This window comes from Corvus hawaiiensis, chromosome Z (genome assembly GCF_020740725.1).
Source record: "Corvus hawaiiensis isolate bCorHaw1 chromosome Z, bCorHaw1.pri.cur, whole genome shotgun sequence".
Lineage (NCBI taxonomy): Eukaryota > Metazoa > Chordata > Aves > Passeriformes > Corvidae > Corvus > Corvus hawaiiensis.
The window spans coordinates 54,047,843-54,192,021 of NC_063255.1; the positions used below are offsets into that span (position 1 = coordinate 54,047,843).

A 144,179-nucleotide genomic window follows, 5' to 3' on the forward strand; every position below is an offset into this window, starting at 1 on the left:
GGCCGAGGATGGAGTCCTGCACGTCCCCACTAGTGTCCCCACCAGAGTCTCATGTTACCCTATTCACTGGAGTTTTCCCCAGCAAATTGTAATCCAGTTTTGTCTGTTTGGCTCTCTGTCATCTGTGTGTGTGTGTACGTATGCATGTAAGTATGTAAGTATGTATGTGTGTATGTATGTATCTATCCATCTATATAGAAGCTAGAGATATGACATATCATTCATCAACACTACCTATGCTTTTATCTTTGAACATTTTTACAAACACAATGATAGGCTTTTAAGGTTCTTGAAGGCTCTGTCCAGTCACTTCTCATTATTTTGATAGCCAAAGAATGATGGAAATAATAAAACACTAATTTTTCTCTACATCTGCATAAATGAGGAGCATTAAGTCAATTAATATAATTTGACAGGCATGAATATGTCTGTGTGGAAAACTGCAATTAATGTGTGAGTGTTGAATCATGTAATGAAAACAAGTATGTGCTAATAGAATTACAAAATTATTTCTCAGAATTTGGCTGAGAGGCCTTGGCCAGGACAGTGCAAAATGGCATGTTAACCACAGCAAATGGATAGTGATACCTCTGAGGCATCAAGAAGCTTTAGGAGGAAAAGAAAAGAAAGTTCTTTCCACGGCTCATACCCAGCTGTCTCATCTGCTCTTGGGGGTGATTAGAAGGGTGAGCCAGGGCTTGGAGTACCAGGAACACCAGAGATTTAAAATGTTAATTGAGGCATTTTATCTCAGTGGTGCTGGAGATCTTTGTGCTCAGGAACACAAGGCTGTGTTTTTCCCAAGGATCTTGTGTTGCTAAATGATGACACAATGCTGTTGTGTTAAGACACAAGGACAAGGGTATTCTGAAAAAACTCTTGCAAAATTACCTCTGTCTTCCTGCAAATACCAAAGCTTATGGGAAGAAAAGCTCACTAGCACGTCATAATGGTGCAGTTTTCTGCAATATTTTCAGAGTATTAGCTGATGATCTGAATTTTGTCCAAATCATATCTTTGAGACAGGCTTTAGTGTCTATTACATCTAACCATGCTTTTTTCTCAAAGGATCTTTTATGTTGCAAATAATTCTTAACTTTTTAGCTTCAATTTTAGGGAGAATGTGATTTTATGGCTTCAAGCATGTAGTTCAAGCCTCAATTTGCGTGTCCAGGGTTTGAACATGTTGGTAATTTTTCTAGTCATGGAAAAGACCTGGAGTTTCTCCATTGGGAGCAGCCACAACTAAGTAGTAAATGCAATTATTTGAGCAGTGTGCCCATTTGTCAGCAAAGCAGGTGCTAACAGCAGTCACACTGGAAGTCTCTGCTGGCAGTGTGTGCTGCTGGATTTTAATAAAGAAAGCAACTCTATTAATGGCCACTCACTCAGCCATTCATTTTGGGTAGAATAAAGACAAGAATACGATTCTAAGTAGAATTTTTTCATTCTAAGTAGCATTATCATTAGAGGAAATATATATATGCTTTTCTTTACATGAAATTCCCAAACACTTCCAGCTACAAATTTTCAGAAGTGGTGCAAAGAACAGAACATATGGATCTGTAGAAACGCTGCTAAATATCTCCTTTTCTAATTTAAAAAATAATTACAGAATTTTAGTGAATATTTAGTGAATATTTAGGATTATAAAGTGTTTTTTGGTGTTTTAATAAGACATTCCAATTACTAATAGGGCAGGATAAATTCATTGATCAAGACCAATTTGGATAAATTCCTCTAAATCATATCACCCAAATTTATTGTCATTCACATCAATTGATCAGAATTTTTTTTAATGGCTTCTTTGTGAGACTTTTGATGTTTTTTCTCTCAAGCCAGTTCTTTTTTCTACCATGAGAATCTAATGAAAATTACATCCTGCTGTACTTTTAGGTTAAATTCCATTTTTTCAGAAAAACATGAAATACAGTATTTCAGAAATGTCAGAGAAGTTACAAATGGCTTTACAAAGAGTAATTGTAAAAGTGTGTTGGAATTCCCTGTAGTTTTTTTGACTTAGTCATTAAATTTCCTTTTCACCAGGGGCTTAGAGATCTCTACACAAATAAAGTCTGTCTACAAGAAGATTTAATCTGTAACTCTTTTCTCAGTCAATACCTGTGCAGCATCAGAATAATGTTACTTGTTTGGCATTCGTTATGTTTGGAATTCGTTATGTAACATAATGTTAATGTTTATGGCATTCCCTAATCAACAGCTGTACTCATTGACTTGGGAATTAATTAATATTCGAAAAGACTGTGAGTCAGATTTTGGAAGTTTCTGGCACGAAATTAATCAATCTGATTTGTCATCTGACTGTGCCTTTCACCCTTGCCAGGGTCTCCCCAGTGCCAAAGTCAGTGTCACTTCCCTGCTCTGCTAGCACTGCTGCAGGCTGATGCCACTAGAGGAAGTTTTGACCCCTATCCTACCCCAGATGCTTCCTGGTGCAGTCTCCTGCTGCTCCCAGACATGATTGGCAAAATCATCCACTCAGCTGTGAAAAAGATGTGGGATAATGGGGGTCGTAGGCACAGACTTACCAGTTAATGCTGTTCAGACTCCTCTGAGTCATTCAAATGCAGAGTTAGGGAAAGATTGACATTAAGTAGTATATTAGAATGAAAAAAGCGTTTCTGCTAGCACAGTGACAGTGCCATGCGTTCACATTGTTTTCCTATCTACTTCCAGAGCTCCCTGATTTTATCATGTCCTTCAACAGGCAGAATATACATTTTGTGTGCCTCTAAACAAAATGGCATTTTAAAATTCTGTCCTGAAGAGAGTAACCTTTAGCCAAGTCTGTCAGAAAATAATTTATTGCCCTAAGTTTTGGATTAAGTTTAGAAACAGAGGAAAAATTCACCTTGAAACATGTAAAAATCAGCATTCAGTGCATTTCATGGTTGTACAAAGTGTTTTTAGCTGCTGTGTAGAAATATGAAGAAGGAAATTACAGTGGCTCTTTGTGCAAAGGTTGTGGCACTGTAACTTAAAAGCCGTTTACAAGCAAAATCGACATTGCAGATTTACTGAGGCATTAATGTTTGCACAAAACATACTTAAGTTGTCATTCTTTGGTGTCATTGCTCTTTTGCTTGGGTAGATTTATCTGTTTGGCAGATGACTATCAAACGGGTTATCACTTTAGCAGTATGCAGACCGGTATGCAGACCAGTACTTTCCACTTCTTCTTCATTATGGGTTTTCAGCTGAGTTAGAGATAATTGTGTATCTCCATCCTCAGCTTTTGCCTGCCATGCATGCTTCAGCTCTTAGAATATATACTAAATGTTTTTGACAAAGAGATGCAGATTTGAACATAGGGAATAAAATGTGATGTGATTGCCAACAATGGAAACTTTCACAGTTTTCAACAAACTCAGTCAGGACTAAGGCCAATTCTCTAAACCTGACTGCTCTAGGGCTATTTTTGTAATTTTTTATTTATTAATAGCATTCGGTATTGTTCTGGTTTCATTGCTATTGTATAGAGCTAAGTTAAAGTTGTTTGGGGTCTTTTTGTTTGTTTGGGTTTTAGTTTTATTTGGTTTGGTTTGGTTTTTTGGGGGGTTTTTCATTTTTTTGTCTTTCAAGCATTGTGTGCTGTAAAGAGAACCTAGTGTTAATGAAGACTGTTCTCAATCTCTGATTAGTATTTGAACTCCCAGGGTAAAGGGAAATCTAGCACATATCTCCTTGCTGTGTTAGCTCCAGTGACAAGTCTGTCTTCAAAGGTTTGCAGCCTCTTCCTGTCTCCTGTCTCCTGACCCTGGCTGCTCTTTCCCACATCATGTCAAAATTTGACTAGCTCTTCTGTGCTAATACAATTGTTTGTGGACTGTGCTGTGGATGGGATCACTGCACTAAGCTGACTTAAGAAATTGATTATTTACTTTGATTAATGATCCAGTGTGCAGCCGCACAGTGGCACATTGATGAGGGCAGCAAGTAGTGGAACTTAGAGAAACATTTGACTCTACAGCCACAAATATAAACTACAAACCAGACTGGAAACACTAACAAGTCGTACTCTGATAAAAGTACTTTATGAAATCTGATTGCTGACTGGGTCAGGACACCTTAAGAAACAAATGAAATGGAATGTGCAAGTGACATATGTCATAGCAACTGTTTACCCACAGACTGCATTCAGACTGCATATATGACTTTAATTCTTTTGTTTATGTATCTTTTTAAATACTGCCTTTGCAGCTCTGATTTTCAAGTTTTGTCCTTTTTTTAGGGTAAGATTAATAAGTCAGCCCTCAATATATGTCCCTTTCCTTTTCATACATCCAGTAAAATATTTTTCAATGTGGCTAATAGACGTGAGTTTTATTAACTTTAAATTCTGAAGAAGGCTTATAGGACCAGTGCTATTGTCCCATTTTGACTGCAACTACAAAATATCTTGTTAGAATTTTTTGACTGTTTCTTTTTGCAAATGCTTGGGAATCCATGCTCATCATTCTTCCCAAGATGTTCTTCTTTCTGTTATTGAAGAAATACAGAAGTCTACCAAATGAATTTTTAGAACAGGATTATTACTTTTCTGAATACTTAAAACATAGTCTAACTAGGGATATTCAGCGATTATTTGAGTGCTTTCTTAAATTTCTTATTTTGCATTAGAAGTCTTTTCCAAGTATATAAAAACACAGGATCTAAGATGTTATGCAATGACTAATATAAGAATGCAGCAAAAGGAAATAATACTAGTTCAGAGAACATATTTTATAGCACAGGGACTCTTATAATTGTAAAGGCAAGATTAATCTCTTCAGGAATATTTCAAATGTGTGATTTTAATGTTCTAACAGAAATAGGCATATGTTTCAAAACAAAACAAACCTCAGCCCAATGCTAAAGTTTGAAAATGAAAAGGTAAAGTAGCTATCATCACTGGATTAGTTTCCAGATAAACTTCCTCCAGACACCTGAATGACAGCTCCAAAGAAAAAAAATGGCTTTCATAGCTGTCAGTGTAAGAGGATCCAGAAACCACTGAGGAGCATCTGAGAAGGAAAGCTATTCTGCAGATGCTTACACCCTTTTTCAGCTGGATGACACTGAAAGAATTTCACATAAGGAGTTATGATGGAATCATCTAGTTAAATACAAATACTTAATGCAAGAATTGCATTTCATGTTCTATTTGTAACATAGTCTTCCAGATTTTTACTTCCAAGCCTGACTTGTCTTGTAAACTACATTTTGTCTTTCTTTCACTGTTAATTTAAATAAAAGGCCAATCTGGGTAAAACTGGTAAATTTAGGGCATAATATCCGGAAGTGAGAGTCCTAATAGAACTGCAAGGAGATGCAAATGTAAACCAGCTGATATATCAGAATCTGGCTAATTTTGCTAAGATTTTTTAAATCAGTGTCAGGCTGTTCTATTAAACCTATGAAATTTAAGCATGTCTAAGGTAAAAACTCACTTTCCTGACAGAAAAATAATCTATGTATCTTCCTCCACATGCAGACCTGTAGGTTGGTATACAGCATGAGAGCATACTCATGTGGACATTGTGCAACCTCCTTCCTCAGTAAGGCACTTAAGCACTTAAATGTTAGTGTTAGTCATAAGTAAGTACATTGCAGAAGAGTTTTTTCAGCAATAATAATAAAGAAGGTGAATAACTTCTTTGATTCTTTTAATCCTAGCATGCCAAAGCTAAATAGTAAACTAAACATTCATGAAAGATTCATCACTTACGAAATTAGTATCTTCTTATATTTCAGTGGGTGAAACTTCACCAGCACCATCCATTCGGTGACAAAGAGGATGATATTGTGGTGTGCTTCATCTTGAACCACTCAGCCTCCAGACGCTCTCCTGTATAGGGAGCACCTGCAGCAGCCCTGTGAAATATCACAATGACCAAACAGGACAGGTCAACAGAAGGAAACGGTAATTACAAATATAATTATGCAACTTAAGCACATATTCATTTTCTGCATGTAGCTCAACAGTGTGCAAGTTTTGGTTTTTTCTACTTCTTTTTAATATAAAATCTTGTTAGTCACAATTCATTATCTTTTGTTCAATGATGTGTCTTATTTGGAATTTGCTAGTTGTAGCATGGTAGTGTGGCTTTCCACTGATTAGTAAATCAAAAGATTGTGACCACAGCCCTGTTACTTGTCTTACATTTATATGTGGTTTGTAGGAAAGACTAGGAAAACAGTGCTATTTTGTGGCTTCTCTAAGGAGCACAAAAACAATGCCTCCTTTTCTTATAGCTTTCAATATTTAGTATGAAATGTCGAACTTTCTTTACAGTAAGATTAACAATATTTCCATAGTGATACTATACTGTTCTAGATCTAAGAAAGGTTTTTGTAGGATAATAATGGCTAATGGCTTGTATTGGCAATGTGCAAGGCAAGTCTAATATGGGAAGTGCTCTCAGCTCTCATGAGCAGTACTACTCTTTCTAAAGCAACGATCTCTGTTGTATGCAACAAGCATGATATTTCTTATTGTCAGCATGGAAGAAAACTTCCAGGGGTCTTATTCTTTAGCTCTTGCTAAGTACCAGGGCTGGTACTACAAACCAGGTCTTTCTAGATTTTTAATCCATAATTGGAGCACTCAATAGTAAGAAAATATGTTCTACTACTATAGAAAATAGCAGAAGGGACTGCTGAGCATTTTGACAGAGTATAACACACCATTCATTTTAGAAGTCCATCCCATTTTCTTTCCTTTTATTGTCTGATCTCCTCTGTTATTTTTCTTCACCCCGATTTTTTTCTACAAGACCCTTTACTGACCAATTTAATTTTCAAGCAGTATATGCTAATGGATCTCATTTTGACATAAGAGAATCACAGAATTTAATGCAGCATAGGCAAAATCCTTAATGGCTACAAAAGAATTTTTATCTCCATAAGAAACATTGTGAGCATGACCATAAAACATATATATTTTTATATGCATTTATAATGAACAAATTCTAAGACTAAAAGGGTTCTAAGTTTGCCATAAACATCTGCCTTTTACTTGAAAATAGCTGACTTGTATGGTGATTCTGTGACTTTATTATTAATTCAAATTATAGAGGATATAATTCCCATGGCAAGTCAATGCTGCACACTTTTTACCTGGAGAAGGTAAAGAATTTTGTTGCGGAATCATGATCACTCTTTGACACTTTTTTAAATGAACATTTATCTTGTATATATAATTTACAATAAAATCTAACAATCTTAATGACAGATACGCGTGTATTTGGAGATGAGATCATGTGAGTAAACTTAGGACTGCATTCTGATTTCAGAACACTTGAAAACTCTATTACAAGTAACTATGAGACACTTTCAGAATGCAGTTCTCAATCCACTTCTAACTTAAAAAGGTCCAAGGGCTGGAGTTATGCAGCACAGAGTTCAGGAACTAATCTAGTTGCAGTTTCTTTCTGGGAGGGTTTGTTTCATCACTGCTGATAGTCCTGAGGAATATTCTTGCAACACTTTCAAATAATGCATTTTTGCTTTTTGATATCTTTATCACCAGTGAAACCATTCTTGGTTTGGTGATTCTTCTTGTGTCATAACATGCCTGCTGCTAAGTCTAAAGTAGTAGAAGATGTATGGTTCATTATACTGAGTTCATGAATGTGAACTCATTGTTCCTGGCATCTCATACAGGAAAAGACAACCTTGGCCAAAAATCTTCAGAGTGGATTTCTGAAAGGGAGCGGTTGAAAAGTGCCTATTACCTTCTAAATATAGTAAAAAGAATATGTGATGAGCTGGTCAGCTCTAGTTATCAACCTTTAAAGAGCTTTCTTCTCATGAGATAGCAAGAAATAAAATTGCCTTCAGATTCACTAAGAACATTTGTAACTTGAACATAAACTCTTTTCTCCATATTATCAAGTGTTTTTCCCATTTTAACAGTATTATTAGTGAATGACAACGAGCGAAATAAATCCCATTTCAGAACCAGAAAAGGCCAGACTGGTATGGTTTACTGCAGTCTCAGACTTCTCAGAGTGCACTGAACATTTAGTATTCTGACCCTAATTCTTGCAGTAAAGAGTGCAACAAAAGTGAAAAATTGCCCACCACTACACCATTGTGTGATGGAGACCAAATGCAAGTGTCACGTCTCCTCATTGTTTTATTGCAGTAACCAATGGATCCTGCAAGTTTGTAATCTCTCTAGCCTTGGATAAGGCAAAACACTCTGAGGTAGATCTTTGTCAGGCACAGGTAGGGGAACATAGGTGTATCCACAGAGATGGAGTAAGATACAGAGGCCTGGAAATTTTTGTGCATGTCTCCCTGAAGGGGGTGAAATACTGTGGGGCTTCTCACTCAGTTGTCTTCCTCCTCTACCTTTTGTAAGCTTTATAGCCGTAAAATCAGATTTGGCCTAAAATACTTGCACGGAAATCAAGCAATAAGCAACTTATTTATCCCTGAAGGGAAGATTAGCCTAGAAAAAGTCCTGACTCACAAACTGACAGCCAGCTCAAACCTTGCTACGTGTGAGTACAGCCCAGAAGGAAACTGGGAAGAAGAGAATGTAATCAGATGATGTGCCCCATGCTAGCTACAGTGTCAACATGACCTATGTTAGATCAGTCTCTGTCCTTTCAGTAGAAAATCAGTAATTTTTTCTTACCAATTGAGAAAAAATGAGCTATTTATGGATGTGGATTGAATGGATTTCATTTGCTCCCTGTGGTGCCCAGGTGCAGTTTTCAAATACTGCGTGGGTTACAACTAGGTGGGCAAATTTTCTTTGCTGCATAGAGGGAAAACTCATTTCCCCTGAGACAATTTCTGGAAACTCTTTAGCCATATAGGCTTTCAGGGCACAGCATGTACATTAGTAAGTCTTCCAAGATCCTGGTGTCATTATGACATTGTAGCATAAATATTCTGCCTACTTTAGTATTTATGATATTGCCAATTTAGGTGGGAAAAATAAGCAATATATTAGACAGTTTCTGTGTAGCTGAATAGTAATTATATTTTACTTTATAAATTCATAGCTACTGCTGGTCAGGGTACATTTTTTGAGTTGTGTAATTTTTATTTTTGTTCATTGGAAGTAAAATTTGTGACACTTACTGGGAAAAACAGAGGAAAAATAAAGCACGGTCTCACATACTGAGTGCTATGGTTGCTCTATAAATGTAATTTTTATTTGAGATTTCTGTGTTTCAAGCTCTCATCTTTTGTGCCCAAGGTGGGCCAAGGTGTTCTTCCCAAAGTCTGGAAAGAGACTAAGAGGATGGGGTCTCTAGTGTTATGGTCTCAAATCTTGGATGTTGAAGTCTGCACTAATTCACTTTACAACTTTCTGTGATATCTTGATATTTGATTTGTGGTGTATTTCACCAGAAGGGTGTTACTTCTAGTGATATTTATTGTTACAGAGGTGTTGTGAGATACTCTCATGTTTCAATGATCAGGAAGAATAATTTGGAAGTGTGCGTAAATATGTACAACTGAATATTACAAAACTCTTCCCTCTTTTTGACTAGTACTTAACAGGCATTTATTGTCTAATACAATCTTGCATTTCTGACATTTCCTTGTGTTGGACACTTGGTTTATTATCCACGTAGGCTGATGTTTTTCCAGCACTGAAAAGATGTGGTCCAATTCAGAGGAAAACACAGTAATTGCTTACAAGGCTCTGTTGGTAGATGATCCATTTAACTGGCTTGACAATTAATTAATAAAGTAGAAATTTATTTTATTACATATATAAAAAGTCAGACAGCATTTTTTGATATACAGGTTACTTTGCATTCCACTGAATTTTTTGTAGCATCAAAATGCAGAGTTGCTTAGCAGCAGTCAGCTTTACACAGTAATAGTGGGAGCACAGATATTACAAGACTGGGCCATGTTGTACGAATTAGTTTCAAGAATTATTATCCCTCTCACAGTGAAAGATCCTGAAAACTATGTCAGTACAGAATAAGTTTTAAAAAATCCAAAGCATGAAATCCGGGTAGTAGCTTCTGATAGAAGGTGTATGAACAACTTGGGAAAACAAGGTAAGGATAAAACAATCCTTATGATCTACTAAATAGACACCTCATAGAACAAAGACTATGGTGTTATGCATTTTTTTCTGTCCTTCGTTTCCTCAGCAGCCAACATGTCAATGTTTGGAGCACTCTCCTGAGCTGTCTGATATTCTGCCTTGTGGCTGTGACTTACAGGTTAGTCTGAGCCCATATTCAGGACACCATCTTTAAGTCTTGTAGTCTTATATATGGCTATAGTCTAAATAAGACTTCAGGTAAAATGATAGCTTACTTAGATTACACTATCACTGCCCTTAATCTAGAAAGATGAGAAAGTTTCCCTTAAACAGCTGTGAAAAAAAAAATAAGAAAGTGGTTGGATTTCCTAGAGTAAAAGGACTTATGGACTATATCTTCAAACATACTTAATGATCTATATGCAAATATAGATCTTGTCATTAGGACAAGATGATGTATCCTGGAAGATGTAGAAGTTGAGCTTTTGCTCTGGGTCACACTAACTCAAGTTAGCTGAGTCAAAGGCTGCTATTAGACTATGAATATTAATGATGTGAAGATAAGGGGTTCTATCAACCCTCTTCTGGAAAAATTAGTAATTCTAGACAGTGCTTTCGTGATACTTAGTTATTTTTACAGGAGGATTCACTGAACTTTTGATAAGTGGGATCACACGATCTGTTTAAATATTCCCTCAATATATGATTTTCCCATATAGTGAAGATTTTGTTCCTGCAACGAATACTACCATTTAACTTCAACAATCCAAAGCATAAAATATGCATTTCATCTTTCTTTAGGATAACAATACCGTGCCTGAGGAACGTACTCCACTGTTTCTCTATGTTGTGGTTTATAGCAGAACATTTAAATTAACTGCTAAACTGCATTTAGATATAGTGTCATCATGAAGCATAATTTGTGTATTGTTAAAATGCTTCTGCGATAGTTCATTGAGACAGGCTTTCATGCAAGCACCTGAACTGCTCCACTGTGAACTGCCCAGCCTGTTCCTTTCCTCTTTGAAAAGTATCACGGAGTTTATGACCTGAAATAGCTTAATAATAATCATCATCATCATCATCATCATCATCATCATCATTAAAGATGGTAATAATAATGTTACATACGGTAATGTATATTTATCTCTTGTTACTCAAATACCCAGCCAGCTATCAACACTGATCTTTATATATAAAGATATAAATAAATGCAAAACAGACACAAAAAACAGTTATTAATACAGCTTGTCTGAAATGCAAGTTGCCAGGGGTAGCTGTAGTGTGAATGCAGTGTGGGGTGGCTGTGTAGCTTACATGAACCCATGCACGTATGTGGTTCAGGACAATTCTCAGGGGTGGTAAAGATCTTCCAGTCCCTCTCCTCAGTGATTTTTTTCTCTTCTAAGCAACATGAACTGCTGTCACAACTGTCACAAGTCAGTAACTTTTAGCTCTACCTTGAGCTTGAGCAAAAAGCTCTCTGCATGCATCTATGTCCTAGCCAAAGACGTGGAAGAGGTCTCTTATTTTGTAGACACACTGGAATGAGAAGAACACACCTCTAACAGTCTTCATAGTAACATAGCTTATCTCTATGTGAAGTTCAGTTTGGAGATACAATTTTAAATCTTTGCAGACACAAATTTTGAAGCTGCACTAATTCTTGCTGGGCATGTTTATAGTACCCACTTTCAGCTGCATAATTCCATGTAATCACTGGTCTTGCTTTCTAGGTTTGTTTTGTGGCAATAGCTATTTCTGTTTGATTTTAGGCTTTTTCTTTATTTTTTAAAAAATCATTCTTTATCACTCATGTACCTGGTAATTTAGATGAAAAAAACCTTTAACACATAGAACTTATCATTCGGATATGCTCACCCTAGCAGTGTTTTCCATGCTTTTTTTTCAAGCACTCTGAAATCTGTAAATTAGCTTAGAATTTTTTCTCAAATTTTCAGTGTAGTAAATCTGTTATCCTTATGCTACTAGAATTAAACAGACTCCAACAGCTATCTTCTACCTTGTTTAAGTCTCTGTGTCTCACAATCCCTTGTCACTGTTATTGTTATGTCAATATGATGTCGACTCAAGATTGGTAAACTTCACTGCTAATGCATGGTCCAGTATATATGATAAACTTCCATTTGTCTGCTGGTTGTATGGCCTCATCAGACTCTGCACTGAGGCCAATCTCTAACCCATTAAGTACTTTTCTTTTCTGGGCATTTCTCTTTGGCCATAGGAGATCAGCCAAAGCATTTGTTTCGATAAGAAATAGTGCCCTAGTGTGGCATGTGAAGTATCTCTTTAGAGGTGTCTGTCTTCATCTTTGCAAGCTTTCATTAGCAGCACAATGGTCTTTATCAAAGGAGATCCTGTTACTGTCAGCAGCAGAAGGTATGTGTCCAGGCAGAACAAAGGAACACTTATTGCCACATTTCAATGGTGATATCGAATGACAATATTTTTGCATAATCTTAAAAATCATGGTGCAGATGTTGTAGAAATGGTAGAAAGTGTTAATTACAATTAAAGGTTTTGCATAGGGAAGTTAGACCCAGTTTAAATATGTTACTTAAATTCTAGTTAATAACTCTTTTCCTATAACTGCACATAGTGAAACAAGACCCTGGATTCCTTCTTGTTTGCAGCCTTACATCTTTTACTCATTTTCTTTGATACTAGGCAAAGTCAAGAAGTTGCCCTTCATAGTTTGCTACAGCAGTCCCTAAATAAACCAATTTGTATATAAATTTTCAATGAGTCACTAGCATCTTAGTAATATTTATAAAAGAAATTGGGGAACCAGGGAATGTGTGAAGAAAGAATATAAAGAAAAATTCAGAAATGTTAGAGATGAATGAAAAAGGAAGATACCTACAGTTTCTTCCCAAAAAATGCAACTATATGGATCATCACCTATCACCTAACCAGAGGGGAAGCTGGACAATATACACATGGAACATGCAGATTATATAGGTGTGGAATGACTGCTACCTACTTCTACTGTTTCATGGTAATCTCTCTTAGCCTTCTCTTTAATTTCCTACTACCATCTATTTCTGTAAATACCACTGATGTATCTAAAGTGCTTTCCCATGCGTAAAAGCTCAAGGATACCTTAAAAGAGCCCATTAGAACCTGGCTTCTCAGATATTGCTTCTGAAGAAATTTTGCTAGGGAATATCAGTAGCAGTTTCAGAAATAACCCGTTAAGTAATATGTCCATACCAATGTATTCAAAGAGCACATTAATTAGATATTAATTAGATATTATGATATATATAATACATATGAGAGTATTTTAATTTATTCTCTATAAATCCATGATTGCAGTTTCAAAGTGTACCAGGCAAATGAAGTGGATAATTTTCTACTTATTGATGGGTAGCGCAGACACTGTCTCTTGTTGAACTTACAGAGAATGAAAAATTAAGCAAGAGATCCACTCCAAATCAAAGATGTTTCTAAGGAGACTCACTACAATCTTCTATAAATAGACTATCCCTCTAAAGCCTTCAATGTTAAAATCATCTCATGTGGTAGAGTGGTAGAATAGGATTGTGGTAGAGCACTCAATGAGCTGGATCAAGTTTTGTCACTGTGCTTAGAGATTTGGTTGCTGGAACTGTGAGTAGGTCTTCTCTTTCTTCTGGAACTGCACTCTTCAGCTATGCTGCAGCTCTGGATCTTCATGCCCTCCAGTCAGTCAAATCACAAAATGATTCTTTCAGTATTTTTTAATCTCAGTCAGTGTTTGATCTTTCATGTTTAAGAAAATCTCAGAGAATTTTCTGAGAAGCATTTTCATCCTTGTTCTCCAAATTTTAGGGTATTTTTAGCATCCTCCTTTCCTATATATTTCTTCCACGAGAAAGAGTTCTTCCCAGCATCCCTTTGAGGTTTATTTATCTGAGTGCTGAAGGAAAGTGTAGCTGTTTTTTCTATCTTCATTTACCTCTTGAAAACTATTTGCCATGTTCCAAAAAGCTGGGTTCGTAAAATGTTGTAAAGAAATATAAAGCAGTAATTGCCAAGAATTTCTTGAAAGCCCTGCATTCCTAATGATTGATCTACTCTTCACATGCACTGGCCTTTCTTTTCATTTCACAGATGGAAGTGATGACAATGAAGAAGGCAGTGCAGTTGAGAATGAAGAAACTGTCAAAGGAACAGGTCAGTAATGTGGATTATTTTGAGGCCAGACACAGATGCTTTCTGATTATTCATAAGAATGAAGGAGGAAGAAAGGTCTCCTTCTGACATACTCCCATTCTCTCATGTGTTTTTAATTTTTTTAATCAATCACAAATAAAGGGAGGAAGAGAGCAACACCAAGAACCAGAAGGGGACGTGCCAGAGGGAGAGATAGGCATGGTGATGAGGAGGATGAGGATGATGAAGATGGGACAAGGAGAGCTGGGCATCGCAGGCACAGAAACCGTAGACGAGGACGACCAGCTGGAAATGAGGCCAGTGATTCTGATATGGAACCTGCAAAATCCAGAAAGAACCAGGAAAATCAGAAATCCAAGGAAGATGATGAAGAAGAGGAAGATGAGAAAGGGGGTAAAAGTGGGAAGGGTAAAAATGAGAAGGAAGTGGACAAAAAGGCTGATAAAAAAGGGAAAAAAGAAAAGGCCAACAAGAAGAAAAAAGACAAAAAGAAATCAGGATCAGGGTAATGAAGTTACTTTTTTTCTTATAATAAAACCATAGTTATCTTACATAAAACCTGTTTTCATTTATAACTGTGAAATACCAAGAGTCAATATGAGTCCCTTGTGACAGCCAAATTAGAGCTGGACAGATATTCTTTCCTCCTGCAATGAGGAAATGCTGGCTGAATGAAATGAAAACTTTCCAGAAAATCATATCTAGTTATATCCTAAGTTTATGAGCTGTTTTCTAGAGAAAACATGTCAGAGGAGAAGTGAAAGTGGTGGACAGAGGTGATAACAGGTGAGATCTGCCCCGCTTTTTTCTTTCCGCAAAACTGAAATGCCCCAAACCCCAAGTTGATAACCCTCCAAGAAAGCCAAGTTTTATTTCCAATATAGAACTAAAATCTTGATGCTTCTCAGAAGATCATATTCTTGTTTCTCAGACAGCTTTGAGCCATATTTTTAAGGTCAGTGCCAAAATTTCAAGAACTCAGAACCAAAAATTGAGACGAGATTTTCCAGTCTGTCTCCCACTCGCTTCCTCTGAGATGTCACTTTACAACTTTTCAAAGCATCTAATACCACCTGGGGTTTTTGGAAGACTCCAATGACAGGGAGAACTTCAGAAAAATATTTCTACTTCTCTGCCATCCTAGCATTCCCTTGTTCCTTGTCCGTTCTTGTGCTTTTGAGGGGAAGCAGCCCCTCGGAGCAATGTATAAGGGAGCAAATGGAGCTAGGCACACTTATCTCAGTGGAGGGGAAGAGAAACTCCCATTCCTCATTCAGCACTTTTTACAACTCTTTCTGTTCCGAGAGGCATCACTGGAGAGCACAGCAGGAGTAAAAGGAAAGAAAAAAATACAGTGAGATATGCTGTTGTATTAATTTGTCTGTGATCCCATTTCTGTATATTTCTACTTCACTTCACTTCCTGATGAGAATGGCTAAAATCTTTTTTCTGCTGGCTCTTCACTACGGTGGCAATTATACTCCTGCACCCAGTTTGCTGTACTCATAGAGCAACAGTCCTGAATGTGCAAACCTATGTTCCTTTGTTTATTGGTTTCTTCATTGTAAACGTTTACTCAGTGTTAATTAAAAAAGGTCACTGAAAATAGAAAATTGAATGAGGGCACAAAGTTTTTCATTTCAAAGTTCTTAATATTAAAATACTTAAATTTTGGGCTAAATAACTAGAAATTGATACCTGGAACAAGACCTTGTTCTTAAAGTAGTAAGTCTATCAACATTTGAGGAAAAATTGAGGACATGCTAGAAGATAACTCAAGAACATTGTATTTTTAGACTTTTACAGGAGCTGCTGAAAATATTTCAGAATAGTATTTTAAAGTATATTCAAAAGAAAAAATGAAATAATGTAAGAATGAAGGATAGCAGGCTGGTGGTCTGTTTGGCTGTGATCCAGACAAAGGATTTGCCAAGCTTCAGGAAAGAAAAGAAGGCTGGCAGTATAGAATACAGCCTGTCTAGCAAGTCCATGAGGACTGTCCTGGGACAGGACCTATCACAAAAAATACTCTCTACTGTTTAAGCATAGACCTTGCTGATGCAGTTTTTTAATTGCCAAGGTGTTTCAGCATGAAATAGCATTAAAAGAGTGAAATCAGAAGTTGAGAAACAAAACACCAAAAAAATTTCCCCACATTAAAAGAAAAAATGAAACAATTTGACAGAGAGATAATGTTGTATTTACTGCTGTCATTGTGGCCTTTGCTAAACTTAGCAACATTGCCCATTTTGGTGAGGTCACAGTACGTCAGTAGAATCTGCTGCTTCATGGTCTGTACTTTTCATTTAAATCAGATAAATCTCTTCACACACTACTTTTTCTACCTAAAGGACATAAGCGAATCCTGGAAGAACTCTGAATTGATTTGCAGAGTTTGTTTAGTTGTTTTGGTTTTATTAAAACTTAAATATTCTGCTCTTGGTTTATTTGTGGTAGTGAGTTTCACAGGGTGATTCCATGATGAAAGGAGTTCTTTCTTGCTGGTTTTAAATCTTCTGTTCTTAGATGTTAGTGGTTGTTGGTGAGGCTGATTGTTACCTGTAAATGAGGGTTTGAGGAGGGTCTACCCTACACTGTTCATAATCATCATCCCCAAAATACCAATGATAAATTGCTCCCTTAGTCTCACTCTGGGGATCTGATTAATGGATTAAAAAACCGTTTAGTTCTTTACTGCCTTGTTTCATTTTGTCCGACTGATCTTAGAAACTGTGTGCAGTCACATGAGGAAAAAAAATTGTTAGAAAAGGAATTCTGTTTTTCCTATTGCATAGCTCTATCTATGAGTAGATAAACTGACCTTTATTAGGTTTACTTGAGAGTATAAAACTTATGCAAAAGCCCAGAGATACACGGAAGGTTAAGGCAGTACAGCCACTGTTACTTTTTGCTAAGTGAATAGCACTAACTGAGAGGCAATGCTATGGGGATTACCCATAAAAATAGAATTTACACAAAAACCTAGAAAGAAAGGTTTCAAACTTAGTCAAATTTATTTAATTGTCATGCTATACTCTCTAAGTCGTACCAGTCTTATCCTGTAATGTCCAAGCTCAAAGAAAACATTTTCATCCTAATTTTTACTGCTAGAAGCAGAAGTAATGAGAAAAGTAGTTTACATCCATAAAGAGAAGATGAAACTAAAACCAAAACAGAGATGTCTAATAAAGTCATAAAACCAAACTACAGATGAATAGAATGAAGTCCGTTATGTATGTAACTTGAAGAAGCAGTCATTTCAAGAGTTCTATTGACTTAGATGTGTATTGAATTGGAGCCAAGGAAGATGGGGGCTTGATGTCATGTTATTTACTGACACTTTATGCTGTATGTTAGCCTGCAGGTCACAATGAACCCTTCTGGACTTCAAATGTACGAATCAAAACCTTTTATGAAAGGCTAAGACTTTTGGTTGCAGAAGACGGAATTTTGAATTCCTGACTTGAGTAACATGGGGTTCCACCTCTTGAGCTAAAGGGGAAAAGTCTGCTGTTACTGCACCAAGTTTGGCTGCATAATACAAACACACTAGAAAATCCTGATTTCTTAAAAAAACTCTGAAATTTGGATTTTTTATTATTTTTCTGGTTCCAAAGGAAAGTGAAGAATGGAAGATGGGATCTATTTCTAAAGACAAAAAAAGCAGTAGTTGGTAAAGGGCACAAAGTCCATTTTATCCCTACCTGATCTCTTGTGTTTTGTTAAGCTTCCTTTTCTCCATAAGCTCACTGCATCAGGACAAAGCCCTCATATTTCCCACCCTCTCTCTGCAGCATTGTAAACCGCCATATTCCAGCTTTGCATAACCCAGCAATCTTCCATCAAAGGAAATATTTAATATCAGGCATGTCACTCTGCTTTGTAAAATGCAAAGCAGTTAATAGAAACAATGGATTCTGAGCTCTCTCAAACCAGACTCTTTTAACCCTTTCGTTCTTCTTGAAGGCATGACTCTCTTTGCATTCTCCCTCAAAATTTTATGCACAAATCACTTTGTTATCCTCTATCCATTTGACTTCAGTTTTCTCAACTCGCTCTTCACAATACTGGTATGACAATAAATAGATGTGGTGTTCAGTAGCAGTTTTTCTTTATGTAGGTTTAAGTTTTCCGTGATACTGTTTTTTATCATGTGAAGCCTGAAAGTATAAGATTGATGGGTTCAACTTTCTAAGGTGACAGTCTATTCAGTATGGATCACAAAGATTCTCTGAGCACTGGAGCACCTCTCCTACGAGACAGGTTGAGAGAACTGGGATTGCTCAACTTAGAGAAGAGAATGTTCTGGGGAGATCTCACTGTGGCCTTCCAGTGACTTAAGGCAGCTTATAAAAAGGAGGGAGAAAGACATTTTACATGGCCAGACAGTGACAGAACAAGAGGCAAAAGTTTTAAACTGGAAGAGAACTGCTTTAGATTAGATATTAGGAAGAAATCTTTTACTCAGAGCGTGGTGTAATACTGGAAAAAGTTGTTCAGAGAAGCTGTGGATGCCCCACAACTGGGGAGCGTTGAAGGCCAGGCTGGATGGGGTCCTGAGCAACTTGATCTAGTGAATGGCATACTTGCATGTCAGGGAGCGTTGGAGAGAGATGGTTTTTAAGGTCCCTTCCAACCCAGACCATTCTATGATTCTATGTCTCTATGATAATAAACAGCATTTAGCCTTTAATAGCAGGGTGACACACAGCTATGACAGCCTCTTTCTTTCCTATGCTAACTTCTGTGTGTCTGAAAGTTTTCAGCTCCTCCCCTAATTTTTTGCTATTATTAAGTATATTTTATGAAGACTATAGGTAGATGACCAATAAGAAATTCGTATTTTCCTGTGTTTCAAAAAGTATTTTGTTTTTATTTTATTTGCTTGCTTTGAGTCTTATGAATATTCTTACTGGTAAACCCTTGTGTCATTTATGTCATTTAGATCTCTAAAAACACTGTTTTGGTAGAAAAAAAGGTTTATAATTTTTAAATTATCCAGGAGACAGAACCTATGCATTAGGTAATGAATCGTTCAGGGCTCACATCAGGTTTCAGATATCAAACTCTCAGAATGGTAAAGTATAAGCAAAAGAGTCTGAAAACTACTTGCTTGATAAAGTCTGAAAGAATTGGTCCCCAAACAAACCAGAAAACCATTAAAAAAAATACAAACCAAACCAACCTGCAGTACAGTTTTAAATAGTCAGAAAACAAGCAAAAAAACAAGCAAACAAATAAAAGAAGCTAAAGAAAACACAGCAAGAACAAATAGAAATGCATCAATCTGCTAGTACCAAGACATCACTTAGTGGTACTTGTCGCTGTCAACTTTTTTAGGGCAGAAAGTCAGAATCTAATGATTTCCTTTTTATTATTTGCCTGTTTGCTGGCATAACAAGAGCAAACACCTGTTGCTAATGAATTACTACATACCATTATATGAGATGCAAGATTTCTAACAGAAAAGGGTACCTATGCAGATTTTAGGAGAGTGAATATTGTTTTAATCGGCAGTTCTTTGCAAAGATACTGCAAACTGATGTATGGATAAGTTCAGATCACAGACACAACATACCTGGAGATGCCATTACAATTGCATCTCCTTCCTTTGAGTGCTTGCTGCTTTCTCGTGGTCTTGCTGCAATGTGGCTTTGAATTCTTCCTGTCTATGAAATGCTATTGCCTTGCTAAGTGCATGGGCTGTTATTTGGTATTTAAATTTGTCTTGGCTCTGGCTGTAGTGTCTCTTCTTTCTACTGTGACACACTAAAGTGAAGGAGTTCACTTTTATGGCTGCAGTTACAGCATCCTCACTTCACCATGGTGGGTTTGGGTTGGACTCATAGGAGGCTAGTTACAGCTGCAGGAAAAATCAGTGACTGTCAGATGTTACCCCAAGAGTTCTGCCCACTGTCCCTGAGATGCTGAAGGTGTAGTGCTCTGCACTTTGTGTGCAGGCTTTTCTTTTCACACTAAAATTAATAACAAGTGTAAATGAAGTGTGTCCTTCCTTCTGTGCAAATGTGGAGGTGTTTATCTAGTCTCAAATTTAAATGAAATTAACACAAAGTATGTTTTTCTGTGAAAACTTTTGTCCTATCTGAGTTTTGGTGGTATTTTTTGTTTCTGCTTTTGCTTGAAGCTCTGATTCTGAATCTGAGGAGGAACCAATTACAGAGGAGGAACTGGCCAAGCTGAAAGAAGAGGTAGAAGAAAAAAAGAAACTCATTGCCACACTACGAAACAAGCCATGGAAGATGAAAAAGAAGTTGTCTGTCCTTAAGTATGGTTTGATTTCCATAATGGATATCTGCTATCCTGCTCTACACTGTTGTTCTGAATTTTCACTTTAGTTCTGGACCTACTCACAAAATTAGCTTCAAACCACTTCTAATCTCTCTTCCCTAGGATGTGTTGTCACAGTAAATGGAGATAAATGGTGTTGCAGATCAGTGCTTTCTTGTCTATGTAGAGCTGAAATCAAATATGGAAAGCTAATATCTTTTTGTTTTCAGAATTTTCATTACAAGCCAGTACAAAATATTTTCCTTTTCTTCAATTAGGTTGATGTTGGTAAATTCTTCCGTTGCTAAGATTAATATCTCATTAATATTTCTCAGAAAAATGATGCAATTTCTAGATTACCTCAAGATTGCTGGGAGAGCAGAGAGGATTTATCTCCTAGTCTGACTTTTAGGAAAGAAAAACTTTAACTTACAGAAAAGCAAACTGGTTGGAAGCAGACCTTGGACTTTCATTCATTTTTATGTATGCCACATAGGAAATTGTATTTTGCCCTAGCAAACCTATGGTTATATTTACTTGGAAGCCAAAAATGAAGTATACATTTACAGTTAAATTTCCACCAAGCACACGAACTGGGTAAATAGAGAGAACTTTATTCTTTTGACAAAACTCTTGTGCTCTCCTGTTTTGGATAACTCATTCACTGCAGCAGTACCCAAATACCAGCAAAACATAGCTAGCAGAGAAAGGATGGTCTGTCCTGCAGAGAGATTTTAATATGGACAGAAAACACAGTCATATGAAATATGGTATGGAAGGTCTACAGATTTGTCCTTCTAAAAGGTAAGGTAATTTTGGAAAGGGTAAACTTGCATAGAGGTAATGGAAGGAACCAAAGGAGGTAGAAGAGAACAGTATCTAGGAGATGTAAAGCAGAAGCATTGTGAAGGTAAGAGAAATTTCAGAAAATATAAATGAGCAGAATAGATTTTGGATCTCTATAACTGAAGGATCCCCACGTACATAAACTTAGTACTTGTTTGTATTCTTCCTATGGAGAAAGCTGCTATTTTTATAGCCATTCTTCAATCCCATAATTCCTAGCAATTCCTAGAAAATTTCCTGACTTGGTATGTCCCTTGGACTATTGTTTGTTATTGGTTTTCCATGTAGTGGGTAGCGATGACACTGTGCCATGTAGCTCAAGGATGATCAAGAGACACTTTGGGCCTTGGGGTATCTGGTAAGGAAAGCTGGCGCAGAGGTCATCTTTTCCTCTGTATTTCCAGTTGTGGGCAGTGATCTTGGAAGAAACAGATGCATCCAGTCTATTAACACAATAATTCACAGAACAAATCCTCCTAGAAGCTCTGCTAAAGCTCTTGGAAGATGGGGAGCTGAATTGAGACAATAAACACAACTTCAGTAGGGAAAGAACTGCCTGAACAAACCTTCTGTGAAGAAGTTACTACATCAGTGAACAAAGGAAGGGCTGTACGTGTCATTTAGATGGACTTCTGTAAGGTTTTTTGACATGGTACCCCACAATATCCTTCTCTCTAAATTGTAAAGATATAGATTAAATGGGTGGGCAGTACGGTTGCTAAGAAATTGTCTGAATGGTCACACCCAGGGAGCTGGTCGTCAATGGGTCAATGTCTGCTTGGACATCACTGACAAATGGTGTCATTTGGTGGTCTGTGTTGGCACCAGTGCAATTTAATGTCTTTATCAATGACATAGATGGAGGAATCAAGTGCACCCTCAGAAAATTTGCAGATGGCATCAACCTGAAGGATGAGATGCCATCCAGAGGGACCCAGACAAGCTCAAGAAGTGGGCACATGGGAATCTCATTGGCTTTAACAAGACCAAGTGCTGCAACTTTTTCGGGGCAACCCGCGGCATCAATATAGGCTGGGGGATGAACAGATGGAGAGCAGCCATTTGGAGCACTTGGGGATGCTGGTGGGTGGGAAGTCAAAGAAAAGCCTACAATACAGGTTTGCAGCCCAGCAAACCAAACATGTCCTGGGCTGCATCCAAAACAGTGTCACCAGTAGGGTAAGGGAAGGGATTCTGGTCCTCTAAACCACTCTTGATCTTCACAGTGAAAAAAGTGAGGAAGAGGACGTGGAGGGGGATGAAAAGATGTTATAACAACATCACCTCTCTCCTAGGCACAATGCAATAGACTTGTTAGGCTGTTGGCTGGAGACACAGTGGTCTGTGCTACTGAGAGTATGAGTGTGCTTAGAGTCCAGACTTTTTATAATTTCCAAGACAAATACTCTCCTTCAGAAGACTTTTCTTGTTCTAGTAATTTTCCCTCTACTAGTTTACATGGTTTGTGAATAATATTGTTTTGTCTTTTCTATGGGACATGAGAACTTGTGACATTTCTTCTTGTCACTGCCTACTCAGGTCAGCACAAAGTTACCTGAAGAGCCACCAGGTGATAATAACCATCAATTATTACTTGTAAGACTGAGATTTAGAGAGAGGGGGAAATTGACTGACTGATTGATTGATTGATTGAGACCCTTGGGAGTCAGTCCTGAAGGGCAAAGGAGTCCAGGACAGCTGGATGTGCTTTAAAAAGGAAATTGTTAAATATTCGGGAGCAGGCTGCCCCACATGCGGGAAGACAAGTCATTAGGGAAAAAGGCCAGCCTGGCCAAACAGACATCTTAGGCTTGATCTCAGGAAAAAAAAAGAGACTCTATTGTTTCTGGAAGGAGGGACAGGTACCTGGGAAGACTACCAGGATGTTGCAAGGTCATGTATGAGGAGATTAGAATGGCCAAAGTCCTTCTAGAACCTGAGTGGCTTCTAATTCTAAAGACAATAAAAAAGTTTCTATAAATACCTTTGCAACACAAGGAGGGTGAAAGAGAGTCTCCACCACTTGTTGAATGCAAAGGGTAGTGCAATGACAGGGAAAAAGGGAAAGGCAGAGGTACTTAATGCCTTCTTTGTCTCAGTCATCAAAATCAAGGCCAGTTGTCCTCATGGTACCCAGCTGCTTGAGCAGGAAGCTGGTGATGGGGAAATGAGTGAAGCCCCCACAGTCCAGGAGGAGATGGTTAGTGCCCTGTTATGCCAGTTAGACATGCACAAGTCTATGTGTCCTGGTGGGATTCACCCTGTTGCGTGATCCAGGACGGTGTCACCGATGGAAGAGACAGGGAAGATTGCTTGGATGCAATAAGCAATTTTATTGATACAGAGCTGAGTATTTATACCTTTTCAGCAGTAACTAAAAATAGATTCTTATATAAGCAGCAATCACTATAACAACCATATCTATGTTTCTTAATAACATTGCAAAACTACAAGCTAGCACTAACTGACATACCAAGCATGCTATTCCCTTATACTAGCTATTTCCTGGTAGGCCGTACTGCCTGCCATGGTTCGCAGCCTATCAGCGTTAGTGCGTCCACTTCTGACATGAGTTTAGCAGTGCTCTCACTTCTGCTTTCTAGCTGTGTCTCCACACCACCCCACAGGAATAAGGGAACTGGTGAAAGAACAAACCACTCTCAATCATGTACCAGCAGTCCTGGTTAACTGGAGAAGCTCCAGCTGACTAGAAATTAGAACATGTAACACTCATCTACAAGAAGGATCAGAAGGATGATCTGGGGAGCTACAGGCCTGTCATCCTAACCTCAGTTCCAGGCAATTTATGGAAAATATTATCCTGAGTGACATTATGCAGGACAACCAGGGGATCAAGCCCAGCCAACATGGATTTAAGAAGGGCAGGTTGTGCTTTGCCACCTTGTTCACCTTCTATGACAGAGTGACCCTCTTAGTACATGAAGGGAAGTCTGTGGATGTCATCTATCTAGACTTCAGTAAAGCATTTGACACTGTCTCCCAAAGCATCCTTCCAGAAAAACTGGCTTGTATGGGCGGACTCTTCAAGGGGTAAAAACTAGCTGTTTGTCCGGGCCCAGAGATTGGTGGTGAATGGAGATAAATCCAGTTGATGACCAGTCACTAGTGGTATTTTTCACTGCTCAGTTTTGGCTTTGGTAATGTCTAACATTTTCTTGATTATCTGGGCATTGGAGTTGATTGCACCCTCATTAAATTTGCAGATGACACCAAGTTGGGTGGGAGTGTTGGTCTGCTCAAGGGTAGGAAGGCTCTGCAGAGGGACAGGCTCGATCGGTGGGCTGAGGACAACTGCAGGAAGTTCAACAAGGCCAAGTGCTGGGTCCTGCACTGGGGTTACAGCAGCCCCATGCAGTGCTACAGGCTTTCCATGAGGTGGCTTGAGAGGTTGCTTGAACTTGAGGAACTTGAGGTGTTGCTTGAACATGAGCCAGCAATGTGCCCAGGTGGCCAAGAAGGCCAATGGCATCCTGGCCTGTATCAAGAACAGCATGGCCAGCAGGACCTGGGCAGCGATCATGCACCTGTACTGGGCGCTGGGGAGGCCACACCCCAAGTCTGTGTTCAGTTCTGGGCCCTTCACTTTAAAAAGGACGTTGAGGGGCTGGAGCGTGTCCAGCGAAGGGCAACGAGGCTCCTGAAAGAACTGAAGAACATCTCTCGTGAGGGACACCTGAGGGAGCTGGGGTTGTTTAGTCTCAAGGAGGCTCAGGGGGGCCCCACTGCTTTTTGCAACTCCCTGAAAGGAGGCTGTGGTGAGGTGGGGGACCCGTGTCCGCAACTGTGCCTGCTGTGAGAGGACAAGAGGAAATGGCCTTAAGCTGAGACATGGGAGATTCAGATAAGATATTAGAAAAAATTGTCACTCTTAGGGTGGTCATGCATTGGAATAGGTTGCCCAGGGAGGTGGTGGAGTCACCATCCCTGGAGGTTTTCAATAGGCATCTGGATCTGGTGTTCAGTGATTTGATTTAGTGTTTTTGGGGGTTACAGTGGTGGTGCTGGTTTGACAGTTGCACATAAGGTCTCTTAAAGGTCTTTCCCAACCTTGAAGATTTTATGATTCTGTGATTTTTGGGTTAGAAGAAGGTACAAAAAATTAAAACTAATGGGCCAGAGCTTCAGCTGCTGCAAACTGGAAACCTCTCAGGGAAAGCTATCCCAGCTTAAGTCTGAGGGTTGGATTTTGGGAATGGCATCCCTGTTTGTGCATTTTTCTGCTTGAGTTTTGCACCCATGTGAAGAAAAGGGAAGTGTTTAAATGCTGTGTTACTGTGTGTGTCTCTGGTATACTCATCTCACTCCCCTTATTAGTCCTCATAACACTTGAGATAGAAAAAAATTTGTACTATAAAAACACAAAGTTCTTTAGTAACTGGGTAGTTTATATCCAACAGCAATGTTTATTATGGTACCATATAATTAGAGAATTGAGCACAAGAATCCAGAGATGTGCCAACTGTTCTCTCTAAAACTGTGCCACAAGACAGTTAGTACACTATCAAAACAACTGAAATAACAAGTTATATAAAAAAAGACAGTAAAACCTCAAGCTTAGGCTTTTTGAAGGACTTCCAATTAAACACACACTATAAAGAGAAACATGAGAACTACTTTTTTTTTTCCCTAGGAAAATCAGAGCAGTGCAGAGTTGGTTATTCACAAAGAATCATGGAACGGTTTGGGTTGGAAGTGACCTCAAAAATAATTTTATTCCAACCCACCTTCCATTGGAAGGGCACCTTTCACTAGACCAGGTTGCTCAGCACCCCATCCAGCCTGGCCTTGAGCACTTCCAGGGATGGGGCATACATGACTTCCCTGGGAAACCTGTGCCAGCACTTCACCACCTTCACAGGAAAGAACTTGCTCCTAATCTCTAATACAAACCTACTCTATTTCAGTTTGAAGCCATTCCCCCATGTCCTGTCACTACATTCTCTCATAAGAAGTCGCTCCCCCTTCTTGCAGGCCCCCTTCAGGTACTGGAAGGCCACAATTAGGTCACCTTGAAACTTTCTCTTTTCCAGGCTGAGCCAACCCAGTTCCTTCAGGCTTTCCTCATGGGAGACTGGCTCCATCCCTCTAACTAAGTTGCTCTGAGAGCAACTTGGTGGCTCTCCTTTGGACTAGGTCCAACAGGATGATGGACTTCCCTTTTCCACTGATGTGGACACTCCATCATAGCAGATCACATGCTAGGGACAAAACATATTACGGTGATTTTTCAGTGTTTTTGTAGCATAATTCATTTTATTACAGGACTTAGATTACCCATCAAGACAAATGAATTAGAAATAGGTTATTTTATAAGCATACAAACCCGAAGATGTAAAAGGTGCATGTGCGAGATGGTGGAAATTTCTAATCTTTTGTTGCACTCTTTGTACTCCCATCAATCAGTATTTCATCTCTCTTACTGTGGACATACTGACAATCCTGGAGGCCAGTTGTCTTGGAGGCCAGCTGGGTATTAAATAACACTATAATTTTCCCACTATTATTGCTGAACTGCTTTTCAAGTGAGCTGTGCCTAACAATATTTGTTTTGAATTCTGTTTTCAGCCAATCTTCTGAAACTTGCAAAAGTCCTGGATCATCAAGATTCATGTGACATTTCTTTTTATGGAGATTTTAGTTCTTAGAATCTGAAACCTTCCTGACCTGTTACTGAAAAATGTGATCAATCCTCTTGAATCCTATTCATTAGCAATAAGCTCTAAGAGTTGTAATGCATCCTCTCTCTGCAGCACAGAAGTGCCTGAGGTACCGTACACCTCGCACTTTGGAAGCTGTAACTCCACACCTCGTATTAATAATTAACTCAGGCTTCTCTGGGACAATAATGCCTGGACCTCTGAAACATTTATTAGTTCTTGCATCTGTAATTCAATTAATAAGCTCTCTCTAAAGCTTCTTTAAATTCACAGTTAGCTAGAGGGGCACACTTTGGCCTATCTTGTGATACAGATAATTTACCTCTAACACATGATACCAGTGATTACAAAGCTTGGTTTTGTTGGTCTGCGTTGTTTTTGACACATCCTTGTGTTTGTGAAGTCACATTACTTCCAGATGGGCATGAATAGGTATATATGTACTTTTGGGTTTTGTTGTGGTTTCTAAAGTAGTTCTAAGACTTGATCATTCTTCCTGTTCTCACATTTTATTTATAGGACAAAAGAGACGGAGGAAAGGACAAAGTTGGACAAAAGTCTGCAGGGATGTACAAATAGATGTCTTTCATTTATATAGTTTAGACATCAAGGTAGAAACCTTAATTAAGTAATCTGTTGAATGATATTTAACAAGAACACGTGTCACAGACATGGAAAGGATGTGGGAAGCCTGGTCTCTGACTGAATGGTGCCAAGTTGATGCTGAACTTTTAAGGCCAGGAGGTTTAAGTAACTTACAAACCACAGACGTCAGGAGTAACTAGTCAGTGGAGTAATTAGTCAGTGGGGCTAATCTGCTGCAGAGCTGGTGGGGGAAGAAAAGCTGAGGAGAGAATGAATACATATTCCGTTTAATGGCTCCAGCAACATAAGCCATATGAAAATGTTATTTAGAATGTTATTGGTAAAATCCACCATGTACCAAAAATATGAGCTATGCCTGTAGAACATCAAAGGTAACTCGATTTCTTTTATTCAAACAATGGGAAAAGACTTCCACTATTCTTTTACAAAGTAATTGATTTAAAAAAATTATCTTGATTTCATAACAGTAATACAAACCAATTTAAATTGGAAAAGAACCCGATGATCCTTGAGTCCAACCATTAACCCAGCACTGTCAAGTCCATCACTAGGCCAAGCCCCTCATTACTATATTTACACATCTGTTGAAAACCTCCAGGGATGGTGATTTGGCTGCTTTCCTGGGCCGCCTGTTGCAATGTGTGACAACATTTTGGTGAAGAAATTTTTTGTAATATCCAATCTCAACCTTTCCTGGAACAAATTGAGACTGTTTCTTCTTGTCCTGTTGCTTGTACCTGGAAGAAGAGACTGAGTCCCTCTTCACTATGACCTCCTCTAAGGAGGCAAGCTGACTGAGAGTGCCCTTGATCCCCTCCTCCAGATCATCAGTAAAGATAATAAACAGGACTGTTCTCAGTACTGAGCCCTGGGGAACACCACTGTGACTGGATGACAGATGGATTTAACTCCATTCACCACCACTCTTTTGGCCATATAGCACATGCGACTCTTTCATTAATTACATGATGATTATTAACTATGTGATGATTTTCACGAGAGTTAGAAACATTATTGGCAGTTTTTAATGCATATTTGAAACATCTTGTCATGGTCAGCGTGCATTAATGGTCAATGCATGAATACCAGCAATTCTGTTAACAACAACAAAAAAAAATTAAAGTTCATTGTATTAGACCAGAGTAAAATTCAGTGTAAATGAAAATAATACTGCAAGTCCACTATTTGGACTTAGGTAATTTCTTTCAGGATTTATACAACAAACTTTTAAGTATGGGAAAGCAATTTATAAAAAAATTAAAGGAGTTGCTTCCTGCTTCTTTCATGAAGCATGAAAATACCTTCATAAACATTGTGTACATATGGATTCAATGTTTTTTTGGTCCAGTCTTGCATGTGCAACTCAGTTGACTGCACGTGTAACCACTCAGTAAGAAATAAGTCGTTTGTTTGTGATGTAGTGATTGAATTAGTCCACTGCAGGGAAACAGGATGAAAATCAGTGAAAAATATGTTGTAAAGCATTTAGGGAAGAAGGGGTGCAAGGGGAGAGGAAATTTCAGCCACTGGCAAAGCAAAATCCAGGGAAGCATTCAGGAGCATCAGCAGCATAAAACCTGTAGGTCCAGATCACCACTTTCATAAAGCAATGTTTTGGTTTGTCCTGGAGAAAAAGCTTAAATGCTGATAACACTTGAAAGATTGCTCGATGGGGATCCAGGAGGCAGATGAGGATAAGAAAAACTAGTTTTAGTAGAAAACATAGCAAAATTAATTTAAAACTAGTCAAAAGAGGGTTTGGATTAGCAGTTTAAGATAAATATTTTTAGGAATTTCGTTGTGGAGAATTCCTTCCTGTTTTGACTTAGCTTCGTTTTATAGCAGAACAAGTTTGTGGAGAGTTTTAATGTTCACCTATAGATGCAAAATGTACTCATATATGCTATTGAGAATTTTTTAGTGTATTTATTGCTGTCTTCAGATTATGTCCATAAATTTCTAACTTATTGCTTCACCCTAAAAACCCAACCTACAATTTGAAGATTTCTTATTCTGCAGTGTAATGTAATTAGTGACTGCAAACACAAGTTTTCTACTCTGTAGGTTTTGACTTCAGAAAATTTTCATGAACAAGCCTGAATTACCCGGCGAAAGAAGTGGTAGTAGAATACAGTATGCTGACCTGGGACATAGGTAGGCGTGCAGTTTATTGAGTCTGCCTGCTTTTATGGCACTGTTCCAGCACTGACTGCTGAATTTAGGAGGAAGCTGCCATCTGCTGTCAGGACTGCCTTATATCTGTCGATAGAGCAGCAAGATTTTAGATTCTGAGGCTTGGATTTAAAGGCGACCTTGGACACAGGTTTCCTGCAGCTGAACCAATCTATTTTCTCTGACTTACATGGGAGGGCTGTAATTTAAGTGTAGATATTTCTGGGAATCAAAATGAAAAAAATGGTACGTGAGCAGTGAGCTGCAAAATCTCAGGACTCAGAGTGGCTTGGAAAATACAGAACCCTCAGTCAGTGTCAATGTTAGCTAAGTACAGAAAGATCAGACTTCAAAATCCAGAATACAAATGTGATCCAGAAGCATGGAATTGGAAATAAAGAATCTGGATCCTTAAAAAGACACTGACTCCATCCTCAAGGAACACTTTCGTAGTGATGAATAGGTGGGCTCTGTGGCTGTGGGGCTGGCTGGGTATTTTTAACTTTTTAAAATCTGAATCTTTTCTTTCCTTGTGCTATAGAGAGAAAAAAAGAGTGATTCATGATCTCAAATGTTGGGAAAATGCGTGCTGAAGTCTTGATGAGGTCATGTGAACTTGCACTGGCCCTGATGTTTCACCAGCTGGGGTTAGGTGAGAGCGCTCTGAAAGAGAGAGTGCTCAGAGTGCTCCCAAATAGGGAAAGCTCTCAAGCACTGAAAATTAAATTTAGTAACTCATTTTTGCACTTATGTGCACTTATATGGATTCTTGGTACTGCAAGCTAAAGCAATTGTTGCAGTGGGTGTCTAAGTTGTGAAAAGCTTCAACAGATCTTCACATTGAAGATCACCCTAAGCATTTGCAGTTACTAAAAATATACAGTTACTTTTATAGATGTTGAGATTTTTAACCATTAGTTTAGAAAAGTTATGACCTGGCTAATGGCCACCTTCTCACATAATTTTAATTCTCCTTTATCTCAACTACACTGCTATACTGCCACTAACACTGCCAGATTTTGCAGTTTAACACCATCTTTTCCTTCCTTGTATTAAATATGTGTGCAGAAAACATAAGCATAATAATTAATTTTACTCAGTATACTTATCTGTAGCTGTTCTGGAAAGAAAGAGATGTCATCACAATCAATATTTTCCCAATAGTCTACCTTTTCCCAAGTGCTTTGCAAAATACCAAACATAATGTGCAGTGCTTTGAAGTTATCCAGTGTGATGACAAAACAGTTTAAAGGATTGTGAGTACACTGACAGCTAAGAATGCTTGGTCTGTTTTCCAGTGGTTTAGGACATTTAGCCTCTAGAGCACATTTTCGTAGGAGAGATATAATGGAAAGTCATAAACTGAAATTGGATTAAGTGGAGGAAACATTAGTATGCACTTGATCTCGTCTCTTTATTGTTTTAATCCACAGACATTATGCATTTTAAAAAGAGCTTAAAAGTCTTCCTTTCATATTTGTATTATTTAACTCACATAACCTACATAAGCTAAATTTTAGCCTTTTGGGGACCAGTGAAGCTGCATTTTGAAGAAATTACTCTGGGACTGGTAAAGGTAGAGAAGATATACACAAAAATTTGGAAGAGCTAAATTAAATGTAGAATTGAGAAGGGTAGACACAAAGGAACCAAAGCTCTAGTGTCCACATATCCCTCCCAAACTGGGAATGCATCCTAAGCCACAACACAGAGGGGGGACGTTCAAATGTATCCAGAGCAAGATTAAGACACAAATGAGGTCAAATTTTCGTAATCAAAATGTTAATTCACTCTTACTCATTATCAAAGAAGAGAGCAAGGGAGAAATTAGAAGAGTAGGAAAAAGTGAAGAATTACAGAAAGCAAGAAAGGTAATCACCACCAAGAATCTGCACCATCCTGCAGAGATCCTTCTTTCTTCTGTTGGAATAAGTGCTGGAATAACAGGAATAACTGTTTGTGCATCACACAAATGAGTGGCAGCTGAACTGCAAAAGTCACTGTGACTAAAAGTATTTGATAACATTGACTGGATGTAGGCAGATCTTAGAGCTCCAAATATGTTTGTATTAGAGCAGGTGACTGAAGTTTTTGTATTTTTGCATTACATATACATTACTTATATAGTCATCTGCAAAATACAAAATATCAGAACTTTCCTTTCCAAACATTACTGAGGGAACAAGATTTTATAAAGCTCTATGAGGAGTAAAAAAATTATATTAAAATGATAGAGACAATATAAAATTTCCTATACCATAATCTGTATCTCCCTTCTGCCCTCATTTTCCAGGGAAGCACAGCTTTTTGTTGAAAAGTTTGAAGGTGCTCTTGGGAAAGGAAAAGGAAAAAAATTCTATGCATACAAAGTGATGATGACCAAGGTAAATTCATTGTTTCACTAACTTTCTGTAAAGCTAATGGGGAAGACTTCTGGAGATTATTGCCATGGGTACCCATCTACCACAGCAGCTTTTCTTGTCTTTCTATGAATTTTAAAACATTTATTTCCACTGCCCTTGCATGAAAATATTTCTAACAAATTCTTACAGATTGATTTTTGAAACTTGTCATCAAAACAAAAATCAACTGTTTTACAGGAGTTTGCAAGCATTCAGTATCTCGTGAAAGTAATTTCTCTTGGTGTAGATTGGGTATTTGTGTGGACTGAATCCAAAACTCAGTCTTTCCCTTGAGACAGCCCTCTGTTAAGGATGAAAAAAATAAAGAGGAAGAGGAAGAAAAAGAGAAAAAGAAAAAGAGGGAAAGACAAAAAGAAAAAGGAAAAAAGAAAAAGGAAAAAAGAAAAAGAGAAAAAGAAAAAGAAAAAGGAAAAAGAAAAAGAAAAAAAAGAAAAAAAGAAAAAATTGGCATTAAAAGAAGTGATTAGCTAATAATTCTTGTGGTAGAAATAGGAAATTCACACAAACCCAGTAGGAAACAAAAGGAGATGACTCTTCACAAGCAGTTACTTTGTGGACTCTGCCAAAGGATGTTGTGGACGATTAAGGGGTTGCATTAGCTCAAGGAAGAGCTGAGCATCTGGGCACTGAGATGATAGTGTGGTTTTTGTTTTTTCTTTTCTGTGACTCATTTCAGAAATGGATGAAATTTCAAAGAGATTTTGAAAATTTTAAGACAGCCTGCATACCCTGGGAAATGAAAATTAAGGAGATTGAAAGTAAGTAAGTAAGAATAGGATCTAGTACCACATTTCTGATGTCTGCCAAAGTGATAATTCCTTTAGAATATGTGTCTGTATTCAATGCATCGTTTAAAATCAATGAGTATTTATTTTCTCATTGTTGAGCTTGATTGTATAATTAGTTGAAAATTTTCTTCAGAGACTATCACTTTACAGATAAAAAATCGTCATTATACAGGTAGCAGTTCAAGAGCCAGTGTTTAAATTAATCCTAGAAAAGTGTAATTGTGATTTAGCCATTCACTTTATTCACCTTCACTTTATTTTGTCTGTATTTATTTTATACATATTATACTATACAGGCTATAGTGCAATTATTTCTGCCACTTTTTTTATTAGGTTGAGCTTCATGTAAGTTGTATTTCTCTCATTTTCAGCCACATAATACAACACAGAGAGAACAGTAGTGGCCCTGGATGCCCCATGTATAAACGAGGCAGTGTAGTCATTCCTATGGGTATGTCTGAGAGTAGGGGTCTGTCACAAGTTGGTTTTGTGTTGCAGTTCCAGTGATGAGTTTAAACTGCAGCCCTTTATTTGAAGGAGATTTGACTTAAGTGCATGGATACCTGAGTGAGGGACTATTAAAACGCCCTAGGGTATATCACTGTGTCCCGCAGCTGTAGGGAGGAGGAGAGAAGATCCAGCAGGCAGGAATTGTGCAGCAAGGTTGATTTATTTAATTATTTTACAAACTCTTTTATAGACTTTTTTCTTCATAGTCTAATTGGACAAAGGATCAGCCACCCCTTGGGGTGATTGGCTAGAATCCTAAAACATCCCTTGCCTAATAGGTTTCTACTATACTATAAACAAGACTTTTCAAGGTTGCAGGTGTTTAATTGTTTACAGAACTCTGCTACTATCTTTTGTGTGAGAGAACAAGTCTCTCATGGACTTAGAAAATAGCAAGAAAACCCTTGCTAGCAGCATTTTTGTATCCACAAGGAACTGCCACTTAGATTCCCTTTACAACAAATACTTCTCACTACAACATAAAGAGCCTTTCTCAGTTGTGTCTGACTCTTCCAGTCCTCCAGCTATCCAGACAGATCAGGTAACAAACAGCTTGAAGCACTGGGCTATCTCACTGGGCTATCCCTTCTTCAAGCTGAGTCCCTTCTAGGACCGGGAGACTGGCTTCAGAACAAAAGGCATCAAGCTCTGCTGTGCTGTGTCCTCACGTTGGCAATACGTGAATCTGATGCTGGGGCTTTGGTGTTCAAAAGAGATAGATGTTGGTAAATGTATGAAGTATATATATTTAGAAAATAGAGGCTTCTTTTCCTTACAGGACAGGTATGTGGTATTATCTGTGCAACAGGACTTTATGGGAATCACACAGACCTGTACTGGGAAAGGGTGACTCTTACTCTGCTGATGAAATTTATGCAATGCACACCAGTCTTCATGCCAATGCCTACTGTGGTGAGGCTGTGGATGCAGGAAAAGATGGCTAAAGTCTACTTAGAAGTATTTCATTAATACATGGAACATGTTGCACCTCAGAGTAGATTTGAAATACTGGTAAAACTTGGACTGATTTCGTTCACAGCTAGTGCAGTCCATTTGCGACATTTCCTGCGTTCCCTGTTGCAGGTCCTTGTTTGGACCTGCCCATTCTGAAAATGCAGTTAAGGGCAGTCACGGCTAAACTACCCTCATCCATACTTAAGCTTCTTACTTACCAGAGGTCTCTCTTCTTTCCTGATTGGTGAAAAAGAATAAAGCCCATGAGCAGTCTGTGCATTGGCTTGCAATAGCTACAGTGATGCAGGTAATTCCAATGTGTTGCCTCACTGCAGGTGTTCCAGGTGGATGCATGGCAGCAGTTTCATCAGGATAACTGGTACGAGAACTACAACTCAGTGCGTGAAAAGAAGGTATTCCCATTGGAATGGGGATATCAGGATTTGAGCAAAAAAATAATGTGGCATGGAGAGGTCTACAAAGTAACCTGAAATCAGAAATCTTCATAATTTCTTGCACTGTATTTTTGCAGTCCATAGCATGCCCCAAGGCTGTAGTTCGGTTATGACTGGGTAATGTGCATATCACAACCAGATAGATTAACTCAAAGTCTCTCAATCTATACCTCTCCCCAGACTTCCCAGTATGGCAGTCACTGCTAAGATTGGCCACTTCACACGAAATTTCAAAATTATCATTTAATTGAACTGCGAATAAAGCAGATTCAAAATGCTGAAATCCTTGACAGAATGGCTTGTTCCTCCCTTTGCACTGTGATAAATGTGTCCTAATAAAGAAGCTTCGGTGGATCGATGCTGCATTTGTCCCTACTGGGTCCCTCATGGACTGCTTCGGCAGCACTCTCCTAGCACCTATGCGTGCACACAATCTCACCTTTGCAGGTAGTCATGAACAGCTTCTCACACACACAGTCTATGCACGAACCAGAGACAGAGGCAAGAGGGGTTCTCTGCATGCAGTTCTGAGGCGTTTAATGGCAACACACCCGAAGGGAACAGCGGCAAGAAGAACAACCAAACCGAAAGCCCACGCCAGTTTTATCCCGAGAGCTCCCAAAGGCGGGCAGAGCATCCAAAACCAACAGTCTGAGGGCTAGGGGGCAGAGGCAAGGTTGAGTGACATAACAGGGGCCAATGGGAGAAGGGATGGGAGGGGGAGAGGGCCAGGGACCAGCAGAATCTAGACAAAGGGAGAACCTTCTAGCACAGTGTTGTAAGGAGAGACCACTTTTAAGGCAACTTGAGGGGTGTAAAGTGGACTTAGCCACTACAACATTTCCCCCTAATTTACCTTAAAACAAGCCCTCCTCCATTTATGTGGAACTAACCAAGGTGGGAATCATACTTCCCTTTCCTATGAGTGGGGAAAGTGTATTTTCATTTTTGACAGTGAGGGTCCAGGGTTGTGGCAGTATTTCAAGCAATGAATGGATAGCAGAACAACTAGAAACACTCGCAAAGCCCCTGAAAAGAGGTAACCCCTCCCCTGAGTTCCCAATGTCCCAATAAGTCCCAAGTTCCTTTGACAGTGCTGGGTGCGGTGGACCTTTCTGGGCTATCGAGGCTGCTATTTCCATGCTCTTATCAGCCACAGCATCTGTAGCCACAGCAGTGTCTCTGTGTACTTGCTCGGGTTAGGGACATTTAGGAGATGGCAGGATGACAGGTGCCGGTTTCCATGGGGGAGTTGGGGCCAGTGTCTTTGTAAGGGTCTCAAACAAAGTTGTTAAGGATCAAGGCTAGATTATTGAAAGGTCGAATCACTCGAGAATAGCTGAAACTGAAAATGTTCATTCTCCCTTTATCAATTTACCTTTTCCATCCCCCCTTTTCAAAAAAGAAGGTAAATATGGGGTATAGGAAGGGTAAGGGATTATTCGGGTGGGGAAAACATGAGGGGAGGTGAGAGGGGTTCAGGGGGATTTTTAACTGAAGCAGTCTGGAGGGGGTGCAAATTAGATGTTCATGTGGCTTGTCACTTTGCATCGACGCCGCCTCCAGGCAGCACTAATCTTGTCTTTGGCTGATTCAGCATCAGGGTTATCTGTGGTTTTTTTTATGTTCTCAAGAGCTGTTGTCGGTGGTCCAAGGTAGGGTTTGATATTCTTTCCCAGCATCCGTTTCAAACCTGCTGGTGTGGAAACACAAGCATATTCCCTTCCCCAGGTGACGAGTGGAAAGGCTCCCTGAATTTGACAGCTCTCTGGATCCTTGACCAACACCAGTGGCTGCTCTTTTAATTTAGCCTGTGTTGAATTGGTAAAGTGTCGGAATATAGGGGGGCAGGGTTCTGAGAAGGAGTTGTTTAAGAAATTGATGGTAAAGAGAGCTTTGGAGAGTCTCACAACAGGAGAATTAACCTCTGCACCTCCACGTTGTTGGTCAAGGACCCTCTTGAGAGTTTGGTGGGTCCTTTCAACAATAGACTGTTCTGTGGGGGAGTGGGGCATGCCTGTGGTGTGCTGGATGCCCCGCTGACTAAAGAAATCTTACAACTTATTGGAAACATAGGCAGGACCATTGTCTGTTTTCACTTCTTTGGGCACTCCCAGGGTGGAAAAGGCAAGGAGAAAGTGTTTTATCACATCTGTTGCCTTTTCTCCCACATGGGCAGATGCAAAGACAGCTCCAGAGAAAGTGTCTACTGACACGTGGACATATTTCAGTCTCCCATATTGGGGGACATGGGTGACATCTGTCTGCCACAACTGGCAGCTGCTGAGGGGGTTTACCCCTGTGCCTAACAATGGTACCTGATAATGTTGACAGTTAGGGCACGTTGCTACAATTGCCCTTGCTTGATCTCTGTGAATGTTAAACATTCTAATGAGGGCAGGAATATTTTGATGGAAAAACTGGTGGCTTAACTTGGCTTGTGCAAAGGTGTCATGTAAGTTGGGACTGTGCACAGCCATGGCCAGGGTATCAGCTCTCCAGTTTCCCTCTGCGATGGGTAATGGCAGATCTGTGTGTGATCCCACATGGATCACATGATAAGGCTGCTCTGGCCTCTGTTTATGCTCTGGGATTAAACCTGCGTAAGTGTATTAAATTTTCTACTGATTGAGCTGTTACAGTAAAATATTAATATATGTGCCCCAAATAGCACAAGATTTATTAGGTTCATATTATTGATTGAAAGAATCTGTTACATATCTGCAAAACAGTGTGGAAATAACAATATAAATAACAATATAAGTTCCTCTGAACAGAGAGATTTACTTCTCATTTGCTGTCTGAGTGCACCAGGCTCCTAAACTGTGTGTGTGAAAAACCTAGAGAAAGGTCATTTTTTCCCCTGCAAATGAGTGGTAATGGAACTGAAATCTAGTACTTTTCTAGCTGACGGCTCTCCTATAATAAGCAGAACTGTGCTGAAGCAAGCTGGGGTTGAATTTGGGCTTTTATTTTTGTTTGGCCTGACTTGCAGACTATGGGTCAAATCAGGCCCTTGGTTCTCAGTGCTTCTCCTGTAGCCTCGTAGCTGTGCACAGGGGACTGTGTGAGGTCAAATCCTTCATCTAGAGATGGGGCTGCCTGCACACCCAGCTACATATAGAGCACGTAAACAGAAAAGTAAGAGAAAGAAAGGGTACAAACACTTGCAGATAACTTTTTTCATCTCTTGTGAAAAAATCTGGTGAGAACTCTGGTAACAGCACTGGAAACTGTTTTGTCTCCTTGGAAAGGCTTTCCCCACTGGCTAATTCTGCGCTGCTTCCTATTAAAACTGGGCTGATTCTGGCTTAGCATGTCAAGAACGCTTAAAATCAACATCAGACAGAGAAAATATAAAAAGAATTGAAACATATTTCTAGAGATTACTTAATAATAGCAAGTATCACAGCTTCTATCAGATCCTAAATAGTCAATTTAACTAATACTATATTTTTGTGTCTGTTTTCTTAGCCAGCTCAATGCATATTAGTATGCAATATGCAGAAAAGTTATTAGAATTATGGTAATAAAGAGAAAAAAAGAAAATTAATTAAATTTAGAATTAATTAGAATTTAAAATTAATTAACATTAGAACCAATTAAATGTGTAACTAAAACCCTTTCCTGATTTTATTTATTTTAAATAAATTTTGTGCATCTTTAGATAAAATAACATCAAAGGACTACCTTATCTGCCTTTTTATCACATGTCATGTTTTCACAGGTCACTTTGGCTCATCAGTAGCATCTTATTTCATATTCTTGCGTTGGATGTATGGAATAAACATGATTCTCTTTGGACTGACCTTTGGTCTTGTAATGGTGCCTGAGGTGGGAATATTTTCAATTATCTTTGAGGATTGCATTGTGAATTTCTGTCTTTGCAGTGAGATTTCATAGGACTGGAGCTTTAAACAAGTTTTTCATCTCTGTATGTTCCATTTGAAAGTATTAAACCATACCAGGCCTGTAAAGATGGACTTCCTTTGTGGATAGTTGTCTCTACAGAGAGATGTCTTGAAATAGACAGGACAGAAAAGTGTAAAATACATATAGGGTTGTCTTCTGAAATGGTTTGCTGAGTCTGTGATGACATAGGCGTGGGGTTTTTTTGTTTTCAGGGGGAGTGGGTTGGTTGGTTTGCTTGTTTTTGGTGGTTCTATGCAGAACTGAGTAGAGGAACTGAGACCAAGAAGACATATGACCAGAAGACCAGGTGGACTATCTTGACTAAATGTGCATTGCAATAGAAAGATGTATCTTGGGGGTCAGAGGATCCTTTCAGATGCAATACTCACTTGCCGATAGGTGTAACAGGGCTGTAAAGTCATGAGAGACCTCTGTGCTTTGCACTGTGCAACATCACTGTTAAGAGTGGTATGTAGAGCAGATATTAGACTTAGACATGAATTACTTCTATGAAATATATACTTTCTGAGTTTCTTTGAGCCACCATATTGCCCTTCTAAAAGCAGGGCTTTTACGGAATTAAAAATATTGTGTCTTATCCCTGATTTCAATATTCCATGTTCCTCTTATCTTTCTTATTTTGTAGCAAGCAGATGAGAAAGAGTCAGGTAGGAATTTCCATCAACTTCCTAGCCCAGCATTTCAATAGCATGATCCATCCTGCTAGATCCCTACAAATCTCTGTGGTTTGATGGGATTCATCATATGATGTCATTGTAAAAACCTCTCTCAATTATTTTTGAGTGGCCTTGGGAATCCAGAGAGGTCCTAGATGACTGGAAGCTGATGTATGTTGTTCCAATTTTCAAGAAGGGCAAGAAGGAGGACCCTGGGAAGTACAGGCCTGTCAGTCTCACTTCAGTGCCTGGTAAACTTAAGGAAAAGATTTTCCTGTGAGGTATTGAAAAACAACTGAAGAACAATGCAGGCAATGGTCACAGCCACCATGGCTTCATGAGAGGAAAGTCCTGCTTATCAAACCTGCTTTCCTTTTATGACAAGTAACCCACTGAGTTGATCAAGGGAAGCCAGTTGATGCACCCTTTTTGGACTTCAGTAAAGCTTTCAATGCTGTCTCTCCCAGTATCCTTCTGGACAAAATGTGCAGCACACAGCTGGATGAACACATCATGGAATAGGTGAGCAACTGGCTTATGGTTAAGTCACGAAGGGTGATGGTGAATAGGGTGGCATCAAACTGGTGACCTGTCAATGATGGGGTTCTGCAGGCTCCATCCTTGGCCCTCTGCTCTTCAACATCTTCATGAATGACATGGATGCAGGACTGGAAGGGATACTGAGCAAGTCTTAGATGCAGATGATACAAATCTGAGAGGAGCTGCTGACTCCCTCAAAGGCAGGGAGGCCCTGCAGAGAGACATTGGTAAATTCAAGTCCTGGGCAGCCACCAACCCTATGAAGAGATTCCATGCCTGGGAAGGGCAACCCTGGCTGGGTGTATAAACTGGGGTATGAGAGGCTGGAGAGAAACATTGTGGAAAGGGACCTGGGGGTCCTGGTTGAGGGACAGTTGAACTTGAGTCAGCAGTGCCCTGGCAGCTGGGAGGGCCAAGTGTGTCCTGGGGGACATCAGGCCCAGCATTGCCTGCTGGGCAAAGGAGGGGATTGTCCCACTGTGCTCTGCACTGGGGTGGCCTCATCTTGAATATTGTGTGCAGTTTTGGTCACCACAACAAAAACAGACATTAAGCTGTTAGAGAGCATCCAAAGGATTATGAAGGGCCTTGAGGGGAAGCCATATGAGAAGCAGCTGAAATCACTTGGTCTGCTCAGCCTGGAGAAGAAGAAATTGAAGAGGGACCTCATCACAGTCTACAACTTCCTCATGAGGGGAAGAGGAGGGTCAGGCACTAATCTCTTCTCTATGGTGACCAGTGACAGGGCCCAAGGGAATGGCCTGAAGTTGTGTCAGGGGAGGTTTAGGTTACATATTAGAAAAAGGTTCTTCACCTAGAGGATGGCTGGGCACTGGAACAGGCTCCCCAGGGAAGTGGTCACAATATCCAAGTCTGACAGCATTTGAGAAGTGTTTGGACAATATTTTCAGGCACATGGTATGATGCTTGGAGATGGCATTTTGCAGGGTGAGGAGTTGGACTTGATAATCTTTCAACTCAGCATATTCTCTCATTCTGTGATGTTCCTTAGAAGCCAAAACAGAAAAAAATGTCCAGCAGTTTTCAGGGTAAGCCTGGAAGGGACCCTGAGAGGAGATACACTGTGCCTGCATCTTACCAGCAGCAGGGGAATTGTCAGAATTCAAAAACTGATTCCCTACCATCTTCCCATACATTTCAATTAAAATATCCCAATAAAATCTGTACTGAAAGAAAAATTAATATTTTGGTCTTTGTAAGATAAACACTGCTCATTAGAGAAATATGGGTGGACTTCTGTCCTTTGAATGTAAGCTGCCTTTGAATGTAAGAGGCTATGTTTGGCAATCCATGATACTAGTGAAATTTTAAATTTAGAACACGGCACTGAATGCATATACTAAGCACAGTTTCAATCAGTAATGTGAGGAGCAGTAAAAGGAATTGTAGAAGGAGGTCATTCTCATTAAGGAATTTACGACCATGAAACAAGTCTTTCAAAGAAATGACAGATCACTGTCCTTTTCCTTTGTTGCTTTTTTGCTTTAAACTATAAATCACTCTCATTTTTTGGTTTCAGGCTTTGATGGGTAAGCCATATGGCTCTTTGCCTAGAAAAACTGTCCCAAGAGCTGAAGAAGCAACTGCTATGAATTTTGCTACTCTCTGGGATTTTAGTGTAAGTTCATAATCTTGCAATATTGCATATCCACATGACTTTTATTCACAATTACCTCATTATTTAATGCTCAATTATTTAATATGAAGTATTTCAGGAGGTAATTTGCAAGATAATTCATTTACTTTTTTTTTCACAAGCTCTCTATATAGAGGTTTCTTTCAGACAAAACACATAATGAAGTTCGATATTCACAAGCACGTCTCAGTATATGTAGCAATACAAAGACAATGGGGAAATATCTCAAAGCTGGTTTGTTACTCCAGGGTAGTGGATTTCCATTTCTTAAGTGTGAATTTGGTCTTCTGGTTTTATATGATTAGGATTCTGAATTTTAAAATGCAGTATGAATTTGGAAAGAAAAGGAGAAGAAAATAAATAAAAAATAATAGTGAGCTCCCTACATCTTATCCCTTCCATTACATACAATGCCAGTGATGGATTCTCCTTGGATAGAAAAAGAATTGGAAGATCTTTCTAAAAATCTACATATGTAACATTTTGCAGTGACTGCTTCATGAAATAACATTGCATCTAGTGCAATCAGAAGTTGTGTATTTGAGGGAAAGTAAGAGTAAATCTAAACATGTAGCTGGGAAGTAAGATAATGATAATGAAATTGTAAAATGAGAAATAAGAAGATCAGGGAGACATTGGAGAAAAAAGGAATTATAGTAACTTGAAGACTTTGTAACAAGAATAGAGACTAGAAGAGCTTTGTTCACAAAATCAGAACAAAGTTTGTAAAATGAATGTATTTGAGAAAAGATGGATGAAGACATGGTGGAAAGAAAGGAGAAGATTATAACTGTGAGAACCAGAATCTGACTGGTCTGAAGAAGTATAACAAATAACAAAGTAGTAGTTAACACAAGGAGCAAATGCAAACATAACAAACATGGAATAAAGAAATGAGAGAGATGGAAATATTGGGGGAAAAAAATTTTTTTTTGAGGCATGTCAGATTGACAAATATTCCCTGAAGACAATGACACCTTTGTTTAAGCAGCACAGGAGATAGTACCTTTCATCTGCTATCAATGCTTATGTGCTATCAGGTAAGTTAGAAATTAATGATCACATGTCAACAATCACTATTTTATCCTAAACAAAACCCCAGCAAAACCCAACGGAGTCCAAGTCCTATGAAAGGACTTAAAAAATGCAGCTGGAAACACTGTACCCATAAGACAAGTGACCATAATGGAACTTGAGATAAGCACAGATGCTGCAGGAGGGGGGAGTTAATTCCAGGCCTAAGAGGCTTGGTTAGCTCTTGGACAAAAATTCCCAATGTGTCAAAGGAAGCAAGTGAGACAGCAAGCAAGTGCTTATGCACATACCAGCCCAAGTCATAGGAACATCGTGGATACCTGGAACTTGGGCTATATAGAGGTGATACCCCAGAAGAATGTCTTGGGACCCCACCACTGCGGGGACCAGGGTGAAGAAGGACCGGCAGGATGCCAAAGGAATTCATGTGGTGATAGTGGTGTCTTTCAACTGGTGATCTCCTTCTACTTAGTTTCTCTCTCTCTCTCTCTCTCTCTCTCTCACTCTGTCTCTTATACCCTCTCACTCCCATTTCTTTCTCTCTCTGTCTACCTCCCCCTCACATTCACTCTTAAATAAAATCTGCACTATTGACTTCAGTGTATGGTCTCTTATGGTCACCTAATTTCAGGCAGAGGCATCTCTTTATAAATGGGTCATAAACCCCACCACTCTCTAAGACAAACAAAGGAAAGATGAGCTCAGCATGTCTATTGTTCTTTTTTTGTACTTGAAATGTATGCACATTACTGACATGGCAAAAGGAAGCATATTTGGATTTTGCTATATTCTACTTGGAATTCAGTTTTACCATATTTTTCAGATTATAATCCAAACATAAAAAATCACGCTCTCAAGGCTTATTGCAGTAACACATTCAATCAGTAGTCTTTTATGTTAGGCTCAGAAAGGAGTGAAAGAGATTTTCCTTGAACACCTATTTTTACAGAGCTAAAGTTATTTCTAATGTTATGGTTAAATGCTGTGGAGTAAACATACTGAATGATACACAGAGCAGGAATTGTCTCTGACTTGCAGAACACAGAAAATAAAAAGGCTCTCTAGGGCTGCATTAGGCTGTATTGAAACCTGGGCTGAGATGGAATTGTAGGATGCCTTAGTGACCAAATAGATGCAATATATGTACTAGTGAATGTGAATGTGTCCTGAGTGGTCTAGATGTTTTTACTAGTAGTTAGCTAGAACTGTGCTCTATTGTAATACTTGCCTTATTAGAGATGAACATATTTTTATCCATTATGCATAGGCACATGTCTCAAATCTAGTCAGAGATGAAGAAAAATGAGATATGTTGTTCATGATATTTTGAATAATAATTATATTTACCACATATTAATATTTGATTTTCAGCTTAAAATTGTGAATTAGGTTTTTCAAATAACCCTGTGACACATTTAATGTAGAGTAAAAACTTCAATAATTTAAGAGCATGTTTTGAAAAAATAAGTAAGAAAAAAATGTATTAATTTTAAGGAAAATGGGCAACTGAAAAACAGAAGTCAAGCAAATGGTTTTTTAATTCACCAACCCTCCATCTCCTTGTATTACTGCCAAAATTATTCATGGCCTATCCTCCAACTATGAGGTCAAATACTATTGTGCTTGGAATTCTTACCTCCAGCTGGAGGTTTGCCACTGCTGTGCATGCACTGAGCTGTCCATGTCAAGGCTCTGGCTTTGGTCTCCTTTTAGGAGGAGAGTTCTTGCAGTAACTTGAGAGTTAAAAGGAAGTTCTAGCTATTTGGTCCACGTAGATACCAGCAATTTCTTACAGTTGATAAGGTACTAGTAAATATTTTTGAAAAATCGTCAGTCTGACCAGTAGAAGAGAGGGAAACTCATACTAAGATATTTAGAAAAGAAGATAGATTTTGAATTGCTGAGAAAGACAGTGCACTTATATTGCATTTTTTGCAGCCTTGGAGTTGAATCTAAGTGTGCAAAAGCTCTATGTACTGAATAATTACCCATAAAATGCACCTACCTATTGGTTATCATATATATTGAATGTTCACCCAATGAACAGCAGACAACTGTGGTTAGACAAAGAAGGCAGATGAAATTTTCGCTCAGATTTATACAAATAAATTTTAGAAAGGTGAAAACTAAGTTAAAAATCCAGCATTTTATGTGCAAATAATCTGAAAAACAAATTTTGTAAAACAGTATGTTTCTTTCTTTACAAGAAGTATGTTGATGAACTAGTTTTGACTGATTAAATTGTAGGTGGATTGTAAATGAAGAATTTTAAAGACAAAAGATTTTGAAGTTGCTATGAAATATACTACATCTTTTTCAAATTAAGGGACACATTTTCTATCTTATGAGATTTATTATAGAGATGCTTGTAACTGATTTGAATTCACTGAAATGAATGTTTTAATACACTGCTATTGATACAATTACCAATTATGTGTAAGTAAGAAAAGTAATATTATAATTTTTTCTGACTTTTCAGGGCTTTGCACAGTATTCTGTACTCTTTTATGGTTATTACAATAACCAGAGGACAATTGGGTGGCTCAAGTTCAGGATGCCTCTTTCATATTTCCTTGTTGGAGTTGGGTCTATTGGCTATAGCTTTATGATTGTCACTCGAACGTAAGTTCTCCTTGGCTCTGGAAAAAAGTAGGTAATTCCACTGTTGACCCTGGAGACTGCCTTTTAAAAAATGCAGTAATTCTAAGGACAGGACAATGCAAGATCAAGGTCAAACTTATGTAAGATTCCTTAAACCTGTATTTATTTATCTGTTCTTCTGCACCGGAAGTTTTGTTACAGTGTTGTGAAAGTGGGACTAAATCTTTACTGAAATAACAAAACATTTCTCCCCTGAACTTCAAAATGAAAAATGAATGCATAAAGTGAGGAAGAGATTTGTCATCCCATCTTTTCATAATACTTGGCATCTAGTAGATCATCAGCTAAAATCCAGGAAATTCAATAATTCTACCTTTAGTGATATTTTATGTGTGTTAAACTCTTCTATGAAGGAAGAACACAAGAAAGAAGCATATGGCAAATAATTCTGCATGTAGCTCACAGTTCACAGTAAATGCTGCCAGTAATATAGTCTTTAATACCCTTGGTTCAAGCAAGATGACCACCTAACACAGTAGTAGTGTAATATATAGCAGTGCTATTAAAAAAGCCTATAGTGAAAAAATAAGAACCTTGCAAATCAAGATTCAAGGACACTATGGGTTTGGCACAGCATAGTTTTAGGTAGCGTAAGTTAGGTATACATACACATATATGTATTTTTGGAGAGGAAACAAACCACTTCAATAAGTTAGGAATTGGTTTAGTTCAAAAATTTATTTTAAAATATTTCTGATAAAACAACTGCCAAGATTAGAAAAATCTTAGTCTCAGAAAATTTTATTTCAATGACTTTCACTCAGACAAAAAATATTCCTGATAGCAGGAAAAACCTGTAGCCCAAAAAAAAGGAATATCCTTGAGAAAAAAATACATTGCATGTGCTAACTTTCCATCTGGCCATATGACACTAATGATGACTAGTATTTAGGAATTCATATGAGAGTTCTTTTCTATTTCTCCAGAAATAATCACAGTGAGCACAGAAACTAAAAGCAATGTAACAGGAAGTGCTATAATTTTTCTGCTGTTGACTGGGACCTTGCAAAGGTCTACATGAAAGAGGTAGTGAGGATGATAAGCACTATTATTTTATTTAGGGGAAATATTTAGATGTAGGGTTGCTCCTCTCTTCAGCTCTTGCAGTGTGTAACATAAAATGGAAACATTTTTGATCTCAAAGAGATTATATTCTAACCACAAGTATGTTCATTATTTTTTTAGAAACTCTTGAGAAGGAAATATCTTAGTCTATAAACCAGAAGCAGGGCAGATTCTACCAAGAACCTTTCTTGATCTCTGACCCTTCTGGACACGACCAACCCTGCTATTGATTTTTGGCATCTCAGAAGGATTTTCTGTATTGTTGACTTACTATTGTCTTCCTAGATTTGAGAATATTTTAAAAAATGTGCTACATAGAATGTATTAATATTAATAACATAACTCAGTTGAATTATTGAGATTTAAGTGTTGCCTTTTCCTGACCAGAAATACTGAAGACTACGTGATTTGCACCTCATCAGTACACTCTATACTTGTGCTTAATGACTTGAATTAGTTGACAAAGTATGTAGAAGCAATACCACTGTTATTACGTGAATGAAACCCCTTTAAAACAGAGAATTTTGTAGGCATGTTCAAGTCTAATCTGAAGAAATATTTTTCTGAAGAAATAATTTGATGTTTCTGGACACAGCAATAAATCCTTCGTATGTGCACAGGAAATGACAGGGAAGATAGCTGTATGAGCGATATTTTATGTGTTACAACAATGTTTACTTCTGTCTTGTTATTTTAGAATATTGATTATATTCTTTGTTATATTTATTTTGTTCTGTTTTATTTATGTATTTATTTAGCTTATTGTTATTTTAGAATTTTTTTTATCAGAATTTTTCTTCTTTTTCTACTTGTGAACTCTCTAATAAAATCCATTGCAGTTCAGGATGTTCTGCACCTTTCTATTTAAGAGATGTGCTCAGTATTGTTCTTCTATTAAGTTTCTTATCTAGCAGAATTTCTCTGAGGGGTTAATGAAATACATTCATTCTTTTTCATAAAAAATGTGTGTTGTGAACTTATAAAGTGTTTAAATATGAAAATACCCATCTTTTGCTCTTGTCTCAGAAAAAAGATTTAGTAAAGCATAACTGACAGCAAGAATGATGTAGGGTTTTTTTCAGAAAAAAAGTTAGAATTTAGGAACCTTTTAAAAGTCACGCCCACAAAGCAGAACTAGTGTTAACAAGATCTTCTGTGTCTTTCTGTTTTTTGTAGAATGGCAAAGAATGCAAATGACGATGGTGGTGGGGATGACACTAGTTTTAACTTCAGCTGGAAAATGTTCACAAGCTGGGACTACTTGATTGGCAATCCTGAGACAGCAGATAATAAGTTTGCCTCCATCACAACAAGCTTTAAGGTAAAACAAAGTTTACTGAAGAGAGGCAGCACAATCTGGCTTTCACACTGGTATGAATTGGATGGAATTAAGTTCAAGAGTTAGGTGTGCTGAGGCTTAGAAACATATACTTGGATTGGCATCTGTACACCCTTCTTGGTCTTTGTGTCTTGCCATGAGATTTTTTTCTTTTAAATTGTGAAATAACATTACTAACTTTTGTGTCCTCTGTGCTGGCAGTACCAATTTTAGAAAACTAATTCTACTGTAAAAATAATATTTTCCTTTTTCTCATTTCTGGTGGCTTCCAGTTTCTATGGTGTTTGTCTGAAAATCTTTTTTAAAATGTTCCTCCCATTTTGCCAACCTCACATTGTCAACTTCTCTTGTTACAGAGAATAGATATAAGACAAAGTAATAGAGTAATCTGTATAGGGCTATTTATCAGAATATCAGAAAATGGCTGCAGAATTTTGAGTTTCTACTTGTTTTTCAGTAAGAAAGTTTTCTTTTTAAATTTTCAAGTTAGTTACAAAATACAGCCCAATTTGCAAGACAATGTTCTTAGGCCCCTTTCCTGTATATATATACAAGTATATATACCCTGTGTATAGGGTATGCTGATTTCAAGAGTAATTGTGTAAGGAATCTGGGGCAAGGTGTAAGACGCAGGGCTGTGAAAGCTGGATGTTAAAGAATGTGTTTCTGCACTAAGGTGGCTGGCACACAGCAGTGGAGCATGCAAAGGAAGATTTAATTTTCAGTGTAATAATGTACAGGGAATACACAGGCAAAGTATTGTGAGACAATGAAGAAGATGCTAGGCTTGCAGTTGCAGCGACAAGTGTGACACCATGGGAGCTGGAGGAGTGAGCACTGGCTGCTCTACTCAACTGCACATGTCCTGTCCACAGTAGTGATACAGCCACTCACCCTGCCCGCCTCCTAAGCTGCAGGCATAACACAGAACTGCACTCAAGTGTAAGTCATCAAAAGAAGATTCCAAGAAAGCAAATTCTGGAGAAGTACTAACTGAAAGCATTGAATCTGTGTGAGCTTGTCCTGCCTGTCTACTAAGAGCAGATGCTGAAAGCTGTTTGGGAATATAAATCAGTTGAGAAAAAGGCTTAATTTTGAGAAGTAAACTCATGAAGCTTTCCTGCAATTCTTGCAAACAAGCAAGGAACCTCAGAGAGAAAGGGTGAAGTCCTGGCTTATGTGAGATCATGGGCGTTTAGTTTGAAAGCTGCTGCAGTCTCCTGTCATTTATGTGACAAACACATGCTGTAAAAGGAGCAGAGCCATGAAAGGCAATTATTACAATGCAGTTCAGCTTCCCCTCCAGGCAACTGATCTCTATACCAAAGTCAGAAGCTGTAATAAAACTTCCTTTCATGAGGACACTCCAGAGCAAAAGCTCTTTCAGCTGGCAAAAGTAGAAACTGGAGATTATAGTTGTCTCAGAGTCTTAATATTTATCAGTCATGATCAAGGGTAAATGTGGGGCAAACGTTTTGTTCTGCAGTCTGAAACTCTGCACAGTCCAATTTTTTTGGGATTTCTACATCTCAACTGTCTTTTCATTCTTTCTGAGCTGCTGACTTTCAGAATGAAACTTTTTCCTCTTTTCTCACAAATGCACATTTTTAAAGCATGATGTTTCCTTTTCTGACAGATATTCACATATTTATCCTGCTGTGTCACTCAGTCTCATATCACCTTGCAAGCTGAAAGAACGTGCTGGGTTTTTTTGACACGAGTACAAGTGTAACAAGACTCATTGGGGACACACTCAACAAGGGCAAAGGAAACCCTGGGGAGCCAAAACCCCAGGATCTGCCAGGACCCAGACAAGATTTTATGAGATAATATACATTAATCTTGAAACATGAAGCTGAGATGTGTATTTGCATCTGTAATTTATTTAACTGACTTCTAACAATTGAGGAAACAATGTGGGGTTTTGAGCAATAAATTATTCATAAAATTCTTTTCTTTCTAACAAGTGCAGGAAGCAATCGTGGAGGAGCAGGAGAGCCGAAAAGAAGAAAATATTCATTTGACTCGATTCCTGAGGGTACTTGCTAACTTCTTAGCCCTATGCACACTTGCTGGAAGTGGCTACCTCATCTTTTTTGTTGTCAGAAGATCCCAGCAATTTGCCTTGGAAGGTCTGGAGAACTACGGGTGGTGGGAAAGAAATGAAGTTCGTGCTAGTGCATTTCTATAATAGATGTGGTTTGAAACTGTGTTTCTCTGCTTTGCATGTTGCCTTTTTTCCCCTGGTAATTTAAATACTCTTGAGTGTGGATGGTAAATGTCTAACAAGAGAATTGCTTATGTGTCTCTGCTTCCTACTTCATCAAATTTCTTCTTTGCTTCTTTCAAATATTCCTTAGTATTTAGCTTTCATTTGAGGCCTTTACATTTCCTCTTCTGTGCTCTTAGGATTATTTTCCAGACGCTCTCTGGATTAGTGAGATCTCTTCAATCTTGTTGCTTTCCTCTTGAGACTGACCCAAACAAAGTGATTGGTCTGTGGGCACGGATAAAGTTATTTGGGACCTCACGGATACAACTCTGCAGCGTGGCAACAGGTTGAAACTGATACCTTTCTGTTCCACTTGCCCTGTCCAAGGGTCCTATGCCATTTGTTTTGTGCCTAATCTGTGCCTAATGCTTTCCTCAAAAGCAGGTGCAGCCTGCCTGATAGAGGTGTACAGTGATGATGGTGACTGTGTTTGCTACAACAGTGTGCAGTATGCGCCTGAAGTCAGTGTGCTATGTGAAAACCTGGAAAGGTTTTACTTCCTTAGCAAAAATGCTACTGTGCATGTTGTAAAACTATTTTGTTACTTCAAGCTTATCTTCTGAGCTGGAGTGTAAAGTACATACCTGACTTAAGGTAAGGAAAAAGGTGCTAGCCTCACAAAGCTAATGAGATGGGCAATGATGGAACAAGGAAAATCAATCCAGAATTTTCAACACCAAAGCCTGACTGAGAAAGTAATATTAAAATATCAAATAATCCACCTCTAAAATCCAGAGAAATAGGGTTGTTGAGAGTGGATTAAGTTACTTGTTATCACATTTCAGTTTGATAGGAAAGGAAAAATTGTGTACAAAACTTCTTGATTTAAGGCAACACAAGCTCTGAGACAACAGAGCTTGGAGGAATTCAGCTTTCTCTCAGTTTAAAGGTGTGGTAACAGATTTGTACTAACAAGAACTGGGCTACTGAAAGCTGTTATATTAGTTTATGCTGTAATCTGGAAGGTAGGTAACATTTGTCTTTACGCTCATAGTTTTACTTTTGTTTCTGTAATAAAAATAGAGTTCTAAGGAGACAGAACTAAGATCTGGAGCAGGTGTATCTCTAAAGGAGAGTGGATAAAAAAACAATGACATTTTTTGGCTAAATTTTTTTTTCTATTGACAGGTAATTAACATATTTGTAAGTACAAAACATTGCCCTTGATTGGATATTAATATTTGATTACATAAATGTATTTGGCTTCTGAGTAACATTCACACATTTTCCTTATTTTATAGATCAAACTTTCTTATGTCTGCATCATTAATATATGAGTTGAAAATTTGATCAGAAAAAATCCCAGCACCTAATGTACAACTTAGAGTAAACAAAAGTGCAGCTCCTACATATAAGGCAAGAAGCAATATCTAAAAATTTATATTCTTCATAAAAGTATTAAGCTGCTTTTGTAGAAAATGTCATTACACTAGATTCATTAAGAGATTGAACACTGTTTGCATACAGTTATGCAATGGAGAAATCCAGGATAAATATATTTTTTGTCATTTATTCCTGAAGCTCACAGCACAATAAAGTGCTGCTGCTGACTTTTCAGAGAAGACCTTTTTCTCTCTGACTCTCCTTCCCTCTGAGAATATTGTAAGTTTTTTATCTCCCTCTCCATATCAGCAGTACCTAGTTTTGTCAGAACACAGTTCAGATACAATTGTCTAGTGACTCGTGCAGAGGAGGAAATTAGTGGAAATAGGCAGACTGGGACTGTGTGCAGATTTCATCAACTTGTGATACTCAGAGAGGATTTTGGTTTCTATTAAATCAAAAACCAAATAAAAAGTAGTAATGGAAATATATTTTTCACCCAAATCAATAATAATAGAAGAATTTATGTCTCACATTTCACTGTAAACATTTTTCCCCCCTCTCCTCAGGTGAACACAGTTATGTCACTTTTGGGAATGTTCTGTCCGACTTTATTTGATGTAATCAGTTCTCTGGAAAATTACCACCCTCGAATAGCTCTGAGATGGCAGCTGGGAAGAATCTTTGCTCTTTTTCTTGGCAATCTCTACACTTTCATTATCGCCCTAATGGATGAGATCAACCTCAAGGCAAGATATTTACATTCCTTCACTATGTTTGAAATGTAGCTGGGCAACATTGAGGACCTCCAGACAGGCACAGACACATAAGTGAAAGACATTATTTTCTTTCTGTACAGTAAATTACATCCATGCCTAAGCTAGCAATGGGAATTTTGGAATAGAAAAGCTTGAGGGCTGGTAACAAGCTCATGTTGTTTTATTTTTCCCTGATTTATTTCTTAGTTGGAAGAAGAAAAGATAGTCAAATATAACATGACAATATGGGAAGCCAGTCTGTACAATGGCACTATTCCAGAGAATTCAACTGCTCCTCCAATACAGGTGGACCCTGCTGATGTCCCCAGAGGGCCATGTTGGGAAACAATGGTGGGACAGGTAATGTAGCTGCTCGGAGCTCATATTTGAAAATAGGTCATACAATCTCTTGCAGGACATGATATCTAAATCCTCTTTATTTTGGCTAACAAGTGTCATTTAGATGAGAAAATGTGAGAAGCAGGTGTGGGAGTTTCTCTTGAACTAAAAATTTTTTTAAAAATTATTTTATTTTCTTTGTCTCCTGTCTAACAGGAAATTCTTTTTTCTGTTTGTTGACAGAATTGAAAGCATTTCTGTTTTCCCCCTCCTTTTCACCATCCTCTTATATATTCCCCTTCCTGATGCTACCTTTGCCTTGCAAAATTTGTCTAATAATTCTGAAAAAAAAAGGAGTAGCGCAACAGGGATATGTGTGCAAGACAGCTCTTACAGCAGTATGCTTTTGAAAAGACATCTCTGTCTTTAGCCAAGCAAAATAATGCGAAAGAACAATATAAGTTTAGTGGCAAATCTGCTCAAATATTTTATTTGATTCAGTTGAACATTTATTCTTATTGACCCATTAGTATAAACTGTGGTTTCCAAACAATTTTCTAACATACCCTTTCCCTCTATTTTATCCTACTTCATTATTGTTGACTTGGCCATGACAACAACTTCAATATTGAATCACCTTTGCTGTTCCTCTGTCACTCTGACAATCTGCCCTCCTGAATGAACAAATCATGAGCAGGGACCATATTGGCAAAATCATCCTCTCTCTTCTTTTTACTGATTCTGAATAAAAAGCTAAGAACACCAAGAGCTCATAACAGAAATAATTTTACCCTTAATTACTGATCATTACTGATCAGGGACAGTAATAACTTTCTGGGCTATCTGGGTAAGGCCTGTTACAGCAGGTTTTAGTGAAATATAAAAAGCCTAAAATAAAAGTTGGGGCATGAGGATTTGAATTAAGATTTTCTTCCTTCCTCTCTGTATCCACTGGGCATTGGAACTCCTTGAGAAAGAAGCCATTTGCTTTGGGTTTTTTTAAATAATATTCTCAAAGTCAGAGGAATCAAAAGCAGTTTAAGGTATCAGCTCAGATTTCTGTTATAGCAGTGATCTTGACTAGAAGCCTTTCCCAGTTTAATCATACCCTGGAAGTCTCATCTGATAATATGAGCACAAATCAGAGCAAAGGATACCTCTAGAAAATGAGGGGCAGTAGTTCTGGCACATTACATAATCAGTGAATGTAGAGAGAATAAGAGTTTTATCTATGTTGAAGCAGAATAAGCACAATTACTGAACTAGTACGGTATTTAATTATTTTTGTAATTATTAATTGCTTAAATATGTTCTTAAAGGAGAATATTGCTCTAACAGGAATTTGTGCGCCTGACAGTCTCTGACATGATGACAACATACATCACAATTTTAATTGGTGATTTTTTGAGAGCCGTCTTTGTCAGGTTTTTCAATTACTGCTGGTGCTGGGACTTGGAGTATGGATTTGTAAGTATCTGATTTTAAATGTCTTTGCTATCCATCACTTCACAATTAAGTAACAAATTTCATTTTCCTTTCAAAACTACAGGGTTAACTTTTGGTTAGATACACCATCTTCAAAATCCCTGCACTACATTGTGTTAACTTTTCTCAGAATTTGTTTGTGCCTTAATATTTGTCTTTTTCTTTAGACTTTGGTAACTCTAGGACTTCTTTAATTTATTTGATTTTGTGAGAACACTGGGTACACACTTTTCACACCCTTACAATTTGAACATTCCACAGAATATAATCTCATTGATTGGATAGAGCCTTCTAGCACACAGTTCTTGCGGAGAAAAATAGGAAAGATCCTCTTCTAGAAGCATTTATATATATATATATATTTCATTAGAACTAGTTTAGCTGATGTAAAGTTAGTAAGGCCCATAACATAAGCAGGCATAGAACTGTTCACTCGGAAGTTGAGACTTTTGGTCTCACACTGACCTGAACCAGGTTAAATTTGCCACCTATTATTCTGTAAGATCTGATGCTGTTTTTCATCTTTTAAGTAATAATCATGGTATTGCCAAAGCTTATGAAGCTCCTGAAGCCTCTCTTGTGCTTACTGAGAAGTACAGAAAAGAGCTAAGTAATTTAAGACTATCAAGGGTACCTCTGCATAAGTAATCATTGTAGCTGTTATTTTGTCCTTCTTTCCTCAAAATTTTGTCTTTGTACAAGTAAAAATTCCTTGCATTGCTAAAAACTGCATCTTGGGAAATCCCAGTTTTCCAGAGGAAGAGAAAGGTTTGGTGTTTTCTATTAAAAACCTCAGGTTTCTGGTACAGCAATCTCATTGTTACTTGCTGACTCCTATGAAATGTCAGCATTATTTCAAGGTTTTACCTTCTGCCTCAAACAGGACTAGTGTAGGGATGGAGACAAAGACTACCAGCTGAGCAGGTTGTGGTCAAACCAGTAATAAATGTTGCAATATCAAAACCAAATAGAGTTTGAATATAGCATGAGCAGAAATATTGCCAACAACACATCTGCTTGTAGGGGGTCCTGAAACCGTTCTATAATTGACATTTTTATTTGGCTGTATGTAGGAATGTCTGTAATGGTCTGGCCCATTATGGTCCTCAGGTCCAGTAATCTGCCTGAAAAAACAGGTGGAAGTAGAAGTTGAAACTGGAAATCACTGAGTTTCTGGAAACATTTAATCTTAAAATCTTCCTTAGGAAGTAGCTGTAGCTGTGGCCATGGATATATATCCATTAATTTTCAGCCTTTTTCTACAAGAAAAATATTTTTGACCATCAAAATGTCCTTTGGTGAAGAATTCCAGAAATTAACTTGCACATCGTGTGGGAAAACCTTCCTTTTCTTTGTTTAAAGATTGGATTTTAAATTATTATATCTGTTAATGCTAGTACCTATGTTACAAAAAGCAGTCATACATTATTTGATTCCATATGATCTTATTAATCTCTCCATGTTGCTTTTGATATTCTATCTTATACAGATCTTCTTAGTCAACTGCTTTTCAAGTTTAATACTAGTAATCTATTTAATTTTTCCCGTTATGGAAGCAGATTCATAAATATATATGACATAAGTATATCAGTTCACTGTAAACATACATATATGCGTGTGTGTGTGTGCGCATGCACAAAACTATGCAGCGCAGGATCTTCAAATATTTCAACAGCACAGCACAGTGCAAGTCAAAATGGTGACTGCAATTGAAGATTTCAGTAGAATGACTTTGTCTTGTTTCAGCCATAAGGGAATTGTTATTTTTGCATCTCATGCCCCTTACACCCTCTATCAGTTATGGATATAATAATTACCTGGAAGAGGTCCATTATTCATGGTCTTTTTGTCCATCAGTATGGTGAATCATGCTATGGTGTATACATGTATAAATAATATTTGTACATGTATAAATAGTATGTTTGAAACACATATTTAGGTGTAAGAAAAAAGTCTACAACCACAATTACTTACCAGAAAGTTTTGATCTGGTGGATGTGAACAAAAATTAATATGTGTTGCCTTTCAATTGTTGCTTAAATTCAGTGTATTCGATGTTTCCAACTGGAAATGTTCATAAATTAGAAATTAATAATTAAGGTAAAAGAAGAGCTGGGTAAGTGATTAAAGATTTGCAAAACCAGAATGAAGGGTCAAATTAATAGTTCAGAAATAAAAGACTAAACAATTTTTGTGGTAATTATGCATCTACACTGGAAATAAAAATGTATGACACAGGGCTTTTTCAGCAGACAAAGTGATAATGAGATGCCATGGAGTCCCTAAAGTTCTGAATCTTAAAGGAAAAATTAGAATCAAACACTCAAATTAGAAATAAGATATTCATATTAAACAAAGAAAATGATTGGCAACTTCTATCAAGGTTAAAAAGAATACTTCAAAAGTTCAACAGCTGAAATACAAAAAGAAAATGAAAAATAGTGCTAGAGTTCAATCAGATATTAAATCAAGTAAATCACATTCCTCACATTAAATTTCACTGCTGGTGCTATACTGGAGGACACATTATTTTGACAACCAGTATCCATTCCAATAGAAATTTTCTGAATTGTTGCTTTAAAATTTACCCAGTACCCAGCAAGATTTTTAGTTCTCCATTAGCACCTGTCTCTGAACAAATTTCAGAAAGATTTTCAGTAAAATACTGCAATATTATATAATATATAATATAATATATTAAAGGCTATCCTGTGGCCTTGAATTTTATTATTTATTTCATTATTCACTGATAAGATGCAACAAGAGGCCTTGTAACATGCTGCCATTGTGCTGCTGCTGTTGGAAATGAGAATTTTAATCTACTGTAACTCATCTTAAGATCCTTTGTGCAAACCTAAATCTCTCTCATGTTTTTCAGCCATCATATTCTGAGTTTGATATAAGTGGAAATGTGCTGGGACTGATCTTTAACCAAGGCATGATCTGGTAGGTGTGGCAAAGCGTGTTGTATCTGCAGGATGGCATCAGTTATCTGTGTCTGTGAAGGATTTTTCTGAAATCCTGATTGTGTCCCATTTCCTTAATTTTATGGATGTTAATGCAACATGTACCAAACTCTGGTAAACTGCAACCGGTGGGAACACTTCAAAACTATTTCTGGGCTAAGATTATTGGACAACATACATCAGGCTTTTGCACTGAGTTGGTAAGATCAACCAGTAAAAAGCTGCAAGGATTAATCTCATGCTTTTGTTGACTGACTGCTTGCTGTCGTGTTTTACTTTGAAATTTAGCCCTTCAACATACCTTACCACTCTTTTCCCATGTTCCTGTGCAAAAGGCCTTAAAGTGAAAGTATTTACACTTATCTGTCCAGTCACATGGATGTGTAAACAATGCTACTCCTGCAGCATTAGTCCTTAGATGTAGAGGAGAAAAAAAATCTAGGTTTTAATTCCATTTTTGGACTTTACATGACTGGTAAAGAACACCATCATGTAGAGTCCTCGTGCAAGATGCTCAGTCTTCCTCAGAAACTGTTCTCTGCAAGCACTGTTGACTTCTCAGTTCTTGCTAAGGCCTAATTTTTACATTTATTATGTCTTTGGTGATCAGGCTTTTCGTGTGGTGAAAGCCCTCACTTCTGTAAAGCCCTTTATCTTTTCATTTAAGGCATATGAAAAGAGGAAGGAGATATAATAATATAATAAAGCCTGTCATTTTTCTGTACTCAGAAGGTCTTTCCAACCCTAATATAAATATATTTCCTGGTTTGTCTGAGGCACTCAGGGGCAAAGCAGCTTAGCTTGATCACCTTATCACCTGATCACATGGGCAAGGATTAAGGAAGAAGCAGATTCCCGATCTCTTATATTTTGTATCATTTGGCCAGGAAAATGAATTTAGCTACTCTTCAGACAGCGTGACACAAGAAACAAGGTTTGATTAAAAAAATGTGCCAACTATTTCAGTGTCATAACCATGCAACCATATATAATGAGGAAAAAAATCTATTCAACAGAATCGAGAAGCAGGTTGTTGGCATGAAGCACTAAATGTCCCTGGCAAGAGAAGATAAATGTCTATTAAGCAAAAATATCCTTCATAAAAAGGTGCTAGTATATTAATAAAAATAATAAATTATGAATGAAATTATTTTGTTTATATTTAGCTGTAGGAATTGTTAATACCTAGTTTTAAGGCTGTTCTTTCTTATACAACACAAGAAAGATGCTACTTGGACAAATTAAGAGTGAATAGCATTTCATCAAGTCTTGAATTAAGTTGCAGAGAAAGGCGACTTGGAAACAGAAAGTTCATAGAGATAATTCTCGTCATACACCTTCAGCTTCTCTTAAAATAGAGCAAAGATAAAAGACCAGTTAAAATACCCCATAAGGTTGGTTGTATGAATTTCTTAGGGCACTGTGTGCATGGTTGCGAAGCACATTGACAGAGGGAATGGGTGGCATACCTAGGAAGACAGAAGTCCAAAGTAGTTAACAATATAACAAAAGTTAACCATAAATAACAAAGTGGTTATTTTTTTTTTATTTGCTTCTCTTCTAGGATGGGATCTTTTTATGCTCCATGTCTCCCAGCAATCAACGTGTTCCGCCTCCACACATCAATGTACCTGCAGTGCTGGGCAGTGATGTGCTGCAATGTCCCCCAAGAACGGGTCTTCAAGGCTTCCAGATCCAATAACTTCTACATGGCCATGCTGCTTTTCATCCTTTTCCTCTCCACACTGCCTGCTGTGTACACCATTGTCTCCATCCCTCCATCTTTTGACTGTGGTCCTTTCAGGTTCTTTGCATTTTATCTCCATCTTTTGCAGTTGTTGTAAAGAACTGCTTCAGCACATCGCAGTGAACAATGCAGGAATGAAAAAGTGCCTCTATAATAAGCGTTAGCACCTGATATGCTGAGTCTTTAATCGTGGTGTATTTCTCATTGTGGATAATTACTGAAGCTGGAATCCTGAAAAACTGACTAACTCTTTAGAAAGTTTTATCTGGGGCGTAGAACAGAAAATCTTTTCTTTTTGTCAATTTTACTGTAAAAAGGTTATCCTTACTGCTGCACTGAAGAAAAATTATTCTTAAGGAGTAGAGCAGTGAGCTGTTGTGTTTGAAAGAGAGGGCTTTTAGGAAATGTCTGCACGACCTGTAGGAAGGGCAGATCAGAATGTGTGAGGGTGTGCTAAATGTACTGTGGTTCAGTCTTTGAATGCTGGGACCCTTCAACTCACAGAATTTAATGTGTCTGTGCTACCTCTGTGAAACTGAATTTCTTTCTGAAGTCTTCAAGGCCTCCATAGTCATTGGTCCCTTCTAAACACTTAGACCTGCCATGCAAACACATGCTTTGCATTCAAGCTAGTTTAGACTTTGCCACACTTTCTCCTTCTGTGCACAGTACCTGAAAAGTCTAGGATAATTTTCATCATCTTCACCTGCCAGGCAACATGAGATACAAATACAACGAGTTGTATCACATGACAACAGACAAGACAAGAAATTAAAAATTTTAAAAGTCTTTAGCCTTTGAGGCTTTTCTTTGAAGAAAATATTAACGAAGCAAGAGTAGGAGAATAGTAAAAGAGACATTCTGGTTGCAATGCAAGGTTGAAATAATACATTACTGTTGTGAGTAAAACGACATTTGTATGATCCCCAGTGCACTTTGCATAGGAGCGGCAGTCTCACAACATTAAATTTGGCCAAAGGCAAAATGACAGAGATTGTTATCACAATAGTCTCACGTACCTAAAAGGGAGAATCATCTGACATGACAAAAATTCTGATGAGACAGAAACTTGCTTGAATTTAGAGAAGAATTTATAACAAAACAAGAGGTACAATTTTTTTTTTTTTTTTTTTTAAATTTGAGTCCTAGCAAAAAAATATTGAGGGAGATATTTGGGGTCACATCTCAGTAGCAGCAGTTATTGAATTGGGTATAAACTAAATGGTGAGACTACTCCTCAAAATGAGAAAGACAATGCTTGCCACTTTTTCTCTGTGAAGTGCAGAGATATGTTGCTCTTCATCAAAAAAGTGAAACCTTCAATGTAACTCTTAATGGGGAGCACTTGAAACTGATGAGGGCTCATTCAGCTCCAGTATAGGTAATGCTACAGTTGAACATCCAGCGAATAAATACTGGTAGAGCATGCCTCTACATTTAAAAACCAAAATATTTTCCTGTTGGTAACTCAGTGTCCCATCCTTTTTGAAATCTGTGAATATTTTGGGGTTTAGTTCCAGGTTTTTGTTTGCTTTTTTTTTTGTTAAATTTAATCCATTCATTAAATCAACATATGAAACTCAACAGAGACCTGCCAGGAGTAGGGAAGACGGGATAGAATTAGCAATATTGCAGTTGAGAGAGCTTTGTGTGTGCTGGAGAGCATGAGGAGAGAAGAGAATGGAGTTCCTCATCTACTGTGAGTGGGTAGGACAAGTAGAGAGAAAGAAAAGGTCTGAAGAATTCTATCTGAAATATGTTTATTACTTGAAAGGGTGTAAACACTGAGAATGAGTTAAGATAAAGACCCATTTGCCAGAAAATTTGTCTCTGAAAACCGTGGCAGGAAACTGCAGTGACCAGACAATCAGGTGGCAATTTGGTGACAATTCCTACAACTAAGTAAAACTACTAATTAGAATTAATATACAGAGACCAATTTTGCCAGTCTTGTCCAGGTTAAAAATGTCAAACTTTTGTGCCCTGAGGCACAGAAAAAGGCAAAATAAACAGAAAGTGACTTTTGGAACAACTATTGATACACTTCTGAAGGAAAACAGTCTAGGAAGAAAACACTTTCTAATGAGCTGGAACAATTACATATGAAGGTAACTAGATTTCTGCACCAATAAGAAAAATATCCTGAAACACAGCCACTGACTTGTGTAGTATTGATACACACCAAAGAGAGACGAGAATTGGGCTGAACAAAAACCAATTGCAAACAGACCACTTTTTGCTTGTCAACCATAAAACCCAGGATTTTATTTTTTCCCCCATGTATTCATAGACCACAAATAGTACTTCACTCATTGGTTGGGATGGAGTTTGCAACTCATACACTGATGCACTGAAGAATAATTTGGGTGGTAACCTGGCAAAATCTATTAGCATACAATAAGAATTTTGGTGTCTATTTTTCCCCCTAGAATACATAAATACTACTTTAGACAATATTCCCTTCAGAGTGTAAAGTTTTAAATAATGTTAACATAACATTTATTATCCTTTTTCCAGGTTTGATGTGATAAGATTAACTTATATATTTGTAGTTGCTACAATATTAGTATGTGTTATATTGTCAACTTTTCTATTTAATAGTGGGAAGACTAGAATGTATGAAGTCATATCAGAAACTCTGGAGCACGACTTCCCTTCCTGGTTTGGGAAGGTATTTGGTTATGCCTCTAACCCTGGACTTATCCTACCTTTTATATTGCTTATGGTGTACGTATAGAATATTAACTCAATTCTTGCTTTATCTAAGGTCAGCTAAGTTTCTTTCACTCTCAGCCATCACTGCCTGAATATCTAATAAATGCAGTGCTCATTGTCCAGTGATGAGTGTCTTGAAGAATTCATGAGTCTTTTTTTTGAGCATACTTAATGTGCATTTGCAGAAAGGTTGATATCTCTTTTTTGTTCAATGGCTTTCTTTGTGGTTTAGTTATTCTTTTAAAAAATGTTGTTCCTGTCACAAAAGTTACAACTACTAAAATGCAAAAGGCCCATAGGGAATCTGCAGTGCTGTAACTTTGATCACCTTGTCCACTATTCAGAACAACACACCATAAATCATTACCAAGTTCAGTGGAAACATGAACATCATGGAGCAGAGTTATCCTCAGTAATTTTCAGGAAATCTGATATTCAGTGCCTTTACACATAAAAACTATACTCTATATTATTTGGACAGGAGTATGGCACAGGGTTTTGGAGACTTTGTGAAATAAGGCTAGTAGAGATTTTTGTGAGTCAGTACCTGGTAAAGAAAAATGACCCCAGATTATTTGCTCTTAGAGATTTTATAGAGTCCTGTTTTATCAGGGCATTTTAACCTGCTGGGTTGGGTTATTATATTGGGTTATTTAGCATGCTGAACTAAAAGTTAATTCTATACAGAGATGAGCTGGGATTTAACATTGTATTGAAGAACTGCAAGTAAATGTAGAGAAGATTGCAGAACACAATAGAAATTACAAAAGGATTTTATATAAGCAATGTGAAATACTGAGATGAAATTTTGCCAAGGTTCACTTAACATCATGTTCTATTTTAACCCTTAACTATAAAGGGTAAGGACACTAGAAATAAGGGAGAAGAAAAAAAAGAAAGAGGGAAAATACAAGGCAAAATCAGGCAAAGCAGAGGAAACAGCATATGCTGATTAATTAATTACTCCTTATGTCGCTTAAAGACTTCATAGCAGATTTTTTCTTACTAAATCAGGATGTTGAGGACTACTAATTTCATAGAGTTATCACAATAGTAATTCAATACACTAAAAGATGAAAATGTTCTTACATTTTTGCTTAGTAGAAGAGGGAGGTAATAATTAAAAAAAAAAGGAATATTATTTTGGTTGTTTTCTTGGCAGTATTTCAGATTGCTTACTATATTTGTTCAGAAACATTCATAAATATCATTTACGTATTTGTAAAGTGTGTCATGCAACTTATTTAACTTTTATAAGTTGTTCTATAGAAGTCACTTCACAGTTAAGCAGTACTTAATGAAACATCTTTCTTAAATACTGTAAGATTGAGTGTACAATATTAATAGATAGAATAAATTCTTTGTTTTTCCCCCCCTGAAATAACAGTGCCTTCTTCATAACGTAAGGAAGCACATTGTTCATTGTCAAAATACTAGTACTGATTAAACATAATAAATGAGAAAAAGATACAGAGCTTATACTATCACAACTGCAATGGTTGCTATAGGAATGTTCTGAGTCTTTATATTTAAATCACTGTCTAACAAGAAACTATTATTCTTTACATTTAGCCTGAGTCTTTATTATCTCAACGCGACATCCAAATCCTACAAGGAAGCTAACTTGGAACTTAAAAAGAAGTTACAAAGTGTAAGAATAGAGACTTTTTGATTTTTTTCATTTTACAAAATATTAGAGAAGCTGTTCAGGTCACTGAAAGATCCCTTCTCTCTCCCTATCATTAGCAAGCAGAAGAAAATAAAAGAAGAAATAAACAAAAGGCACAAAAATCAAATGAACAAGAGGAAAATCCATTTGAGACAGAACCACCACAGGCAAAGCCTAAAGGAGACAAGCAAGATGAATCCACTCCAAACAAAGGTAAGATCTGGTCTGAATGTCTCAGGATGAGGAATTCATGTATGTGTGATCCTAGTCTGCCTCACTGACTTGGCTGCTTCCTCTTCTATAATCTCCTGAAACACCTTCGAAATACTGAATCACAAGTATTAACCTAATCTCCAGTTCACACTTCTTTCTTTGGCTTGTTTAAGAAATTTTGCAGCATTATTCCATACCCAGCGGCACCAAAGCAAAAAGCAGAACTATAATGAAGTGAAAGTCTCACTCCTCCTGAAAAAAATTAAAGCCCGGTTTAAGTTTCAGTGATCCGTTTCATCTATCACAAACCAGTCAAAGCTTAAATCTCCTACCCTTCTGTTATGTTTTGTTGACCCAGAGCTATGCAAAAGAGCATTTTTCACCTGTGTCAGGTTCGCCTGGAGAAGGCGTACTGAGAACACAGTAAGCAATCCTTATCTGAAAGCCTGGCTGGGGCAGGTGGCTGTCAGTCTGACCTGAGGGATTTTGCTGGCTGTTTCCTTTCCCTCATCATGCGTGTATGCCGTATAGCCACTAAACTGCCTCGAGCCTAAGAGGGAAAACCAAGTTAGAGATGACTGTCTTTGCAAGAGCCATGTGTAATTACTGCCTTCATCACCACGGATAGATGGTATCTAACTGCATCTTGAGAAAGTCCCTACCTGCCCGCATGGGACAGAACTGGATGGAAAACACAACACAAAGGTCATGAAGGTGCATAACCCCAGGTGTTGGCAGGGGAGGCCCAGACTTTGTACTGCACTCTAGGGTGGTCAAGCAGCTGCTGGATTTCACAGTCAGGGAACTTCTGATGTGCATGCTCATTTGTTAATTCTGTCCTCCAAACACATTTCAGACAGCAAGAAAGGACAGGATGGCAATGAATCAAAGAAGACAGCCCAGCCACAAGAAGTCAGCTCCTCTCAGATACTCCAGCATCCTGGCCCTGCCCTGAATGGCCACTACCCTCCACAGGGCCGAGGAGGAAACCTTCCTCCACCATCCATAGCTGTGACAAGGCCACCAGGGCCCAGGAGGCCCGGAGTGCCAGGCTATCCACCTGGAAATCCATGCCTCCCAGGGATGCAGCCAGGAATTCCCAGGGGTCCTCCCCTGTACAGATAAGGAGCCTTAAGAATAGTGTAATATGATGAAGGACACTGAAGGATGGAAGAGTGGCCCTAAACCCAAACACACTCCTGTAAGAGCAGAACCTCACCATGTTTGTTGTAAATCTTCATGTGCATAGAAGTAACCCATATGCTTCAGTTTTTTGCAGCACGGGAGCTTCAGAAGAAAACATGGCATATGTCTTCTTGTGTTTGGAGGCATTGTGGAAATGTGTTGCCTGTATCAATAAATTGTTAAAATTACAGATTTTTATTGGGGATACTTGTTAGAAGAGTGGAAAACAATTTGTATTCAGATTTTTATTGGGGATACTTGTCAGAAGAGTGGAAAACAATTTGTATTCAGTTGACTTTTCTTAAATGCTTAAAAGAAATTGTGTCACTAATATCTTTTGCTTTTCCTTAGAAGAACATTTCACTGAAAATACAGCTGTGTATAAAGTTTATGAGAATCAGTTAAACCCTGCATATATCTTGTCCTCTGCAGGTGAGATATGCGTAGCCAAAGATTTCAGATTGTACAGGGGAAAACTAGGACCAAAACAAGGGAAAGCTGCATGTAAAGTCTCTGTAAAAGTATTAAAAAGGAAAAAGAAAAGAAATAGTTCACCTGTAATTATGAAGAAAATTTAACTCCTATTACAGTACCACTTTTAGCTAGTAATAGTTTTATCATGTTCTTAAAGACTAGAAATAAATTTAAAAAATCAGATTGGTAAAGAAATAGCTCCTGTGCAGGAAAACATATTTGGGGAATGGAGGTAAGACAATTATTCATTAATTTCACCTAAATGCTGTAGTGGCATAGAGACATTTAACATTGCATAAGAATAGGTATGGTATAATCTTCTCTGTGAATTTATGACTGGATACTTGTATTGGTCTCTACATAGCCCAAGGTGGAACAGGTTATTTTTCTGACAGGTCTTGTGGAAACACAGGATAGATGTAAGCCCAGGGGCAAGTTGATGTTATTTATTCCAAAGAGATAGGTTGATTTTTATGTTCTGATCTTATTTCCTTTCTCAGAACATTGGTCTTAATAATTATTTGAAGGGTCACAAGCTTAGTAACAAAATTAATCTACTGATAGTATTCCAAAAAATAAATGTAATTCCATTGAGGTCCTTCTGTGTAATAGAGGTTCATTTTGTATAGTAGAAAAATCTTGACCTAGTATAAAACAATCTGTGACATCACAAAACAATCTGCACGTAATTAAATCATGGAACATATTAAAAAAAGGCTTACAACCAACCCCCTCCTCCCCCCCCAGCATAACCTATGCATCACCATAAACCACAATTATCCAGATACAACTTCCAGGTCAAGCAGTCTTTAAATCAATTGCCAGAGCCTGGAAGGATTAATCAGAGGAGACTTCACTTTGTACTTGACTTGATTCTTGTACTGCTTCCATGAGTGTCGACTAGTAGACATATCTACAACTGGCAGGCTGTGAGTCTTACATTTTAAATTAGAGAAAGCACAGATAAGTGCAGTGTATGTTGTTTCATCTTTCTTCTCATCTATGAACTTCAGATTAATGGAAAAAGTACAGTAATTCAAACTGTTTAATAATTTGAAATTTTCCAACAGGATTAACTTTTAAATTGCCCATGTCTCTAGCTCAAAACCACAAGATTGTCAGTCGTCTTACTGAAGCTAAGCATGGGACCCAGTATTCTAATGTTTTCATGCTTTTAGCATAAACTTTTTCCTACAGGCTGGGCTTTATCTATCCTGAAATATTGACTTGCACAGAGACTTTATGTCATTGTTTGTTAGCATTTCATAATAAGAAAACTCTGGCTATTCCTTAGAAGATAGATCATTTTTTATAGAAAAGGTGAAGAAACTGAGTTTAAAGATATTTTATAGCTTGGTGATCCTGCTGAGTTTTTCAAGAGGTGTTGGAGTAAATTAGCGTTGTAAAGTACTTTTAATGCAGTCTGGTTCCCTAAAATGGAGAGGGATGTTTACGTACACAGACCTTAATAAGGGTTCCTTTTTCTGTCAGGAGTGAAAATTTTCTGTGGATGTTAAAGTCTTTCTCATTGTTAATGGGTTTAGTATTTCATTCTGTGGGATTGGTTTACATCATGAATAGAGGAGAGACACAGCAAAGAATCCACCAGCTGAAATTTTTCTGGGGAGCTTTCTGTTAGATCTGTATGCTGTATTGATTTTCAACAATCAATGTGTTCTCATAATACATGTGTATATGCAGAGATGAACATGTAATAGCCAATATGAATAACAACAGCAAAGCTAGATGTTCATCAGGCTGCTGTGACTGAAAAGGAGATATTTATTCTTATTCTTTGGTACTTAAAAGTAAAGGTATTTCATCACTATGTTTTGAGATGCTGTGATTTCAGTACAACATAGAAACGTTGCTAATGTTAGGATGCAAAAACACTACCAGTATCATATGTAATGATATACCAATATCATATGTGTAAACATTCTCTGTGAAATATTTTCTTGTACTTACATTATTAGAAGGTTTTAGATTAGTGTAAAAGGCTGAAAGATATTTGGCATTAATAATAACTCAAGGTAGGAATAAATATAATCCCCTTGTGTGTCTGGGGAAAAACTGAATGTACTGATCTGCATTTCAAGACTCTGATTATTTTATTCTGCTTAACATGAAGATTTAAAGAAAGGAGCTAGTATATGACATCAGAATATTTTGCTTTCTTTTGAGATATAACATCTCAGTTGCAGTGCATAGTTATAGAAAGTTATGAATCACATCTGTTGGAGTGTTAGTAAAATAATAATGAAAAGTAGTATTACACACTTTGAGGCTTGCTTTGGTCATTGACTTTTTGTTGAAATGTTCTGCACATTTTTACATAATAGTCTGTGCTCTTAATGTCACAGGTATGTAATTTTTCAAAAATATTGGCAATTTAGTTTTGAAATTGCAAAAGGAAAGAAAATTTCCAATACCTGTGGTTGGTTTTCCTCTAAGATCCATTCTTATATGTGTACATTCCTATCATACGCAACTAATGATGTGTTCAGTAAACAATGTTCATCACTTACTATTTGACTCCTATCCTTGCCAGCTCTCCTCAGTTGTGGAAAGCTTTTGATATACCACATTCTTAACCCACTTTGAAGAACTTAATAAATAAATAGAACCAGAACATTTTTCCTTCTCTTTCTCAGAAATAGATAAGAAAAAAATTCATTTTGTAACTTGCTGTCAATAATAGTTATAACCAATTGTCTCAAAATATTGCATCAGTTATGACAGTTACATTGGAAATATTTAAATTCTATAATTCTTAGAGCCAATAGTTTTCAATCTATAATAATTATATCCATCAAAACTATAATTTTAAAATATTGAACTTTCTGACTACAAAATGGTACACGTAGTTATCCCAAGTGATTGATCCACAGGCTAAAAACTACTTTCATGCAATGAACTTACCAAAAGAGAGAGAACTGGCTAACAGAAGATTGGGACAATTAGGTTGCACAATTGATAGGGAATGAGGCTTAGATTTTTAAACTTAAATAAATAAAAATAAAAACTTTTTAAGACTTGGAAAAATTAGTAGAAGAAAGATAAAAAGTGATATGTAATAATTTCAGGAAACAAAATCTTCTAAAATAATTTCATAAGTTCTTAAAGTATGAAGGCCAGTTCTTGAGCAAAACACAATAACCTCTGGAAATATGGTATCAATCTAAACCATAACTTATATAAAATAACAATCTGATCCTTATAGTGTGAAAATATGCAGCAAAATTTCATTGTAATTAACATGGGATTAATTTCTTGCTAGCTGAAAGTAAATGTGATATTTCAAACCTTTTTTTTATTAAATCACCTAAGAAATGCTCTGCAGATAGAGCCATGGGTCCAGATACCTTGGATAGAAGACAATTTTGGAAAGTCTGCAAGTCACACTCACTTGTCTAAAGGAATCATATTTAAAATGCTGAGGACATTCTTCCCCAAAGCTGGTAAGCCTAGTAGGCTTGTTGTTATGATGATTAGTGAGAGATGTTCTGCCTGAATTAAAGTACAAATGAGACCATATGTTGAAGTAAATAATTTCACAGGATCACAGAATCACAGAATAAGATGAGTATATGGATTTTATTTAACACTAAATATGAGGTAGAGACATAAAAAGAAATAGAAGGGAGGTTGTGGGGGTGGGGATGGGGAGAGAGAGAAAGACAGAGAGCTCAAGCTGAAGATAATCACACCCATGGAGCCAGGCTTCTCCATGGTATGGATCCAAGAACTGTTCTTCTGGGGATATCACCTTTATACATTCCAAGTTTCTGGTATCCATGGGGTGATAGTAGATGCTGTTCTCATAACTTGGTGGGGTGTGTATATGAGCATTTCCTTCCTTTCCCACAGTTTGCCACATGGGGAATTTTTGTCCAGATATGTTAACCATGATGTGCTAACCAGATCTCACCTCTTCAGGCCTGGAATTAGTGCCTTTCTGTCCTAATTTTTATCTCAAGTTCCTGCTGTGGTGGTCTATCTTATGGTACATTACTTCTGTGGCCTTGATAGTGTTTTGAGCCAAGCAACTGTGCTCTTAAAGTCCTTGTATGAGTAAATAAATAAGACTGAATGACTCTAAAACCTCTTACATAATTTTAAAGGCATGCTCTTGTTGCCAGTGTATTGCACCATTCTGGCACCTTCTGGTGTCTCTGACAACCACACACAACAATAATGCTGAAGGACCATATATCAGCCATGTTCCAGCTGCAACTGCATTAAAAATAGAGAAGTCTTTGTTGCGTTTTTTAACAAGCAGTTTCTTATTTTCAAGATCTGCTTCAGTCCTACCACGTGAGAGCAGACTGACTGTTCTCTCTGTGCCACTGCTGCTCTTGTGTGCTTCATGCAGATGGGTATTCTGTTTGTAAACTCTGCTCTCTAATATTGTCTGCTAAAATAAGCTCCTTGGCACTTGGTGTTTCCTATCCTCAAATGAACTTTGTTGCACAGTGGAAAGCAAATACTCTGTTGTTTCCAGAAACAGAGGAAAATGGCATAACATGTATTGAAAGTGAGATACTCTGAGACACAGTGACAATTTACTATAAATTACATCTTTCAGAGAAACTTAATGCCCACCATCTGCCAGTATAATATGAAGCTATTTTTATCACCAGGCAAGACTAGGAGTAAATCCATCTGTCTGTCTATCTATCTATCTATCTATCTATCTGTCGTTCTAACAGCTGATGTCCTAAGTTCCAAAGCAGGTTATGTGTTAATATCTGGTCTCCTCTCCTGCTTCGGTATTGCCTCCCAGGGGCAATTAAAAACCTGTGATTAAGGCATGTTGTCCAGACAGCTTCTTGTTGCCTGGAATTGAAAAAAACTTTCCAAACAATATTGAAGTGGTAATATAACATGCAGTTCTATAATGAAAGCTTTCAGGTGCACAAAATATAGCTATATGTGCATGCACAGTATCAGATTTCCACACTTTTAATGAGTTTAATTAACTACCATATCTAGCAGGTACATCCAATAAAAGACTGGTTGTCCTGGTAACCCACTCTTGGACCTGCCCTATCGGAGAGATTCCAAGGGGTTCCTTGCCCTGTATTTTTATGTGTCTCCTAAACGCTGGTGTAAAACAGGGTGTTCTTATTAGAAATTCTTTTCTTTAAAATAAGATGAAACAGAATTTCAAGAAGGTGACATAAATGTGTGAGAAAGGGTAACCTACTCTTCTAAAGTGTAAGAAAATATTAAAAACTATACACCTATATATAAAAAATCTACAAAGCTACAAATATATAAAAAATATATAAAAGCAAAAAATCTTTAGGCATCATACACTCTAGCCCAGCCATTCTCTCCACATCAGGATGCTGAAGTCGCTGCGAATCTTGATCAACAACCTGTGGGTCCCCATCTTCTAAACATTGCCTTAAATCAAGGAGGACTTAAATCGCGGGGCTGTCTCCTGGCATATCTGTTCAGTGGAGATACAAATGAATCATTGTCAGTACAGAGCTGCCTCTAACCTTGGCTTGCTCTCTGGTTTGGTTTCCCTTTGCACCAGGATTTTAGTAATACTTCCATGGAAGGTTGCAGCAGGATCAATGAAGAGCAGACAGATGCTGATGAGAGGACAGTGACTTTCTTTCCTTTGTCTGTGTAGCACTGTGGTGGTGGCTGTAGTTCCACTACCCTGGTGACAAGTTGGTCCAGCCATGCCATATGGGACCAATCTGACAAAGCAGAAGCAGGATCTGTTTTTTTTCCTGAGCTGCCATGCTACCTTGAGAGGCTGCTCACCCTTTTCCAGACCTGCAGCTGCTGCTCCTGTATGCGCCATAGCTGGGACAAGGCACAACATGTCTGCAAATCCTCTCTGTTCATGAAATATATCCATGCTCTGCCTGTGAAACTGGCAATCCCTGTGTGTTAAGCATGCATACTACTCTAGAGGCACTGTGCTGGGATGGCCATGCCATGGCTGAGACAGGAGGAGGCGTGCTCTGTGTTTGACCAATGTTGCTGAAAGCGCAAACTGGCCAGGCAGTCCTTTTCTGACTGTAGGACTTCCTTTACACATGGGTTCCATCACTTCATTCCTGTTGTGATGTATAGATGAGAGAAGTGCCAGTACTCTTCCTCTTGCTCTTAATTGAGTCAAAGGCTAAAATGGTATTTGCTTAAGGTATGAGTTTACCTCACTGTCCTACAGTCAGTTCCATATGCCGTTTTACAGAGTACCGCTGGAATGCCACTGGTTATATGTATGATTATTTAGGCCTTTACCTGAGGTAGGCCAGGCTAGATATGTTTACTTTTTAAAGATTATATCATATATCTGGCATGACTCCAATGCTTTCTAAAGGCACTCTTTGAATCCTGCCTTTAACTTGTTCCTTTATCTGAAGGTACCTCTCACGCCAATAAAATTTTGTTGGTAAATTCTTTTCTGTATTTTTATATTCCAGAGTGTTTGAACTATGAAATAGTTTGTCTCAGTAGTTCACCAGTTTTAACTGAAGGACAAATATGTCACATTTTTCTTGCAGTATCTGAACTTAATGAAATTGTCCCTCAATTCTTCCTTGTCTTTCTCTCTCTCCTGAAATCTTGCTCTCTGCCTTTCTTCCTTGCTAACTGTGGACAGCACTTTTAGTTTAGCTTCTACGCTATTCAGTCTATCACTTCAAAATAAAGATCATAATCCAGCATTTATGTTCATTGACTGCAGAAGGACGCCTGGTGTCCTCACCTTATTAATTGCTGAATTCAAGTTGAATTTAAATTATTTAAAAAAAAAATTACCTTCACTTTTTTATTTCCAACTATTTTACATTGTGAAATTTACTGACTACATCATGTCCTGAATGATAGGTGAACTTTTTGAGGTAGCTTAACCTTTTTACCTGTTTGTGAGGATCCCACTGCAAAGGTGCTCTAAATCTAATGAGGATCATTGAGACCTACTAATAAGGGGTCATCTAGGTGCGTGAGTACCTAACCATTATTTCCCACTGATACGGGCCATCAGATATGTATTAATCTATTACCTGTATGCATAATAAGAAATGTTTTTAAAGCTTACAGTGAAGTAAAAAGGGCTTTTTTCCCTTTCCCTTCCACTTGCCTCAAAAAAAAATAAAAAGAAAAGAAAAAAGAGAAAAAAGAATAATTACATGTGCCTTGGTCTTCTCTCCAGTAGAGGTCAGGACAACATAAGATACTTCCCAGCATCTGTGTGAGTAACTACTTTAGGAAAGAATAAATCGTTACTACTTGATCGCGTAAAAGTTGACAGAACTAAGGCTGCTAAACTTTCTGATCAACTGGGAATTTGTGGACGTGCCAGAAGTCTGCTGATATGGTGTTTCAACTGATGCCAGTGGTACAAGTTTTCCTGTTCTGTGGCTATCTAAAAGAAACAATTTATTAGGCCATCTGAAATATTGCATGGGAAAATTCAGGGATAAAAAATCCCTTTCCAACATTAATGCATTTTTTAGAGATAATAACTGGTAGTGTAACTGCTTGAGAATCAGTCTTTTGGTTTCTGCTCTTAAAGCAATATTGCTGAATCATATAATCCAACCTATAGGTACTTTGCAGTTCAAAATAGTCCATCTATTCTCTCACTTCAAATATGAAAAAATGTAATCCTTGTTCAAAAAGCCAGTTTTACACATTATTTACATTATACAGGAAAGGCAAACTGCAAACTTGTCAGAGGAAATTTTCACTTCAGAAGCTTCTATTTGGTCAAAAAACCAATGCCCTCTATCTTACATGTCTTGTATAAAATAACCAAGTATCAATACTTGATTAAGTATTGATTTTCATTTTCCTGGATAAATTCACAGGTGTGTAGTAATATTCAGGTAGATAAGTCTTATGGAGAAAAATTTGGGAAACATTTTTGCGCAGCAAAGATGTTCAGATAAACTGTAAACTGTAGCTCCTTCAATAGAGGCAGCAAACAGCTCTGCAAAGAATTCATATTATGGTGAATCTGTAATGGCCCAAACACCACAGTAATGAGAGGTTTCAAGCAAAGATACGATTAAAGAAAAATCCACAGCCTTTATAAGCTGTGACAGAATAGGGCAGAGGGATTTTCCTGCCTCACATGAACTGCCCATGGAGGTAAATACGACACTGTTTTAAAAAGCTGAGACATCTGTTTCAGGAGGTACAGGCATGTATCCCTTCATTTTCCTCATCATGAGTGAAAAAGTTCAAGAATACTTCAGACTTCACATTTCCATTTCCTAACACCAAACAAGTATGAAAATGCAGAAAGGATTCTGTTCTCAACTCAATCTAAGGTAGAACAGCCAGGTTCCATGCACAGCAATGGTGAATCCAATTCCCACTTTTCATTTTTGTTGACTACAACAAATAAATGTACATCAGGGAACAATACTCCCTCCAGACAATTTCTGCACCAGAAAAAACCCAAGTCACCTAGGGTCTAGCTATCACTATACAACGTGGCCTAAGTTTGTTTTGTCTCTTGTAAGTCACAAGAAAATTAAAATAGTTTGGGAATCTTGCAGCAAGAAATGAGGAAAACAAATTCCAGGAGATTGTGAATTTAGAACCCATATCATCATGGAATCACAGGATCACAGAATCACAGAATGGGTAAAGCTGGAAGGGACCACAGTGGGTCATCTGGTCCAACCTCCCTGCTCAAGCAGGGTCATCCCAGAGCACATGGCACAGGACTGTGTTCAGGCAGTTCTTGAGCATCTCCAGTGAGGGAGACTCCATAACCTCTCTGGCCAATCTGTTCCAGTGCATGGTCATCCATGCTGTAAAGAAGTTCTTCCTCATATTCAGGTGGAACTTCCTCTGCATCAGTTTCTGCCCATTGTCCCTTGTCCTGTTGCTAGGCACCACCAAGAGAAGCCTGGTCCATCCTCTTGACACCCTCCCTGCAGATACTTACATTGATGAGATCCCCCCCTCAGTTGTCTTTTCTTGAGGCTGAACAAGCCCAGCTCCCTCAGCCCTTCCTCATAAAAAAGATGCTCCAGTACCTAAATCATCTTTGTAGGGCTCCACAGGACCCAGCTGCTCCAGGAGCTCCATGTCCCACCTGTACTGAGGAGCCCAGAGCTGGACACAGCACTCCAGATGTGCCTCACCAGGGCTGAGCAGAGGGGCAGGATCACCTCCCTCGAGCTGCCAGCAATGTTCTTCCTAATGCACCCCGGGATACCACTGGCCTTCTTGGCCACAAGGACACACTGATGGCTCATGAATAGATTGTTGTCCACCAGGATCCCCAGGTCCTTCTCCACAGAGCTGCTTTCCAATAGGTCACCCAGCCTGGACTGGTGCATGGAGTTGTTCCTCCCCGGGTGCAGGATCCTGCATTTGCCCGTGCTGAATTTCAGAAGGTTCCTCTCTGCCCATCTCTCCGGCCTGTTGAGGTCCCTCTGAAGGGCTGCACAGCACTTGGGTATTGGCCACTCCTCCTGGCTTGGAGAAATCAGTGAACTTGCTGAGGAGGCATCTGCCCCTTCATCAAAGACATTGTTACTGGGCCCAATAATGAATTTTGACTGATACCTATAATGACAGGCCTCCAACTATCCCTTATGCCACTGATTACCAACCTTTGATATCTGCCATTCAGCCAGTTCTCCATCCATCTCATTGTCATCAGCAGGATAATTTTTTTTCACAGCATCTTTGCTAGCAATATTTTACTACTTATGTAGGATTGTCTGTACTCCTCTATGGCATGCCGAAGATACGTAGCAGAATCACACGTTACACTTCAAGTGATGGTATAATCTCTGCACCTGTGATGAATTAAGGTTACATTCCAGCAAGGTGGCTTGAATCTGCTCTTTTAGTTTGGCTTCTCTTGCTAAGGTTGGTCTACAAAAAAATAAAGGCTATCCAAAGTGACTCAGTTGAGATCTCTCTGTTAGACAGTCAAGGAATTGGTGGATGCTTTTCCTGTGTCATCTCCACCCAGCAGAAAAATACAACTGAGGGGCCGTACCCAAATCCACAAAACCAAGGCATTTAACTCCCACTTTGATGGTTTGCATTCGAAATAACAGAGTAAAATTTTTCCTCCTCTGGCTACCTTGTCTGAAATTAACTGATGTTTCTGTGGACACATCTTTCCACTAGCAAAATTACTCTGATACCCATATGTCTCCTAGAGTATTCCTAGATGTGATTAAAGCTTGATGGTTTCAAGCACCAAAAGCAGGGCTGCCCAGTATATGCCTAAACTTTACAAGAAGTAACAAAATCAGTTTCAGGAGGAAGTCCTGTCAGCTGTGAGCTTTGAAGACCACAGTGTAAACAGTCAGGCTAGTGCTCCCATTTTTCTGTCCTAGGGTCCTGGTGGCAAATGGACTTTGTTGAGCAGGACTCTAGTGTCGTATTTCTGACACCAGATTTTACCCAGTGTCTTTTGCCTCTCCAGGAAATATTGCTACAGCAACCTACTCTGTAGATGGCACTTTCTCCTTTTCTGTTTCACTAGCAGCAAAGCATCTCTGTGCCAGAGATAGACTCCAGAGCGCAGTGATTATAGGGGCTATTCCCTGAAAATGCAGGAAACTTGCTGCTAACCTGTGTGCTATGTTTAGTTGCCTATTACTCGCCAGTTTTGCAATCGTTATCTTGGTGCTTAGCACACAAGATTTTCCACATTTCTTTTCAACGTTCTTAAAATGCTCACTTGGATATTGAGATTTCAGGGCGCCTCCTGCCAATGTTCACAGACAGCAAGGATGTGTTACAGGTAACATTTATGTTATTTTGTTGGTGTCCTAGGAAATCACAGGTCTGTTCTACAAGGGATGCCAATGAAGAGTAAAAAAAAAACCAAACCAAAAAACCCAAAAATAATTTTTACTGTACCTCTGCACATAATTTATATGGGATTGTGACATAAAATGTATGATTTTCTGCCAGGAAGATTATGAAATAAAGAATATTTCAATCCTAGGTTAAAATGGGATCCTTTCTTGTTCTGAAGTAATTATATAATTTTCATTCATGTGTTTCTTATTTCACCGACTGACAAGGCAAGTTAAAGTACTGTTGTGCCTGTATGTCCTTGAATCCAGGAAGATTTCTTTTATATAAATCCTTCTGCAGGTACTCTTTTGACAGATTGTCTTCATCTATAGATTTTTTGTTGCTGTTAAGAAAGTGTTTGGATAGCATTATGGCAAAGGAAAAATATATTTACCATGAAGAGAAAATAAGACTGATCTGTCAAAAATGTTGTAGCAGTAGAAACAGATTTTACAGATGTTCAAAACATTCTTGAAATCCACATTAATAACTGCATCAAAGATTGAGCTGATTGAGCTGATCAACATCCTACCCATTAGTAGGTTATTTGTGGATGATTCTGCTCTTTTATGCATCTGTTTTATAAGTATTGGCAAGAAAATGAAATGTATAATAAAATGACACATAAGTTGAATAAATTATTTGCTCTCCTTTGCTGCATAGGTTCACAAACGGCTTCTTCTCCTTTGCTAGCTATGGAGCATCGCTGTGAATATTACTGATGTCTGAAGGAATTTCAGCCTTATGGACTTGCATTTCTTCTAATATTAAACTATGAATTCTCTGAATCTGTTCATTATGCCAAGTGTGTTCTATATAAATTTTTTTCTCAAATCTAAATTCTTCATGTGTGTGTGCTGACCTCTAGTCTTACTAGAAATGTACTCCTTAAGGAAATATATAAGTAAGAGCCATAAAACTTAGGACATAGACTTTTTAGGTGATGGTTTTAAAAGATCATGGGGATGGAATGTTTAATTTACTTTTGCTTTCAAATATTGTAACCAAAAATGCATACTTACAAATGCTAAAACATCATAATTGACCAAATTTTTCTGCCTGTTAAATAATATTTATTTCTACCTCTGTAAAAGGTTCAGTGTGGTTTTCTGCATCAAACCCATATTGACAGCCTAACTTTTCTCTTGACATAGAAATATATTCTCCCTCCTCAGTAAGGATTCCTGATTTATTTTATTTTCTCCTGATTTGTTTTTCGAGCTTTTTTTTAAGTCTGTAAAGTTTCTGGGAGATGAAATCTTGTCCACCTTCTTCCCTGGAGTACCTCTGCCTTCATCTGATTATTATGAACAAGATTTGACCTTGCAGTTGTGGATTTTACCAGGTGATTGCATTTTGTTGTCACACACATTCACAGGTTTGTGCATCAGTACTTTAAAGAAGCAAAATTTCTCACAGACAGCACAATAACAAAAAATTAAAGAGATTTTTTTTTTAACTATGTAATGTCTTATTTGTACAGTAAGAACTTTAGTTTTAAATATTTAACTTGTTTCTGGATTCTCTAAACTGGTGTGCTCTTTTTTCTGTCCCCACATTTCTTTTACATTTTCCTGGCTCAATACCATTGTTATTAGTCTCAACTTCAAAATAATTCATTGCATTAATGATTCAAAACAACAGTTAGTTTTAAAGAGGTGCATTTCCTTTCAGTATAAAAGAGCTAAAGTGTATCTTTCAGAAAAAACCATTTGCTTGTGTGCTAGGGAAGTAGGCACAGAAAGAGGCAATGAAACCGCTGTGACCTTGACCTGGACGGGTATGTTTGGTGAGACAGAGAAGACATATGTCTCTTTCTTCCTATATGTCTAGTCTGTCAAAGTTTTTAATTTTTATAATCTCCCTTTATGAAATAAAATTTTGCCATGTTCTGTTCTTGTAAATATACTCCATAATAAAATTATTTACAAAGGACATCATATTTGTGTATCAGTTGCACAGGATTAGTACTTAAATGGAAGTTTTTCTGTCACTAAAGTATAAACAGAAAAAAAGAGAAATGAACAGCATGTGCAACAAGCATGTCTCATAAAAATTTATTCATTTTGATAAATAAAGGTTAAAAAGTGTCTTCCAGTATCTATAAAGCCATGTACTTACATAGCTCAATTTCTAGCAGTAAAAAAGCCAGTGGAGGTTAGCTATAAAGCCTATATATTCTCAGAGGTGGGGAAAAGTGAAAGATAAAATGTCGAAGATTTTACAAGGGCCGTCTCAATTAGTGGTGGCTAGTACATCATATACAGAAAAGGACAGAATCTAGGTTGTTCCTGAGATAATGAGATATTGTCAGACATGATCTATTTTGTCTCAGTGAATGCATGGACATTTTTCCTTTAAGTATAATTTTGTTAAGATAATGTAAATCTCTTTGAAGAGCAGTGAAGTGACACAGTGCAGACTGAAGAAACATATTGCGAGGAAAGCACATATCCTGCTTTGCTGAGTGTAAGGTTTAGACTCCTAGGATATTTTCTCATACAGCTGGACCTCTCTTTAGACTTAGTGGCACCCTTTTTTTTTAAAGTAGAATAAAATCATTAATGTTGGAAAAGACCTCTAAGATCATCAAGTTCAATTGTCTGCTTCTGTTTGCTGAGGTCTAAAGAGAAATATAGGGAAACCTAAACTTTCCATCAGAAAATCAGCAAAATACAAGACATGAAACAAGCTGTTTATCAGACCACGAGGTATCTTTCGTTCTATAAGGGGGACTCTTTCCATATAACTAATTTGCATGTAGGCAACTCCAAAATTTAATTTCTTAGTCATATGAAGGGGAGACTAACGAAAAGCTACATGTTTTTTCTTACATGGAATTTGTTTTTGTGAGCTAGGAGTGCTTCTCTCTTCTACCTCCTTACTGTTACTTTGACCATGATTGCTTGTTCACAGGAACATATGCTTTTTAAAGATTGCCACCAACACAATGGGCCAAAGGTCCTTTATTGTGGGAACCCAGAGTGCAGAGAATATTTCTCTGCCTGTTTTGAAGGGTTCTACCCCACTGGACAGCACTGCTTTTGACCTTTGTCCATGGAGAAAATTGCCTATCCTCTGGGAAAAATAAGAATCTACACTGGTGTGAGCTAGGTGATACAATATTATGTAAGATTGTCACAGGATGAAAAATTTAGAGGTTTTGGGTTTATTAATATAGTAAGTAGATAAAAGCAAAAAACATCAAAATGGAGGATTGTTGTTGTTCTCCAGACCTTCTTCTTCTTCTTCTACTACTCCATATTCTGCAGTAGAAGTAGTTCAGGATAATTGGATAAAGAATTCCTCTGTTCCTGTCTGCGTGACCAGACAATTTATTAGACATTGGCAGAAAAGTGAAAATATCTTTCATTTAAAGTTTTCATTGGGTGATTTACCTTTAAAAGGCTGTTTAATCTTGATCATTCGGCTTTTCCTGCATTCTCTGCTTCATGCTATGTCTGGGTCATGTCAGTTGCTTGTACTTCTCTGATAAGACTTAATAAACAACTACAGAAGGAAGAGAAGGCTAAAAGTCCCTTTTGTCTCTGACTCCTGGCAAAGACTCTGAAAAGGCCTCCCCCGTCAGGGGAGACACAATTAAGGCTCTGGACTGTGTCACTTTATGTAAGAGTCAGCTCTCTAACACGCATGGTGCTTAGCAATACAACGTTTGTCTGTAGCAGAAGTTCTAAAACAGGTGCTAATATGTCCATGCATGGGACATTTATGCTCCAAACAGAAGGTTAACATGACACTTTTGCTTCATTACACTCCTACAAAGTCTTTCTTGTTCTCGAATATAGGTTGTTGTGGACAGTGTTGCTTGTTCTCACTTGGTTCACTTATTTGCCTGTCAGACATTTTTCTTTTCTAAGGGCAATACATCTCTAATACTGCTCAGAGTTTTGAAAAGAGGGAGAGCAGAAGGATCGGGAAGTTAAAAAACAATCTGACAGCAAATATAGCGATGGAAGGGCTAGGGAAGAACACTTCATCTATTAAAGTTCAGACTCATACTTGCTGTCACCACAGTCATAAGCATGAGCACTACATATTCTAAGGAGCTGTACTCAGAATGAATGTAGAATCCATGTTGCTGGAGTCACCAAATTTCAAGAAGGCCATAAGTAAGGCCTCAGCAGTTGGTACCATTTGGCAAGGTTTGATGACCAAAGGCACTGCTCTGTTTGCTGCAGGAGGGTTTGTGCTGTGTGGACCATGCTGTATGATCAAAGTTTTTAGCAGTATATGAAATTGTACCCATAAGGTATATGAAAAAGTAAGGGATTTTTCTGCGCTGATAGCGAGAGGAAGGTGGCCAGGTGCAGTGCTTTATTTAATAACTTAAATGCTTGTCAGAGTGTGTCAAAGTGCTCTTTATGTCGAGAGCCATCTTGGATTGGAGTGTATTGATCATTTGTAATTGTCAAATTATTATTTAGTCATAATCTTATATTACATATAGAACTATAAACAATATGAGAATATAAAATAAAATAATAAAACAAACCCTCCCATTGCTCCTATCTGTTCTAGCTTTCTTCCTTCTAAAAAATCTGCAGTAATAATAACTTTCCTTGAGAGAGCTGGCTACTTCTATTCTGCTTCCGTTGAGGACAACCTTATGGTATTTTGGTTAATGCTTCTGCCAAATCTCTGCTTTGCCTGCTAGTAATGTGTAAAAGCAGCTATGGTCTCCTCTTCTTGCATGGCCAGTTTATTATACTGTGTATGTATCATCTTTGTTGCTGCTCTTTGAGGACTGTTTCACAAGCGGGATTTTCAACAGTCATATCACCCAATACTCAGATCTGTTTATTGGATCATGGCATCCACCCAATTTTTCATGCAACATTCAACTGACTGACCCAGTGTATGTTGTGCTTCCAGATTTTTTACTTTTGTTTCCAGAGCACTATATTCATCAAGTCACTGTTTTTCTCTCAGCATAACAAAGGTCCTTCAGACCTCCTACTAAGTTCACAGGGAACTATTATTTCCAAATTTTTAGAGACCTTTTTTTACTATTTTATTTTACAGTGGACTTTTCATAAGAAGGAGTTACCTAAATCTCACTTTTCAGTGTGGGAATATGTGGAAGACAATACACAGATCAAGAGAACCATACCATGACTTGAATGTAAAGAGGGAGAGCAGAAGGATCAGGAAGTTAAAAAAAAATCTGACAGCAAATATAGTGATGGAAGGGATGGGGAAGAACACTTCATCTCTTAAAGTTCATGTTAAATCTTTCAAAATTATAATGACATCTTAGAGTGAGATCTTTCAGAATCTCAGGATGAACCTTTGCTTTCGTTCCTCATCAGACTCCTTATGCTTCTGTTACTCTTCCCTTCCTTTCTCCCTCTTTTTCTTGCACTTGACTTTTCGGCACTTTTCTTTTGTGTCCCAGATGAAACAGCCTAGTCTTCTCCCCAAGAAACCTTTTGGCTGCCAAGTTCACATCTTTTGAATTCCTCCCTAAAACCTACTTCATCAGGGAATTTTCACTTTTTATCCAAGCCAGATGCCTTTCTTGCTCTGAATATTTTTTCCACATCTTTTCTTGTTTGTCTTAAAACCTGCATACCTGGTAGTCAAGGATTACCAGTAATTTTCTTTCTTGAAACACAATGAGGATTCCTTAAAAATTCACTATTTTGACTGAAATAGCCTAAGGGTCCCTCTATCCTTCTGTTGCCATTCAAAAGCAACTCTTAAATAAAATAGTGTGTCAGAGGCAGGGAAGGGTGCAGGGATCACCTCACTAATGGCAAGACAATGGCCCTAAGGACTCCAAGTTTCTACAGCTGGCTTTTCTGTGTGGTATAAAATCACTTGAAACAGATAACTTTCCAATAAGTCTGCAAAATCATGTTCTTGGTCATACTGCCATGAATATTAAAGGTGTGCCTTTAATAGTGTTAAGGGGATAGAAACAGAGTTTACTAGAAAAAGAAACAGTCCCGCTTAAATCTCCTAGAATGTTACTCTACATTATTTACCTGGACAGCCGTTGTCTTCAAGAACTATATGAAAAATACCGTAGTTCCAAAAATAAAAATGTAATAACTGCTACTGACACTAGCAGTCAGTTTTCAGGAGCCTTGAAAGGACATGCAACAAGCTCGTCTCATAAAATTTCATCCTCTGTGAAATAGTGACTACAACTTCACTAACATTATAAGCAATATTTACGTAGAGATCAACTAGTGCTCTTCTCGTGTTTCATTTCAGTAAATTTCGATGCTGTTTTGTGTTTCAGATCACAAATCACCATACCCATGTACAGATGTAATTCAAAGACATAGCAAAGACATTTCACCATCAGATGGAGAGTCTAATACTATGAACATAGTTTCAAACACACCTAATTTTGAAAGGACACTTCTTTTATTCACAGAGTCATTATTACTAATTTATTACTAATTATTACTGTGTGCATTTTTGAGAGAAATCCACTTCTGACTTTTAAGTCAGTAAACTGGCAGTTGAGGAACAAATGGGACAATATTATTCTTTTCTTCTGGCTTGGACATTGTCATGCAGTGTGATCTAACGTGCTCATGTAAATCAAACGGGACTACGAAATTTATTGAGCCCTTGTTTGCCTCTTTCAGACATAAGCCAAGTGTTTAAGAGAAACACACACATATTGAATTTCTTAAACTTACTAGATGTCAAAGGATGTATCTCTTTACACTGGTATCTCATGGGAACAACTTCTGTGTGTCGTCAAATCGATCCAAACCTGTACTTGTCTCTGATGAAAACTTTGGGTGTTTAACCTCAGCTGACCTACAGACTTTGCCTCTCTCCCTTTCTCTCTCTCTCTTTCTCCTCCCTTGCCCACCCCCCACCCAAAATGTAATATACACATGAAAGCACTTCTCTGACTCAAGGCATTTGAAATATGAGAACTTGAAGTCACTACTCAATGTTACATTTTGATCACATTGAAAAATTAAAATTGACAGAACAACACCATTGCCAGCTTTCTTTTACCCATCAAGACTGTCAAACAAGAACTAAAATATATATTTACAATATTGTTGGGAACAGTATTAAAATATTTCAGACATGATAAGGAGAAAATACATATATGCATTCAAGGGTCGAGTTGGTCCTTCTCCTTTACCCCTGTATTATACAGTGTTTTCCCTTTCCTTGTGCTGTATTTCAAAGTCATTCTTTGGGCTTGCAGTTGCAGGCACCATGGGTATGACTGGATTTGCAGCCCTGTGCTGCCAAAGGACACAGTGAGGAGAAGGGAACCAACTGCCTGCATAGCACACATCCAGAGGGGAGTTGCTTCAGACTAGCCTTAGTCTTCTTCTAAGACCTGAATGGTTGCACTGTTTGGACCATACCAGAAACATGCCATGTGTGAGCCTTCTTGCTTAATGTCACCAAAGAGGAACCCCGCTTTGCTCCCTTTTTATCCTTCTTCCAGGTGAAGAAGGCACGTGGGGAAGACCAGGAATACAATATCAGAATTGCCCTCCTGATTGAATACAAAATGTAAATGTAGGCTTAATGTAATTTGGCTTATTTGTCCTGCTTTGAGTCTTCTACTCTTGAACGCAAAAGTGGAATTCGGATGGTAGAGATTTTTGAAGACCCACACCAACTCTACAAATTGCTTTTAATTTATTTTAAAATATAAAATCCTTCATTGTATCTATGTTTTCACTAACACTGTGTTCATTTCCACTTTTAAAGGCTTCCAGATAGTTTTGCCATTCTTTTCTTATCTGCAGCTTATTTTTTAAGATTTTTTTTCTTTTGCCTTTATTTGGCATTCATTTTTATTTCTCTGCTTTCTTCTGTCTACTATCCTCTGCAGAAAAATCTCTGCTAATTATTTCACAGTACACTCTTACTTTTGATTCATTCTTCCTTCTTTTCCTTCTTCTATTAGTCTTCTGTTTCTTATCTGGAACTAGAATTCAATTTGCTTGAAAATTATGTCTAATGAAGTTATTTTAGAGGCACAAATATGGGATTTGGAATGGATACCTTTCGAGAATAGATAAAGTAGGGGCTGTGGAGAAAAATACCTATGCCACAAATTTTATGCCCAGTTCTTCATGGAAAAAGGCATCCTTAGACTAATAAGGTAGAAGTCTGACCTGTATTTTGTTTTAGCTGTATTATTAAAAATAAAAATAATTAAAAAGTGTCCAGTGTATCCAAACAAACAGAACCCTCTTTCCTTTCAATACTGTGCAAATTCTCCTATTGCCCCTCCTCTCCTCTCCCCTCCTTTCTCTTCATTATTTCTTGTTCATATGTCCGTGAAGATTTGTTATGCACACACCACTGCAAAGCCAAGTGCTGGCTCTTTGCGAATTGTCTATTGTTCTGTGTGTTCATGCTTTTCCAGTTAGAAATACTGGCAAAATACTGGGGACTTTAGCCTCCATATAGCAGATGTAGTTTACGTCTGGTGTCCTGAACACACTCGTGGTGCTCCTGTGCTACATATTGGCCAGTGGTTAACCAGTGTAATAGAAAAGACTAATGAAGGGAGAAGTTCTAGCTTTTGAAGGTGAATTTTAATATTTTAAGATTTTGTACAGATTACATTCAGGTAGCATGATGAAGAACTTTAATAGTCTAAGAAATATATCTAGAGAAACATAGAGAAGAGTATCAGCTAACTACTCGTAAGTGCTTTTTTTAAGGCCACAAAGAAAATGCAAGGAGAACTTGCCATCTAACACTGACAAGAGCCCATAAATTCAAACTGTACTTGTAGAATATACTGAAAAAGGAAAATTTTCATAGAACTACAGAGAACTACAACTGCAAACAAGAGTAGATATTTTTGAACATGAATTTTAAAATGAGTTAGCTGTGAACCAGACATTAAAGATTTCTTTTCATAATTAATCACATTAACTTTTCCTATGCTATTCCTTATATTGTTAATGATAGAAGGTACCTCTTATACAGCCAGAAAGCAGACAGGTTAATGAATCACTTGGAAAACTAAACACTTAAGAATTCAGATAGCCTTTTCAGATTCATTCGAAGGTGTTAAATTCTGCATTTCAAACAGCATTATGAGTTCTTTTGAGGGATTTTGATTGTGACAGTCTTTACTTCTGTGTATTCATGAAGTCCATATTCTCCCCTAGATAAAAGAGAACCAAGAGCAATAGTTATGCTAATGCTTTTTATATGAGTTTTGTTCTGGATGGGATTTTCAGTGGTACTGTGCAATTGGCCAGATATGTAACAAGTACACTGGACATATTTGGATGACAGCTGTGCAGCTAGAGTGATGCTGGAAACCTTCTGAAAAGCTACAGCAACAGTCTCCTGAGAAAAATGGGACAGAGTAATTTTATTTCTGTGCAAAAGAGTGGTGTTTAATTTAGAGCATTTCTAAACTGCATTTCTGTACAGCAGATCAAGAACATGCTAGATCTTCACAAGCATGTTCAGCAAGTTATTTATATAGATCTTCTTCTGTTGTCTAGAGTTTTCTCTAGAGTCAAAGAACAGACACTTCACCTCAAGTAAAGGGGGGGACAAAATTATTCCATGATGAAAACTCCCAGACAGTGAAAAAGAGTTGAAATCTTTGATATGTTACGAGCATCGTTTCACCTGTATGATTTCAGTGACGAGATGAAGCTTGTTTGTATTCCTAAATATTTGATATCCAATGCAGTCAAACTACATAAGACAAAACTGATTGCTCTATGGAACAAGCGTTTACTACAGTATAATGTTACACAGTTCTTACTGCTGTCTCATTAAAGAGATACATAAGCAAAGGAGAAGTCTGTGCTCAGAACACTTGTGCTGGGTGAGAATGTTTACTGATTCCCTTCATTTTTGGAGAGGCATTTCGTTAGTATATGACAGTTGGTAGTTTAATTCATAATGGTATTATCACTCCAAGAATTATGCAGAGCATTTTATTCTGGGGTTCAAGGAAGTCAGTGGCTTAACACAACCACATCCTAATTTTTTCAGTGCAGGTCTTTCACATATTTCCACTTCTCCTAAAAATGTTTGTACAATATTTGCAAATTTTCTCATGACAGACATCTATCTGGTGATGATTCTTTCCTTGTCCTTTAGTGGGAATATTTTTATTCGTCTGATAATTGTGACTTTGAACCAGAAAACTTTCTTAGCACAAAAGCTTAACTCCTTCAAAATGTATTGTTATAGAGAACGTTTTTGAGTGTCTGTTATTTCCAGCAAATATAACAAAAACATATTTCTGAAAAAGGCTGTGATTCAGAATTGATTATCTCCCAATTTTTGGCATCCAGCAAAGGCAAAGCCGTCTTGGATTATAATGGCCTAAATTATTGGGAGGTTTCAACTTCCAGTTTTCTAAAGTTCTCAGCATCGGCTTGACTGTTTCCTTTGAAGTCAGTGGGAGCTTTGCCATCAGAAGCAGATTGTCTCCAGTGATGAGCAAGTATAAAAACACTAGTCTTTAACTCTGAAAAAACTACATGAAAAGAAGCTCTGAAGCTCCTCACTTTCACATAAATTTTTTAATCACTTCCATTGTCCAGTAGAAGTGTCATGTATTTGTCTTAATAAAAAAGAAAGCTTACATGTACTAATTTTTATTAATTTCTTTAAAAATAGTTTGTTCTCATATATACGACATTTTAAACTAAGAATGAATACAAGTAAGACAGGATATGATTCAAGGGAAACTGGATTAAAACTTAGAAGTTTGAAGACTTTTGATTAGTTTATAACATTTGCATGCTACTCTGCTTCTAGTTTGGGAAAAAACAAAGGTCCAAAGACTACAGAGGATTATTTTCATCATAACTTTTGACCTAGCTGGCACACACTGTAAAATCATTGGTTTCACAAACTTTTAAACTTGCTTAAATCTTGCTTAAATGAAGGATTTTGAAAAGTCTTGTGCTTTCAAACCTAACATTTAAAGGGGGTTTCACAAACTACCCACAGATTTATCTTCATGAAAATGACAGTTTCTCTATATATGCAAAAACTGTAAACCATAAACACAATGGTCAGTTTTGCTTACGAATATACTGCAACCACAGTAGACTGCAAACTGCTCAGATTGAAAAAGTGTGCATCTAAGCAATTTTCTTATTTATTTTGGAGAGGAATTTTTGGTTGACATTGCCTCTGACAACATGATGCCTCTAAGCACTCTAAAGGCTAATTTGACAAAATCTAAAACTGGATATTCTAGTTATGCATATTTAAAGTCAGGGCTTGGAATTTCATTTTGAATTTCCTGTGAATCTACTATTTTAAAAATATTTACTTACATTTCTCTTCCATTTCCTGACATCTTAAAACCTCCAAAGGGACACTGAGCAGACAATGCACTGTAGCAATTAACCCTGGAAGAACAGGAAAATTACTTTTGACAGTGTGAAACAATTTTTTAACCTCTGAAAAATCAGTGGTTTTCTGTCACCTCTAAAAAGCCTACAAATGGTATCTGAGTAATGTATTTGCAAAAGTATATGTAGTTTGAAGTTCAGAAAAATGAAGCATCAAAAGCAACTACAGTTATTACCAGGTTACTAACACTCAGCAAGGGTCTTCAAGCAGAGAGACAGTCATATCTTTCTCTGATAGTTGCAATAGAATTCCTAACTCGTACATAAGCTCTCCCACAAAAGATTATCCACAGCTAAATGTTCTGTAGGTACATTTCTGATAGATAAACTCAGGACAGCTTCATTACATATTTAGGAAATTTTGTTTGGTTCTATTCAGTTAAACCTTATTCTGTATTGTGGTTGAGAACAAAGACACAATAATGAGTAAGAAAGGAATTTCACAGGCAAATTTTTAGTATGAATAATATTGGCAGAATGTGCACCCTACTTCCTAGCGGAGAAGCTCTTTTTGTCTTTCAACCTTGTCAAATCAAATATTCTCTATTTTCTTATCTTATAATCTATCCTCCTGCTAGTCTACTGGTTTCAACAGCAGAGATTCTCTTCATAGTTAAGGATTCCTAGACCACCAATCATATAAGAGCAAATCCCAAATATTCCACTTCTAAACTTTCTTCCATATAAAGAATACCAACTCCTAAGTCAAGACAGCTAACTTGTTTTTAGAAAGCATATGTTCTTTGATCACAGGACCTGGGCAGGAATTTGTGCTGGTTGTGAGTGCTTTCAGATAAAATGTAAATTGGACACAGGTTTTGTGTTCAAGTAAAATTGGTTGTTCTCCTTCTGATGCATTGAAATAACTGTAGGGAAATGCAGGTCTTTGTCAGTGATAGTTATTAGACCCCGCTATGCCTCCAAGCTTTCACTCTTTCATCTCTTAGCTTTTTCTTTTTCAGTTCCATGTAGGTTGCCTCTTCTTTTCCATTGCTGGAAAGAGTTGCCTTGCAGTCATTCTCCCAGCTTGTATTTCCTTTCTTTATTCAATCACATTTAATCAATCTTTCCCATTACAGATGGGTGTACTGCCCAGGCTAAGGGCCACTGAACTTCGGGTAATTAATGTCTTTACAAAACACCAAAACTAATCTCATAAATTATGTATTGGGCTATCCCCAGACCCTGAAGTAAAAGAAAAGGGCACTCTCACCATATTATCTTTTGTTTCCTTTTCTTTTTAGCAAGTAAATTTCCTGTTTTTAGACAAAGTTTATGGGAAAATTGTGTGAAGACTTACAAGAAGTAATTATTTAGTAACACATTAAATAGGGAAACATGCAGGAAAGATAAACAGAAGAGACCTCTATAAAGATGACAAGGAATGAACATTTTAAAAACACCACCCAAAAATACTGTGACTGTGTCTTCCAATTAGTGCCATTGACATCTGCAGATCTAAAGGAAGAATTTAAAAAAAACATTACTTACCATACTGTTCCAGCCTGAAGAGCAGTTGCAAATGTCAGTGCTTTATCAATGTCTTTGGTAAAAACTGCTGCTGCTAAGCCATAGGTAGTATTATTTGCCCTCTTGATAACTTCGTCTATGGTTTTAAACTTCATGATTTGTTGAACAGGTCCAAATATCTGTATTAAACACATGCAAACATATGAAGTGAACTAGAATAACTTACTATTTGAAGTAATTTACATACTTTAAGTTTATTTCTGTCAGATGGCCTTATTCCCGAATCCATTCAGCCAAGAGCGAATAAAGTTCTAAAAAATACTATAAATTCACATAAAGATTTTTATAATATGAAGCACGTTGAGGAAGTCTATTGTAAATAATTAATAAAAAATCAATAAATAATGAAAACAAATAAATAGCAATTAGAAGGCACACACCATAAAGGTAGTTAACACGATGTCACAGCGTGCTACCTATCTATACTGGTTACCAACAAACTCGTGTTTTCTGGACAAGCTCCATTTTTAAAGTCAGGAAAGACATTCGGTTTTTCCATCACCTAAATTTTCTATTAGACTTTTATGCCTGCAGGTAGCTGCACAACTGCAGCAGGTGAAACAACTAATTCTGTTTTTCATATGGGTGTCAGGTAAGGGAATAGTCCCTCAGGTTTGGCTTTCCTGCTACCATTGTCCAGTGTTCTCAGCCAGAGGTGCCCATGCCTATCCCTCAATACCAAGACTGTGCAGGCTGGGGGCGCATTACAACATCTAACTAATTCTATTTCCATAGATTGTGAGCTTTCTACTTGACTGAATTATTACTGCTGGTTTATAAATGGAGTTGTAAGGATTTATATAGATCAGAAAACCACTTAACATTCCCATGCTGTTCAAGCCGTGAGCTTCAAAACTTTTACATTCTTTAAACTGTCTTGGCTATCTGGGGCTTCATTGTTCATTACACTTAAAATAATGTGAGAAGCAGTTCTTATACTGCTGACCAAAGTGTAACTAATAGAACTGTGAAAAAATCATAACTCTGTGCTGTTTTCTACTAGACTCATACAATGGTGGAAACAATCCAAATTCTGTCTCATTCATCTCTATCACGTTTTACAGCTCTCTCCCTGTCACAACTAATTCTAAATGCTGTGATGTTCATTTTAACTCAGGCTGTTGACTCTTGCTGGATGTAGTAAGTATGTTTAGCAGACCACATTAGCTTTCTAGTATGAAGAAGTATAATGGACACCAATTGCAGCAGATATTAATTAAGATGAACGTAAAAAAAGAAACACAGCGAAGAGGTCATGACTGGACTTTGAGTCTTTGTTCAGAGAACTAGCTGACATGGCAGCTCAGCACTCCTAAGTGTCTCTGTTTCCTTGCAGACAATCACTGATACCCTAGCACAGTCATCTTAGTTGGAACAGTAGCAGATTCTGCAATGATGTGTAGACAAATCTGCAAACTGATGTAAGTAAAAAAACCCCACGAGGCAAAAAGAACTGACACAAACAAAAGGCCTCTGGAAGCACAATCCAGCTAGTTTCTCATATTGCAAAATAGCTGCCTGGTGCATACAAGCACCAAGTAAGTGGTTCCTTAGGCAGTGCAAAGTGTTCACAAGTTGTGCCTCCAAGGTTTGCCTCTCTGTTACAGGTCATTGTGACTTTTATATCAGAGACATGGACAGTATGGAGCAATGAAAACAATCCAAACCTCAGTATTTATCTACTGCAGAAGCCTTTGTTGGCAGGGCAGCCTCATAATCCGCTCCCTCCTTGAGCAAGCTGGTGAAATGGGCACCAGAAACCAATAAAAGCCCTTTAAACACCACCAGGATGGAACAACAGGTTTACTGAGAGAATTTTCATATAGTCACTTGACCTTCTAACTGGATATTTTGTACAGACATTTAAAGAGACGACTTTCAGTGAGAGAAGAGACCACTGAAAATTTATTTACCTCTTCTTTGGCGATGCGCATATCATCTGTGACATTAGAAAAAACTGTGGGCTGGATGAAATAACCCTTGTCTCCCCATGGACCTCCTCCACATTCCAGTTTGGCTCCTTCTTTTTTGCCACTCTCTATTAGATCCAGTATTTTTTCAAACTGCTCCTTATCAATCTAAATGGAAAGATATTTCAAGGATGAAAACAACACACACTGACAGCCGTTGATCTTCTAGCAGTTAACTTAAACCTGTGGCCCTTTGAGGTGGAGCAAAATATGACTTTTTCTCTGTGGCAATAGACCACAGTGAACAGAGCTGATACAGGCTATCATTTTTTGTCTCTAGAAAGAATTATTCAAAACATAACAAGGGATTTGAGGACAAAGAGAGATTTTTCACATAATTACCACAAAAGAAATGCAGCTACATCCCGTGATCACAATTTTCCTTTAAATGGGATCATACCAGTTCTAAAAGGAGTAACTTTGCTAATCTGTAAAATAGTTAAGTGTTGGCTAAAGCTTGCTAAGGAGAAAAAATAAGTCAAAAAAGGCAAATTATGAGACTAGAGGAGAAAAGAGTCTTTATGCTCATCCAAATATTTTTATTATTGCTTCTTCACATGTTTAACATCCTTATTTTTTTAGTAGAAATGTATTTACTTCTCTCTTTTAAATTGTTAGCATGAAATTCAAACTCATGAAAAAAAGCCACAATAACATGAGAGAGAATTTCTGTTAATTTTATATTAGCTGTACACCAGACACCTGGAGTTTACTTTTCTGAATCTTTCTGCCCTTTGTCTTTTAAATTTATTCAGCTGAATTTATTATCTTGTATCAAAACATGTTCCAAGATGTCCAAAAATTATTTTCAAATTGCCCAAATCTTCTGTGTCTTGGAGTGCATTTTTTCCAATTTACTGGGTGTCTTTTATTACACAAAAATACTGTGATAACCAATAAGGAACACATTACTCTATCAAATGCACGGGAGTGATTTTGTCTCCTGCTTTTTATTTGTTTCTACTACAGTGCTTTTATTCCATATCCTGCAGTATAAGATGGTATGGGAATAAGACTAGATGAGAACTCTTGTAACAGTGCTCTGAAGTGCTCCATTGAATTCACAGATTTGTGATAGCTATACCTCTAAATGCTTCATTTTAACATTCATTTGATGGGAATGCTGTTGGCATAATCTTTTAACAAAAGCAGGGAAAAAACCCAAACTCTTGCATTTTAATTGTGTAGTATTCTAAAACTGAGAGCAGCATAATGAAAGTCTAGCGCCTTGAAAAAGGGGAAAAGATATTGAAACTCTCATTTTTTTAAGATAGGCAGTTGCAGTGGCACTATCTGAATGTAAAGTTAGCAAGCTAACATGATATGGGTGATTGTACTTGCACTTTTACAGCTGTTGTATAGGAGCTTTCTCAAAGCATTTGAATTTATTACAATTTTTCCACTTCAATAATAAAAAGAACTAGAAAAGAGAAAGACACCTTAGGCCAATGATGTTGGCACAAACAATTGTACTCCAGACTAACCACCAGAAAACTGTTCTTAGCTTTGAAACCTACTGCAACTGTAGGTTTAGAAATATATTAAATTGTGATGTCATGACAGAATTATGCTGGAAACATGTAATATTACTCACTTGAGGGCCTTGCTGTACACCAGGCATTAAAGGATTCCCAAGAGTGTACTTCTTTGCTCTTTCAATGCTCCGACGCACAAACTCATCATAAATAGGCTCTTCCACAAAAATCCTAGATCCTGCTATACAACACTGTCCCTGGTGATAGAACAGACCAATATGGGCAAATTCCACAGCAGCGTCCACTGCAAAGAAATGCGGGGTTCATCAGATCCTAAACCTGAATTGTCACATCATAAAATCTTTACTAACCTTTGTCACCCATCTAATTTCCCTTTGTAGTACCTTTTTTTTTTTTTAATGGCCCTTTAAAAACAGATATACAACCATTTACTTATGTCCAAACTACCCTTATCAAGAGCATCATGGTACACCAAGCTGAACACACATTTAGATGTTCTACGGGAAATTTAGATTTAACATTATTTGCCCTGTCAGGAGTGCCAAGCAGAATATTCAGGCAGAAATTTAATAAACCTGTATAAGATCCATCTATCCACTTTTCGTTCTGCATTCGTGTTTCATTAGGATGATCATAAATTACATTAAGAGTGAACAGGTTGTCAGAGGTCCACATCTACTTAGGAGCCATCGGTTTTGGTGGCAATCTAACTTAAATTATGGCATGACCAGAAAACATTAAAAATTATTCCTTTATTGAAAAGGTTCAAATCATTTACTGACAAGAAAAGAAAAAGAGCATTGGATTAGCAGTAGCAGTAGTTTATATAATAAGATTGCTACTAACAGTCTGCATCTGCGAATATAATATTAGGACTTTTTCCTCCAAGTTCCAAGGTAACTCTCTTCAAGTTGCTCTTCCCTGCTGCTTCTTTAATCAACTTGCCAACCTAAAAGTAAGGGAGAGGACAGCCTCATGTCAAAAAGTTTTTAATGACCTCTATAATACTTTTCTGATTTCCTCAAAAGTGCAAATCAGTTCAGAGGTGTCTATAATCCCAGTAATAAAATGAAATATAAGTTAAAATAAAACAAATGAAAGGAGTCAGGGTGCAGGGCACTTGTACCCTATGACCTAGAAATGTTTTCTAGAAGAGTTTCTCCCTGTACCCATTCATGTTAACTGCCAAAGATACCTGGTGCTTTTTTGGTTACCACCACTCTTCTTGCATGTATCTGTAATCTATAGCAGGCACAGGTTGCTGCTCCACCAGTTACTCCCATTAGGTTAAAATTCCTCTGTTTGATGTGTGAGAAAGTGCTTTAATGCACAAAGTTTATGATACAATCTACATTGGCTGCATGGACACTCTTCCTTATTTCAATTTCTCCCTTAGATGAATGAAGAGGAGGAAATGGACACTGCAAGGTAGAACCCCTACCCCGTTTTTATCTACTGGTGACATAATTAAAGGAACTACTTATTATGAATTGCCCTGGAAAAACTGTGAAGGAAAAGTCTGCTTGCAGCTCTCATGGCTTTTGTCTGTAACTGCCTGTGCGTAGCAACCATCAGGGAAACTTCCTCCCTCTATCAGCCTTCCTGTCACCATTTCTCTTTGCTAAATTATACTGCTAGAAGAGAACTGTCACCAAACTCCATGAATACACCCTCTGGTCCATCTGCCTTTGGTGGGTCACTGGGCACTGGGAACAGTAGTTGTCACTGTCTATTGGTAACATCTGTGGGATATTTCTCAGATGTCAGGGTTTTGGGTTGTTTTCTTTTCCCATTACTGTAGAGCTGAAGGTTTCTGAGAGAAAACATAGCTCTTGCATTCAGTGTATACTGATCCCTGACATAAGGCAATGATATTTATCTTTGCAGTTTACATCCAAGAAGTTAAAAGACCAGATGGCAGCTTTTCCATTTAGCATGCAGGCAGTCAGACAATATAAAGAGCTGTATCAAGGATATTGCTAATCCTTAATTCTATATATAGCCTGCAAAGAGAAATCTTCATTTATAGTGCTCCCAGTTCTTCAGAGTGACAGTGAGGGAAAATTAAAAGTGACCTTCCTTTTAAACAAATACATATTCAAACACTCTTCTAAGACCACCCAGATGGTCCTAAGTATCACTGTAATACCAAAAAGCTGTCACCTCACCTAAGCATGTGCAGACCAAAGAATGAGATTTCTTAGGTACCTTCCTGCCATCCTGTTGTTATTAAACTTAAAAATAACAGAACTTCTTAAGAAAAGATGTAAACTATGTCATGAAAAAGTTTTGGTTTGAATGAGTAAGACTTAAAATAGCCTTGGTATACTAGAACCTACTGTATCTCATGGACTGTCTTTGTTTGAAGGGCTTTCCAGCAATACAAACATTGTTTAAATATGTTTAAAGTTAATGATAACCAACAAATCATTAAACAGACTTTGTTTAACACACCCGCAGCCATAAGAAGGAAGAGAGTTAAAATAATTACATAGAATAAGTTAGACATTAAATCATTGCTGGGAATCAGAGGGACACATTTCCTGCTTATATTCTCTTGCATTCATTATAGTACCTCTGTGGAGCCTGTGAAAGCTACTTTATCTATATCCATGTGGTGAGAAATTGCTGCTCCAGCAGTGGGTCCAAAGCCTGGAACAACGTTCACAACTCCAGGTGGAAATCCTGCCTGAATTGGAAGAAGGAATGCATAAATTTGAGGAAGGATAATAACTAGACGAACATGTGTCACACAGTCTTACTTCTGTTTTCAGTTCTCTGGTCACCTTTTCTCAGCCATACACTTATTCTCAGCCCTAGAGGCCCAAAAGATTTCATTCTCACGCGATTTACACTTTCTTTCACCTGTCTTTTAGGTTATTGAACTACCTCTTTTTTTTTTTTTAAAGAACATATTACTTTTGTTCTTTGTGAGTACATTTCCAAAGAAATATTTTTATTTATTTTCTCACTCAGATGTATAAAAAAACATTGCTTACTTTCATATCTGCTTCATTAAAGCTGTTTGGATCAACATGTGTACTTGCTGGCTTGAGCATATTAATAACCATGCTAGATGGAATTTAATTAATGATCCGCTGACTGAAATTTTATTAAGAAAAACCATGGAACTCTGGATGTAGGTTGAAAGTTTACAGCAAAAAAGAGGCAGGTCAGCTACCAAGTGAGAAAAAGCTGGCTGAGACATGCACAGTTTTAATATCTTGCACATTTTTTATGCAAATAAGCTTTTTTTATGGCTCAAAACAAATGTATTTCTTCTCATAAATCCTGTATTAGATATGTTCCATTCACAGCAAAATAAGCTATTTTCTTCCAGCAGGTTGTCAGGCAAACTCAAGGATATATAAAGAGTAGATGGAATTTTTGTTGGTTTGTGAAGCAGCTGTGCAATCTCAATGGCACTTTCAGAACAATATAGAATTAAAATACCAAAAAGATTCATATCCTGCATTATCACTTTAATAAGTTTCTTTATAGCATTAAATAGGACTTTGGAATTACATGCAAAAGTTCCACTTTTGTTTGGAAAATGGTGACTTTTAGGTGGTAAGTTAGAGCTGCTATAACTCATGTCCTGCATTTTATATATCAGGTTGTTACTTTTATTCAAGCAACTTTTATTCTTTACAGTTTCATGCTCAGATACAGCCTGTCAATCCTTGTTAAGCTCATTTAATTTTCCAGATAAATATTTACCCTGAAATTGATGAGACAATGAGGTTCTTTCCATTTGCTTAGCTTTGTGTTACACACTTAATTTGTACAGAAAAGTCTCAATTTGAACATTTAATTTCTGTGTTTGTTTTAGGAGCTCTTCTCTATATATTAGCAAGGGAGCCTTGTGAGTGCTATAAAGAAGGATAGTGAAAGTTACCAAAAGTGACTATATATATATTTTTTTTTTCTTTGAATGTGGACACTTGGGAACTAGAAAGTTGAATTAGACCTTCAGATATTTTCACAAGTCTAAAGCAGCTACTGAAGTAATCACTGGCAGGGATTTGGGCTCCAACATTTTTTGGATATTCTGGATACTGATCATGTTCCCACTTATGAGCTTTCCTTTTAGGAAATCAGAACATTAGAATGGATATTTCATTAGATCACAGCAGAATTGATTACCTTCTCTGTGAAGTTACTTTTTTCAGAGAAATACACTTTCTGATACTTACTGTTAAAAATTAATAGAGAAGGTTTCTCTGATATTTTTTAAAGCTATTACTCCTCCCCAGTATTATCTAATAACATTTACTATGTGATGCAATAACAGCAAGTCTTGGTTCCACCCTGATAATCATTTAGTTTCTGTGTAATATTAACTCACAACCAGTCAGTATACTCTGGTGAACTGCTGTTTTGAAGCAGAATAATAAAATGTGCCTAGTCATTTCCACTAGAGCTCTGCAAGGTTACTGCACTGGCGATTATTGACATCTTTGCCAACTTTTGAAACATCTTAGAATACATTTGTTGATTTTATTGGGAAGAAATCGAAACTATTTTACTGTTGTCTTTGGGTGTTTTCTCAACTGGGCATAATAGTTAGCTTTGAAGATACTAACTTTCTGAAGAAACTGGCACACTCCTTGTTCAGGAGTACAGAGTGCCTTCTTGCAGTTACTGTGTGAAGAGAGTTCACAGGTTTGGCAGCAGTCACCAGTTTGATTTTACAGCTCCCTGTTAATAAACTCAGGTGGATGAAAACTTTATTCAGTTGGAAAAAAAAAAGCAAAGCTGTACAAACAGGTTCTTTTCTGTGATAACTATGCTAATAAAGTCATTGCCACTCACCTCCGAGTACTCTGCACTTGACTCCTTGTTTACTTTTGACTTTGAAAGGTACTGTGCTTTTGTAATACAAATATATTTGTTAACGAATGAAGTTTACTAAATTGTTGTTGTGGAGTTTTGTGTGTGTCTGCTGGGGTGAAAGGTATGTATGCTTTTGCTCTGGTTTGGCTTTCCTGGTTTACAGCAAGGTAAGTTCCACAGTGCAAGGCTAGGCATGCAATGAGCCTGGCTTATATTACCTTTGTGGCATTTCAGCTGCAGTATACTCTTACACTTCTGAGAGGAGCAAATAACTCTGTTGTTGGTGACTTACCTCTTTAATTAAGGATCCCATGTAAAGGGCACTGAGTGGAGTTTGTTCTGCTGGTTTGACAACCACTGTGTTTCCACAACAAAGGGCAGCAGCAATCTTCCAGATGAACATAACCAATGGGAAGTTCCACTGAAAGACAGACCAGAAAGTGTATCCTATTTCTAACACATCACCAAAATGCCTCCGCTTTTTCTATTATAATAGTGCAAGTTGTCAACTGGGTGGTTGAACTTTTTGTTGAATTCCTTTCAGAATGAAGATGTTTTGAAAAAACAACTGGCAAGCCATGTAATTCAAAGACCAGTGATTTTTGTATATATACAAGCCCAGGGGATTCAAGGTTTTAGTTAAAACCTCAAGAGACAATAGGTGTACTCCTTTAACAAAGTAGTACAGAGTTGTTGGATTAGTGGTGCAGTTGGGAGCTTTTCTATCTTAAATGGTCACATCCATCATCAATTAACTTTTCTAAGGGAGACAAGGTAATAACACATAATGCTGCCCCTGCCCTGGAGATTTCGCTGGCATCTGTCTGTTGTGGGCAGTTCAGACAGATTGAAAGGCAGCTGCCTGCTTTGGATCACATGTTCTGCAGTGTGAGAGACAACATGACCAGGGGAAAACAACTTTTCCCTTTTGATAATATTTACAATAGTTTGGGAAGCATTGAGGCCATGAGCCTCGGCTCAACAGACACCTTATTAGAAATGGGAAAAAAGGCAGTAAAGATAGGTAGTTACCTATCATGTCAGAAAGGCTAGGAGGAAAATACATGCAACACTCCTTTTTTTCTCTCCTTGTCTCCTTTCAGTCTCATGCCAGCCCCAAAAATAATAGGAGCATAAATAACTTAAAGTGAGGGATTACAGGGTTTTCTGCATATTCATTGTTAAAGTGGAACTGAGTAAGTGAAAGGAAGAGGAAATGGTGAGCTATCAAAAGTGGTTTGTAACATACACATAGTCCTCACAGTTTTGTTTTTTGTAGAAACCTACAGCTTGGTTTATATTTTATTTATTTATATATTTATTTATATATTTTGATAGAGAGAAAATGAACTCAGAAATACTTAACATTTTATAAGGGAGGTCAGTGTTTGTACTAACGGCTGCTTATATTTCCAGGAGATAATTCTATTTTAAATGGCCACATCTAGTGTTTCTAGCTCTTTAGCATATCTTGACTGAGTATTTTACTTGAAATGTCTTGTGTCTGACATACAAGAGATCTAAACCAGCAGTTTCCCGAGCTCTCCTGGACACTGGATACAAACATATTTGAGCAATGTTCTCCAAATCAATGTGGTGGTCTAAAGATACAGCAAATGTTCAAGATCAACTTAAAGACATCAGGCAGGACCCACATGTCTGCGCAGACCTTATAGACAAGATGACTTTTTCAGAATCTGTTGAGTTGCCAAGAAGGTCAGGTGAGACTGCTCGTAACTGCCATGTGCAAGGGGGAGGGTGGATTAGGAGTGCCTAGTGCATACAACTATTTTTACAGGCACCCACCAAAATTATGCAGACTTCACAAATAAATTTAGAACTTGAGGTCCTCTAGTGTTTTGAGTGATCAGACTCAGGGAGGCCTTTTGCAACAGTTAAAATGAGTGACTTCAAAACTGGGAATTTAGATGGGACAAATAGGAGCTTTATTGGACACATTCCTTGTATTGTAACTTGTACCACTGCGATGGTGAATGAGTCTTAGCCATAAAGATCCAGCTGTCTGAATGCTGTATGGAGCAGAACAGATATTCTGGGTCTTAAAGAACTTATTGTTTACAGGCTTATAGGCTTAAACATTATAGATTGTAATATTACACTCTCTTATATGTTTGTTTCTAATTCTTTCAGTTTCTATGAAACAAAATTCCATCTTTCAAATTATTTTATAAGTCAAACTTTTGATATTTATTTTCTCTCCATATACAGCAAGGAGAGGGCAAGGTTGGACCAAACTGACTTATCACAAACTGATGAATCAGAATTACAGTACTCAGGATGGTTTCTGTCTTTCAGGACCTGAAAATTTCTGCTTAGGGATGTTTCACAAATGCACTTGCAGAGGTAAAATTTCAAAAGCATTTTCATTTGTAACAAGGAACATTTGTGTTTTGCATAAATAGTTCCAACTTACAGGAATAATTTGGCCACAAACACCAATAGGCTCATGTCTTGTAAATGTAAAAAAGTTTCCATCTATGGGAAAAAGAAAAAAATTAGGCATTCAGACAAAGCATTTGTGAGAAACAGTTAGATCAGAAAAATGATAAAGTTGGGTACCAAACTTAACTGGATACGATTTTACTTATAAATGATATTTTCAAAATCTTAACTATGCAAAAAGCCATAAAATACATCTGGATTCAATGTCTACTTTCTTCATAGCTCCAAGGTTTGATTTTTCCAGTCTGACTGACTTTTTGCAGTGATAACCCTGCTTCTCAATATGGTATGCACAGCACACCAACAAGCATTCCTCATTTCTTTTATCACCTTTTTTTTCTTTCAGAAAGTTCTCTTTTAAATCCTACGTACATATCAGACATTTTTTAATATTAGATCTTAGCTTAAATCAAATCCATTAAATATAAAATTCTCTTTGATTCAAATAAATATGTGTTCCATTAAACCTAGCATAGAGGTCTACATGAGGAAAAAAGTTGGAAGTATTTATCACTCTAGTTTTCCTTAACTCCTTCTTTATTACCTTTCCCTTAATTCCTTCTTTATTACCATCCTTTTCTTTGTCTTCCTGAGAGAAGGTAGCTAGAGAGACAATGTTTTCCTAGAGCTGCTTAATGGGAAAGGGAATGGAATGAAATCTTAGCAAATACTCTTTCCTCATTCCTATCTCTTAGTACTTACTCTTCCTAATAGATTATCCAATCACTGAAATAAATATTACTGCTTTGTGCTAATCTTTGCTTAAATACCCAGACACCCAGGTCCCACTACTGTAGTCTTGTATAAACTATACAATGCTATGCAAAAGTAGCTTACCACATTTCTTAGATGTACACGCAGCTTAATTTTTTCGGTCCATAAACAACTCTTGTTAGTAGTGTATAGAACAAGAAATAAATGTGAAGACCTACACTAAATGTTTAAACTGAGAACTATAATAAATCTTTAATAACCCATCTTAAACCTTTTCTAAAATATTTTCCATTTGAGATATTTTCTATGTTGCACAACTTTTAGATAAAAGGCAGTTATCTACAGCTTGCGTTGGCCTCAGTTCTCCAATTTTGTTATCTCGGAACTACTCACCCACTGGAACGGTACGTCCATGGATTTTATCAGCCCAGCCTGCACAGTAGCGTAAAGTTTTGATACAGGCACCCAAGTCCATTAGGTAGGCCATGGAAAAGAGCTTCCCACCATCAATGGTTTCCATTGTCTGCAGACAACAGCAATTCAAAAAAATATCAAATACTGATAACGGTTCTTTTGCTTGTACTTTGTAATTTAGCTTTTGGTAGTTAACTCTGAGGATTTCAGCTTTAGAACAAGCATTAGATGAATTCCCCTGTGAAGGACACATTTTGAAAAACTGAATGTAGCAATTTACACGTGAGAAATTTTCATGATGGTTTATTTGTATTGAGCTATGCAGATAGCATGATCATGACATGTTTGTAATGGTAAGATTTACTCAGAAAACATCTCTCCCCTATGAATCAATTACACAGTTCTAGTTTATATTAAATATTCTGCAAGCACAGATCAAGAGATCAGGGAGGAAACTGATGCAAATAACTGATGCAAATAAAATCAGTGGTTTTCCTCAAACACCAGCAAGAAGACTCAAATCTTGTAATAAAATACCCTAAATACACCTTGAGTGTTTGATGTGCAAAGGAAAGAACTGAGCCATCTAGGACTCTTAAGTGAGAAAAATTCAGTATGAAGAATAAATGCTTATAGAGAAGAGACTCTCTTTTATTAGCTAACTAGTAATTGAGTGAACTAACTGGTCTTATTTGAAGACAACAGCAGATGGCCTGACACTCCATGCCAGGTAGATATAAACTTTTAACGATCTGTAAATATTCATTCAAGATATACAACTTTTTGGCTGAGCAATTCTATTCCACCCACAGAGACACCAGCTCTAAATAGGGTTGCTTTCCAGCCAAATCTAAGGAGTGTGGTTTGGACTAATTTCCATGCCCCTTACTATTGGGACATAAAGATCATGAGCAGTTCTTAAATAGTGTCAGCATATTTTTGACACTTCAAGAACATTTTTCTCAACTTTTCCAAAACAGAGAAATCAAGGACCTTCGATTTTATGAACAATCCAGTTACAATATTCAGGACGGGGAGCCTAAACTATAGTTCTAAGATCTAAACTGTGGTTTTAAGATCTAATCACATTGACATTCTTTATTATTTCAGGTTGGATCAACAGACTGATCTTCAAGAACAGTTTTTCACCAGCAACTCCCCTGTGAAGTCCACAATTTTAGTTAACTGGGCACATTTCAGATATCATACTTGGGAAGAGAACAGAACAAAGAGAGAAGATAGCAATGCTTTATGGCTCTTAGCAGCAAGAAACTGATGTATCTGGTGCTTTTTTTTTTCTGTTTGGACACGGGAGAAAATTATTCCCTGGCCTCAAACTTATGCATTCTTTCGCTTTCAGCATCACAACAGGTTGAAACCTAAGAAACACAATTCTCAGCGGCTCTTTCAGTACCTTGCTTTGACTTATTTTTTCAGTTGCCTATCTACAGGTGTGCTGAGCCTCTGAAGCATAACAAAGCACTGAAACGGAATAATTTTCATCCTGGTCAAATGCATGAACACAGGAAAATAACTTTGCAATTAGCTTTGGACATCTATTTTGATTTCTAGTGCACAGGAGTATGTGTTACTCTATAGTACTAGTTTTACTGGTAGAATAAACTGTGAGTGGAGAAAATCTCTCTTCATCAAAGTCTGGAAAGCACTTCACTCATACATACCTTTTCTGAAAAGGGAAATAGTTAATAATGTGACTAAGCTGTAGGAAATAGAAATAAAGTCAGTAAAATAGAAAGTTGGGAGGGGCCCCAGAGAAAAGCAATTCTTTCATATTATGAAAATGGCAAATGGGAACAAAAACTAATTCAATGTGTCATCCTTCCTGTGGAAAAAAAAATGGTATCTTCATCCTCTTTGCAATTGTAATGCAAATAAACCAGTAAATAATATAAATAAATAATACAATAAAGAAATAAATGCCAGCTTATCCAATTATTTAATGGACAAGAGAGCATACTTCTCTATTAAAAATACACCTCTCTTCAAATTTTGTCTCTCTCAACTCAAATCTAGCATTTTAAAGGGTGTAAGTTCCACTCGCCCAAGGCTTCTGCTGAGAAACTCTTCTATAGTTGTAAGGACATATAATGGGCAGCAGATGCTTTGCAGATTTTACATATTTGAAGGTTTAAATTTTATGAGCTTATCTACAGTGTGTTTTGTGGCGAATGGCTAAATACTTTAAACTGTAACTAGACCAGTCTGAGTGATGATCCTGAATGTTGGATACTCCTCCTTCTCTTTAAATTTTTTTATGCAATTGGCAGAAAACCAGGATTCATATTCAGCACAAACAGTTACCCCACCTAAATTTTGATTCCAGAATGTGCTTGAAGTAGCAGAGAAATCACCTTAATAGTAGTACCATATGTGGAGTTTAAAACAGTGAGGAAAGGATACCAGCCTTTATCAAATTGGTGGTGCATTTCTATTTTACATGTCTTTTCTTGCCTTAGTTCACAATCTGTAGGTGAGAACATTACAAGTTATGCGTCTTCTGTTAAGTGTGGTAAAATAGGCAATACACAGTAGTTCTTTAAGAGTGGACATCATTCCCCAATGCTCATGTTATTGTTCTTCTTAAAATAATCCATTGTTCCCTTTGATTCTGGTTAAGCTTTATCCCTCATTGCTAGTTGCAAGCTGGAGTTAATGAAGGACCAGCGATAAGAAGCTACAGAGCCCTGAAATTCAAAGTTTCTCCCAGTTCTGACTTGTATCATCTATAAACACTGAGCCAAGCTTTGAGTTTAGGCCTTGATTCAGGCTTTGACTTGAGTTTAGGCCTCAATTCAGTCTTTGGTTTAGACAAGCATTAACCATGTGATCTATGTTTGTGTGTCCTTAAGAATCAGCAATTCAAATTACTGTGATAGTAGATAGTTTAAGTATCACTTTAAAGCTAATCAAATAATCAACTACTTTGTGGATATAGGGTGTTAATAGACTCGAGTGCAAGCCAGCTTAGTGATGTCCATTTGCTAGAGAGAAGAAAACCATGTGTTGAGACAGCCTGGCTTTCAAAAGATGAGGCATGTTAAACTTGCTTGCACCTTTCTTTTAAAATCAGGCCTTTTCTCCTTGTCCCTATGTTCACATATCATACTCACAGCTAAAATCAGACGGTCTCTTTCCACTAAGTCAGCTAGTTTATTCAGGAGCCTTCCTCGCTCTGAAGCGTCCATTGTACGCCAGGTTGACCCAAGCTCAAAAGCCTTTCTAGCTGCTTTAACTGCCTTGTCTACATCCGCCTGTGGGGAAAACAAAAAAACTTACATAATCAGTGATTGGTTCTGCCATCAATAATTGGTTCTGCCATCATCCTTTTTTGCTGTTAAACAAGTAAAGTTTAGCATAAGCTTAACATAAAGTTTAAATAAGAGGAACAACCCCAATATAATCAAAATTAGTAACAGTAATGTTAAATACGTGGGTTATTTTCTTTCAAACACTTCCCTTGCTATATCAGCAATGTGAAATTGTATGAGAAACAGATAGGTTCTCCAGGCTTCTAAAATAAAAATATAGAAAATAACTCTATTTTTAAAATTTAGATTTTTAAGCCCTTTCTGTACACCAAGCACTTACACTGATGATACAATTTAATCTCATTCATTTACAAAGAGATGCCACGTCTGTAAGTTAAATGCTTAATTGCTCATCATCTGAAAGTATCTCACAGTGTAATGAAGACCAGGTTAGAAAAACTCCTTAGGATGTTCCTTAGGATGCTTCATAAAATGAACACAAATTTATTATTAAGGAAGACAAATCAATAAATTTATTTTTGAAAGTTTCAAGAAATATTTATGTATAAAATTATTTCAAAAACTAAAAATAAGCCAGGTTTAAAATGCTAAGCCTAAATATTTTAAAGTCTAAGCACTGTCTTTGCATATGCAGCTAATTTTTCAGTCCATTAATGTTTCTTATAGCATATTTTATTATTTATCATTTAGCTTTCACTTTGGAAGAAAAATCTACAGTGAAACAATTCTGTGCAAAGGGTGCTCCAGGATCCAAAAAAACCAATTACAATCTCTTGAAAAAAGGCTTTTAGTATTTGGAATTCTTCTGCATTTCATAATTCTTGTAAAATTTACAAATGAAAACAGTGACATAAAAAGGAGGTTTATCCTAGTTTTTAATCAGAAATGAGAAATTCTGAGGAAAAAAAAAGAAAAAAAGAAGTTTCTTTATATGCCACATTTGCCAGAGAAATTTGCATCCAATATTGAAAGGATTTCTTTCAAACGCTTTTTGTGCTGCTCTTTGCTAAAATCCCCTTCAAGGAAATCATTATCAAGGTTGACTAAATCAGCAAATTCAACTAAGTCAACACCAAGGTCAATTGTTTTAAATGTGAACCAGATCTTGAATCTTTAACTGGTGTTGGTAGCCATCAACTAATTTTAGGATGCTGTGAGTGGGGTGTGTTAGCGGCTTGGAAAGCCCAGCACAGACCTCTTAGGCAGAAGGCCACAGAACTTCCAAAAGTTTTTTCTAGGAAATTTGGGAGAAGATAGGAAGGAACTATATGAATAGCATAGACATTACTATAGGCTAATACTGACCAGTCACCTACACCAGGTAGCTGAAATCTACCAAAGTAAGAAGAATTGCTTTTCTTCAGAATCAGTCAGCATGCTGTCAAACAGCTCATCACTACCTGTGACCCCTATAATAAATTTTCTACATCTTTGCAATAGGACTCAAGGGCTGTGGCTTGGCCTTAAATGGAAAAGGATAAGGGGAAAAAAAGTCATATGAATATGAATCATGTAAATTAAAACTACATTGCCCAGTGTTCTTTCTACTAGAAGTGCAGAAATAATTAAAACCAAGAAAAATCATAAAAGAATAATATAGGGCTGTGAATGAAAAATAATTAAAAAAAGATTGTTCTTCAACTGTATGAAATCTAATTTCATTACAAAAATCTACACTGTGAGTATGAAGAATTCTTTCTGATTCTGTTTAGATTTTTTACAGAAGTACATTTACTTTATGTATGCTGACAATTTGGTGAGCTGCTTTATTATTACTAGGGGCCTTTAGGATTAGGAATGTAGTTTGAAAGAACCATCAAACTGGAAGAAAACAATTCCCACCCACATATATGTCTGTGCTTTGTAACCTCCTCTTGTTTTCTAAAATACCACTGCAAGGCAGTGGACAGCCCTTTGTCAACCCTATTGTAAGCACAAATTAAGTTCCTAAAATCTCTTGGCTCGTTATCTGAAGTCTAGCCTCTTGCATATTAGGTTCATAATGGCTGTGTAATTTACTAGATCTGTGCAATTCACTAGGCAATTTAGTTAATAGCAGTTGTCATCACACATCAGTTTGCAAAATTATTGAAGAGAAAACAAACCTGTATGTTGAATAGTATTATCTCTTTATTTAATGAGTTGTTAGAGAGCTTGTAAGGAAAGAAAGCTACAAAAATTTTAAATGGTAACTGAACAGTTGCAGGTTATGAGTAATTTAATTTGAAGATGGTCAAATATCAGAGTCTCAGCACTATGTATAGGTAGCTGGTATTAAAGAAAAGCAAAACCTTTGAAAAACTCCAGGCTAAATATATGAAATAATTAAAAGCCAGACTTTCTCAGCCATGTTTTTCTAAGAAAATGTTTAAAATGTGTCTTCATTATAACCTTCTGGGAAATTGGTGGTCACTATTGCTGAAATGCTAGACAACACTAGAGACAAAGATTATTAGGATGAAATTACAGATCAGAGTAACAAAGATTTAATGAGAAGATGATTCTGAATGTATTTCTCAAAAGAGAATTTTATTTCAGTGTGAATTTCTCTACAGTAAATAAATAATTCTGGAAAAGCATGTGCTTATTATATTGGCAGTAAACTTTTGGTGAACTTATAATACAGACAAACAAGTTTTACATTATTTCTACAGGATAAAAAGGTGTTTAATTAACATTATTATGCTGAGCTTAAAAAAAAGCTTGTTATACAAAACATTCTAAATATGCATCTTTCTTGACTAAAATTAATATATCATTTTGTGAGAAAAATGAAAAAAATTCCCCTTTGGATGCAAGATTAACTTTGACAGGGCAGCATAGAAAATTAAATAAATATGTACAAGAACAAAACCAGTAATATCAAAATCAGTTTTCTTTCCAGTTACAGTCATCTTGCGAATTGGAAATAAAACTTTCACTTCTTGTATTTACTTTCTAAGAATTTATAAAAAAACCCTTTCTTTGGTCAGAACTTTAATTCTGTTAAGAACATTGCCCGTCCTATTTAAAAAACTACCCCTTTACTTACATTTAAACCGTATGCACTAGACAAGTCCTGTTTGTAAGAAAAACACATAATGCAACAAAAATACCGAGATTAGGTCTTAGGTTTTCATTATATCTTTGATTACATGTCATCTATCCGAAACTTTCCACTACAGAATCTCATAAATATATTTTAAAAAATATTTCTTTACAGTTTTCCACAAGTTTTTTAGTCCTTTGCTGAACACTCATTGATTCAACATGCTTTAATTTGATCAAATTTGGAGGAATTAGTGACTATTTGATAGGCCACCTTCAGCTTCAGTGTAATTTTTAGGACTATGTTCCAGTATGTTTTTCACAAAACAAGATATTTGAAGGGGGCAGTGCTGAGAAGACATATAGCTAAAAATACTGATGTTAGTGATCATCTTCACGAAGTCTGCGGGGAATTATAAGTATTTGTTCTCTTTATTTTATCTATAAGGAAAAGCCTTATATAAATGATTATATTACATGTAAAGAAAAAAAACCAGAAAAAATAAAATCCCAACTATATTTTTAGATATCACTCATGACAGATAAGAAAAAGAATCAATAATATTAGTAAAACAAATCAGCAAAAATATTTCTTCAGAACTTTTCTCATATGAGCCCAAGGTAAAGCAGTTTTTCAGTGTCTCTTTACAAAAAAATATTATGGCTTAGTAAAAAAGGGCTAAGAATTTTATTTGTGGAAGAAGGTATACAGGATGAATCAGGTACATCTGAGGTGATGTTTTACATCACACAAATGGCTGCTTGCTTTCCTGCTTTTAAGATCCACTGAAATTAAAGTTACAGTTAAGTTCAAGAAAGAAAACCCTACCTTGTCACCTTCTTCAACCTCACAGATTTTCTCTTCAGTTGCGGGGTTAAAGACTGCAAATTTTTTACCACTGACTGAATCATGCCATTCGTTGTTTATAAATATCTGCAGGGGAAGAAAGAGTGCAACAATATTAGTAATGCATACATAGCTGTTGTCTGTTACATGTTTTAGTGAATAAACATATCTTTCATAGCTGAGAGCTGCCGGATTGATAGAGGCCTGAACTAAAACTGGATAGCTGTTTCTACGTTACTCTAAAGAGATGAGTAATCACACATGCACTCAACCAGGATCAGCTTTTTAAAATTGACTTCCTTTGGAGAGGCAAATTTTCCCTACACTGTATTTTTACTTTGTTTCATGTCATAAAAATATGCTGTTACATAGGGGTCCTTCCACTCTGTGAAGTAACAGGGAAGTCCTAAATGACCTATGGAAAACTGCCTGAGTTTCCTGGGCTCACAGGGCTGGTAAAAATGAAGGGCTTTTCTGTTACACAGCCTCACAGAAGAAAACACAGTCCTTGGATTTAGTCAGTGTAGTATATTAAGAATATCTGGGATACCACTGCTGTATTTAGCTTTGCTTTGATTCTCTTCACTCTCTCCTGCCAAAAAAAGAGAATCCCAACCAGAACCAAAACAAACACCCCAAACAAACAAAACCAATAATACAATTTTTTGAAATTAAATCTGAGACTGAAAAAAACCCTGCCATAGTCAATTGAATGAATTACATAATCATGGAATATGTAAGGTTGGAAGAGACCACATTGGGGTCATATGGTCCAATCACCCTGCTCAAGTAGGGTTATACTAGGGCACAGTGCACAGAATTGTACCCAGATGGTTCTGTGTGCTTAGGCCAGGCATACGGACTTCTGTGTGAAATTTGAGGTACTTATCTCTGTTCACAAATGCAAAACAGATCCTGGGTCTTACCTGTGGATGCACAAGACCTGTACTACTCTACAGCCTGCTGTCTCTGAGGTACTGTTGGTAAAATGGTCAGAGTGGTTTAATTTTGTTTTAACTGTAGGTTAACCTCGAAACAGAAAGGAAATGCTCATTGGAAAGACCTGATAAATGCACAGCTGTTGAAAAGAGGAGGATAAGCTGCTAATAAGTGATTTGAAGGTTGCTTCTTGAAGTGGACATGATAAAGTATACAATCCAAACTTAACAGTACCTGACTTTCCCTGCCTGACCCTCTCTGTGCTCTCTGGGTTCAGGTCAGGACTGAAATTGGGGTGCCATGCTAAGCTGTCTTCCCAGCATCTGAGCCCACCTTCCTGATGCTGGTGGGCTGGTGCCCTCCTTTCTCCCTGTCTTCCAGTGCCATTGTGTTGCAGGCATGAATATGAGATCTTTTTTGTACTCACCTCTGAGGCCATGTCAGGCTCTGAATGACTGTACCACGTATTTTGAGCTCAAATTTTGTTTCTTTCTAGAATCAAGTCATCTTGCCTCACCTTTCCTCACTGGAATCTAGCTGTGAGACTAGCTAGCGGGAAAGACGTGATTCTTGCCTCCTCTCCATTAGGACAAAGAACCTAGTGCTGCTGCTTAGAGTAGCAGGAACTTAGAAATAGAAACCTAGAAAATACTTTGGGATTGGCAAAGTAGACAGTGGATGACTCAGGTCAAGACAATATCGAGACACCAGAACCGCAGGATAAATGCTTTTTTTCACAGAAACCTGAGGACTAAATCCTTCCACCTCAACCACATATGCTATGAAAATGTGACAGATTTCAGGGAATACATTTTCTGCATAGTATTAAAACTAGTTGAGTAGTTGTTAATAACTGGTGAGTAATTTATAAATAACTATCAAGATTGATTAAATTATTATCTCTAAATGGAGATGGCAACAATCTGTTAATATATTGATGCATTCCTGTATTAGATTAATACAGTTCTGTATGTTTTTGCTTGTCTTTACCTGGGTACCTTATACAGAGTGTCATTGCCACCTCTGACCATCAGGACTGACCACCGAACTCCTGATTTAACAAAAGCTGTCTGTGAAATAAGTATCTAAGTTCATGGAAACTTCTGATAGACGATGAAGCAAGTTGTAAGAATATCCACACAAAATCCCAACAGTGGTGAAAGGACAAAGACAGGAGTTAAATGGTTAATATGAAAAAAGCCATTGCCAAGAGAAGAGAAAAAGTAAAAGATAAATATTAACATAACACTGCTAAGATGTTACAGTATGCCAAATTCATATCTGTCTGTGAAAGGAATAATAGAAAGACATACCATATTTGGAAATATTTAAAGTGCTTGTTTAAAAATTACATTTATTGCAGCACTCAATATCACCTATAATATTAGTTTAGAATATATTTTTTATTAATGTTTCTAATATTATTCCTGTTTAAAACATAACTTCATTATATTAAATATATTTATGATACTGTATCAGAGTTACCCAGATGTCTTTCATAAGCTAGATAGCAGCCTTGCAACTGAAAGTAAGAAAGACAGGAAAGGAAGAAGTCAAAACTCTCCATGTAAGCTGTATTAACACATTTCAGGCAGCTGTACTCATTAACGTGCATGCAGCCATGCCCATAAAATGCTGTGGAGTATTTACTACACGCAGGATGTGGATCTCTAAATCCAGGCAGCACTGAAGTGCCAGCTAACAGCAGCCTCTAACAACAACCTTGACCTGCTGAGGAAAACAATGATTGGGATCATCTTCCAATAGGTTACAGTGTTTTTTCAGTGAGTCAGAGCTCCACTGACAGCTCTTCAGACACAAATGCAAAGGACCTACCCTTTTGTGTCAAGTGCTGTGCAGTGGGTTATCTGTGGTGACTGACTAGGCCCCATGAGGTTTAGAGCTACAAGTGTATTTTGCAAAAAATTTAGAAATACTGTTACAGGTGTTTTTAACTGTTACTTCACAGGAGTTTTAGGAGGATTTTTTTTTTTTTAATTTCAACAACACAAAGAATTGGTGACTATTCAGATTTCTTTGCAGTAGAACTGGAAATACAGATTTCCAGTATATGAGACTGTATACTGTTAGAGCTTAGTGTTTTAAATAAAGCCCAGGCAACTGGCAGTCAAAAACCATCTGATTGTCTTTATTCCTCAGTGTCATAGTGCAGTAAAATCTTGCTTCTCTGAAATGCTTGATTTCAGTTCAAATGATCTAATACCATCCACTGTTTGGTGTTGAAATTACCTGGAAGACTGCAGTATTTCTGTCCTTGTTTACACAGTTGATTTAGTCATTCAGATGACCTCAGCAGAGAATGGAGAGACAAGACCTGAGCTTTGGGTTTTTTTCTGCCATCCCAGTGGGTTCTTTTCCTTCAGCTCTGGAGTATTTTGAAAGAACTGTGAATTCATTTTTAAGTATTTGCTAGATGGGAAGTGCCATATTTGTGTCTGTGCTGCACGCGAGAAAAAAGCATTTGACTCTGTACGTCTCTGTCTCAGATGAACAGCATACCTCTGCTCAAAGAAATTTTAGGGTCTTTACTTAGGTGTCATCACCTCATGAAACATAACTTTTTGCTTAATCTTCCTTAGAATAAGGATCTCCTTGTTTGTGGGCTCAATATTATACAGTCTGTACACGGTTTCAGGCTTTAATGCTTCTGCAAAATAACTTAAAAGGCCAGCTTAAAAAGAAAATTTCTGCTGTTGCATTGATCCCATATTCAGCGTCTATCTATAAACTTACTGTTTGCTAGGGACAAATTTTTATATAATTTGCTATTATTGATTTACATTATAATTCATACAGAGATGTAGTCAAGAAACGTAACGAAACTAACTAAAATGTGAACCGTCCCTAACTTAGCCATTAAGGATAGCTTTTTAAATACAGAAGTAAAGGTCTAAGCTGTCTTCTGTTTAGATTTCAGAAACTCTTCCAAACTTACAGTACAAGAAAAAGCAAAGCCTTTTCCCACCTTAAATCTGCCTTAAATCTCTTAACAAAGTTTTTCTTGAAAATACTCTTCAAATGAGCCCAGCTTCCTGTTTCACAGAGATAAAAGTGTTCACCAGATTTGAACCCTTGCTCATTTGACTGCTCTCGAGCTTCTTTGAGTAGACTATGAAGCAGGGAATTACACAAACAACACGTTTTTACAGGCAAGGAACAAGGAAGAGACACCAAGGCTGAGGCTGGACGCGTGCTGGAGGCAGTTCAGCATCACTTGTGTGAGGTGGTGCAGAGTGCTGAATAACTGTTGCACCTCTTCAGACCTGGTTATATAGATTGTGACAGCCATTCAGGTATCCTTGAGTACAGTAATTCACTAAAAATTTACTTGGCAGTAAATTTTACAGATACACTTAAGCCTTAAAATTTTGTGGCCTGAGAGGAGGCTCATTTCAAGTGCTGAAAGTTCTAATTTACTAGTCTCAAAATATGTAATGGAATCTCACTGTGTTCTTTGAGCAATAAAATTAAAATATGTGACATTTCTTAAGGAACTACTAAAGAAGGAAAATGTAAGCTTTAAACAAATACGTCAACATAGATACTGCTGTAAAATCCTTTTCTTTTCTCCCCCTCAGGTTTTTTCTTACAAGAAGTTTATATATGGCTAATATTTCATGTAATTTTTTTTCTCTCCCTTGGACTTATAGGCTATTATTGAGGTAGGAATTACATGCAATAGACTAATTATCTGAAAACGTATGTTTTCTATTAAGTATTTATACAATTTTTTTTATTATTTTTCAGTTACTATGTGTCTACAAAGTGAGTTGATCTTAGAAAGTTTCTGTAGTAGCTTTCTAGCTGATTACCTTTCCCCAGCTGCGCCAATTACATTTTTGTGGTTTTATGCCTCACCTTTGTTTTTGAAGCTAGTCACTGCAACAGTTTAACGCTTAGCTATAATTTTTCTTTACTCAGAGTGTCTTACCCTTCCACATTTTCTGATATTCCACATGCAGCTTAGCAAGAGAATGTTCAGACCTTTTCTCCCCTTCATGTAATTTGGCAACCTAATAATTAACTAATCTGAGTTTCTCTGATTAAAGGAGTACCACAGGGCTTAGTGTATGTGAAAGCCTCATGACAGAAAGCATTTGTGACTCCACATTGTCTAATCATTGTCTAATTCCTCAGCGTTGGCTAAGTAAAATATTTACTAGCACATTTTTAACTAGCTACCAAAACTCACTGGGTTCATGGAAATATCTTTAAAGGAGATTCATAGATGAAACCAATTCAAGATTACTTTATGGTTCAAAATACAAGCCAATTTCAGTGCTTAAAATACATTTGATTTGATAGCTGAAAGTAAAATTTCATGAAGAGTGTTCAGTGTTATACAATATGTAAAAGGCTTACTCTGACATGTAGCTATACCAATCTATAGATCATTTAGTTAAGTGAACTATGTGAAAAGCCACAAATGATCTCACACATAGAAAATAAAATAGAGATAAAATAGAGAGACTGATAAGTAAAGAGAGTCCTTAGAACATCTGCAGATCTTTCTTCAGATCCTTTTGTGATGACTGTTGGTATTATGCAATGGTAGAAAAAGAGAAATTGGAGCTTATGAAGATGAAGGATCTGGCTCTAGGTGCTTTGGACAGAAAGGTTAATACATCAGTAGAAATTAGTGCTTCCCTCATCTTCCAGTGTAACTAGTCACCCACAACCAATGTTCTAGCTTGTATGGGACAGGAGAGGAATGGGATGGGTAAGAACACAAGAATGCAAAGGCTTTACTAAATTGTGGGATGAGTGTTGTGTATGGGGTGACATTTCTATTATCCCAACTCCCTCAGTACACTGCTGGGGCTTTCAGACAATCCTATGTGATATTTGAAGATATGAGTACAGCATTGGAAAAATCAAGCCTCCACAGAGGTGTGCTGGATTTTGCAAACAAGTGCATTGCATTTCTACACAGTTGGAATCATTAAGCAGCTTTCAAGGAAATGGTATCTATTGTCAAGGCAAAAGAAACATTTGCTATGTGACACTCTCCTTCATTGCACACTACAAACTAGGCTTTTCAACGATGCTGGCTCTCTCCCGGTTGCCTTTTTGTACTAACAGAATAGATTTTTGCTAATTAAATATTTTAGAAGGATGGCAATATTTACAGGAATTTGTGTCTTGCATATTCAGTTACATCATTTGGTGTTTTTCTCATATTAGTTGTTTTCCTTTGGAAAACAAAAAAATCAAATAGTAAAATGTTTTGGGCTTTTTTTGAGACAGGAAGAGCAGTGGCAGGCTATCACATGGCAGAACTACATATCTTTCCTGTTAAATATTTACAAAGTAAGATCCTGCATGATTTATTCAAGAAAGACATGTACTGGAACGTGGTTAAGTTTTTCCATTAGAAAAAAAAGATAGAATGGAATTTAAAAGGACTAATTTAGATGAATGCCTGCTTTTGGAAAAGAAACTAAACAGTCATTCTGGAAAATAAAATTTTTTCCCTTGCAATGGTATCAAGAAAGAAAGAAAAGAACAGTAACCAAGAATTTCCAAAGATAAGAGGTCCTTTCTGATCAATAGTTCTACCTGGATGTTTCAGAGGGCAAAGCTTCTGCCAAAGAAGTTCTAGCAGATATCTGTGTGTTATGATATAATATTATGATATAAAACTGGCAAAGAGTCTTTTAAAGCTTGAAACACAAGTCTGGATTCAAGCCTTCTTTATCTGTATATTTTTAACTCTATATAGAAAGAATTTTCTATTTCAAGAAGTTTGAAGTAATATTTCATAGTTAGTTTCATAGTTAGACTCTATCTAGTTTATTAGCAACTTGTTTAGCTAAAAAAAAATTCAAAGCCAGATTCATTTTCTCTAATGTAAATATGTGACAGAATTAATTTTATTTTTAGTTTCATTTTCACACATCCCTTTCTATGTAAGCTTATCTGGCATAATTGTTTGAATCTGATTATAACGCAATGCAATATGCTAACATTTTAATTTGTTGTCACTGTTTTGAAAAATGATATAATAGAAACCTTTCTTTGCTCCATTTATACTTTCTGGTAAACTTATCACTGCTGAAAATTTGTTTCAGGAGAAAAACAACATCCACACCATGTGAAATATAGAACCATTCTATCATGCTTGCACATACAAGTGCTTTAACTTAGGTTAAAAAGATCACTGCAGATCACTTGCTATGTGTAAAATCAGAATTCAGCCAGAATAAACATTTTAAGCACTGGTTTACAGTGGTTTCCACAGTTCATATAAGGTTAAAATGAGCACATCCTACTGTCTGAAGTGAATGCATAAGAAAGATTAAGAAAAGCAAATGTTACTAACCTTGGTGTACTTAATTTTCAGGTCTTTTAATGGTTCTGGCAGTGCTGGCGTAACCAGAGCAGGATTGCTGTCTGACCCGTGCTTCTTCATGTCTTCAGTTGAGAAGTTTGAGGATGTTCCTGAAACACAGGTGAAAAAAGGTATAAAGGGAATACGGTGATTTTTGCCCTGACTGAGCTCTTGGCTTTATTTGTGCTTTTTTATCTGAACCAGCCATGGTATATTTGCATACAGGAATACGATTGGATGAAAGAATTTATTGCAAAGAGAAAATGACACTACTTATTTTTATGACCAAAAGCAACAGCCTTTTCAGGGAGCTGAGACCTCAGTGAAGCACATGCTGCTGAAACAAACTGCTGAGGCAGAGGCTCTGAATTCCTCACTGGGGAACAGAGTTTAAGGCCTCCTCATCTCACCTGTAATATTGCTTTCTCTCAGCAGGCAGGTGTCCAAATTCTAAAGGAAATTCTTCATGTACTTGAAGGCAGGTCTGAAGGTAAAGACAGACTTGTTAGCTCTGAAAACAAACTAAGCCCTTCTTACTAGAAGGTCGATGAGAATAATTACCAGAGCTAGAAACCATGCATTAAAAAACAAGCCACCTTAGGTTACATTTTAATATGTCCACAGTACATTAGAAGTACTGTAATTAATGTCTGTTTTGCACATCAAAGAGAAACAGGTGATACAAAATCCTTTGTGGGTTTTTCAAGAAATGTGAAGGTAGGAGAAAATTGATCAATCCAGAAAAAAAAATCTCTGGGTAGAACTAAGAAAAAGCTTGTTGTTTTTTTCTTCTAGATAGCACCACAAATTTAAGGACAAAGTTTTTACCACAGTGTCCTTTGGAATATCTGAGTCCAAAACAAATTGTTCAATAGACAAGGGTTTTCTACTCTGGGTAGAACCCACTTTCCTGTTTTGATTATTCAATGAAAAATATATATCTTGCACAGGCAAATAATTTTTTTTTTTATTTTTTATAAGATACAAGAAACTCCTTTCTTCATGAAGTCCTACCTTTTCTGATTAGTGGTATCACAGAACTTGTTTTTATATGTTAGGCTTCTGAAAAATGCACACTGGATCCATGCCATAGAAATAGAAAGAAATTATCTTATTGCTTTCATTAAGACAACATAAGTTCTTGGAGAACTCACTGCTCACAGTTAATTAATTAATATGAGGTATCATCTAAATCATCTGTCAATGTAGGACCTTTAACTGACAGATGAGGCAGGACATATCATGAGCTTAATCTTACCATGCATTAATTCTATTTCACATGCTTTCTGAATTAAAGTGCATGCCATAATTATTATTAATGATTTTTGTGTTTGGACATATGGTTTGAGCAAGAGTTTCTGAAATTTAGAAAAGTTCAAGTTATTTCTGTGTAACAGAGAATTCTATTCTCAAAATAGTCGTCTCTCAGTGAGATGTAAAGAGCTGTGTGGACTGAAACAAGTTTCAGCCATTCAACTTGTCCTGTGAATGAAGGGAACCCATTTCCATTGTTAAAAACACTGTGATATTGAAGGATACCTGCTCACTTACGTACTTTTGGATGCATCTGTCAGCTTTTCTGCCTTAGCTGCCAGAGGTCTGGCTGAAGACATATGAACATAGAACAGTACATTTGAAAGTTTTTTGAGCATTTTCAGACTTTAACATTTTGGGTTACAGTATTTGCCTGTAAGGAATGTCTTTGAATCTCTCGTCTCATGCAAAACCCAGAATGTCTAAATAGGGTTTGTTCATTTTTATTTGGAATATAAATTTTTTAACTATCTTTGTGTAGCAATCTTTTTTCTGTTTTTTTTTTCCATGTAATTTTCTGATTTAGACACTAAAGTCTACTCTAATAAACTTCTTGCCACTAATTTCTCCATTAACAACAAACAGTTTGTCTCTAGTCAACTTACCTGCCAATTGCTCAGATTTGCAAAATGGAGATCAGTGGATTTCTCTGGTTTCAAGTAGAGCAAAAGATCTTTCTCGCAGTTGAGAGTGTTCTAAATGCATTCTCATATTTAGTTACCATTACATTCCCAATTTTTAAAAAAACGATTTAATCTAGAAGTTCATTGTTATAGTTTCTTATGAAAATGTTAGCATTTATCTTCTTTTCCTGTCTATAAAGGACAGCCTGAAATCTGTGCAGGTAAGCTTTAAAGATGCTGCCCTGGATGAAAAGTTTCAACTTTTCCAAACATGCTGGTAATCACTGCTTTGTTCTCCGCACCATTTCTTCATTTAAGACAAACTCTTTTCTCTTTCTGTTTCCCTCTTTCACTCCTGGGTTTCATGAATCACTTTCACTTTTCTATTTATTTTCAGCCTAGGAATGCTTTTAGCCTAGTGCAGAAATTACTTAATTTTCCTCATATGCCATGTTCCTGTTTATTGTACCTTTCTGCTATTTTCATTCTAGGACATTTTCCCTATCCTGAGTGACATCCTTTCACATTTCACCTAAATAATGATGAGCAATTCAAGAACTATAACTATTTATAGGATTGTATTATTATTTCAAGTAGTGAATTATACAGCACTTGGATATTACAGCTATTGAAGATTACATAGTTTTGTTGTTAATGTTTTCTTGGGAATGTTGTATTCTATCTAATTTTTTCCTTTCTTTTGGACAATAATTTAATTCTTACTTGTTATCTTTTCACTACTAAAGGAAGGAAACCCAGTTACTCCACACCCTGGCGAACTATGTGACGTATTTTCTGACTTCATGATAGTGCTTTCTATACTCCAAAGCATAACATTTATTCCAGTTCAAAACTACTGAGTTCCCTGTTTAATACAAGTTCAGGGAGGAACAAGAGTAGAGGTCTACTGTGCAAGTTGTGTTTAAGCTGTTATATGCCTTACTGAATGGCACTGGCAGTGGTAAAACACAAGAGCAATGGCTGCATGAACTTTAGGTCTGACTCATGCCACCCTGCGTCAGGAAGCTACGTAAAAGCTTTATGTTAGAAAAAAGTTGCAAATAGTTTGTCTATGTGTCTCTTCTCAAAGATTTAAAAAAAGATAATTAATAACCAAACACAGCATACCGTATTACAAGTCCTCCTCGCATGTGACCATACAGTGGGATATCAACAATGTTGTAACATTCTTGTTGAGTTCATTGTAGTCTAGGTAGGCAAACTACTGGGCCTATACTGAGGTTTGTTGCAGCCCCATATTCATTATATAAGATGTAATTCAAGAACCAGAAATGTACAGATGAAGGCAGAGTTTCTATTTGAGCTAGCTGTCAATCCAACTGATGAAACCAGTGTGTCAGAAGAACAAGCCAGATGTGATCTGTGACTGGATTCTTGTCCCTAAACACAGTGTTAGTACCATCTGTAATGCCCTGGGCTTTCCTAGCTGCCCTGAGATATAGGTCCAGGAGCAACTTTTCAGTCTCCTTGGCATTTTTATGTTAGTGTATGCTGAGTTAATACTGTCTGAAAGCCATTATTTTGTTCTATGCCCTTCAAGCACTAAATAGAGAAATATTTACTTTGTACTGTAGAAGAAGATTATTCTGGGAATTTCGTTTATCCAGAAATTACTTTGATTTTTCTAAAGGCCATAAACTGTTGGGATTTTACACCTCAAACATAGGCACAAGCTTTTCTTTTTTCTAAACAGTTTTTTTTTCATTTTCCTTTCTTTTTCCTTTTTTTTTTAACGAATGCCAAACTACTTTCCAAGTTCCCACAGTCCAGGTGACTCTATTCTCCAACAGGGGACAGTTGACTTAATATTTTTATAAAGCTGAAGTTGTAATCATAGCAGTAAGAAAATCTGGTCCTTAGGTTTCTAGGGAAAAAATCCCTTGGCCTTCATACATTTGATCATTAAAGAAATCTAATACTTATTTTGTTGTAGAGATGCTCAAAGCTACATAGATCAGATAAGACTGCATTTCTTTAGCTTGAACCACCTCTAATGTTGGATAATGCAAGAATTTTTTTGCTGGTAGACAGTAGATGTTCTCTGCCTTTAGGTTTTGTCACCTACAGCTCTGGAAACATTTCATATTGAATATCTCTCTCACCTGATGATCAATCAGAATTACACCTTCCACAACTATTATCCCCTGTAAAAGGGGACATAACTACCTAAGTAACCTCTACAAAGTTGCTATAATTTAAAACATTGAAGGTAAATAATCTTCCATGGGGACTAATACCATACTGTCCAAAGTTCTCTGGGGTAGGAGCTGCACAAGATACACTGCTGCACTCCACCGTTTGGTAGCTGTATTTTAGCATCTGTGCTGAATTTAGACTGAGTCTTGAATGCTGAAGTACATGCCTACACTTTATAAAACCTCACAATTAAAAAAAACCCTGGACAATATCTGTTAGACAATATCACTGTTAACTAAAAATCCTGATTAACTGAAACATGTCTTCCAAATCAGAATATACAGGGAGTTCAGAAAGGGAATTATTCAATGATTTGAGCAGATCCCCCATTAGTACTGATAGAAATGAGCATTAAGTAAAGAGTGAAAGATCTAAGGGTGAAAACAACCAATATATGGTTTAAAAGTGGAAATCACTGAGATTTGAGAAACCACTGGATTCTTGTTCTGAAATTCTTTATGCTCTTTAGTGATCTTCCTTATGATATCGTATTAGTGACAGTAGAACAGAAACAGTGGTCATTTTTTAGTGTGATGTGGAAAGGCAGACACATCAGAAATGAAGCAGAACTGGTGTGAAATTCACGCTTTTTTTCCCATCTAAATTGAGATCTCAAATTTGGGTGGGATGTGCAAGTTCTCATAACTTTAATTGCAAAGCACTGAAGTCAAAATGACAACATTTTCAAGGCTACAGAGCAAATTCCTTTGGCTTTTGCAGCACGCTGACTATCCTGCATTTCTGAAAATCCAAGTGTTCCTTTAATATAATTACCAGTATCTCTGAGCACAACTAGCAGTTCTTCAGTCATTATGAAATTTCTGTGCGATATATACTCATGGAGTGAGGCAGTAGAGAGATGCATATCTGAGTTTGAAATTTGAACTCTGTTAGTGAAAAGTCTTTCCGTTTTGCAACATGGACAATAACTGTGTACAAAGAAATTTCTTGGAATTCTCTTCACTCATGAGAAGCAATAGGATTCAAGGAAACGACAGGAAGCTGAGTCAGGGGAGGTTTACATTGGATATCAGGAAATGGTTTTTCACCCTGAGGGTGGCTGGACACTGGAACAGACTCCCCAGGGAAGTGGTCACAGCACCAAGCCTGACAGAGTTCAAGAATCATTTGGACAATGCTCTTAGGCTTATGGTGTTGCTCTTGGGGTGTCCTGTGCAGGGCCAGGAGTTGGACTCAATGATCCTTATGGGCCCCTTCCAACTCAGTGGAATCCCTTCTGTGCTTCCATGATTCTGTGACTTTCATCTCACAATGACATTTCAAAAGTACAAGAATAAATTGTACCAGTGGGTAGGTTTAGGCTGCTGCATTTCATCATGCATGTTGGAGGGAAGGAATGCCATTCTGAGGGACTTGGTCAGGCTTACCTGTGAGAACCTCACAAACTTCAAGAGTTCTGCATGTGGATTGGGGCACAAAAAAAAAAAAAAAAAAAAAGCACAAAAACTGTTGGCAAAGAGTAGATTGAGAGCAGCCCTAAGGAGAAGGACTTGGGTGTGTTGGTGGATGAGAGAATCAACAGTTTTGACAATTTGCACTGGCAGCTCAGAAGGTTAACTGTATCTTGGGCTGCATAATTAGAAATGAGGTCATCAGGTCAAGGGAGGTGTTTCTGTCCCTCTACTCTGCACTCATGACACCCCGCCTGAAGCATTGCATTCAGCTCTGGGGCTCCCAGCATAAGAAGGACATGGACCTGTTGGAACAAGTCCACGCAGATGCTCAGAGGTCTGGAGCAGCTCCTGTCTGGAAACAGGCTGAGAGAGTTGGGGCTGTTCTGCTTGAAGAAAAGGGTCTGGGTAGACCTTACAGCAGCCGTCAGAAGGGGGAGCCTGGCACAAGAAAGACGGAAGAGTGAATTTTTATGAGGACACGTAGTGACAAGAGGTAATGGGTCGAACTGAAAACGGGCAGGTAGAGATTAGATATTAGGAAGAAATTCTTTACTGTGATGGTGGTGAGGCACTGGAACAGGTTGCCCACATAAGATGTGGCTGCCTCCTCCCTGGAAGTGTTCAAGGCTGGATGAGGCTCTGAGCAACCTGGTCTCGTGGAAAGTGTCCCGGCCCATGGCAGGGGCTTAGAATTAGATGATACTTAAGGTCCCTTCCAACCCAAATAATTCTATCATTCTATGATGCTAAATGCATTTTAGAATTATTTATTTTCTTCTGCTAGTTGGACATCTGCTCATTGTAGTCTATTTTTTTTTGTAGCATGCATCATAATATATATTGATTTTTGGGAGCAGATGTTTTATTTTTGTATATAGGACAATTGACACATAAAATAATGACTAAAATATGATCATAAAATCACCAAAATAAAAAAAAAGGAACCGTATATATTATGGGACAATGAGAGAATGAGTAGTGGTTCAGGAATTATTACACCATTTTAAAAAACATTTATCGATAGAACACATTTCAGTTACAGGAAGTAATATTCTTCATAATATAAATTAGAAGGCTATCTATGTCATCATTGCAGCATTCCTTAATAGTTGTAGGACTATTTGGTAGAGTGTAGTATATTTTCCTTCCTTAAATTGAAATGAATTGTAATTGTTTTGTTTCTTGTCTTTAGTTTATCATAAAAAAAATCATACAAAAGTAAAAGGTGTAACAGTCTTGTGAAAAAGACAATCAAGCAAAACACAAATAAAAAGAACTCAGTATATTCTGATGCCACAAAAATATATCTATATTTCTAGAGAAAGAAGGAAATTCTCACAAAACTGGGATAAACCTGGAAAAAACCATAACTGGCTTGTAAAAGTCTGTCTTAACATTTGCCCTAAAACATGGAATATAATCAATCCTATTTTACTCATATCAATAGAATTTTTTGTACTCTCCTAATTCCTGATTATTATTCAATCCTGACATCAAATATTTTCCATCAGGTCTTGGAAAGAGTCAATTAATAAGTTATCATATGACAAAAGTATAGGTTTTTCAATTAGGCTTAATTAGTTTTCTTGTCCACAGGACAATAGTTAATAAATAAATATCAATTGCTTTTCTAATTTTATGATAAAAGTTAGTCAACTTTTATATTTCTTTTGCAATGCTGGACAGATTATCTGGGCTGAGAAAATGAGAACGCTTAATAGAACAGTATTATCACAACAATACATTAGTTAATAAACAAGTGCAGTTTTATTATAGACTACAATTCCAGTCTTGGCAGCATAGAATGACTTATATTTAGAGTATCTTTTTGTGATACAAAAAATGTTATTCTTGTTTTTCCTGTTAAAAATTAAACTAATTTTTTAAACCATTTTTTGGTACACAGTTCAAATGAGGGAGCAAGTAATAAGTAGTGCATAGTTTGAAGGCTTCTCAAATAATTGATAACGAATAAGGAGAAAGATTTTATGACACAGGTCACAGTAAAAGCTCTTATCAGTGAACTTCATGAATAATTTGATGCAAATCAATAGAGTGCAAAGGCAAAACTGGTCAGGGTTAGATCAGAATCAGACCCAACACTAGTTATTAACCTACATTGTTAGCAACAATTACTGCCAAGTAATTTTCAGCATTTCCTCCATGAACCTTTGTTTCAAAGCCAAGTTTTAGACAGCCTCAACTGATTTTACATAATTGCTATGTGTGCTTTTTAAGCCTCTGTGTAGTAATTGTGTTCTTCAGCTATGAAAGACTCACACGTGAAAATAACCTTCTTTCTAATTTTAAAGTTTTGAAGAACATCTAAAAGAAGTTTCTGTACAGCTAAAATGAAAAAATGTCAGAGGTATATTTAACATCTACCTCTTTCTTTGATATTTAGAAACAATTCTCTGAATGAATAGTCCTTATTTTCTTTTAATCAGTTCTAATTATCTTCATGTTATCTTATATTAATTATCAACATCTTCATAACTACAGTGGTTTTGAAAGGTATATTTTTGTGTGTTTTGATATAGAGTGTATTGGGTCCTGAATTCTCTGCAGTGAAAAAAATCCAAATCTCTTTACTAGAGTTGAGTGCCTTTTCCATATATCATAGTAGTTAGCCGCTAGAACAGGATTTGAAACTTGCAATTAATAGAACGCATCAAAAGGATGTCTACTGAAGTTGCAACTGAACTGATGTAAAACTTTTATGAAGTCCATGATTATTCATTTTTGTCATCCTGTCCCCCCACTCCCCACTCTAACTTGCTATTTCTTATTTATACTGTTATTTCCAGGAAGTTCCTACAGAGCTGGCTAGAAACCATGCATCAGGTAAATAATCTTGAGGTCAAAACTCCTCTTTATAACACTTGAAGTGTAATGAGAAATGCTAAGAAAGAACCGTATTTGCAGTAGGAAAGTGACTTATTAGGAATAAAAAAACTTGGCACAAGTTTTAATTAATCACACAGCATTTCCAGATTGACTGTGACACTCAAGTACTTTCCTTGTATTGTAATCTCAATGAAGGATTTCAATGGATTTCCAACTCCTCTGTTTCCCAAATTTTTAGTTTAACTTAAACAAACAAACAAATTATATGAAGCAAGACCTGCCTTTGTTTGCAAATTTCAGGGAGGTTTCTGTGGATGCTGTCAGAGATTGCTGTTTGTAATGAAAAGTGAACTTTAACCAGATTGTAAATCTGTGCATCTCTGGTCTGGAGGGCTATGACTCAGAACTCAAATTCCAATTAGAATAAAACTTCAGCAGCACATTATGAAGAGTCTTTGTTTTTCAGTTGATAGAATCTACTCTCTTTTAAAGATAATTAGTAAGATTAATGTTATTCCCTGTTCTGTGGTTAAAATCTTAATTTCAAGTTTAGATGTAGTGAGTTGGCCACATTAGCTTGTAATTTGTTATTCCCATTTTTCTCTACTTTGTCATGGTTACAGAATCACAGAATCACAGGATCTGCTTGGTTGGAAAAGATCTTTGAGATCATCAAGCCCAACCTGTGACCTAACAACACCTTTTCAACCAGACCAAGGCCCCATCCAGGCTTTTCTCAAACACCTCTGGGGACAGTGATTCCACCACCTCCCTGGGCAGCCCATTCCAATGCCCGATTGTCCTTTCTGTGAAGAACTTCCTGATGTCCAAATGGTTATAATCCAGTTGTCATGTGTTTGTTGGTAGAAATATTGTACTACTGTGTGTATGGTACTCATTAGCATCACTGGTGAATGAGAACTAACAGCTTAAAGCAGTTGACTAGGACTTTTAAAAAGATGATGTGATCAGTCTAGCATCCACTGAACGTTGTCAAGAGCTTTCCCATTGTCTTGCGAATCTTCAGAAGGAGTAATTTTAAATCCTGGTAGTCATCTAATTAAATAATTGCATTTAAACAGGAATAGGAGTTGTGACAAATTTGAAATATATTAGTAGTTTCTGTAAGATCCCTTGAACGCATTTCAGAATCATATTTCACATTTCATATCATCCAACAGATAATAACAATCTAGTATAGGAAACGAGGTTAATAACATGCACTTTGGGAACTAATCTTCTGCTTTGCTACAGAAACATGTTAGCCACCAGAATTACAAATGTAAACCCAGCAACACAAAATCTCAGAAGGAGCCATACTTACAGCGAAAACCATAACCCTGTATGTGGTGTGTGGCATTATTCACTTTTCATCTAAAATTAAAAGTATGTTTTAGGGATGTGCTACCTGTGTATGTATTTGGTTTTTATTGCAGATATAGATAGAACCAGATTTACTTTTTGAGACTGATTCAATAAATATATTTCATTTCTCTTCTAAAAAGAAAATTAGAAAAGAAGGAAAATTCTTGCTCAAAGGAGAAAGAATCTTTGAAATGGGAACACTGCAGCCCAATAAAATGTTACAGTACTTAACAGATTTACTGTAATTCTGAGGAAAAAAAATGCCTGCAAATAATTTTTGATTGTTACAGAATTTCTGAGAAAACAGGAGTAACTTTTTTTTTTGTCCAAGAAGTGTGGGGTGTGTTCTGCTTCTCTTCCCGTAAACACATTAAACCTTATAGTCTCAGAGTACTTTTCCTCTTTAAGTTAATGTTCGGATCATCTGTGGATACAGCCCTGGTAATCCAGGTAATTAAGAATGTAAGTAAACCTCTTTTTAAAATTCTTTTTGTGTAACATCATCTGCTGCTGAAGTGTCCTAAGAAAAGACTCAAGTTCAGACCTTTAAAGCAAATCTCTAAGGAGCTACATATATTTTTAAAAAACTAAATTAAATTATATCTATTTTGATTTAACTGCACCAATTACAAGGCAGTAGAATAATTTAAAACCTCCTTGTTTCTTTTAATTTGTATAGGAAAAAACTATGAGAGCTGAGAACATCAAGGTTTCCCATTTCTGAGAAAAATAAGTATGTTGATAACATTTTAGTGCATTTTTTGACATGTTGCTGAAGCGTGCCAAATATATACTATCTGGCATATTGCCAGGTAGTGAGAATGCTAGGTGTTATGCAGAATAATTCTACTAACTACTGAAAAAGTTCTTTGAATAATACATTGCCTGGATGATAGCTGTATTCTGAGGTGATAATGCTAGGAATAAACTGAAATTTACTTGATGATCAGCACATTATGCTGGAGAAATCAGATGCAAAAATAAATCAAAGGCAGGAGACATTGGTCAAAAGAAGAGTTACTGTTTATTCCTTATAATTTTTAAATGAAAAACAAGTGGCATATAGCTAAAGTCATACCTCTGGCTTGAAAAATTAAGCTATTACTTCTCTTTCTTATTTGGTTAGTTTGCCAGACTCCACTGACACAGAAGTTTTGCAGTCAGTGCAAGACAGTATTTAATCTTTCATAATCAACATAAATTCACAATTGTTTTGCTCAGGATAAGGTTTACATAAAACTACTCCTTTACTATCATTGTCAAGAAAGATTTAAAATTTCATCTTAAAACTAAGTAAAATTCTGGTGTTTTCTCAAAATGACCCCTGAAATTTTGTATTAATTTTGCGTAGGCAAGTATGAAAACTTTTACCAAACCAGAAGGTAAAAAAAGGAGAGATTGAAGGGAGAAGCAGCAGAGGAAGTAGAGATTGCCAAGCTACATACAGGCTAAAACCTAGAACACTAATGAATAAATAAACTTTTGATGAGATGAAGATTTAGCTACTGCGGGCTAGGATATGAATTAGAAAAAAGAGAATTGTATATATTGATCTAGCTAAACAAGCTGAGTGAATGTAAGCAAACTTATTAGGAAAGGTCTCAATAGGAAACTGGTTTTGTAGTTCGGACTCTTGAGTATTTTCCCATTCTAGCTTAATGATGGCTAAATCCTCGTTTTGCCACCTCAGTGAGAGCAAAAGCACAGAAATTATGTTTGTTTGCAGTGGATAAACATCCATACCTCTGCGATGTGCCTTTTGAAGAGAAAGGTTCCCAAAGCAATTCTACAATTTTTCAACTGCTGGAAGTTGGAGCTCAAACTGCAGTTCCACTTTTCTGTGCAGAGACAGGGTTTTTTTCTGGGCAGAGTACATTTTCTTCCATTGCACTCTAGTCACTTAATCACAGTAGCTGGGGGCATACAGGGGCACTCAGTCTCTTTTCTAACACTGAAAATTCTCAGTTTTTCATTCACCGTTCCTTGACAAGTCTGCTTTCCCTATGTCTTGTTTAAAATCATTGCAGTACACTAGAAGTGTTAAGTGGTAAAGCTGACAGCTAGATACACAGCACACTAGAATATGTTCTTCTCTCACAAGTAACTGTTGCACTGATGAAATGGCAGTATCAGTTTGGAGTCTACTGTCTATAAATCCTTACAATTTCTTGTCTATTTTTCCCAAGATTAACTTTCCTTTTATATTCTTTCATCAATAATAACCCTTTCAGCAAAATCCACATAGCTAAATTCTTGTGAGAAATAAAATTTAAAAAAAGAATTAAAATGTACTTGCAATAATTATGTAGTACCTGTGTGATACCTGTGTAATATTTTCCAGCATTGTAAGTTCTTAGAAACTCAAACCTCTCTAAACATTCCTTTGCAAATTATCCTTCATTGCCAAGGGCACTTAATGATGGAAAATAATACTGTCATATTTCTGCTACAAGAGAGGAAAATTTCTACTCAGTAGTTTTTCTCAAAACGCTAGTCAGGAGTGTTCTGAGAAAAACTGCAGAATGGCTGTTCAATGAGGAGAAATTATGTGACGTTCAAGTGCTGTAATTTTCAATGGAGAGGAAGAAAAATTTTAAAATGAGAACAAGTTTATCTAGCTAGAAAAGTCAAGTAAGTTCATATAAAGTCAAATATTAAATTGTCACAGGATGGAAGTAAATTTATCAATATTTTTAGTACTCACAGTTCAGAAATGTTCAGTGCTTGAGGAATTGCATTTTCAGTTCACTTAATGTAATCACAACTATTTAATCATAGGCAGCAGTTTTTGGATGGAAGGACAACCAGTTTAAGAAGTTCTGAAAGACAAAATGCAAAAGTTGCTTTGTCAATATTTTTCTCATTATTTATTTTCCCATTTCTTTTCTTTGTGATAGCATGTAAAGCAAAACAATATGAACATTTTATTCTATTGGACTATAAAGTCTTGTTTTAGCGTAGCTACAGTGGTACAAATAAAGCATTTCAGTACAAGCCAACATCTGATCCACTAAAAGTTTTTTATGAGGGTAGAGAAATAGCTATCTTCCCATGCTACCTCTGTGGCAACTGCAAAAGTGAATAAGGGTGAAGTTTCAATAAGGCATTTCAAGTCCATCCCCTTTTGTCCTACCCAATCCCTAACTCTATCATGAATGGAAGTATAGAATTAGTTAAATAATATACACTGACAACATATTCTGAAGGCTATGTACTTTTGTACAATATTCCATAGTTCAGTTTATACAAATACCACAAGTTATAGTTCTTAAAATTAGTCATAGCAATTTCTTTCAGAAAAAGTTTTAAAATTTCAAACACACAAGAATGTCATAACTTCACAAATACCTCCAAATAAAAGTTCTCCGAGTTATTTTTCGTTTTTCCCCAGACCTGACCACAAAATAAGAAAAGCTGCTTCCTTTGCACTAAAAACAGATTACTTCTCAGGGCTCTAAATGGTCTTTACTAATTTTGGAATAAATATTAATGCTAATGGAAGTTAAAAAACAAATTCATTGACGCAAATTAAGGCTTAAGCAATACACGAGCAACCAAGAAAAGATACTAACCTGAGTATTAAGACAGTTTTTCAAATAGGTTTGTGCCTGTAGCTGTACCACCAATATGGATAATTCAGCATGGCTATTAATGATAGAAAGTACTTTGCCTGATGGTGAGCATTTGCAGAAGCCTGGAGTCTGTGTAATGTCATGCAGTGAATTAAAAAGGAGGTGTTTGTAAAAAGGATGGTCAGGGTTCAAAAACAGAAAGGATATTTGGGTGGTTAACTCCATTACAGTAAGAATATGCCTACTTTTGTCCTAATAATACCAGTTATCTCTCTCCATGATTAAAATAGAAAAGCATTCAAATATCTCTTGATGAAAGATGAAAGGAGTTTCTGTATAGATTTTTATGCTGCTATAAGAAGATGCAAAAATTTCTGTATACATCAAGCTTTACTCACTATCTAAATCTTTTTCCAGCACCACTATTAACAGATTAAGGTTTATTAATCATCAAATTTTCCTACTGAACCTCTGGCTTCTGAGGAAATTAGCAATCCAATTAATATTCTGCATGTTCCTGTGCACAAGATGATTCTGGTTGATCACAGTTAGTATTTTTCTATATGTAACCTAAACAAATTCTTTGAGTTCACAAATTCTACTGCTACAGGTCAAACATTACGTGCTTCATTGCCTTTACGCTTTCATTACCTCTTTTCTGTTTTCTTGGATATTTTTTTTTAGCTAGCAGTATTTGCTTTTATGTACTTTTTAGCAATTTGTCTAAACATATAAGCAATGAATTTTTAAATAATTCTTAGTCTGAGTTTTAATTCTGAGGTGAATTTAAGTACTATATCAATTCCAAAAAGACCATTGTTTCAAGTGTCAAAGTGCCACTGTTTCATCCTACAAGTATATTTGTAGATTCTGTGAATCTATCTCTATATGTCTCAAGAGTAAGTCAAAATCAACTGCAATGCAAGCATAAGCATTAGTAGCACATGATAAACTATCCTCGTGCCAAACTGATTTAGAACAGTTTTTAGTATCAAAATTGTTAATCCACTAGAAGCAGTGTCTCTTAAAGGATAATTTGTAAAACGATTGGCTTTAAGGTTTTGTAATATCTTAGGTTAGACAACCACATGTATGAACTGCCATGTGCCACTAACACCTACAGGACACAGACACCTTTGCATTACCTGTGCACTTTAAAAGTTGTATTTCTCTTGGTTCTGTAGCTGTTTATTATCTTATCCTGCATTCTGAAGCTTTCACAAAGTGTCATACTGAGTGTGTCTCAAACTGAGCTTGCTGTCAAAACTGTGTCTGAACTCAACTTCAGAGACAGAAGTGAATTGAGAACACTTGGGACCGTAGATTCTGCTTTGCATTACATAACAATCTTCTAGTCATTTCTCTCAACTTGTTAACAATATTTCCTTGGTTTATTACGTACTAAAATGTAAACTTCTTAGACCACAGCCACTATCTTTCTCCTTCTCTTGCCATACCGTTTATATGTTGATAGAAGTCAGGGATTTTATGTGCATTGCACAGAAAATTGTGCAGTTTTAGGCATGGAAGAATTTCAGGAGCTGGCATATCAATTTGACATTTGGAAAGCTACAAGACATTATAGAAACCATGGTTCTAATCTGGGCATGTGAAGGGATAAATATCTTTACTCTTGAAGAATCAACAGTATGTTTACTATATATGTGATAAAGTATAAATTATTTCCTGCCTTTCTAAAAGTTTTTACTTTCTAGACACCTTTTCGATAGATTTTATATTAATTTAGTTTTACTATTTTCCCCATATGTTTTAATTTCTGACTAAATGAGGGATTTATACGAGTTCATACAATTTTTATGGCTTCCATGTAGCACTGGAAGTGATATAGTCTCAGATGTCAAAACTTAATAAAACTATTAATGTCATCACTCTATAAAATTTTTAATGTCATCTAGTAGAGAGATTTTTAAAGTCCTGGATTTTTATTAAAGTATGTGTTTATACCTTTTTCTTATACCACTCTTATATTGTGATCTAAGACACATGTAGAAAGAGAAAGATTGTATAAATTAAACAGTCTTAATTATGAATACTGAAATAGAGGAGTTACTGTAAATTCTTTTAATTCCATGAGTGAAAAAAGAACAATTTTTCATCTGTGGTGTAAAGTAGACCCACAACGATCACTACATTTTTGTGTTACTATAGAAATAAAAGATCAAACAGAGGAACATTATAAGGGCCGAATCTGTCTCCTCTCAGGATTTAATGCAGTTTGCACAGAACTGTACCGATAGCTAGGGAAATAAATAGTATATTAAAAATAAATTGTAAAAATCTCCTAAACTTCTTGCAACATCTCCTTATGGAGATGTTTGGCCTCATGTTGTCTATGTTCAGCAAGAAACTGCTTGCCCCCCTACCCCCCCAATAAAACCTCCAAGGATGTCTTTTTGAGGGGATATTATCTTCTTCAGTGCTGTAGCACTCTGGTATGTTCTGATAATCAAGCTTATACTTTGTCATTCTTGAAGCATTCCTTTTGTGTCTCATTAGTCTGATGTCTTCTCTGTCATAAAGAGATGTTTCTGGCAGAAAGGAAATTAATTTTTCTTAACATGTATAATGACATTTTGATGGCAGCACTTCCAATGTCTCTGTTTCCTTTTTTCCAATAGATTTTTCATTCTATATCCTGGATATCAGATTTCAAAAAAGACCATAGAAAGTTGTTTAACTTTAAAGCTTTTTTTCATTAGCATTGCTAATTAATGGATAAATTATTAACACAAATTACTGCCACACAACTTCATATGCATGCAGGCACATACATACCAAATTAGCAATTTAATGTAACAATTATTATAAATGTGGCTGTCGGTAATTCATGAATCTTGCACAACAATCTTTGAAGATTCAAATTTTACATATTAATGCATTTACATATACATATATAAACAGCCTCATAAACACTCAAAAGCGCTCACATATAAGTTTAATGCAGGCATGTATTTTTGCATTAGTTGCATAGCTATACCTGTCTTTCCTAAGCATACATTTCATCCAAAGAGCACCGTATGTAGTCAGTCAAAAAATGTAAGGCCTTACCTTCAGAATCAGGGCTTGATTTCTTAGATGTGTTATTTCACTTCCACAGCACACTCTGCCCTAAGGTCTGTGATCAGCACTACAGACAAAATAGCAGGCATGACCTCTACATATACGCAGTTCAGTAATAGAAACAAGTGAATACTTAGATTCTTGTTTCAGTTCGACATTTATCAAATTATAGTGCTCTTAGAAAGAGATCCTTCAAGCAAACAATCTGCATTGAATTGAGAGTGATCTTGATGATACACTTGGGAAAAAAAAAGGACCTTATTGTACAACACAGCAGATGAAAATACCCGCAGCCATTGCACGTACCACTCATTCTGTTAACCATGTAATATACATTGTCATTTTGACATGTAGACTATTTCTTTTCCTCTATCACCTCCATGTCAATCCAATTCACTCATTCTTGCCAATGATGAAATGAAAAAAAAAAAAAAGAAAAAAAAGGAAAGGAAACAGGGAAAGATTGTTATCCCAGGTCTGCATTTGCGGAACATTTTAAAGCCAGTTAGATTAACCATTGGGAAGATGTTAGTCTGGATAAGAGAATCCCCACTGGTTTTCTGTCTCCCTTAAACAATGAAATCACATAGTTGTGTCTGTGCCTCTGTTTTGGATTGTTCTGTTTTAACACATAACAGATTGAGGGCTGCCTACTATTCCTAATTAACTCAAACTAATGAGAGAGCGGGTAGAGGGAGTGCCAAAAAAAGAAAAGAGATCATGAGTTGGAAGAGATTGAATTACAACTTAAAGAGGATGGAGAAAGGAAAAGAAAAAGGAAGAAGGGGGAGGATATGCAAATACCATTAAGGCTGAAAAGTAGGGGAGACAACTGCCTGAGAACAGATTTGCCTTTTATTTCCAACAAAAAGCAAAGATGTCTTCCAAAAACACCAAAGAAATGTAAGCAATCCAATATTGCACTGATGTTAGATTCTTGCCTCTTTTTAGAAACTACTTCAGCACCCACTGCTGTCCTGGTTCTACTCTCACTCTCCTGTTACCAGTAAGTAGTTGCTGGGCTTGATAGCACAGCCCGTAATTAAACCAGTTTTGGGAAAAAGCAAGTAAAAATCAATTTTCAGATGTGCACGTACTGTGTGAAATGTCACGCTTAGAAGAGTACCTTTTTGCCCCAGGCCCAGAGGAAGACTCTGGCCAAAGCTCTCACATTTGTGTGCCGGAGTTCTCCTTTCTCTAGGGGCCAAGATGGGAGCCTGCAGGAGGCAGAGAGGACAACAGGAGTCTGTTTGCTGTGTTTGCTGTGTTTGCTGTGATTGTAGGACTGCCTGGAATGGGACCTCACCTCTTCAATGGATGTCCCTGCTCCATTCATTCAGGCTGCGCCAGAGAAAAGAGGGGCAGAAAGTAACGTGAGAAGTAGAGGTAGAAGGGGAGAGCAGATCATGACAGGGAGGTGGGCAGGCTGGTGGGGGGAAGTCACTGGAGATCAGGTTGAAAGAAAGAAGTGCCATGAAGAAAATACGTTGTCAGACCAAGGGAGTGGAAGAGATCAAATCAGTCAAACTTTCTCATAAGGAAAATGAGGAAAACACTGGGAAAGCAGTGAGAGAGGCTGAAAAAGTGAGGACCTGGCTGAGGAGGAGTTTTAGGAGGCAATGTGCTAAGGGGAAAGGAAGAGGGGAAAGGAGAGAGGTGGGAGACGCAATGGCTGGGGATGTAGCCTAGCCCCCACCACTCAGCCCAGAACCAGGGGCTCTTGTTGGGCTCTGTGCCTGCGTGTGCCTGCATACACACATGCACAAACGTGTGTAGTGCTTGCTTCTTTACCGTGGACCAACTGGGGTTAATAGCAGCACTGATGAGTTTAGCAAAAGCCATGGGATGTGACAGGTAAGCAGAAAGAAAATAGCCAGCTCGTTTTGGCCGGCTGTGTTTATTTGCATCTAACAAGGCCAGGTTGTTGCCAGGCTGAGCGCAGATGGAATGAAGCAATGGGCTGTAGCAGGGCAAAGGACGTGCCACAAAATCCTGACAGGCTGAGGTGTGACCTGACAAATCCTAACCACCCTGGACATCCTCAGGACAGCGAGGAGAGAGACGGTGTGAGCGCAGGGTGCTGGGACACAGCCTGGGCTTGGGCTTGGGGAGAAGGAGCTGGGTAAGGAGGATGGGAAAAGGGGTCCTACAACACCTTGTTTCAGACTGAACACAGGTGCAATTTAATTACAAATTCAGCCAATGGAGGACAGAACTTTGCACCAAGGTTTTCTTAGATTATTTTTTTCTTTATTCAAGGAAACTTTTGGCACATTTTTTTCACAGAGGGAAAAAGAACTTTAAAAATTCCAACATCTTCATCTCATTAACAACAGAGTAGTTTTTTTCGCTTGGGTTTTTGTTTGTCTTTTTTTCAGGTTCTGTTTTTCCTGGGAGCAGGGGGTGTCCTGTAAAAGAGATACAAAAATTAGCTTTTGAAATATGTTCTGCAACACAAGCAAGGGATAAAACAGCCTGATTTCTGTGCCATACATATATAAGCACTTGTATCTTTGCAATCACTAAGTGACTTTGGACATGCATAGAAATTAACATACTGCAATGGTGAACAGGTATGGCCATAATAATCATAAGAAAATATGTTGTAGACAGTGCAATTGTGGGAATATTCTTTTTGCAGATATGTGTATATGTCCAGATCCACATGGGCCAGAGGATTTACTTACCTACAAATATATCTCACTTGAAGACTTCTAGGAGAAGCTGTTGTAGTATGCGGAGAGCAGTTCTATTTTAACCTTCATGTAACACTAGCTGTTTAACAAAGCAAATAAAAAGGAAGAGTGTGAATTGTAGTTTTAAAATCTAAAGTAATGGAAGGAAAATTCTGGTTACTTTGAACAATTCCTCCCATGAGAACTACAGATGTACTGCTACAAGGCTTAAAAGCTAGCCAACAGAGATGTGAAGGAGTACATGTGTAGGTATAGAACAATTGTGTTTTGCATTCTGTGCTATCATAATTTCCTAAAAGAAAAGGAAACAATGAGAGAACAGACTAACTCAGTTAGAGAATGGTACTAATAATGCCAAGATGATCCTTGTGAGTCCCTTCCGACTCAGAATATTCTGTGAATGATTACTGAAGAGAAAAAAAAGCATATTTACTACAGTTTATTTCTCTTGCTAATGCAAAGCCAGTAGATTGTACTTTTGTTCTGAGTAAGGTAGATTTGACCCAAAGAGAGAGGAGAGGTCCCAGTTGACTGGAAGTAGGCTAACTTTTTCCTAATTTGGCAAAAAATGGCAAAAAGGATGACCTTGGAAGCTACAGGCCTGTTAGTGTCGCTAACAGTGCCCAGTAAAGTTATGGAGAAGATTAGTCTGGAAGGTGTTGAAAAACACCTAAAGGACAATACAGTCAGTGGTCACAGCCAGCATGGCTTCATGAGAGGGAAGTCCTGCTTATCAAACCTGATTTCCTTTTGTGATCAGGTAAACCAGCCAGCTGATAAAGGAAAACCAGTCTGTGTAATCTTTTTGGACTTCAGTAAAGCTTTCAAAGCTGTCTCTCCCAGTATCCTTCTGGACAAAATGTGCAGCACACAGCTGGATAAACACATCATGGGATGGGTGAGCAACTGGCTCAGCAGTGGGGCACAAAAGGTTATAGTGAATGGGGTGACATCAGACTGGTGACCTGTCACCAGTGGGGTTCTGCAGGCTCCACCTTAGGCCCTGTGCTCTTCAACTTCTTCACGAGTGACCTGGATGCAGAACTGGAAGGGATACTAAGCAAGCCTGCAGATGATACAAATCTGGGAGGAGCTGTTGACTCCCTCAAAGGCAGGGAGGCCCTGCAGAGAGACCTCAAAACTTAGAGAGCTGGGCAATCACCAACCATATGAAGTTCAACAGGGGAAAGTGCCAGATTCTGCACCTGGGATGGAGCAACCCTGGCTGTGTTTAATAAACTGGGGAATGAGATGCTGGAGAGCAGTGCTGTGGAGGTCCTGGTCAGTGGAAAGCTGAATGTGAGTCAGCAGTGCCCTGGCAACAAAGAAGGGCCAACCATGATCCCTTCTGTTTGGTGACCAGCGGCAGGACCTGAGGGAATGGCATGAAATTGCATCAGGGAGGTTTAGACTGGATCTTAAATAAAAGGTTCTTCACACAGAGGGCTGTTAGGTACTGGAACAAACTCCCCAGGAATGTGGTCACAGCACCAAGCCTGACAGAGTTCAAGGATCACTTCAACAATACTCTCAGGCTTATGGTGCTGCTCTTGGGGTGTCCTGTGCAGGGCCAGGAGTTGGACTCAATGATCCTTATGGGCCCCTTCCAACTCAGTGGAATCCCTTCTGTGCTTCTGTGATTCTGTGACTTTCATCTCACAATGACATTTCAAACGTACAAGAATAAATTGTACCAGTGGGTAGGTTTAGGCTGCTGCATTTCATCATGCAATCTCACACTTGGGATTAATATTTTACAGAAGCCATATCATGGTTAGCACACAGCACTGATTGTAGTCAAAGACAGCTGGGTGCAGGGTACCAAAAAGGCAACTGTTTTACCAGTTTTAGACACCATTATTTAGAATATGATATTTGTGCATACATGACAGCATCCTGTCTCTTTTTACTGGAAAATATACAGGTCAGAAATCATTAAAAACACAAAAAACCCAAAATAGTTGTTCTGTGCTTTTGTCAGTTTTAATTGGCAAATCCTTCTGTATTGCACCTGTGTGCACACATAGGTAAATGGGAAACATCAAATTTACAAAGTTCTAAATTAACCTATCTTTCTGAAATTGGTTTTCTACCGTGTAGATCATCTTTTTTCCCCTTATCAAAGAGACTTTTGCACTCATTCATAAATCCAGATGAATTTTTTATGACAGCTGAAAAATTGCATCCATGAAAAAACAGGAGAAAATGGAAAAGTGATGACGATTTGGCCAAAGTCCCAGAACAAATAGGCAAAGCTCTGTGGAGGACTGTTACACACACATATTACACTACATATTTACACAAAGCTAATGCAGACAGTCTTGTCTCATGAGGTTACTCCAGTGTATAACTCTTCTTTGGCTAAGTGAAGCTGTAACAGTCTGCTTTAACCATGGATAATCTTGCACAAAAAACTGCCAGAAATGGAGTTCTTCAACTGCTGTGAGACTTTGGAAACTAGATTGCCATAGGATTAGATATCAAGTATTTGACCTGTCTTGCTCTCAGGAAGTCTGAAAATGGATTGAGCATATAAGGACGGGATACAGCTCCCACTTGCACCTTTTGCAAGGCTGCTTGCTAAAAGGAATGTTTCCTTTTCCAAATTGACTTAGTAATGGGAATGAATGCAGAAAAATTAAAATCAACTGCTTGGAGAAATAAAGGTTTTCCAAAATGTATGTAGGTGCAAGCCCCAAATACCAGCTTACACGAAATAACATCCAACACCCAAAGAGGGGGAAAAAAAAAAAAGTGAAAATGTGGACTTCTGTTATAATCCTAACGTAGAAGAAAAAGGGAAATGTTTATATCACACAGTATAAATAATGAAAAACTTCATTCGAGTTGCTGATATCAGTGAAGTTACATCAGATTAAAACTTTGTATCGCACTTATCTGTAGCAGTCCCTCATTAAAGATTGACTTCCAGTGAATAATAAAGAATTTCTCATTCTTCTCATTCATATCAAAGTATTATTTTTTAATGTCTGCAATTATCGTCAAGTTATTGAATCAACATTTGTTTTGGGAAGACAGGTGCAAAGTCAAGCCATTAATGTTTTCTGCATAATAATTATCATAGACTTCTTGGGCAAGTAAATTCAGAAATAAATTTTCCTTTTAAAAGACAATAAATATTCTAACTGTATTAAAAGTTTATCTGGAAATCAATTTTTGAAGCCCCCCCATCATAATAGAAAAATGCCTTCAACATGTACCTTACTGCATGGTAAGAAATATCCCATAGATATGTTGATTCATCAGCAAGCACATGCACATTGGATTTTACATTTTACTAGAAAAAATATTGTTCTGAAAATTCTGCAGTCTGGAGCCCAGTGAGTCTGTATGCATATGCACCTCTCTGAGCTTTCAGAGAGCATGAAAAAAATCAGTATCTGAAGTATGCCCTCTCCAATGTGGTATTTTACAAATGCTGAGGCTATGGAGATAACAAATCTAACCTTTCTTTTAAAAATCAAGTTGGCACGAAAAACAGTACCTTCAATTTTGTAATAATCATTGGATCACAAGATATTCCATTGGGCTACTATTTTGTGTTCTATCACACTGTGCTAGCAGGAATTTCCTAAAGCAATTGCTTTAGCAAAGTTAGTTTCATGGTACTCCTACTTAATTGTAACCCAAGTGAAATGGTGCCAGTGTTACAAGATCTTTTGAAAAATACATTGTAGCCCAGGTGGAAGGGTACCACCGTTACTGGACCGCCTGGGGAAAAAGCCCAGTTATCTCTCCAGCCTGTGTTTTGGCCAGCAGGGAGACTGACAGGTGACTAAAGCAACCCCATGATCAGCAGTCCAAGCTCTCCTATGGGAGCAGCCCTCTGAGCTCTCCTGAGCCGCAGGACCTGTGAAAGCACCCTCCTCCCAGCGGGATGGCCCCTGGAGCTTGCCAGCTCTCCTGTGTGCAACACTTGTAAAACTGTCACTGATGATGAGGCCTCAGCTGATACTGCCCCAACACACACATGCTCCTCGAGGTGCAACCATGCCCATTAAGAGATGCTAGAGGGTTTGATGCGAGCACTTGACTGAACTTGAGGGGAATTCTTGATGGGTTCCTTTAAACACATAGATGTAGATGTATACAACTCTGCCTGTGCTCATTAGTGAGAGTGAGAGCTAGGCATTGAAAAAAGAAAACCAAAGTAGCACAGGAGGATAAATCCCATAGTTGTTTTAGAATTGTTAGCATAAAATAAAGTAGAAATTAACTATATTATAAAAAATCAGTTGCATGTACACAACCTGAAAGAAGTTCTTCTTTTTCACATCCAATAGCAGGACCTAGAGGTCAGTTTGCTGTAGTATGGAATATAATTTAGAATAAGAGCTATTGCAGAAAGACTAATAATGCTTAACTTACTGTGAGGTTTAATATTGTACTTAAAAATTGAGCTATTCCAGTTTCTGCACTATAAATAATGCTTAAGCAAGGCTTGCTCATATCTTCTTTAACTAGTGAGACATTGAGGTACTTTTAATAAAAGTTGCACAGTGTTTAACTGAAAAACTAAATCTTATAGCAAAATGTAGAAAAAACATTAACAACCTATTTTAACTGACTTTTCTTTCTTGTTTTGCTGCTTAAACTATTCAGCAGAATTTGGGGTTAGTTCCTAGAAACAACATTTGTCTTCAAGTTCCAATATATCCTAAAAATATTTATCTCTTTAATGAGTAGCTTGCACTACCAGAGTTCTGCTCTTTTCTTTCTTCCCACTGTAACCCTCACACATAACCAGCAACTAGAATGTGATTGCTTTATCAGAGAGATTACTTTTATTTTCAAAATTAGTATTAGAATGTCTTGTGCTTTTATTTATAATTTCTTCTTATTCACATTTGGGGCTATTTTTGTATTTATAGTAAGATTTTTTTTTTGTTATAATGTTTATTTCATTCTATGAAACTTGTATATCCACACTTTTAAGGCACACTACTTCCTGTTTAACCATTTTCTGTTTTCAGAACTTCCCATGTACTAAAGCATGTGATACACTATAACTGATGGGCTTTCCGTCTCATTAAAAAGCACAGGCAAAGCTAATTTAGCCTGAAAGTGGAGTTTTTCTGAACATATGTAAGTAGATAGGTGGTATCAGCTCTCATGACCAAAGGCAGGGAGACAGGGACATACAGTGTTAGAAAAGATTTCTAGACCTGTTTCCTAATTCCCATTTCCACCCACCCAGCCATCACTACAACTTGAAGAATAACATATTCTCAGTTTTTCTAACTCCATAATCCTTGAGTCCCTGAAGTAGCACTTTTGAATGGGTGTCTTGTTCCTTCCAACCCTCAGCTTATTGATACTGAAATCCTTAATTCTGGGGCACAGAAACCAGAGATCTCTGCTGTATGCAGGTGTCTCTCTTTATGATTTCCTGCCTGAAACATAATGTATACTGCTTAAAGAGGATAGTTCATAAAATTCTGAAGATTGTCCAAAGTCAAATTGCCATATATTTTGTTATGATTGATTTAGAAGGTTATTGTTTGAATTTTTACAATCATTCTCTACTCAATATGGAAGATAAAAGTTAAATGAGAAAATTAATATCTGCAATCAAACATGATAAAAATAAAGGATAATTTGGGGATTTCAAGTTATGGCTGTTTGTGTTATTTACTATTTTTCCAGTCAAAAGTGCTCCTATGATGCCTTTTTCTATTGCTTGCAACAATGCTTCTGATTGTTGTTGGCTCCTAGAATTCACTGAGAGAAGAAGGAAAGGGGACTGTCCCATCATTGACAAAAGTTCCTACACATCAGAGCAGCATACCACTCATATTTGTGCTTTTAAATTTGTTTAAAATGGTCAGGTTTTCATTATTATGAGATCCTTACCTTTGTAAGGAGTCACAGCAGGAGAAACGATGAAGGAGGCAATGAAGAGAGAGCCAAGGAAAAGTTCAGTCTGGATTCTGAATTCATGGGCACCAGATCAAGCATGCTCCAGAAAAAGAAGCTTGACTGTGGAATTCTCATAAGCTTCAATTTGCTCAACCATCTTAGGAACATTAATGTACTTCTGAGCTGTTAAAACACTCTTTTCTAGAAGTTCAGAACAGAGATGGACCAGGTGGCAGTTACTGAAAATATCTTCTATCTTTTCTGTAAAATTGTTGATTTTACTGTCAGTTTTACCTTGAGACTTCATCTGAACAGGTTCTTTTTTGTTTATTCATAGTTTCTTACTGGGCTTGTCTTTATTACATCTGTATGAGAAATGTCTAGAGTCCTATTCAAGAGTATACAACCACATCACAAACTATAAAGTTACTTCTGTGTGTTGTGTGGCTTAAACACTGCCTGTATTTAGCAGGGATATCTGGGAATCATGCTCTTAGCTAGACCTTTACATAAACAATAGATCAGTGAAGTGATGCTGATGTTGTGGTTGTGTGATGAATTTAACTGCAATTTAAGATCAGGTGAAATATAAATAAGAACAAACTTTGTTCTTTATCTGCTAAGAGTAAAATTGTATTGGTGTTTTATTCATCAGTGTCTGTAAGTTCTTTATTCTTTTCATAAAGCAATTTCAACTTCCCAGACTGTTAATGATTTAGTTGTCTTGCTGGACTGTGTTCTGTATTTGCTTTTTGTTATACAGGTAGCAGATATAAAGTTTTGCACTAATTTCAGCTCAAAAAGTGTTGCATTTCCAGACTCAAACTCAGGACAATCCTTCTGAGTGTTTATATTTTATTTGTGTTAAATGACTTGATAATAATATTATTCAATAATTTGAAATTAAAAATTCATTATAAATTAATAGCATCACTCTGTTACCCATTTTTGTGGTGGATTCAGTAAAAAAGTAGTGTAACACTGTAGAGAATCAAAACTTTAGATGAGATCTCTGGCAGAGCAAAGTAAATAAGAAACTAAGATAATGAGATACATAGAAGTCAATAAAGACTAAGACTCCTGCAACACAGTTTTTTTGAAGACATTGCCAGAGATTTCAAACAATCTGTACTTAAAAGGCAAAGTTAAATATCTACTACTATTTAACATGCAGTCATGCAACCCTGAGGTCTGTTCTTTGAATACTGCCAAAATGGAGTGACTTTGGTTACTTTGAATGGCTGATTTCAAAGGGAAAAATATGACAGCTGGATTATTTCTTCTCTCCAGGAATGATGCTAAGAGGGCTATAAGGAATTTTTATACTTTCTTGCATAGTGGCTCAGTGTAAGCAGAATGTGAGAGCAAGAAATGCTTCATTTCAGTGATCTATATTGCACTGGGGTGAGGAAAAAGTGCACTATGACTAGACATACTTGAACTAGTTAGAGGATAAGAACACCTTGGAATGCATTCACAGAGGATGTGTTAGAGCAGACCTCAATGAAGGCCAGGTGACACAGCATACTGTGCTCCTTTTACCAAGATGACTGCAGAATTAAGTAGAAATAATTTAGTAACATTTCCAGCATTCATTCACAGTAGCATAGTAATATTTAAAGATGCAGAGTAAGGGCTAAAGGAGTCACAGTTGACATGGGGTTTTCAATACACAGGAAGAAGTACGCCCTTGGAAGTATTAGAGTTACATTTCTAGCTCAGGGGCTGGAATTTAGCCTGAGGTGAAATTCCTGCTAGAGGGTTCTTCCCACAGCACTACACTGGCCCAATAAGGTTTTGTTTTGTTTTGTTTTGTTTTTTTGTTTGTTTTGTTTTTTGTTGTTTGTTTTGTTTTGTTTTGTTTTGTTTTTTGGGTTTTTTTGGGAAAGAATGAGAAAAGAAGGAATGTAAATCAAAATGTTCTTTTAGAAGGCAAAAGAAAACTAAAATCCTGACTGGAGTCCTGATTGTTAGTTTGCTGCAGTACTGAAATTTCTCCATGGATTCAATCTCCAAAAACCCTGTAAAAGCTGAAAAAATATATAAGGTTGTTAAAAGTCTGAAAACTCTGGTTCTTGTGACTTCAGTCCAAAACTTCAGTCAGGAGGCTAGTCTGTCTGTTTAACTAATATGTTTTGTAGAGAATTTGAAGGATTCCCACTCCTTCCTCTATTTTTCCCACTGTCTACCATTTGTAGTCAATAGTTTTTTCTGGCCGAAGAGAGAATGGAGTAATTCACACTATACTTCCGAATTATACAATCCATAAAACATCAAGCCTCCTTTTCCTTAGCACCATGCTATGTTATGACACCTATTCCAGAGATCCTGGTCCCCGGGATTGAATGATACAGAGGGGGTTTTGACCACACTGTTTAAGATTAGCCTTTAAAGAGCAGAGGTGTTTGAGATGTCCTGTGGTTGGTTCCCCCATGCCCTTAAGGTGACATTTTCTAAGCATACCCTTTCAATCCAAACTTCTTGAAATAATGTCATGATTTTTTCCTCTTCTAGAGTATCTGCAACACTGATAACTGCTGAGAAGGAGAGAAGCCTGCTAGAGTTTTGCAGAAAGCACAGTTTCTTGAAAAGCCTATAAGGTTTTCCCTTGAAGGATGTATTCCCAGCTGGATTTTTTTTTGTCAGAAGCAGCTCAATAATTTGCTTCACAAGAGACACTGAAAACAAATTGAACAAGTACAGTGGCCTGGCATCTCTCAGTAAATGAGAGAGATCATTGGCAGTGTAGTTATGCCCAAAGAATTTGACACAATCACAGAATGGGTCATTCTGGAAGGGACCACCTTCTGGTCTAACCTCCCTGATCAAGCAGGGTCATCCCAGCGCACATTGCACAGGGTTGTGTCCAGATAGTTCCTGAATATCTCCAGCGAGGGAGACTCTACCCCATCTCTGGGCAATCTGTGCCAGTGCATGGTCCCCTACACAAGTTATTCCTTTATGTTCTCATGGAACTTCCTCTGCATCAGTTTCTGCCCTTTGCCTCTTGTCCTATTGCTCAGCACCACCAAGAAGAGCCTGGTCCATCCTCTTGGCACCCTCCCTTCAGGTACCTGCAGACACTGATAAGGCCCCTCTCATCTGTCTCTTCCTGAGGCTGAATGGGCCCAACTCCCTCAGCCTTTCCTTGTAAGAAAGATGCTCCACTCCCTTAATCATCTTCATACTCCTCCCCTGGATCCACTTCAGGAGCTCCACGTCTCTCCTGTACTGAGGAGCCCAGAGCTGGACACAGCACTCCAGATGTGCCTCACCAGGGCTGAGTAGAGGGGCAGGATCACCTCCCTCAAGCTGCTGGCAACGTTCTTCCTGATGGACCCCAGGATACCATTGGCCTTCTTGGCCAATCTGGACACACTGATGGCTCATGGACGCCTTATTGTCCTTTTTTCTGAACCACTGATATTCCTAAATTTGCTTTCATATGAATTTCATATGTGTCCTAATTCAGTGCATATTTTTCACCCTATTTTTTTTTTCATATGACACCGAAGGACTTATTTCAAAACATTAAACCTCTGTCTCAGAATGATTTTACCTTGAAAGCTGGACTTTTCATGATCTGGTTAATCCTTCTAGTTTTGTTTGTCTATAAAAGAACTGATTGCCACTCACACATTGAATTTTAAATGAGAAGCAAAAATTAATATCTATTTGAACCAGCTGAAAAATGATCAAATGGCAAATGCAAGAGATCGAAGTACCAATTCCTTCCCCAACCCTTTCCTCAGAATGTGCCTCCATAAGTGATTGTTGTGATTTTAAACTGAACTAGAGATGAAAAACTATGCAGCCACTTGCTCAAACCCTCCTCTCTTCCCTCCTCACCCCAATGGAATAGGGAGAAGAATCAAAGTAAAACTTGTATGTTGAGTTAAGAACAGTTTAATAATTGAAAATAACGTAAAATACAATAATAATTGTAAATAATAATAAGAAAAAGAATAACAATAGTAATAATAATAAGGAAAAAACTGCAACTGCTGCACAATGTAATTGCTCACCACCCACTGATCAATGCCAGACCCCCTTTCCCAAAGCCAGATCAGCTTACCCTTCAGGTAACTCCTCCAGTTCATATACTGGGCATGATGTTCTGTGGTGTGGAATATCCATTTGGTCAGT

General features: G+C 37.2%; 2 protein-coding genes across 4 annotated transcripts; one reads left to right on the top strand and one right to left on the bottom strand.

Annotated features, from left to right (window-relative positions):
• The first annotated feature begins 5,889 nt into the window (after positions 1 to 5,889).
• TMC1 (transmembrane channel like 1) lies at positions 5,890 to 64,424 on the top strand. Its single transcript, XM_048292305.1, has 20 exons — positions 5,890 to 5,923; positions 14,144 to 14,206; positions 14,342 to 14,711; positions 20,352 to 20,492; positions 32,090 to 32,180; positions 32,896 to 32,977; positions 38,654 to 38,760; positions 41,596 to 41,694; positions 45,227 to 45,369; positions 47,650 to 47,794; positions 49,785 to 49,979; positions 51,977 to 52,156; positions 52,373 to 52,525; positions 53,843 to 53,971; positions 56,868 to 56,935; positions 58,520 to 58,759; positions 61,304 to 61,429; positions 62,990 to 63,068; positions 63,164 to 63,299; positions 64,156 to 64,424. The coding sequence occupies exons 1-20, from the start codon at positions 5,890 to 5,892 to the stop codon at positions 64,422 to 64,424; spliced, it is 2,850 nt and encodes a 949-aa protein (XP_048148262.1).
• A 19,891-nt stretch (positions 64,425 to 84,315) lies between these two features.
• On the bottom strand, positions 84,316 to 131,758 carry ALDH1A1 (aldehyde dehydrogenase 1 family member A1). 3 transcript variants are annotated; one of them, XM_048292838.1, is made up of 16 exons: positions 131,446 to 131,758; positions 127,509 to 127,623; positions 115,434 to 115,507; positions 115,015 to 115,133; positions 107,715 to 107,819; positions 103,700 to 103,840; positions 100,548 to 100,677; positions 99,412 to 99,473; positions 97,270 to 97,398; positions 94,717 to 94,830; positions 92,988 to 93,090; positions 92,240 to 92,424; positions 90,589 to 90,753; positions 88,637 to 88,794; positions 87,068 to 87,142; positions 84,316 to 84,915 (listed from the first exon to the last, which is right to left on the bottom strand). In XM_048292838.1, exons 4-16 carry the CDS (start codon positions 115,102 to 115,104, stop codon positions 84,843 to 84,845), a joined length of 1,530 nt encoding a protein of 509 aa, XP_048148795.1. In that variant the 5' UTR covers positions 115,105 to 115,133; positions 115,434 to 115,507; positions 127,509 to 127,623; positions 131,446 to 131,758; the 3' UTR covers positions 84,316 to 84,842. The 3 variants fall into 3 exon arrangements, with proteins under 3 accessions (XP_048148795.1, XP_048148794.1, XP_048148796.1); XM_048292837.1 differs by lacking the exons at positions 115,434 to 115,507; positions 127,509 to 127,623; positions 131,446 to 131,758 and having other exon boundaries at positions 115,015 to 115,200; XM_048292839.1 differs by lacking the exons at positions 115,015 to 115,133; positions 115,434 to 115,507; positions 127,509 to 127,623; positions 131,446 to 131,758 and adding an exon at positions 112,624 to 112,696.
• Between the last annotated feature and the right edge of the window lie 12,421 nt (positions 131,759 to 144,179).

Bases quoted from the DNA above. Each gene is read 5' to 3' on its own strand.
- ALDH1A1 (XM_048292838.1), bottom strand. From the start codon at position 115,104: ATGAAGAAGCACGGGTCAGACAGCAATCCTGCTCTGGTTACGCCAGCA. The intron at 97,399-99,411 runs GTAAGTTGGAAC...TCTGTCTTTCAG, and splicing joins TTTGTGGCCAAATTATTCCT to TGGAACTTCCCATTGGTTAT. The intron at 88,795-90,588 runs GTAAATAAATTT...TGTTTAATACAG, and splicing joins TGCGCATCGCCAAAGAAGAG to ATATTTGGACCTGTTCAACA.
- TMC1 (XM_048292305.1), top strand. From the start codon at position 5,890: ATGACCAAACAGGACAGGTCAACAGAAGGAAACG. The intron at 49,980-51,976 runs GTTCGTGCTAGT...CCCTCTCCTCAG, and splicing joins GGTGGTGGGAAAGAAATGAA to GTGAACACAGTTATGTCACT. The intron at 56,936-58,519 runs GTAGGTGTGGCA...CTTCTCTTCTAG, and splicing joins TTTAACCAAGGCATGATCTG to GATGGGATCTTTTTATGCTC.